This window comes from Scleropages formosus, chromosome 17, assembly GCF_900964775.1.
Source record: "Scleropages formosus chromosome 17, fSclFor1.1, whole genome shotgun sequence".
In the NCBI taxonomy this organism is placed as follows: Eukaryota; Metazoa; Chordata; class Actinopteri; order Osteoglossiformes; family Osteoglossidae; genus Scleropages; species Scleropages formosus.
Window position 1 is genome coordinate 2,569,447 of NC_041822.1, and position 144,179 is coordinate 2,713,625.

General features: G+C 42.7%; 6 protein-coding genes across 8 annotated transcripts; 3 read left to right on the forward strand and 3 right to left on the reverse strand.

Moving 5' to 3' along the window:
• Positions 1-10,705: 10,705 nt before the first annotated feature.
• zfand5a (zinc finger, AN1-type domain 5a) lies at positions 10,706-18,235 on the reverse strand. Its single transcript, XM_018760087.2, has 6 exons — positions 18,083-18,235; positions 14,918-15,092; positions 14,502-14,613; positions 13,961-14,064; positions 12,366-12,494; positions 10,706-12,179 (listed from the first exon to the last, which is right to left on the reverse strand). The coding sequence occupies exons 2-6, from the start codon at positions 15,075-15,077 to the stop codon at positions 12,031-12,033; spliced, it is 654 nt and encodes a 217-aa protein (XP_018615603.1). The 5' UTR covers positions 15,078-15,092; positions 18,083-18,235; the 3' UTR covers positions 10,706-12,030.
• Positions 18,236-29,746: 11,511 nt separating this feature from the next.
• Positions 29,747-62,208, forward strand: tmc1 (transmembrane channel-like 1). Its single transcript, XM_018759991.2, has 21 exons — positions 29,747-29,882; positions 30,083-30,157; positions 47,568-47,970; positions 48,064-48,234; positions 49,925-50,015; positions 50,467-50,548; positions 50,734-50,840; positions 50,984-51,082; positions 52,311-52,453; positions 52,961-53,105; positions 53,873-54,067; positions 54,329-54,508; positions 54,585-54,737; positions 56,079-56,081; positions 57,066-57,194; positions 57,353-57,420; positions 59,905-60,144; positions 60,565-60,690; positions 60,870-60,948; positions 61,258-61,384; positions 62,165-62,208. The coding sequence occupies exons 1-21, from the start codon at positions 29,747-29,749 to the stop codon at positions 62,206-62,208; spliced, it is 2,796 nt and encodes a 931-aa protein (XP_018615507.2).
• A 3,314-nt stretch (positions 62,209-65,522) lies between these two features.
• tmc2b (transmembrane channel-like 2b) lies at positions 65,523-83,405 on the forward strand. The gene is made up of 20 exons (XM_029259699.1): positions 65,523-65,565; positions 65,762-65,833; positions 66,653-67,100; positions 68,022-68,174; positions 68,473-68,563; positions 68,657-68,738; positions 72,832-72,938; positions 73,189-73,287; positions 73,740-73,882; positions 74,186-74,333; positions 74,503-74,697; positions 75,379-75,558; positions 76,699-76,857; positions 77,396-77,524; positions 79,571-79,638; positions 80,705-80,944; positions 81,960-82,085; positions 82,742-82,820; positions 82,921-83,044; positions 83,179-83,405. The coding sequence occupies exons 1-20, from the start codon at positions 65,523-65,525 to the stop codon at positions 83,403-83,405; spliced, it is 2,913 nt and encodes a 970-aa protein (XP_029115532.1).
• Positions 83,406-88,075: 4,670 nt separating this feature from the next.
• LOC108938965 (retinal dehydrogenase 1-like) lies at positions 88,076-99,809 on the reverse strand. 3 transcript variants are annotated; one of them, XM_018759996.2, is made up of 14 exons: positions 99,778-99,809; positions 95,991-96,036; positions 95,214-95,318; positions 94,029-94,169; positions 93,699-93,828; positions 93,404-93,465; positions 93,144-93,272; positions 92,509-92,622; positions 91,973-92,075; positions 91,579-91,763; positions 91,235-91,399; positions 90,666-90,823; positions 88,285-88,359; positions 88,076-88,148 (listed from the first exon to the last, which is right to left on the reverse strand). In XM_018759996.2, the coding sequence occupies exons 2-14, from the start codon at positions 96,030-96,032 to the stop codon at positions 88,076-88,078; spliced, it is 1,482 nt and encodes a 493-aa protein (XP_018615512.1). In that variant the 5' UTR covers positions 96,033-96,036; positions 99,778-99,809. The 3 variants fall into 3 exon arrangements, with proteins under 3 accessions (XP_018615512.1, XP_029115299.1, XP_018615511.1); XM_029259466.1 differs by lacking the exon at positions 99,778-99,809 and having other exon boundaries at positions 95,991-96,110; XM_018759995.2 differs by lacking the exon at positions 99,778-99,809 and having other exon boundaries at positions 94,029-94,165; positions 95,210-95,318; positions 95,991-96,032.
• Positions 99,810-109,847: 10,038 nt separating this feature from the next.
• On the forward strand, positions 109,848-116,137 carry cyp1d1 (cytochrome P450, family 1, subfamily D, polypeptide 1). The gene is made up of 6 exons (XM_018759988.2): positions 109,848-110,675; positions 112,707-112,830; positions 114,295-114,384; positions 114,492-114,615; positions 114,758-114,844; positions 115,526-116,137. Exons 1-6 carry the CDS (start codon positions 109,848-109,850, stop codon positions 115,806-115,808), a joined length of 1,536 nt encoding a protein of 511 aa, XP_018615504.2. The 3' UTR covers positions 115,809-116,137.
• A 5,922-nt stretch (positions 116,138-122,059) lies between these two features.
• Positions 122,060-130,474, reverse strand: kifl (kinesin family-like). The gene is made up of 8 exons (XM_018759987.2): positions 130,456-130,474; positions 129,787-129,979; positions 129,228-129,408; positions 126,425-126,635; positions 125,922-126,082; positions 125,114-125,316; positions 123,703-123,781; positions 122,060-122,137 (listed from the first exon to the last, which is right to left on the reverse strand). Exons 1-8 carry the CDS (start codon positions 130,472-130,474, stop codon positions 122,060-122,062), a joined length of 1,125 nt encoding a protein of 374 aa, XP_018615503.1.
• Positions 130,475-144,179: the final 13,705 nt, after the last annotated feature.

Below are 144,179 nucleotides of genomic sequence, written 5' to 3' on the forward strand. Positions count from 1 at the left end.
ACCTGAAACACTTTGTTGTCAATGAGTCCTGTTTATACCAGGCCAACGATGGGGACCTCAGTGTTAGACAGTATGACCCGTGATTCTGTGGTTTGCTCACATCTTCCATTTTAAACATTTATTCCTAATGCTGCGTCTACACGCAAACAGAAGCGTGTATTTTCGACAACAAATAATGCGATTTTCTTTAATTTAGTATTTTTTACACGCAGACTCTCTCTGCAGCTTGTCCTCTAAATAGAGCAGCGACTCCTTCTCCAGTGGGGATGCGGGACCCATTGAGTGCGTGTCGTACGCAGCACAGTCTCTTTTTCTTTATGTAACCAGGAACAACACGGGACGCTGCGCGTGTGGATCCCTCGGCCGGCTTAAACTGGGGCTTTGCCGGGCCCTCGCACGCCTCCGCCTCGTGGCTACGTCACCAAGGCCGTCCCGGGCTGACCTCCCAACCTTGTCTTTAGGTGGCGTCGCTGCTAAGCTGCTCAGACTGTGTGAAAGAGAGAACCGCAGAAGCGGAAGCGCAGCGGCTGCCTCGTTCACTGTGGGCTGGTCGGACACATGCAAACGAGTCGGTTCGAGATCAGTCGTCTGGCAAGAATGCAGAGGAGGTGGCCCTGTCTGCTTTGTCGCCGTGACACAATGAACTCCAATAATCCTGCCTAATCCCTCCGATCTGCGCCATTTCCATCTGATCATTCACAAAAAACTGGCGGAACAGAAGCTTGGCGGTGCCCTTCTCCGCATGCCGAGGCCTTGTTCTCCAAAACCCCCCGCCGGCACTAATTCCTCATCTGGTTTCTTTACTGTGGGGTGTGGTGGTGCAGTGGGTTGGACCAGGTCCTGCTCTCTGGTGGGTCTAGGGTTCGAGTCCTGCTTGGGGTGCCTTGTGGCGGACTGGCGTCCCGTCCTGGGTTTGTCCCCTCCCCCTCTGGCCTTACGCCCTGTGTTGTTAGGCTCTGGCTCCCCGTGACCCTGTATGGGACATGCGGTTCAGAAAGTGTATGTGTGTGTGTTTCTTTACTGCAGCAGGGTGGCTTTTGAAGGACTTCTCTGCTATGTTGCCTTTGCAAGATGTGTCTCACTGGCATCATTAGGGTCTGTGCCACCCAGTATGGGAACTGATGGCATCACCCCTCCTCCTCCGGTACCAGACGCTGTGCCACCTCGCCCCCGACAACAAAACTGCTAAAGCAATAGACCAGATGCTCTTCAATTTTCTATCGAAAAACCGAGTCCATTATATCTGGAAGTCTGTGGTTATCAACTCATATAAGAATGGTAGGCTTTATTTCTTGGACTTTACTGCCTTGAAATGACTCTTAAAATTAACTGGATGAAGCAATTTCTGAGAAATGATGCCACCATCTGGAATTTCATTCCGAAATTTGTTTTTGGCCAAATCGGTGGTCTCTGATGTGCAATTATAATATAGAGAAGTTACCTGTTGAACTGTTAGCCTTTCACAAACAGGCTCTGTTGGCATGGAAAGTAATTTACAAGCACAATTTTTCTCCACACCGGTATTATACTTGGAACAATGGTGAGGTCCTGTATAAGGGTAGGAGTATCTTTTTAAAGAGTTGGTTCGACAGAAATATCCTTCTGGTGGGACAGTTGCTGACCTCACAAGGAGTTCTTATGAGTTACACTGAATTTGTGTTATTTTTGGGTTTCGTGTCACAAAGAAGAGTTTGGCCTGGTAACGAAGGCTATTCCTAATGGTTCTGTGACTACTTGGAGAGTCTCTTACCCTGCTGTTGTTTCTTTAGCGAATCCAGTTGATACTCTGTGTGGAAGGATTTGTTTCTCACGGCCTCTCAGAAATAATAACAGAGCTGTTCGGTCTTTGTTTCAGAATGAAGTTGCCACCTTTCCTTGTGTCACTGCTTATTGGAATAGCTTTGTTAACGATGTCCCATGGGAAAAAGTTTGGTTGCTGACTCACGAATACTACTTAACAAACAAGGTTAAGGACATCACTTTCAAGATTATACACAAATTCTACCCTGTCAAGTATTATCTTAGAAGATTCAAGGATGGGACTGATGTAAGTTGTTCTTTTTGTAACCTGCACCCAGAAACGGTGCGTCACCTCTTTTGGCACTGTCGTTATACCAAAAAGCTATGGAAAGATGTCCGTAATAAATTTATTATTGATAAACTGTGTAAGGATTTTGCTTTGTAGTATGAATATGTATTGTTTGGATTCTTTAGTTTTGATAGACATACAGAGAAACAGGCATATATCAATTTATTAATCATTTTAGCTAAATATCATATGCACAGGTCCAAATTTGCTAATAAAAAACCTATATTTTCAGTTTTTATTAAAGAATTTAAGCAGTACATAAACACTATCCAGATGTGTAATGATAAGAAGGCCTTTAAGACTGTATATTGCTGTAATATTTTTAAGGTATTGAAGCAATGTTTCTTGTTATTGGAGTGTTTTGTAATTTCTTTTTTTGTGTGTATTTATTTTTTTAATTTAGTTATTTTATTTCCCCTGCTGGCTAGGTTTGATTGCTCTGAATTAATGTTCTTGTATTGTCAGTATTTCAGTTGTTTTTTTTTTTTTTTTTAAAAAAAAAAGTAAAAAACAACAACTGTACCAACTACACACACAGTGTCTACAACCACTTGGCCCCAGCGGGGTCATGGCGAGCCAGAGTCTACCCGGCAACACAGTGCATAAAGGACACAACCTGGACAGGATGCCAGTCCACCGCAAATGGGACTTGGGCCCCAGCCAAACCCACTGCACCATAGTGCCCCCCCCCACCACACACACACACAGTCTGAACTGCTTGTCCCATACGGGGTCGTGGGGAACCGGAGCCTAACCAGCAACTCAGGGCGCAAGGCTGGAGGGGGAGGGGACACACCCAGGACAGGGTGCCAGCCTGTCGCAAGGCACCCCAAGTGGGACTTGAACCCCAGACCCACCGGAGAGCAGGACCTGACCCAACCCACTGCGCTCCCATCTCCCCCCTTACCAACCGTGTACAATTAAATAAATAATGTCACAAGGTATTGCATTGTTTATTTTAACATTATTGATATTTGTTCACAAATACTAATTACTACAGTATTGTAACTAAAAGACCAGAAAATGTGACAAAATCAGCAACTATAAAAACAGCAGAGATGGCACACTCGGGCACAGCACAATGTAGACACAGAAAGCTGGGACTGCTCACGTTTTCCATGTCCAGCTGTTGCTGGACATTCTACAACACTCAAGGGGGTCCTCCTAAGAGCAGGACCCTTTAGGAGTGGGGTCATTGAAATAAGTCTGAGGTACAGTTATGCTCAATCTCAGTAGAACTGCAGCCTTGTTTAGTCCTATCTTGACACTCTCCCTACAGGACAGGACTAAATATATATACATACACCGATCAGCCAAAACATTAAACCATCTGCCTAATATTGTGATTCATCAGACCAGGCCACCTTCTTCCATTGCTCCATGGTCCAGTTCTGACGCTCAAGTGCCCATTGTAGGTGCTTTTGGCGGTGGACAGGGGTCAGCATGGAGACTCTGACCAGCCTGCGGCTACGCAGCAACTTGCGATGCACTGTGTGTTCTGACACCTTTCTGTCATGGTCAGCATTAAGGTTTTCAGCAATTTGTGCTACAGTAACTATTCTGTGGGATCAGACAAGAGGGGCTAGCCTTCGCTCCCTTCGAGCATCAATGAGGCCTGGGCCCCCATGACCCTGTCACTGGTTCACCGGTTGTCCTTCCTTGGACCACTTTTGGTAGGTATAACCGCTGTATACCAGGAACACCCCACAAGACCTGCTGTTTTGGAGATGCTCTGACCCAGTCGTCTAGCCATCACAATTTGGCCCTTGTCAAAGTCGCTCAGATCCTTACGCTTGCCCATTTCTCCTGTTTCCAACACATCAACTTCAACAACTGATTGTTCACTTGCTGCCTAATATATCCCACCACTTAACAGATGCCATTGGAACGGGATAATCAATGCTATTCACTTCACCTCTCTGGGGTTTTAATGCTGTGGCAGAAATTTTTCAAACCGCTGAACATCCATAGCGGGAGGCACGGTGGCGCAGTGGGTTGGACCAGGTCCTGCTCTCTGGTGGGTGTGGGGTTCGAGTCCTGCTTGGGGTGCCTTGTGACAGACTGGCGTCCTGTCCTGGGTTTGCCCCCCCCCCCCCAGCCTTACGCCCTGTGTTGCCAGGTTAGGCTCTGGCTCTCCGCAACCCCGAATGGGACAAGCGGTTCAGAAAATGCGTGTGTGTGTGAACATCCATGTTAAAATAGTGCAGAAATATTCCAGAAACTGAAAGTCAGATTGTTCTAGAATATAGTCTCTAGTAAATCTCCACAGGATATTTCTGAAATATCCATCCATCCATCCATCTTCCTCCGCTTTTATCCGTGGCCGGGTCGCGGGGGCAGCAGTCCGAGCAGAGTACTCCAGACCTCCCTCTCCCCGCACACCTCCTCCAGTTCCTCTGGGGGAACCCCAAGGCGTTCCCAGGCCAGCCGGGAGACATAGTCTCTCCAACGTGTCCTGGGTCTGCCCCGAGGCCTCCTCCCAGTGGGACAAGCCCGGAGCACCTCCCCAGGGAGGCGTCCAGGAGGCATCCGGAACAGATGCCCGAGCCACCTCAACTGGCTCCTCTCGATGCGGAGGAGCAGCGGCTCTACTCCGAGCTCCTCCCGGGTGACTGCGCTCCTCACCCTATCCCTAAGGGTGCGCCCAGCCACTCTGCGGAGGAAACTCATTTCTGCCGCTTGTATCCGCGATCTCATTCTTTCGGTCATGATCCAGAGTTCATGACCATAGGTGAGGGTAGGAACGTAGATCGACCGGTAAATTGAGAGCTTCGCCTTACGACTCAGCTCCCTCTTCACCACAACAGACCGGTACAATGACCGCATTACTGCAGACGCCGCACCGATCCGTCTGTCGACCTGCCGCTCCATTTTTCCCTCACTCGTGAACAAGACCCCAAGATACTTAAACTCCTCCACTTGAGGGAGCAACTCCCCCCTAACCCGGAGGGAGCAATCCACCTTTTTCCGATGAGAACCATGGCCTCGGATTTGGAGGTGCTGATTCTCATCCCCGCCGCTTTGCACTCGGCTGCAAACCTCCCCAGTGCACGCTGCAAGTCTTGACTTGATGAAGCCAACAGGACCACATCGTCCGCAAAAAGCAGAGACGAGATCTCGCGGCCACCAAAACAGACACCCTCCGTTCCCTGACTGCGCCTAGAAATTCTGTCCATAAAAATAATGAACAGAATCGGTGACAAAGGGCAGCCCTGGCGGAGTCCAACATGCACCGGGAACAGGTCTGACTTACTGCCGGCAATGCGAACCAAGCTCCTGCTCCGGTCATACAGGGAACGAACAGCCCGTAGCAACGAGCCCCGAACCCCATAATCCCGAAGCACCCCCCACAGGATGCCACGAGGGACACGGTCGAATGCCTTCTCCAGGTCCACAAAACACATATGGACTGGTTGGGCAAACTCCCACGAACCCTCCAACACCCTAGTGAGGGTATAGAGCTGGTCCAGTGTTCCACGGCCAGGGCGAAAACCGCATTGCTCCTCCTGAATCCGAGGTTCGACTATCGGTCGGATTCTCCTTTCCAGTACCCTGGCATAGACTTTCCCAGGGAGGCTAAGGAGTGTGATCCCCCTGTAGTTGGAACACAATCTCCGGTCCCCCTTCTTAAAAAGAGGGACCACCACCCCGGTCTGCCAGTCCAGAGGCACCGTTCCCGAACTCCACGCGATGCTGCAGAGGCGTGTCAGCCAAGACAGCCCCACAACATCCAGAGACTTGAGAAACTCGGGGCGGATCTCATCCACCCCCGGAGCCTTGCCACCGAGGAGTTTTTTGACTACCTCAGCAACTTCAGCCAGGGTAATGGACGAGTCCCCCTCCGAGTCCCCAGCCTCAGCTTCCTCTACGGAAGGCGTGTCGGAGGGATTGAGGAGATCCTCAAAGTACTCCTTCCACCGCCCGAGAACATCCTCAGCTGAGGTCAGCAGCGCACCACTTCCACTGTAAACAGTGTTCGTGGAACACCGCTTCCCCCCTCTGAGTCGCCGGACGGTTTGCCAGAATCTCTTTGAGGCCGACCGAAAGTCTTCCTCCATGGCCTCGCCGAACTCCTCCCAAGCCCGAGTTTTTGCCGCGGCGACTGCCAGAGCCGCGCTCCGTTTGGCCCGTCGGTACCTGTCAGCTGCTTCAGGAGTCCCATGAGCCAGCCAGGCCCGATAGAACTCCTTCTTCAGCTTGACGGCATCCCTTACTTCCGGTGTCCACCACCGTGTTCGGGGATTGCCGCCGCGACAGGCACCGGAGACCTTATGGCCGCAGCTCCGAACAGCCGCACCGACAATGGAGGAGCGGAACATAGTCCATTCAGACTCAATGTCCCCCACCTCCCTCGGGACCTGGTTGAAACTCTGTCGGAGGTGGGAGTTGAAGACCTCTCTGACAGGGGCCTCCGCCAAACGTTCCCAACAGACCCTCACTATGCGTTTGGGCCTGCCAGGTCTGTCCAGCTTTTTCCCCTGCCATCGAATCCAACTCACCACCAGGTGGTGATCAGTTGACAGCTCAGCCCCTCTCTTCACCCGAGTGTCCAAGACATATGGCCGAAGGTCAGAAGAAACGACTACAAAGTCGATCATCGACCTCCGACCTAGGGTGTCCTGGTGCCAAGTGCACTGGTGGACACCCTTATGCATGAACATGGTGTTCGTTATGGATAAACCGCGACTAGCACAGAAATCCAATAACAACTCACCGCTCGGGTTCAGATCAGGGAGGCCGTTCCTCCCAATCACGCCCCTCCAGGTATCACTGTCGCTGCCCACGTGGGCGTTAAAGTCCCCCAGTAGAACGACAGAGTCCCCAGTGGGAGCGCTTTCCAGCACGCCCCCCAGGGACTCTAAAAAGGCCGGGTACTCTACACTGCCGCTAGGCGCATAAGCACAAACGACAGTGAGAGACCGTTCCCTGACCCGAAGGCGTAGGGAGATGACCCTCTCATTCACCGGGGTAGACTCCAACACATGGCGGCTGAACTGGGGGGCTATTAATAAGCCCACACCAGCCCGCCGCCTCTCACCTTGGGCAACGCCAGAATAGTGGAGAGTCCACCCTCGATCGAGTAGAGTGGTTCCAGAACCCAAGCTGTGAGTGGAAGTGAGCCCGACTATATCTAGACGGTATCTCTCAACTTCCCGCACCAGCTCAGGCTCCTTCCCCGCCAGTGAGGTGACATTCCAAGTCCCAAAAACCAGAGTTGGCGCCCGAGGTTCGGGTCGGCCGGGCACTCGGTCCCGACCACCGCCCAAATCACAACGCACCGGCCCCTTATGGTTTCTCCGGCAGGTGGTGAGCCCACCGAAGAGCGGCTCCACGTTGTGGCTTCGGGCTGAGCCCGGCCAGGCCCCGTGGGCATAGACCTGGCCACCAGGCGCTCGCATGCGAGCCCCCCCCCCCAGGCCTGGCTCCAGGGTGGGGCCCCGGTGACCCCATACCGGGCGGGGTAAACGGACGCCTTGATTTTTTCGTCATAAGGGGTTTTTGAACCGCGCTTTGTCTCGTCTGTCATCCAGGACCTGTCTGCCATGGGAGACCCTACCAGGGGCATGTAGCCCCAGACAACATAGCTCCTGGACTCATTCAGGCACTCAAACCCCTCCACCACGATAAGGTGGCGGTTCACGGAGGAGTTTCTGAAATATATGAATTCTATATGGAATATAATATATGGAATAAGGGGGTGTGGTGGCACGACAGGTTTGGCCTGTGCCTGCTCTTGGGTGGGTCCGGGGTTTGAGTCTTCCTTGGGATGCCTTGCGATGAATGTGTGTCCCCGCCCCCTCTAGCCCTGTGCTGCTGGGTTAGGCCCTGGCTCGCTGCAACCCCACTTAGGGCAAGTGATTTCAGTCAGTGCGTGTGTCCAATATATGGAATATTTCCAAACTATCCCGTGAGTTAACATAAGGCTGCTCTGGACACTTCAGTACATTTATTTTGTTACAGCCTACACCTGATGTGCTTTCTGTAAATATGTGCATAATTAAGTGTTTTAAACTTCTGTTTAAAGGTTTTTCATTTGATCTACATTACATTTATTAATTTAGCTGACACTTTTCTCCAAAGTGACTTATAATATTGAGCTATTTACAATTATTTACCCATTTAGAGAGCTGGGTAATTCTACTGGAGCAATCTTAAAGTAAGCGCCTTGCTCAGGGGTACGACAGCTGGGGATCAAACCTGCAACCTTTGGACCCAAGGGCAGTAGCTCTAACCACTATGCTAATGCAGAGGAATTCTGCACACCCTCTTGGAACATCTTATGCTTATTAATGTAGTAATGTTAAGGGTTATCTTGCTCCGCTCTCTATACACGTACAGTGGGATAATTTTACTGGAGCGGTTGAGGGTTAGCCCTTGCTCAGCAGCTGGAGGTGGGATTCAAACCTAGAACCTTTGGGTCCAACAGCAGCAGCTCTAACCAGTACACTACCAGGTGTCCTTAAGTAGTGCAGCCAAATCACTTATAAAGTATTGTAACCGTTTGTATGTCATTTACATACGTGGACAGAGTTGTTTCTCACAATCCAGTGCTGTTCTATTCATGTGTTCACCTTTAATTGGTGTGAGAATGGATACAGGTAGGGAAGGTGGTTCTTTCGGTCCCTCTGTGTTAGGGAGACGGGGCTCTTCCCCGAACAGCATCAGGACCGCCCGACTCCCACGCCTTCATAGGAGCACATCTGTTGCTACGTCCCAGTGGCGCCAGTGAAAGTGGTGCTCTGCACCCACTAAGGGGGCTTAAGGGGGTGGGCTGAGTGTCTGCACTGCCTGGAACAAATCACCAGCAGGAACACACATACACATCCCCCCCCCCACCGCTTGTGTCTTGCAGGGCACACTGAGGGGACAAACATGTTATTGATGTTGCTGAAAGTGGTGTTCAGAACAGCGCAAATATAAAAAGCTGCAATTACCAGTTCACAGAGTTATACAGGGTCAGCACGGGATACTTCACACTTGAACGATACTGAAGTAGCTGAACCTCACAAATGGATGCGCAATGCATCTGAAAAGGGAGCGTGTCAATTATTTATTCATTTTGCCCACTTGCTCTCACAAGAAGCTGAATTGACCTCCTGCTACAAGAACGACAGAAACATTCGTACTGTTCCTTCGCCACATCTTTCCTGCCCAAGTATAAAGCACTCTGCTCTCCCCATGGGGAGGAAATCGTCACATTCCTCTCATTTTCTTGCCCCTTTTCGCACTGTAGCTGTCCACAAAGGCTCGCAGCTATTCCTACCGATCCTGCGCTCCGCACTTAAGTGCCACCAACGTCAGGCTGATCATCAACAGTGACCCAACTCGGCGAGGCAACAGAGAAGAAAAGCCACTTCAGAGCTCCACCCCAGAGCAGCAGGGAGGACTGGGAGCTACAAGCGAAGAGCCCAGGTAGATTTTTACAAGTACCGAAAACCACCACGATCGCTGATTGTTTTACACAGCAGAGCAAGGTAACATCAGTCGCATGGCTGAGTCACTCATCAGCCTGAAACATCGCAGAGCTTTCTTACCACAATCTAACGAAAACTGCAACTCCACCCAAACTAAATCATGCCGTGAGGTGCCAGTGCCACCACACCGATGCTTACGAAAAGCCGGATATCTTTTGTTCGTTCCCCGCCCCCCCGAGACAAAACTGTAGAATGCACAGCTCTCAGAATGGGGGGGAGCGGGTCATTAAACAATATTCTCCTTTTAGTTACCTTTTTTCTGTAGTTTACAAACAAACTTAACCGAGCAGTCGAAAAATGCTTTGTCTGTACATAATTTTTATTTACATTATATTTTGTATTAATGCTGGGAAACAAGATTATCTGCAATACATAAATATTTAACACAGTTTGTACAATTTTGCATAACTAAAATGTGTGAAATTTAAAAACTTGGAACAGATACAAGAGCAAACCTCACAGCCCTACAACACAAAAAGACAGGCTTTGAAAATAAAAGAAAAACAAGGGGGGGGGGGGGGGGGGGGGAAGGAAGAGAAAAAAAAAAAAAAAAAAAAAAAAAAAAGTGTATTTACAATGGGTTACCACACTGCTACATTAGACTATAAAAGGTATAACAAATACACAGAGGCCCAAGAGAGCAGGCTCTAGTCTCTGGCAACTATTGAAATCAATTATAGAAGACCAAATAAAAAACAAACTAACCCCTCCCCCAAATCTACATCCACAACTTATTTTGGATTTTTTAATGTGTAATGAAAACGCCAACATCCATAGAGCTAAGGGTAACACAATGTTTTACACAGAAGTGGGAGGGGGAGAGATGAGGGCTCCACATTGACCCCTTTGTGTACAAATAATTTGCAGCATGTTTCACATACCCACTCTACACACAGAATATATACGTACATCAACACAATCTTTGAGACTTTTGGAGGAGGGGAAAGAGGGGGGGGGGAAAAAAAAAAAAAAAAAAAAAAAGGGGTGAAAAGATTAACCAAGCATTAGTGAAGTATATTGCCAATTTCTACAGTTCAGATATTTTACATAGCCTTAGATATGCAATCCATGCAATACACCTATTCAGTACTAAACTTCTAAATCCAAAGATTGGAAAAGGAAAAAAAAAGGGAGGGGAAAAAAAAAAAAGCAGGCAAAGTGGGCATAATTTCAGGCCTCAAACCACCATCAAGACAACTATCTGCAAGACAAAGTACACAGCTGGCTCCATTTAGTGAGGCTTTCAGATAGCTAGGGTTTAGAAAACGGGTGACTTCAACTACCAACAGAAGAAACTCCAGAAAGGAAAAGGGAAAAAAGGTTCTTTTTAAAAATTGAACTTAAAAACAAATGCAGATATTAAGCAAGAACATTTCTTAATCTAACTGAAAAAGAATGATCCACTTTGAGCACAAGCAACTTTATTCTATCATCTGTTTTTTAGGGGGGTAAAACCCCCAAGAACCGCACAGAATAGAGCACCTAAAAAAAATATTAAAATGACAATAAGGCTGAGAAAACCACCACTACTGTCCTTACTGCAAATCAACAATTTTCAATGTAACACTTTGAAGTTTTCACTAATACAACAGCTAGAAGTTATATACCAGCCAGGTTTTCCCCCAGTCTGTATCTAACACTAATGCAGAAGTCCTTGTATAGCAGGTGTTAACTTTCAGGCTAATGTTTTGGGATAACTAGGTGTCTGATTCCACATGTAGACATCAAATGCTGTCAAAAGACTGACAAACAAAAGGTGTAAACTGTCTAGCACTTGCATTTCATCTCACCATGGCTCAATACTGGGGAGGGAAAAAGCTTAAATAAATTTAAAAAAAAAAAAAAAAAAAAGCCACAAACCAGACAGCTAATAAAAGGTGCCACAAAAATAAGAAGGAACAATAGATATGACAAAACCTGGACACGCGCTGCATAAATTACCAGCCACGAGTCAACACTCATGAAAAATTGAACATGAAAGGCCTATTTCTTCACCACGGGCTTTCACGACCCCCCTCACCCTATAAATACATTTTCCAACTATCAGAACAGGAACATTTTCCATTATGTCACCCACTTCCCCCCACAAGCTCATGACACCCTCTCCCAAGACCAATCCCACCATGTCATTTCAGTTCACTCAAAAGCAACCATGTTGTTTTGGGTACTAACAGTCTTTTCCAAGGTATTTACGCATCACAAAGCAAATGTATCTTGTTTTCCTTTGGCACAAATCTAATCCAATTTAATTTGGGGAAGAAGGTACTGAGGAAAATCTGGGAATGAAAACAAAACATGCGCTAGTTTGCATTTTGAAATGCATATTTTTACATTATAAGCGAGACACCACTGTGGTAATGAAAAAAGTGACTGTTCATGCATCGGCTCTGGGTAGAATTTCCAAGATTGGGATTAAAAAAGTCCTCTAGCCCATCAAGTCAGTGTTGAGGTCAAATGTTTCAGTCTTTATATTCTCTGGATTTTGTCAGCAACAACAACAGGGTTCTCCTTCCGGATCTTTGCTGCTGCTTCAGCTTTGTAATCATAAGGGCAGTTGTGCTTGTCCGAATAACGGTGCAATCCACAGAAAAGGTTCCCGCACCGACAGTCAAAACCTACGTGAGGCAAACAGAGAACCGGGATTATAAATCTGCTTGTTCTGCCACAGACAATATCCACAAGATGAGATATGAAAGAACTTTTTAACGCATACATATTCGCTATATAAAATTCAAGACATTTAAGTCACACAACAGCTTTACCAAACAATATCAATATCGCATTTTTCAAATCATGCTCACCAGTCAGCCCAACCTTCTTTCGGCACATGAAACACCTGTTCTTCTTGACTTTAGGGACTTCTGGGGCCTTGGCCTCATCACTGCTGGGGGCACTGGGGTGGGTGGCTGAGGCTGTGGGCTGAGTGACAACTGGAAAAACAAAGCAAACAGCCTTTTCATTTACTTCATCGCTTCCACTCTCCACAGGGAGCAGAAGTCCACCCAAACCAAGTCTATGTTCAGACCACAGGCGTCCCATTTTAATTTAGCTTCTCACATTACCTGGATTAGCAGCCTTCAAGAAACCCCAAAAGAACCAAGTTACAACGCTATTCAAGAGAACATCTCATCATAAGCTGTCCTTACCCAACACACTGAGCTCTAAAGATGGTCTTGGTGATCCAAAATATCCCTGAACGTTATCCCTTCCACAAGGGATAAAGTTCTGAAGAGTTTCTAGAATCACTGTTGAGATCAATCAATCCCAAGTGCAAGACAGACATAAGGCCAAATATAACACCACAAGAACTGGGATGTCCTGTGCGGGAGGGGAAATTGGAAGGAACCCTGCGTACGTTCACTGTGCCTTATTATAAAGTCGACACACACAACTCCAGCCAACCTGGTAAACAACCCTCTGCTTCCTGAGAAGTCCACATAAGGTCCATACTACCCTGCCAACAACATACTGATTGCTCACTGAACAGGTCAGCTTGAGAGAAGACTCAAGTACTGAAGCCAGAGCTCTGGTTCCATCAGCAGCATCATGAGGGCTTGAGGTTGAGAACAGTTGTGCATTAAGTACAGTAATCTGAATGTGAATCTGACTAGTAACATAGTGGTTAGAGCTGCAGCCTTTGGACCCAAAAGTCACAGGATCAATTTCCACCTCCAGCTGCTGTACTCTAAAGCAAGGTACTTATTCTAAACTGCTCCAGTAGCATTACCCTGCTGTATAAATGGGTGAATAACTGTAAGAATCTTAACACTGTAAGTCACTTTGGAGAAAAGATCAGCTAAATGAATGAATGTAAAGTAATATGAAGTACACACTGACAATGGTTGCAGTGTAAAATATTGTATCCATTGACAATAAGAACAAACAACTTATTGAACACATGGTAACAAGTTACCTACATAATGGTATGCAAGGAAATTCACATGGCTTAATTTAAAGAAATGGCCCCTGGATCTAAATCGTTGTGCAGTCTCAACAGGAACCCTAAACCTTCCCATATTTCAGAGCTTCAAGTTTCTAGAAAAACCTCTGGTTGGAATTAAAGCCCAGCTGCAATTAATTTGTGCTTTCAGAGAAGGTCTGCTGTGAAAAGGATGAACTCACAATCCAAACCAAAACTCCCCGTAGAGTACGGAAAAAAAGTACACGTATGAGAATTCAGACATATTTTAAACGGACATTTACAAGGATACCACAAAGGCAAGACCGCCAGAGTCTTATTTAAGGCCTCAGTAATCTGGATCCAGTCCAATGTACTGGGTACAACTTGTTTCATAACAATTCACTTGTCTTATGCACACAGTGGAAGAGTAAAGCTACTCAAAGCAGGTGAAACAGAAAGAAGACCTCTTGGGGGGTGGGCGGTTGCTGCAGTTACCTGGCTCCACTGACTCTGCTGTCGGCGATGCAACTTTGTCCTCCCGGGAAATGCTCATTTCAGTCATCTGCTGTGTTACTGGGAGTGAGGCCACGGGTAAACTTCTAAGAGAAGGAAAAGTGGAGTTCAGCACTGACATCTCTTCACAAATGCCCCCCTCTTCATACTACACACAGTTGCTCATCCCTGTAGTACATGTTGGCCTACTCTTTCCCCCTCTGCTGTTCATGACCTCCACTACAATATCAGGAAGCAATATTAAGTCTTCAAAAATAATTTCCCAGGTCATTTTGGGTACACAACCCATATCTGATAATTTACAAGCCCAAAACGTTTTGCTTATGAGAATGACAAGACTACTAGCTTGTATTTCATACAACTTTGTAGAAACCAATCAAATCTTTGCCAGGTTTCTCGAAACACAATTCAGACAGTACCAACGTGCTTTAACAGTGATAGGGGAAACCACATATTTCCTTCCTGTTATATCGTGATGACACACTACACAGGTGTGTTGTGGGCAGGGCCACAGAAGACTCACCTAGATGTGTCAGCTATGCTGACGGACGAGACTTCAGAATTACTTAAGCTAGCGTCTATTCTTTGTATGGCTGTGGCTTCTGATGTGGGGCTGCTGGCTGCACTCCCAGTACCTAAGACATAATGTATAAAAGGTCAGCCCAAACACAAACCATGGCTTGAACTGTCATTAAAACCCCATTTACAAGTGACACACAAAAATTACAGGTCATGCAGAATGCTCATCATTGTCTTCAAAAACACACTATCAACATAAGTAATTTGTTTCTGAACCCCCCCCCCCCCCCCAAAAAAAAATATCAGTACTGAAACTTTTTTTTTTTTTTTTTTTATAGTTTTAATGTTAGAGAAGGACTGCGGTGGTGAAGAGGCAAAGAGCAGAATGAAGAGAATGGCTGTGAAAGTGTAGAAACTTACCCACTGGGCCCATGGGGCTCATCCTCCCGCTGTTTTGCTGTCTTGTCAAGTGCTCTTTGTAGCAAACGGAGCACATACCGTTTGTTCTGGCATTACCGTAAAAACCACAACCTGTGGCACACAGCATGGGCACTGGGCTCTGGTTTGTCTCCTGGGCCATCTCTGCTGAAATATCCTACAGATAAAACAGTGGTTAATCTAGATATGTAACATTTCATGTTTTCATCATGGACAGAGTAAACAAAATAAATTGAGGCAGAGCTTTGAGAGTGGGCATTTTGTATTTTAACCAAACAGTATTCAGCAGATTAAACTCAGCAATTTACAGCACGGTAACTAAACTAAACATTTGTCTCCATCTTTAGTGTGTGTACAACTGTAACTGATAAGACAAATTTTAAAAACTGCGCACGGAACAGACATACAGTAACTTCTACAATCTATGCCCTTCATGTTTAGGACAAATACCACAACATCAGAACCAGCTTTAACAGTTGTGATGTGAACTAAAACTGGGATTTCCTGCTAGCAAATGAAACAAAGACAGAGGTCACTTGCTGAGTCAAACCCAGTCTACGTCAGACATTGCCGACACCAATCCAACAACTCCCAGAAACGATGACTCACCAGCGTGTTTCATCTGCTATACCCATCTCAGTAAAACATCAGTAAGGTGACAGCCTTCAAGCCTCTTGGTTATGTTTCACTGGCCTGTTTCAAGATTAATTAGCCCTCAAACTTCAAATCTCTCACACCGTCAATTTGACTGTATAAACGTCACTGGCAAGAATACACAAATATCACCACTGGATGGAAAAGGCTGAACAAATCACAGCAATGTTCTACACACTGCCCGCTAAATAACACTTACATCATCCCAAGTCTAAGAGTAACTACATATGCGACTCATCACATTCATCAACCCTGTGGCAAAACCTTTGTTGCCGCACAGCGGACAGTCCTGCACGATGAAACGGTCTGTTAAATACTCCTCTCTTGAAAAGCCCAGGAAAGCAGTGTGAACAACACCCAGCCTCCCACCCCTGCTGGCGCGCTCGCACACGACGCCCTAAGGTTTTTCCCTAGAAATCCCGACTGCGTCACCATCACGTGGGGGCCTTCTGATTGGCAGCATGTGTCGTGTCTCGACCGCACGCTGCGGGGAGGGGAGCTTCCGCCACTCACTGTCACAAGGTGTAATGTGACACACACATGCAAAATAATACTCATCAGAGCAGCTGTAAAACCAGCAGCTATTTACTACTCTTTGTGCAAGGAGAATTGTAAAGTCAAAATAAGTCAACATTTAAGTGTTTCCAAGAGCAGAAATAACACAATACTGACTACTGATGAAACAACACTGCATTTAGCGCACTATCGTGGCGTTGAACTCGAAGTGAAAGTAACGTACATGTTTCTACGGGGGCCTGGCGCCAGCCTGCACAGGACCGCATGCTCCAGCCACAAAGCCGCCTCAACAGTCCCACACACACACACGAGAGAGAGAGAGAGAAAAGGCATGGGTTCCTCACAGCACTCAGGCACGGCCTTTGTTCCGCTGGGAAACAAGGTGCCCGTTGCTGACTATTTATAAACTGCGTCTTCTGGTCACGAAAGCAAAGTGTGACCCAAGACACTGACTGGTAATTCATCTGCTGTGGGTGAACCAGAACAAAGAATGTGTGTGTGGGAGGGGGTGTTTTATACATGTAAAACTACTTAAAAATACCATGGTTGGGTGCAGGAATAACTTCTTCACACAGTTTTGACATTAAATACAGTTAGCAGTTGAAGAGGTAAAGCAGAACCAGCTTCACACAGTGAGGAGCTGATGCAGTGTGTGTTCACATAACATGGAGAATACCTCACAGGGCACTGCTGCGTGCCTCAGCCAGACAAACACCTCACAACAACAACAACAACAACGGAGACGTTGTGCTGGGGAAGAGAAGGGGGGAAAAGACGAATCGGTCCCAGCGTACGTTGTCATCAATAGTATCGATATTATGAAGAGCTTGTTGGATGTAGAGGAAAGGCAGCTGGATGCGCGCAGCTACATTCATCTAGAAAAAAGGAATTAAGCAACTTCGCCTGTCGTCGAGACACGCACACAGACACACACACGGATGTAATACTGCCGAGGACAAAGAAAGACGCGAAGGGATGGCGTGCGGCCTCCTCTTTCTCTCTCCTCGGCTCTCTCCAAAATTGATAGTGAACGTGCTAAGTTTTTTTTTTAACTTGGTAAATACGTGTTTTTCGGAGACCACCCGCACAAAGCTGCGCAAGAAAAACGAAGTTAAAGAAGCCGGGAAACGAGTAGAAGCGCTCGCTGTGCGACAGCAGCAGGCCTCGGTCGCGCGCGTCCAAAACCACTGAGTCATGCTAACGGCGGCCGGTGGAGGGAGGGGGCACGAGCTGCGGCGCGCAATGTCCACAGACACGCGGGACATCGCCACGCCGGAACACGCACGTCTACCACCCCACGGCTCCGGGGACCATGCCGTGAGTGGGACTTCCACGCGGAACGCGGGCGACGAATGGCAACGGGCGCTTTGTTTAGTTTGTCCGCGCACAGCGCCGCTCTTTGTCTCCTTTGTCTCGGCGGCTTCCTGTTTCTCACCGCCACGGCAGCGCTAACACAGCACCGCACACACACACACACACTCGTCACGGCCCTTTTTCCACACTCCAAACTGATCAACTATTGCAAATGTAGACCGATTTATGTAGCCACCCATCATCCAGCAGCGCCATCCATCTCCGAACCGCTGCTCCGGAAACAAAGAGCGGTAGCAAGCTACTTGAAACGACGAGCAAACAACCATCATCATGATGCCACACTGACTCATCTACTTCCAGAAAGACACCAAGAGACAGAACAACCAAGAAGAGCTAAGCCGAAGAAACACCTTCCTCATCCGAACCGACTCAGTCGAAACTCGAGTCGAGTCATCTCCACTCTTCGTTTCATCTGTTCGCCTACCCTCCGGCCTCGCGTTACTTCGGAACAACAAGTCAACTGCCGCTTTCAATAAACTCACGTCTTTAGTATCAATTGATATTTTAACAAATATTTGAAATATTATTTCACGAATTTTGCTCGTGTCGTCGCTCCACTTCCCGGTATCGTTCTCTAATTAACCGCTTTTCACAATTACTTACTAGTCAATACACGACAGTCGGATTCGGGGTTTAAGCTGGCTCGTCCTTGTATGAGTGGTACACTTGTTTTCCACTCAGTGTCTTCCTCGATGCGTGCCCTCCCCGCCGCAATACTGTAATACTACTCCTCCCGCTTCCTCCGTCTCCTCTATCTGTCCGATGTTTGTTTCCTTCTTTAGTAAGAGGAGTGGCGACGTGCGTCACGGAAGAAACGCGCCTTCCGGTTGGCCACTGGTCCCAGCTACAACGCACGCGTACTTTCTGATTGGACGCGACCACAGGTAACGAACCTCTGTACTGTATTCGGAATCAATGGGCGGGGCGACGGAAGGCGTCGTTCCTCACGCGCAGCCCAAGGACATGAGACAATGCTTAAAATAACATCACCAAGTAAATATGGATTGAGAAACACCATGCTTACGTTGCAAAACTTCATTCATCTGCATTCGGTGCATTCAGGAAATACTACCTTTTTAGGTTACTTGTGAAGTGTAACTGGGTGCGCGTTATGTCTGTTTCCTTTCCTGTTTTTCTCGTTAAGTAACAAAAAACCTACATGCATCACTGCTGTACAATGATTTAATAAAGTATGAAATTAGGTTTATCGCGAGTCATTTATGTCTTTGTAATTGAATTTAATTTGTTGCTGTTATAACTAATTTTTTTGGTCGGCCTGTTGATACGGAGTACTTTTGACGTTTTTGTACTACAGGAAATGCTTTTTAAATAAGGGGAAGTAAGTATTGAACTTCTGAAAAGGCTACAATCGAAATCGCAGTGATATTTAAAAACAGTTTTATTACTTCAGCATTGATTTAAAGCGTGGTGGGCGACTAAAGAAAACAAATATCTCATATTCCAAGAAAGGAGCCATAACCCAGTGGGAAATATGGGAAAATACACTAGCTTTTTTTAATATGTTCATGGCTGATTTTTTAAATCTAGTAAGGTCGTAAGGTTTTCAGTTCTAGTTTTTCGCCTGTAGCTCCTCAGCAACTAAGTAAGAGGAACATTGACTGCAGAAAGTGGGGCCTCCAAAGCCGCCAAGCCAACAAGTGTCTCAATCGCCTCAGTGGAGCACAACTGTGGAACCGTACAGAAAACGAGGGGAGGGGGGCTCAGCGGCACAGCGAGTAGTGCTGCTGTCTCACAGCGCCTGAGTGGTGCGAGAGGATGTGGGTTTGATCCCTGCTCAGTCTGTGTGGAGTTTGCATGTTCTCCCCATGTCTGCATGGGTTTCCTCCAGGTGCTCTGGTTTCCTCCCACAGTTCAAAGACATGTGTGTTCAGGTTCACTCATAGTGTGTGAGTGTGTGTGTGTGTGTGTGTGTGTGTATTCCACTGATGTATGGATGAGTGTAAGTAGTGTATTTAGCAGTGTAAGTCACCTTGGTGAATAAGGTGTGTGGGCTGATAACACTACATAGAGTTTGTTGGAAGTTGCTTTGGAGAGAAGCATCTGCTAAATGAGTAAATGTAAAACACACAGACTGACTGACCTCTGCAAACAATGAACACAGTTGATCACTGGTAGCTGGCCACTCTTGACTCATTTATCTAAAGACCAGGTCATGTGTAGGCCTACGAGATAAATAAAGAAGTTGGCACCCCAGCCACATGCTAAGAACGCAGCTGTGGACAAGTGGGAGAGATTTACCGTTCCCACAATGCCTTGTGGTGTGACAAACCTCCATGAAGATGTTTTAAACTAAAGAATGTTTACAGCTGGGTTGTTTGGAAATGTGCTTTGCCGTATGATTTATTAGTCGCAGCTGTTTGTCTAAACACAGACTACTTGAACAAGAAGAATTCCCCCAAGGGGTACCTTTATTTTCTGAGCTGATCTGCCACGCGTTTACTCCTTCACATGGTGTAACAGCACTGTGCCCTTTTTACAGTTACTGAATCGGGTTTGAGCTGCTTGGCAACTTTCAAAACGTGGTTGTGGTGTGAAATTCCTGAGAGGTAGTGCGACTTATATTGTCAAGTGGTTCCCCAACAACAGTGCGAATGAAGGCTTTTTATTGGTATGAAGGGAGAGCTTGGTCAGAACGAGATCTGCTCAGAACAAGTTCAAGCATGCAGTCTGTTTTTATGTACTTAATTATCAGAGTATTTATTGAAACCTTTGCTCTGATTTGCTAAGATGGTCAAACTGTATTTTTTTTGTATGTCCTTAGTTTAGTTGGAATATATTTGATTTTATTAATTTTCTTCCCCACAGACTTTGCTTATTGTATTCATTGTCATTCTTGAAAGTGTTATCAGAACTCATATTCACATGTATTTATTGAGCAGATGTTTTTCTCCATGGTGACTTCCAGTCAACAGTGTACAGTATTATTTAGCCCACACCTTTTAACTGAAGGTGATTTACCATGCTAAATATACTGTGTACAAGGAGTCACTCATCTGCACACCAGTGAAACACATTGTTTCTTTCACACACACAATGGGCAAGTTAGAGTCACCAATTCACATGACAGCATATCTTTGGAGCATGGGAGGAAACCCACGCAAACTTCACACAGACTGGGTGGGAACTGAACCCACATCCTCTCACACCACTTAAGCATGGTGAGACAACAGTACTACTTGCTGTGCCATCATGGCACCCCATGTGGAGTGGAGCACCACCACTTCCCTACTACTTTTTATGGTATAAAAAAACTACAAGGTTTTATATTTTCCAGGGGAAAATTAAATTATATAGAATTCACTATCTTACAGTACAAAAAATGTGTCCTGGTTGACTTCTACAGATTAATCTGTGATTTTAGTGTGATGGAGAAAGGAGAAATATCCACTCGGTGACGAGTGATGCGTGGTGCGGTCTTGTGAAATGTGCAGGGGATGCAGTAGAAGGGGGGACAGGTTGTCACCTGTCTATAGGGCAGCTGTGTCTTATGGCTTTGTGGCCTTCATGTAGCTTTGGAGATATTGTGGTTGCAAGGCTTTGATTGCACAAATGCAGCACCTCATAGTGGGTCGTGGTTTTAGCAATGTCTCTTTGAGCGCCTTGCTCTTCATTGTTTGTAGAGAAGGAAGAGTCGGGGTCGCGTGGTAGGTCACCTTATGGTGACATTGATGCCTCTCCGGATGTAAACGTCTCGGATGTGAGGGGGGTTGGGGCTCGGGAGCTGCAGTATTGAGCAGACGCAGCTGGAGAGTGATGGTGTAGGAGCTGCATCAGCTGGAAGAGCTCAGTTTACTGGGCAGGGTGCGCCGAAACATCCTGCTTTCCATGTGGGCATGGAGTCCAGTCGGCGAAGGGATCTGTGTCACTAAAACCGCTGGTAGAAGTGTGGCCCAGGTTGAATATACAAATTAGAATTCTCTCTATTCAGGTTTCTCTGATGTCAACCCAGAGAAGTAAACATAATTTTCAAAATGAATCATCTGGAAATAAATTATGTCACTTTATTCTCCCATTTCTCTGTTTTTGAGTTCACATGAATATATGCACATAAATGTTTACATTGCTCAAGATGGAAGTATATTTCTGACTCTTTGAATGCTCATTGTGTTTTATTTTGCAGGTCTGGTGACAGTCTGCTCTCGTATATGCTGAGTATCATTATTGCTTGGAAGAAGGGCTGTAGAGCAAAGTACTGGAGGTCTCTTCACTCATTTGTCATCTCCACATGGGAAAGCAGGAGGAGAGAGGATTCAGTTTACCCCTTCCTCAGTCTTTCTTAGAGCCATTGCCATTTTCTGATCTGATTGTAGCACAAAATCCAACACTATGCAAATACATTTATTAATTTAACAGATGCTTTTCTCCAAAGCAACATACATCACATAGAAATACAGTGTTTGTTCTGATACAGCAGAGTATCATTACATTTAAGTTAATGGTCCAAACTTCTTTACATTTAGTTGATGTTTCTCTCCAAAGCAACTTACAATGTTAAACTACCAGCAATTATTTACACTGCTAGGTAATTTTATTGGAGTGAGTACATATCTCAAGGGTAATACCTCTTGGGGTGAGACTCAAACCTGTAACCTTTGGGTCTAAAGGCAGTTCACAAACCACTACCCTACCAGCTCTCACCAAGTGGCTTGTATTTTGAGAGTAAACTTATATCTGAATGGGTGATTTGTCCTCAGCATATGTCATCTACGTGGTTAAAAATGTATTTCAATAAATCTGAACAAAATTATTTTTATTTGCACTAGACAGATCTTTTAAATCTAACTACAAATTGAACTTTTGAATTAAAGAATGTAGCATAACACACCACAAATACTGTATTAGGGACATGTGAATATGAAATATCTTCTAAACTGACTGTTTTGTATAAGGAATGCAAATAATATTGTGCTACTGGATTTTGCATCTAGTGACACTGTTGAAAAAGAGATGTTTTATATAAAAAGGTCTATCCTCTTACATAAGATGGGGTGAGCAGGATAAGCTCTTTTGCTTGTTAGAAGCGTTACCTTAAGGCTGATCCAGGCAGAACCTTATGCGACAAGGTTCCACTGCCAGAGGACATGACATATGAGCAAATGGTCTGATCCAACTGTGGCCTGAGGGTCAATGTACCTTGCAAGCCCTTGGGTAAAACTTGTTCTCCATGTAGCCTTGACCCTTTAAAGCCTGTGCCCACAGAATGGTGAGCTCTTTGATAAGAGACTGTGTTGGTATGATTTTTTCCCTCTTATTTGAAGTTGCACTATCTAAACATCAGTAATGTTGAGTTAAAACAAATGCTATGTTATTAGTTGGGTTTGTGGAGTTGCAGTATTTGTTGATGGTGAAGGGCATCTAACACGTGTGTGGAAAGGGGGTGGATCTGGGACACCAGACTGTGCTGTTGAGCCTTCTGGAGGTGTCGTGGGCCTAATTCAACGAAACACCGACGAAGGGTGGTGCCCACTTAACAACCTCAGTGAAATACCCATGTTGGTATCCTGTGGTTATGTTGGGTAGGGAAGAAATTTAAGCTTCTTGGTTTCAGGTCATGGTGATATATGTGTTAGCAAGGCTGAATTTGTTGTCTCTATGGCTTCATAGTGATGTTGGTTGGACTGGATCCTTGTGTAGAGCTGTTGTAATGCACACATGAGGTATAACATCATGACCTGTGTATCTTGAATGCATGGGCAACGGGCAGTGTGCTGCCCAGTAACATGAACCAGTCATTTGAAGGTTGTCAGCAGTGGAACCACTAGGCATTAAATTTGTTCAGCATCTTTATGGAGACACTGGATGTATAAATTTTAGTAGTTGTAGATCTTTGTGTTAGCTTCGGTATAAAGTAATTATAATAGCATGAGCCTTGAAAAACATTTCAGTCTGATAAAGCCTCTTTCTTTCCTCAACAACACGTGTCTGAATACATATTGTTGTACAGTATTATGGACTCATCTGAAGTATGAAAAACAGATGTATGTAACACACATTAAATGTCTTTTGAAATTTTAAACATTAGAGTGGTCACGTCCCCCTTTCAATTTGGAATTGTTTGTCCCCTCCCCCTCCAGCCTTACGCCCTGTGTTACCGGGTAGGCTCCGGTTCCCCGTGACCCCGTATGGCACAAGCGGTTCTGAAAATATGTGTGTGTGTGTGTGTGTGTGTGTGTGTGAGTGAGTTGGATTCAAGATGGCTGCCTTCAAGATGGTGGAGGGGTATTCGCACATACCTTGCAGATACACCCACTGATCCAACGTACAACAGTACTGGTATGTATGGAACTGTGGTTTAACTGTGGTTTAACTGGGGTAGTTGAGTGTGTGGAGTTGCGGTATTTGTTAAAGGTGAAGAGCATCTAACGTGTGTGTGGAGGGGGTTGGGTCTGAGATGCCAGACTACACTGTTGAGCCTTCCGGAGGTGTCGTGGGTCTAATTCAACAAAATACAGATGAAGGGAGGTGCCCACTTGACAACCTCAACGAAATACCTGTGTTGGTACACTGTGATTGTGTTGGGTAGGTAAGGAGGTTAAGCTTCTTAGTCTCGAGCCATGAAGATTTATATTGGCAGTGCTGGATATTCTTCTCTGTGGGTTCATGGTGATGTTGTAATATGTGCATGGGGTGCAATGTCTTGTCCTGTGTATCCTGAATGTCTCTTTTTAAATATATAGCAAAAAATGAGCAGATGTATAAAAACTCACTTACGGAACTCACAGGACTTACATACTCCTTGCTCCCAGCTTTATCACAAAAGTAATCTGGTTGAACACCTGCTGTTCCTGGTAAATCCCCAGGCTTGCTCATTGTACTGAGCACTAACCTCTAGGTCTTGAACTCGGTGAAAAATAGTACATCTCAGAGTGCTGCATTAAAGAAAACAGTTTACAATGGAAGTGAACAGTGAGTCCCGGTTGCTGTTTCTCATTCATAAGGAAAGAACTGAAGTGAAATGAACAGACCAGAGTCCAGTTAATAGCTGTGGGAGCTGAACAGCAGTGCAAGTGTGTAGGCAAAGTCCGGGGTGGGGGTGCGCTCTACAATAAGTGAGCTTTTGTTTCCCCGGGGGTTGTGGAGCAGATGTCCTGAGTGGTGAGCAACCCCTGGATTTATCCTTTGTCCCAATGTGCAGACTGGGCCTGGCTGCCACGTGCTTGAGCTTTTGTAGCAGGCGTTCCTTCTGAACAGTGTGTGCCGTCACTCCAGAACGCCCCCCACTCCAACCCACCCCGATGCCCCTGGCTTTGTTTGCTTTCTCATGTGGAGATGGGTCCTGCCACGTGCTCAAGGTTCAGCAGCAGACGTGCCTCCTTGAAATTGTGTGTCGTGACTCTAGAACCCCCTCTCCGAGCCCCCCGTCCCCCATGTATTTTCCCTGATCCCACACCCTTTCCTGTGCTGTCAACCTTATACTGAATGAGGCCTTGCACAGTAATAAAGCTATTTTATGCAGGGGTTTTACCTTTTCACTAAGTTAGTAAGCTAGTATGCACGTTTTCATAATTTACTTTGCTTCTTATATTTTTAATGAAGACCCACAGTGCATGGTGAAATGCAAAATTATGTATTCCTTATTTACATTTACATGTATTCATTTAGCAGACTCTTTTCTCCAAAGCGGCGTACGTCTCCTAGAAAATACGATGTGTTCATTACGTTAGCAGAAAGAGACACTTAGATGCAGACGTGTGATTCAGTGCATTTAGTTTGTGTCTTTCTACCATAAAACAGTGTTCATCAGGACCAGCATAAAACTTTATCCGAATACCCGTGATTCCAAATCACCTTAATTTTTATACCAAATAATTTTTGAGATATATATAAACATTTACATTACATGGAAACCATAAAGGCAACCTTATGGTTTCTTCTTACCAAGAGTGCTTGTCCTTTGAACTGTTATTACAAACAATACTATTAACCTGTTTACTCTATTAACTATTAATCTGTTTAAACATATTTATCTTTTTGTTATTTCTGTGAATATGATTGGGCAGCCAGAAGAAGATCTATCCCAGGCACACACACACATTTTCAGAACCACTTGTCTTATACAGGGTTACAGGGAACCAGAGCCTACCCGGTAACACAGGGCATAAGGCCGGAGGGGGAGGGGACACACCCAGGACAGGACGCCAGTCCATCACAAGGCACCCGAAGCGGGACTTGAACCCCAAACCCACCGGAGAGCAGGACCATGGCCCAACCCACTGCGCCACCACACCCTGCCCAGGCACACAAATATGCAAAAAAAAAAACTCCTCTTAACAATGTAGGTTTGTAATTTTTTTTTGTTTTACCAGTGCGCTTGCCTCTTCAGACTGTGATGGAATACTGTTCAATAAGATAACATCATGTGACGACTGAATTGTCTGAAAGAAGCTATGGGCAAAGTACAGTTTTTGGTAAACAGGAGCAAGGCAAAGGCTGATATAAAAATCAAAGGGTGTGTAGGAGGAGATATGGTATTGTGAGTAACACAAAATCAGTTTCGTACATAAATAAACAATTTACATTGGCGAGTGACCCTTTACCGTGTCTTTAAAGAGAACTGTGGTATTTATACTTAGGCAGAGTAGATAAAAGCACACACTGACATTGGAGAGCCTTGAGTGACTATACACTGCTTTCTTACTCACCCAACGAAGTACAGAAAAACTACGATATGGGTTTATAACCGAAGCCCCATCAGTTCTAATCATTTTGGAGTCATCATGTTCTAAGACTGTATGAGTGTCTTTTCCAGAAACAGATCTGTTAGACAGGTTTGGCAGCCACATACTTAACGAGTCTGATTCTGCCCTCACTCATAACTGACTAACAGGCTTTTTCATACTTGAGATTAATGAGTCATTTCTGGAACTAAATGTTCAAAGTGTTGTGGTGGTGAGGGTTTCTCGGATTCTGCTCTGGCCCTCAGACCCTTCAGACATTTATGTCTTTACAATCAAAAAAATAAAAAAATGAAAGTACGAGTCCGATGTTTCATGAATAGTTGAGTTTCTCACTATTTAAAATACATTATTTCAGAACTGTGTTTCTAATCTGGTATCTTGGCTTGTGTGGAAATACATCGATTACATCAATGTTGCATCATTCTTTGTATGAATGGAATAAAGCTGCTTAGTCTCCTATACATACTGTACTGTAAGTATGGTACAAAAACATTTCTTTTACTAATCCACCTCAGCTTCACTATTCGGCATACTACTAATTAGTAGATAATTTTATGTCATAAATATTTATAGTCCCATTGTGATTGACATTACAGCAAAAAATTTGTATATATGTATGTAACACTCAAGGGGGATGAGGTGGTGCAGTGGTGCAGTGGGTTGGACTGGGTCCTGCTCTCTGGTGGGTCTGGGGTTCAAGTCCAGCTTGGGGTGCCTTGTGACAGACTGGTGTCCTGTACTGGGTGTATCCCCTCCCCCTTCCAGCCTTATGCCCTGTGTTGCTGGGTTAGGCTCTGGCTCCCTGCAACCCTAAATGGGACAAGCAGTTCAGAAAGTGTGTGTGTGTGTGTGTAACACCTGTACTTAAAATTAAGATTTAAAGCTCAACATTAGGGGGGGTGTGGTGGTGCAGTGGGTTTGGCCTGTGCCTGCTCTATGGTGGGTCTTGGGTTCAAGTCCCACTGGGGGTGCCTTGTGATGGACTAGTGTCCTGTCCTGGGTTTATCCCCTTCCAGCCTTGCACCCTGTGTTGCTGGGTTAGGCTCTGGCTCAGCATGACCCCACTTGGGACAAAAATTAGATGACTATTTAAAAATAAATGTAAAAATACTTGATCTCACCTGCTATACCAAGCATAAACATATGCTCTTGAGTGAATACAATAAGAAGGATGGGGGAAAAAAGCATGTAAATGTAATTAAACTTAGGTGGAATACCAGGAAGGTAATTATGCATTTACTTGATCAAAGGAATCACTTAATGTCAACTTCTCATTCTGGAAATGCAAGAATGAACCAGTTGAACTGATCATCACACAGAGGCCACAAAGTCATCCATCTGCCCTATGCGAGCATTCCTGAGAGCAATACACCCACGGGGTGAAAGGTAACAGCAACGGTACTGAAAATGAACCAGGAACCCAATGTGCACATGACTGCGGGGGGGGTGTGGGTGGTTGTTGGGTGTCTGCCAGGGAAGAGCTGACAGCACAGAGATGTGTGACAGGCGCTGGAGGGATGTGAACCAGTTTGTTCTGGGAACTCCCCTGACAAAGTCAGCTGTGGAGAGTGGAGTCTGCAGCTTGATAGCCTAGCAACTGGGTTGCTGCTCACTGTGATGGACGGCCTGCTTAGCACGGTGGAGAATTAGCGATAAAGGGGCTCTATGGGATTGCTTTTTTTGGCTTGGTGAAGCTGGCTGAAGTGGCATGTTGTGTAAATGAAGTGAATAAGTAAATTCAAAGAGCAGTGCATCGAGAAGCAAAACAGAAATGTGCAGGAGCTGGATAAAATAATGGAAATACCTAGCATTATATTAATGTCAAAAGCCAAGTAAGGAATAGCAGTGGCATCACTGTGGTTGGTGTCACCCAGTTCAGTGACTCATGATGTCATCCCTCCCATGTACCCTCCTCCCATACCAGACCATACAGAATCCTTAGTAATGTTTTTTCTACTAATGTTAATCATAAATTGTATTTCCCGTCTATTATTAATAGCAATAGTGGCATAAACAACTAGCAAAATTAAAATTACACATTTAAATTACAATATCATACACACAGCCTAAATGTATTTACATAATTTCATTTATAATGTATTTACATCATACATTATAATTACATCATTTCATGTGGTAAAGTGAAAATTTGGTAAGAAAATAGAATTCTAAGTAAAAATGTTTAAGAACTACATCAAAATTATGTTCATTTTAACGTTATTGATATCGGTTCACAAATAGTAATGACCACAATATTGTCGCTAAAACACCAGAAAATGTAACAAAATCAGCGACTATAAAAACAGCAGCGGTGACGAAAACAAAAGCGCGTGCTTGTAGCGCGTGGAGATGAAACCACGTGATTCGAAGCATCACTGTAATTGGGTAATAATGAGATCTCTGAGCAGAGTGCATTGGAAGGGTCAAAAGGTAAATGAGCACAGAGTTTTATCCTTATAGCTATATTGATACGTCAGCTGGGCTTTATTATGGGTGCCTTGTGACGGACTGGCGTCCCATCCTGGGTGTGTCCCCTCCCCCTCTGGCCTTACGCCCTGTGTTGCCGGGTAGGCTCCGGTTCCCCGTGACCCCGTATGGGACAAGCGGTTCTGAAAATGTGTGTGTGTGTGTGTTTTTGTTCTTATAACTAACTACAGGGATATTTTTTATAAAAATTATAAATTTCTGCTGAAACGCTGCACAAAAATTATAGATGGTCATTTTGGTGTCACCCCCTGTTACCCTGTGCGGTCCGCAACTCCTGCTGCACCCCCATAGTGACGCCAGGGGTAGGGTCTTTCTTTGCCTTCATAACAGCTTCAGTCCTTTTTGGAATGCTGTCATAGAAGTCCTGAACTGTGAGTAATGGGATACTGCGCCTTTCTTCAAGAAAAGGAAAAGCCTCCAGTTCCTTGAGGCGGGTTTGTCCAGTGCCTCGCTGTTTAGGAGGTCTGGGGTTCGAGTCCTGCTGGGTGCCTTGCGATGGACTGGCATCCCGTCCAGGATGTTCCCCCACACCCCTTCAGCCTTGCACCCAATGTTGCCGGTAAGGCTCGGGCTCGTCACGGCCCCACTCAGGACTAGCGCTTGTTGACAGTGGAGGGAAGGACATACACTGCAGGAGAACAAAATTCCATTTCTCTTTGCACCTCTGTGCCACACAAAACATACAGTTCAGTGAAAAAGGAGGAAAAAAGATAAACAGACAAGTGCAGAGACAAGACAGTGCGGTACGCAGGCCAGAGTCTAGCAACAACATACACAACATATAATATACACAGACATCATTGTACACAATGCTATAAAAAGATTTACGGACAATATAAATAGAATATAAGTACAAAAAGGCTATATGGCACATGTAATTTAACTGTAAACGAGAACAATTAAACATTTGACACTAGAGACTAGAGGCACTAGACAGCTAGCTAGTAACAGGAACTATAAGTTAAATAACTTTATTTGCTTAAAGTGACATGTACCTTGTACAAAGTAGCACATGCTTTTTTCAGGACTAGTGCAGACTTTTATATGTGTTGGGGGAAAAAGCAATCAACTGTATCAGGAGATGGGTGTGCTGATGGCTGGGGGCTTCATGCAGTTGAGGATAAGGGAAGAAGCTGTTACACAGTCTGGAGGAGGTCCGGATATTTTGGTGTCTCCTTCCAGATGGCAGAGTGATGAAGAGATTGTGAGACGCGTCGGTGGGGTCAGATGTGATGCTGACAGCTTTGCGGGTGCATTGTATGTGGTAGCTGTGCTGCATGGGGGTGGAGGGGAATCACTGATAATCCTTCCTGTGATGTTCACTATCCATTGTTAGGACCTGTGATCAGAGAGCTTGCAGCTCCCATACCAGGCAGTGATGCAGTTGGTTAGTATGCTTTCTATGGTTCCTCTGTAGAATGTAATGAGGATGAGTGCGGGGCTTGCCTTCTTCACTCGCCACAAAAAGTGGAGATGCTGCTGGGCTCTTTTGGTGAGTACTGATGTCTCTGAGGACCATGCGAGATCCTCAACAATGTGCACTCCCAGGAACTTTGAGCTGCTCATTCTCTCCACAGTGGTGCCATTGATGGTAAGTGGAGGGTGGGCTGCGTGAGCCTTTCCTAGGGTGCACCTAGTCCTGCAAAAATCGCTGTTGTGCTTCTATGCCAAACAATCACCACTGGTTTTTGAGGCTGTACTTTCATGGGATTTTGCAACTATCCGGTGAAGCGTCCATATATTACTATCGACGAGCTTTAACTTGTGAGCACTGTTCTGCTTTGCTGATGGAATTTGTCTATGTCAGCCCTTGTAGCTGCCTCACATTGCTTTGAAAGCTCACATATCAAGGTGCTTATTGCCAGACCTGTTTTAAAGATAATTCGTACTGTACTTCTAATTAACTCCGCCATGGATAATCCCAAGCCCAGTTTAGAAAGGAGGAGGGTTGGGCGTGGGGCTAGCTACCCCACACCGTAAAAACCTTCCCAGCTACAGAAACGCCAACAAGGAACCTTCAAGACATTTTAGTAGAGACACTTGAGAGCCCTTGTTGGTGGCTATGCCGCAGGAGGGTTGGAAGGCGTTTATAATGAGGATGATGATGATGATACTTCTAATAGGCAATCAAGCTGAATATGACCTGTCTGCAACTATATTTGTAAAAGTGATTGACTTACTTGAAATATAAACTCCTTTTGCATGTTGTGTTTCTGTTGTTTTGTCTACCCCTGTATATGCCCTCGTTGTCATTCCTTTACAAGTTGATATTTACAATGGCTTCATCCTCATATATTCTGAGATTTATTTATTCCTATCTAACTGTTATTGCAAGACATCTGACCATACACCACAAATAGTTAAACTATAATTTCTACTGTAGGATTCTGTTTATCCATCCCTTGTCAACAATGACTTTTCCCGAGTGGGGTCACGGCAAGCCATAGCTCACCCAGCAGCACAGGGCGCAAGGCTGAAGGGGGGAGGGGGACACACTGGATGGGACGCCAGCCCGTTGCTAGCCACCCCAAGCGGGGCTTGAACCCCAGACCAGCTACACAGTGCCCCCCATGTTCTGGTTATTGGATATTCATTTCTCACCCTCAGAGCAATAGTGTAGTCCTTCGGTAGCAGAAAAACAGGGACGTAATATTCTTAAGAATTTGCAGCTTCAAGTTATTACACATCTGGCTTATTGATGAGTAAATAAAAAAAACAAATGAGCAAAACTAATTTTTTGAAGGAAAGAGGAAATTCAATTGAATGACGGTCAATAAGAAATGTTGTCTTCATACCATCAGCATGGAATTGCTTTAACGGTACCTCACTTGACGTAGCCTGTGCTTTGATGAATGCTTTGTGGAAAAAATTGTGGACACCAACAATAGTCCTTTCATACAAATTCTCATGAGCAAGAGTGGCCTAGAAATAAAGTAGCACAACGCATCATAGTCACTCACTATAAGAATGAATGCATAATGCTCAGCGTGGGCAGATGCCCCCCACATCTGTCAAGAAGAACAAGACTCTTGAGCTACTACAGACAATCCTTTGGAGATGTGGTGTGCAAACAGCACATGATGAGGTCTCAGCGATAGATGGCCAGATGAGATGATGTCGTCCTCTTAGCAGGATCCTGTAACACTCCTATAACTCGGCTCTGGAGTTCCCCTGCAGACACTTGTGCTGATAAGGATGCTTGAAATAGTTGACCTCCACACACATTCTGCCTCTTAATGTTTTCCTGTTTACGCTCGTACTCTAAAGTACAGATGGGCCTGTTCTTTCTGAGAACACAGTTTTCCCCTTGTTGACAGCTTCTTCTTTTCAATAATACATTTTAAGTAGCTCTCCAAGAGAACACATTTGCCTTCTCCTTTTTACATTTATTCATTTAGCTGACGCTTTTCTCCAAAGCAACTAACAATGTTAAAGTTACAGTTATATTACAGACACAAGCTTACAATTATTTAATTGTAAGCTTGTGTCTGTAATAACTACAATATTTAATTATTAGGGTGGCACAGCAAGTAGCGCTGCTGTCTCATAGCACCTAGGTGGTGCAATAAGATGTGGGTCTGTGTGGAGTCTGCATGGGTTTCCACTGGGTGCTCTGGTTTCCTCCCACAGTCCAAAGACATGCTGTTCAGGTTCCCCATAGTGTGTGAGTAACAGAGAGAGAGTGTGTGTGTGTTCCACTGATGTATGGATGAGTGACCCAGTGTAAGTCACCTTGGTGAATAAGGTGTGTGGGCTGGTAACACTACATAGAGTTCATTGAAAGCTGCTTTGGAAAAAAGTGTCTGCTAAATAAATAAGAATTTACCCATTTATACAGCATGGCAATTTTTACTGGAGCAATTTAGGGTAAGTATCTTTTCTCAAGGGTACTACAGCTAGAGAACAAAGCTGCAACCTTTGGATCCAAAGGCAGTGACTTTAACCACTATGCTACCAACTGTTTTTCTGCTCATTGTTTTCCACATGCAGGTTTTGTGGACTGTGGACACCCTACTGTTTGTGTCTTTTGCAGTCACTGTGCTTTGTCAGGGTATTTTTTGTCGTTCAGCTCTTCGGCATATCTTCAGCAGGTTACTAATCAAAGCCATGACACAAGGTCCCTGGGGTTTTTCCAAAGCCTTAAGTGCAGAATGTTTTTCTTTGTTTTGGTGCTGTGAACGATAACTCTCAGTATCAAAACAAATGTTCTTGCAACATGTCCAGTGCTGGAAAAAGTGACGTAACAGCTGCTGGCAGCCCTGAACTGGTCCACACAACAGTTGGCAGTTCCTCACTGAAGTTCAGAGAAGAGACAAGCAAAGGCAATATTTTGCTTTCAGAAGGAGAAGTGTTGTGTTTGCTTCAACCGGTCTTTTGGAAAAACACATTATTTTCATCTCAACCAAGTGACACAGAACCCAGCTAGACAACCTCCACCCATGCATCTATTTTCATTGCCTGAAAATAGATTTACAGTTATAAAATATTGCAAAATATCTTTTCTGGTGTGCAGTTACTCATATACACATATGGCTGTGTAGGTGATCAACAACTTGTTCTGAGATTAGATCAGATAATACACACACTGTCCAAAACCGCTTGTCCCAGTGAACTGGAGCCTAACCAGGCAACAAAGGGCACAAGGGCACACACCCTAGACAGGACACCAGTCCACTGCAAGGCACCCCAAACAGGACTTGAACCCCAGACCCACCAGAGAGCAGGACCCGGTCAAGCCCACTGTGTCACCACACCCCCCGCAAGATTAGATCAGTGACGTGGAAAAGCATGTCTCTTTCCAGTTCTTCTTATTTTTGCCTCTTTTTTTTGGGATTAAATTTGATCAGATTGTTGGTCATTTCAAGTAATATGTGAATGGAACCTGAGAAAGGAAAAAAATATATACACACACAGTATAACTGATGCTTTTCTCCACAGTGACTTACAATGTTAAGGTTACAATTATTTGCCCATTTATACAGCTGGGTAATTTTACTGGAGCAATTTTATGGTAAGTACCTTGCTCAAGGGTACTACAGTTGGAGGTGGAGATCAAACCTGCAAACTTCAGATCCAAAGACAGTGGCTTTAACCACTACAGTAGAGCAGTCCGTCCATCCATCCATCCATCCATCCATCCATCCATCCATCCATCCATCAATCAATCAATCAATCAATCAATCAATCAATCAATCAATCAATCAATCAACAACCGCTTCTCCCGAGTGGGGTCGCGGTGATCTGGTGCGTAACCTGCAACACAGGGCGCAAGGCTGGAGAAGGAGGGGACACACCCAGGACGGGATGCCAGTTCACGCAAGGCACCCCAAACAAGGCTCAAACCGCAGCCCTTAAGCAGTTCAATGTGTTAAAATTGACATCTCTATTGTTTTTATGTCATTTCCCTGGTATGTAACATTACGGAATGTGTGGAGCAAAGGGGGCAAATGTTTTTTCACAGCATTGTACATCCCACTGCATTTATTTCATATTACAGGTGAACGATCCTAGTAAAGCTCAAGGAAGAAAAAGATCTGCTCATTTTTTGATTTTATGCAAGTACCAAATACTTCTTTCCGTTTTTCAGACCAGCAGGAGATCATAGCATGTTAGTTTGTTTGTATGATATTAAATGTTTGTCTCAATAAATAGACACTGTTGCTTGTAATATAGCATACCGTGCCATGAGGGGAAAAGAACTTGGGCTGAAAGTAGCTCTCACAGTTCTGTTAAATGCAGTGCCTGAAACAGCGGTTAAATTTAGCAGAGGAACTTGAGCTGCCCTCACTGGAACCTTTCAGGACTCGTGGACTTGTGGATTTCGCCCTTCGTTCTGCATGCTGTTCGCTTCAGATATTTTGGTGGAGCCCCTGGAAACATATGGAGTGGCCTTGTGGCGCTGCTGTCTCACAGTGCCTGGGTGGTGCAAGGGGTGTGGGTTGATCCCTGCTCAGTCTGTATGGCATTGGCATGTTCTGTGGGTGCTCTGGCTTCCTCCCACAGTCCAAAGACATGCTGTTCAGGTTCCCTCATAGAGTGTGAGTGACACAGAGAGAGTGTGTTCCACTGATATATGAATGAGTGACCCAGTGTAAGTAGTGTATCTAGCAGTGTAAGTCACCACGGTGAATAAGGTGTGTGGGCTGATAACACTACGCAGAGTTCACTGGAAGTCGCTTTGGAGAAAAGTGTCTACTAAATAAATAAATGTAAACATCAGCTCCTGAAAAACACTATACACTCAAAAAATTTGTGGCAGATCATAACATGGGACATGCTTTGCCTTTTCATATGTGCTGGTACCTGAGAGCACATTGACCACAGTGCCCTCTTGCGGGGACACACACCAGTACCACCACTCACCTTCTTCTTGGGATATATGAGCGTTGATTTATTTGCTTTTCTCTATTTATTATTTTTGCAAAGCAATAGAATCTTGAGACTATATAACATTGTGAGCCAGTTGTCACCATGACAATATAAAGCCAGAGTTGATGTTATCTTGGATTACATTTCTTGGCTTCATGCTGTCATTCATATTGGCCGGAGAGCACGTAGCTATGCAAAGCCATAACCACAAACACAAAATAATCCATTTCAAATTATTCAGTATTAAACAGATATTTTTCCAAATCAGTATTTAACAAATTAATGCTGTCAGATTTTTTTTTTTTAATGAGGACATTTTTTTGAGCATTTTTGAGGAAAAACAAGCACGCAGAAGTTATTAGGAGCACAACTACAACGGCAGAGGTTTATTGATTCAGTGGTATTATACTGCATTGTTTCCAGCTGGGAGAAGGTGTGGTGGTGTGGTGGTGCAGTGGGTTGGACCACAGTCCTGCTGTTCAGTGGGTCTGGGGTTCGAGTCCCACTTGGGGTGCCTTGCGATGGACTGGTGTCCTGTCCTGGGTGTGTCCCCTCCCCCTCCGGCCTTATGCTCTGTGTTACCGGGTTGGCTCTGGTTCCCTGTACGGGACAAGCAGTTCTGAAAGTGTGTGTGTGTTTTCAGCTGGGGGGGGGGGGTGTGGTGGTGTAGTGGGTTGGACTGGGTCCTGTTCTCTGTGGAGTTTGAGTCTTGCTTGGGGTGCCTTGCGATGGACTGGTGTCCTGCCCTGGGTGTGTCCCCTCCAGCCTTATGCCCTGTGTTGCTAGGTTAGGCTCTGGCTCCCTGTGACCCTCTATGGGACAAGCAGTTTCAGACAATGTGTGTGTGTCTTTTCAGCTGACTTATTAAGTTCTTAACATTTCTAGGGTTACTTAGGGATAAGTGTTTTTTATATCAAGCCATCCATTTTCAAAACCTGCTTATCCAGTATACAAGTTCCCTGTTTCCCAATGCTTATCTCTCTAAGTAGAGGGCATAATGCAGGGCACATCCTGAATGGAGCACTGCATTGAATGCTTTTGTATATCTTTTTTGCGTTCTTTTAACACTAATGTGAGATTTTGAAATATGCTGTATTTTCCACAGACTTATGTGTTTCGACGGCAGTATCTGACCAAGTTTTGCGATAGAGTCTTGGTAGATGCTTTTCCTTTCCTCTTAACTTTAAGGTAGCAATTCAAATGAACTGCACTGGGTGTGTAAACACACATTTATGAGCTCATAGGTGGACAAGACACTGTAGTCACCCATCCCATCTTTTTACCTTGAGGAAAACCCATCTCCCACTGCCCATCCTCACCATATTCTACAGAGACAATATCGAGAGCATCCTGATCAGCTGCATCACTGCCTGATTCGGAAATTGCATTGTTTCGGATCGCAAGACTTTGCAGCGGATAGTGAGGACAGCTGAAAAGATCACTGGGGTCTCTCTTCCCTCCATCACAGATATTTACACAGCACGTTGCATCTGCAAAACTACCACGTTGCGGATCACCCCACTCACCATTCACACAAACTCTTCACCCTCCTGCCCTCTGGTAAAAGCTACCGAAGAATTCGGGCCTCATGGCCAGACTGTATAACAGTTTCTTCCCTTAAGCCATCTGACTCCCCAATACCCAGGGACTGAACTGACACCAGCCCACACATGCACACACTTACTTGGCCAAACACCACTTCACCCCCTTTGCAATTTTTTTTGCAATTATGTTTACATTTTTACAGCATTTCTTATTATATTGTAATATATTGTTTTATTGTGTATATTATAATACAGTATATTGTAATGTATAGTTGTCATATAATATATTGTCCATCCATCCATCTTCCTCCGCTTACCCGGGACCGGGTCGCGGGGGCAGTAGCCCAAGCAGAGCCCCCCAGACTTCCCTCTCTCCGCACACCTCCTCCAGTTCCTCTGGGGAAACCCCAAGGCGTTCCCAGGCCAGCTGGGAGACATAGTCTCTCCAACGAGTCCTGGGTCTGCCCCGAGGCCTCCTCCCAGTGGGACGTGCCCGGAACACCTCCCCAGGGAGGCGTCCAGGAGACATCCGGAACAGATGCCCGAGCCACCTCAACTGGCTCCTCTCGATGCGGAGGAGCAGCGGCTCTACTCAAAGCTCCTCCCGGGTGACTGAGCTCCTCACCCTATCCCTAAGGGTGCGCCCAGCCACTCTGCGGAGGAAACTCATTTCTGCCGCTTGTATCCGCGATCTCATTCTTTCTGTCATGATCCAGAGTTCATGACCATAGGTGAGGGTAGGAACGTAGATCGACCGGTAAATTGAAAGCTTCACCTTACGACTCAGCTCCTTCTTCACCACAACAGACCGGTACAATGACCACATTACTGCGGACACCGCACCGATCCGTCTGTCAACCTGCCGCTCCATTTTTCCCTCACTCATGAACAAGACCCCGAGATACTTAAACTCCTCCACTTGAGGGAGCAACTCCTCCCTAACCCGAAGGGGGCAATCTACCTTTTTCCGACTGAGAACCATGGCCTCAGATTTGGAGGTGCTGATTCTCATCCCCGCCGCTTTGCACTCGGCTGCAAACCTCTCCAGTGCACGCTGCAAGTCTTGACTTGATGAAGCCAACAGGACCACATCGTCCGCAAAAAGCAGAGACGAGATCCTGCGGCCACCAAAACAGACACCCTCCGTTCCCTGGCTGCGCCTAGAAATTCTGTCCATGAAGATAATGAACAGAATTGGTGACAAAGGGCAGCCCTGGCGGAGTCCAACATGCACCGGGAACAGGTCCGACTTACTGCCGGCAATGCGAACCAAGCTCCTGCTCCGGTCATACAGAGAACGAACAGCCCGTAGCAGCAAGCCCTGAACCCCATAATCCCGAAGTAGCCCCACTGGATGCCACGAGGGACACGGTCGAATGCTTTCTCCAGGTCCACAAAACACATATGGGCTGGTTGCGCAAACTCCCACGAACCCCCCAACACCCTAGTGAGGGTATAGAGCTGGTCCAGCGTTCCACGGCCAGGGCGAAAACCGCATTGCTCCTCCTGAATCCGAGGTTCGACTATCGGTCGGATTCTCCTCTCCAGTACCCCGGCATAGACTTTCCCAGGGAGGCTAAGGAGTGTGATCCCCCTATAATTGGGACACAATCTCTGGTCCCCCTTCTTAAAAAGAGGGACCACCACCCTGGTCTGCCAGTCCAGAGGCACCGTTCCCGAGCTCCACGCAATGCTGCAGAGGCGTGTCAGCCAAGACAGCCCCACAAACATCCAGAGACTTGAGAAACTCGGGGCGGATCTCATCCACCCCCGGAGCCTTGCCACCGAGGAGTTTTTTGACTACCTCAGCAACTTCATCCAGGGTAATGGACGAGTCCCCCTCCAAGTCCCCAGCCTCAGCTTCCTCTACGGAAGGCATGTCGGAGGGATTGAGGAGATCCCCAAAGTACTCCTTCCACCGCCCGAGGACATCCTCAGTTGAGGTCAGCAGCGCACCACTTCCACTGTAAACAGTGTTGGCGGAATACTGCTTCCCCCTTCTGAGTTGCCGGACGGTTTGCCAGAATCTCCTTGAGGCTGACTGAAAGTCTTCCTCCATGGCTTCGCCGAACTCCTCCCAGGCCCAAGTTTTTGCCGCGGCGACTGCCAGAGCCGCGTTCCGTCTGGCCCGCCGGTACCCGTCAGCTGCTTCAGGAGTCCCATGAGCCAGCCAGGCCCAATAGAACTCCTTCTTCAGCTTGACGGCATCCCTTACCTCCGGTGTCCCCCACCGTGTTTGGGGATTGCCGCCGCGACAGGTGCCGGAGACTTTATGGCCGCAGCTCCGAACCGCCGCCCCGACAATGGAGGTGCGGAACATAATCCATTCGGACTCAATGTCCCCAGTCTCCCTCGGGACCTGGTTGAAGCTCTGTCGGAGGTGGGAGTTGAAGACCTCTCTGACAGGGGCCTCCGCCAAACGTTCCCAACAGACTCTCACTATGCGTTTGGGCCTGCCAGGTCTGTCCAGCTTTTTCCCCCGCCATCGAATCCAACTCACTACCAGGTGGTGATCAGTTGACAGCTCATCCCCTCTCTTCACCCGAGTGTCCAAGACATATGGCCGAAGATCAGAAGAAATGACTACAAAGTCGATCATCGACCTCCGACCTAGGGTGTCCTGGTGCCAAGTGCACTGATGGACACCCTTATACTCTAAAAAGGCCGGGTACTCTACACTGCTGCTAGGCGCATAAGCACAAACGACAGTGAGAGACCGTTCCCTGACCCGAAGGCGCAGGGAGACGACCCTCTCGTTCACCGGAGTAGACTCCAACACATGGCGGCTGAACTGGGGGGCTATTAATAAGCCCACACCCGCCCGCCGCCTCTCACGCTGGGCAACGCCAGAATAGTGGAGAGTCCACCCCTGGTTGAGAAGAGTGGTTCCAGAACCCAAGCTCTGAGTGGAAGTGAGCCCAACTATATCTAGACGGTATCTCTCAACCTTCTACATTAGCTCAGACTCCTTCCCCGCCAGTGAGGTGACATTCCAAGTCCCAAAAGCCAGAATTGGCACCCAAGGTTTGGGTCGGCCGGGCACTCGGCCCCGACCACCGCCCAAATCACAACGCACCGGCCCCTTACTGCCTCTCCAGCAGGTGGTGAGCCCACTGAAGAGTGGCTCCACGTCTTGGCTTCTGGCTAAGCCTGGCCAGGCCCCGTGGGCATAGATCTGGCCACCAGGCGCTCGCATGCGAGCCCTCCCCCAGGCCTGGCTCCAGGGTGGGGCCCCAGTGACCCCATACCGGGTGGGGTAAACGAGAACCTTGATTTTATAGTCATAAGAGGGTTTTAATAATATATTGTAATATATTATTTTATTGTTGTCTTGTTTTTTATTGTATTGTATCACCATGGTCCTGGAGGAACGTTGTTTTGTTTCACTGTGTGCTGTACCAGCTGTATATGGTTGAAATGACAATAAAGCCACTTTGACTTTGACTGACTTTACCTCTTTGTGGTAAATGTGAAAATGTTAAGTTTCAACTATTGAGTGTCTTTTTTCTGATGATACGCTGAGGGGGACAAAAGCTGTTGTGGACGGTGCAGTGTATGGAGAATGTTTAAATTTTATATATGTTGAATACTGTAATGTACAAACTGCGTACCATTGCATGTTTGTGTGTATGCATGAATGAATGTTAACATGAGCACGACTACACTTCTCCATGGCACCTGTGCTGAATTACCTGAGTGGTACAAGTACTGAGATATTAAAATGTATCTGGTGAATTCTATCAATATGACTTCCCCTCAAATAAAGTCTTATTAAAAACTGATTTTTTCCCCTTTTAATATGTCTAAATCATTTTTGTATATCTTGTATCTTGATGTCATATTAGCATCATCGTTTCTGTTCATTAGGGCTGTAATTAAGCCTTTCATATGATTACGCAGTATGCATCAGCTCTGTGCTAAAAGGAGGTGTCGATAAATACATTATAAAGCAAAAATAAAAATTAAGGCATAACTGCTGATGAATAATTGAAGGCTGGTGAAACCATGTCTCCTGTTTCGCTCTGCATTGTTCCTGCACTGGACCAGGTGAGAGTGAACATCTAAGGTGAGGGGCTTGTTTTCAGTCAGATCACACACCATCTGGGGGGACTGTAGCGCTTCATGCTTGCAGTGGGCCAGCTGAGGATTTTCAGATGTCCCGTCACAAACTAATCACCGCTGGGAGTGATGGTAACACTCAATTTATTTCCCTTCATTTAAAAGTTCAAAATAATTGTATGCCAATACAATATACTGAACTGGTTACACGTGCGTACAATATTCTAAAATGCTACCATGTGATTTTTTACATCTTGGTTATTTATTGACATCTAACTTTTTATGATCTTTCTTAAATTTTGAAATATTTCATGAAATATTCCTCTTTGTGAAGCTGATTTTTTTCAAATTAAATGTCCATATTTAAATTTTGGGCATTTTATTACATATTGAAATACAGTTTTTCATTGGCTGTGAATTTTTGTGTTAATTCATGGGTGACATAATCGATAATGTTTGACATTGACTAGAGGATTTTGTGATGAACTATTTGATACCTACTTAGTGGTCACTTGAGAGCTGAGTGCCGTATGAAAGATACATTACCCCATATGGTAAAACAATTACCGGAAAAAAAGATCTACATGAGTTTGTCTTTGTTCAACAATGAGAGGTGAAGTGTGTTTGGAGTGGTCACTGAAAGGGTACCCTTTGTTTACAACTATAATGAGAGCTCAGCGACTTATCAGATCAGTTATTGGCAACAGTGTAGTACATTACTACGTTTCTATAGCTCTTCTTCTTTATGTGATAAATAATGTGCTCTTTATCCTCTTAGTTTATATTCTGATAAACCTGTCCAAATATAAATGTAAATATGAACTGACAATTACAAATCATTGTCTTAAATGATCAATATTGATTGCGTTGCCAGAAAACACAACATAAATGTTCTCAAGAAGGAAAATGTGACGACTGAACAGGTGACATGAACAGAGATGTAACGGACTGCAGTAGATAATGCGCCACAATCTTTCAAACCATCTTTGAAACCAGGGATGTTGTGAGAGTTTTATTGCAATGGCAAATAATATCTTCATCTGAAAAGGGGTCATTCATACCGGTATGTAATCTCACAATAGAGAGTTAGGTAAGTGGCATGTGTCTAGAAATAACAAAATGTGTTAGGGTGTTGAAAAGACATGGATGCTGCACAATGGTGCAAAATGATAAGTTTGTGACAATCCTGTCCATCTTGCTTCTGGGGTGGTATGGCCAACGAGGGCTTTGCGGTAGAGTCGCGTTCACTGAGTGGGACTGCTATCCCTTACAAAGCACTGTTGAAAAGGCCCATGCCAGTCTGAGACGGCCCTAAAACAAAGGATCCTCTGTCCTACCCCCCCTGACCGATGCGTGCCCTCCACCCAGCACTATTGATATGGGGCACTTCAATGGGAGGCCTTTGTGCCCTTTGTAGAACATTACTCTGCATGTAATGATGCATGTATCAGTACAGGTCCAGTTACACAAAAGATATAAGCACAGGGTCTGCAAACAGCAATTGATTATTTAACAGGGCCCCTTATTAACACACCCATTGGACAGCTCTGTGGGGGGTGTGGAGGAGGGAGTGTGTGTGATGAAATTTTAACCAAAAACGAAGAAAACACACCATTGGCAGGATTAGCAAAACTCGAAAACTGTAGTAAAACCCAGTTCAATTGCTCAGTCACATTTTTTTTCCATTTCATTTTCAAAACCTTCAACAGCCACACACACACACACACACACACACACACACACACACACACACTTTCTGAACCGCTCGTCCCATACGGGGTCACGGGGAACCAGAGCCTACCTGGTAACACAGGGCGTAGGGGGAAGGGGACACACCCAGAACGGGACGCCAGTCCGTCGCAAGGCACCCCAAGCGGGATTCGAACCCCAGACCCACCAGAAAGCAGGACCGTGGTCCAACCCACTGTGCCACTGCGCCACTGCACCCCCTTTCAACAGCTGCAGCACTGCCCAATTCCAAAAAAGTTAAACTAAACTTCACTGAATGTTTTATGCTACCTGAGTAAGTCTGTCAAAACTGTTAGATCGCCAAATGCGAGTGTGAGCAAAATATCCATAATAATGTCTATGAAACTATAACCCATAATAAATAATAGAAACTTCATTGTGAATAATACCTTTTGACTCAGTGTCATAAAACCCATTTCTAAAACAGCAAATGTGACCAAATGAAGAATTTCTTCACTCCTTTTTCCACTTGACACAATAATTTTCTTTCCATTTTTAATATATTCCATAGATTGTAATGTGTTGTCTAAATAAAGCAATAAAGCTGACATGGATAAACCAAATTGTAATTAATGTTTTATTGGAGCAGCTGCAGACCAGGCCATTGGGTGGCACAGTGACACAGCGAGTAGCCCTGCTGTCTCACAGCACCTGGGTGGTATGAAAGGATGTGGGTTCCATCCCCATTCAGTCTGTGTGGAGATTGCATGTTCTCCCCGTGTCTGCATGGATTTTCTCTGGGTGCTCTGGTTTCCTCCCACAGTCCAAAGACATGCTGTTCAGGTTTCCCCATAGTGTGTGTTCCACTGATGTATGGATGAGTGACCCAGTGTAAGTAATGTATCTAGCAGTGTAAGTCACCTTGGTGAATAAGGTGTGTGGGCTGATAACACTACACAGAGTTCATTGGAAATTGCTTTGGAGAAAAGTGTCTGCTAAATAAGTAAAAGTGCAACCAGTGAAGTACACTTTGTGGGTGGTAGACTAAAATGCCATTTATTCCCTCCTTGGACATTTGTTTGTTTTTTAACTGTGTCGAGTCATGCTTTTGTTGACATGATGAGTACAAATCAAAATAGTCCAGGCACAATACAGTTATAATGAGGTTTCAAGATTTTGCCAGTTTAGAGATCTATTTAGGGGGGCGCGGTGGCGCAGTGGGTTGGACCGCAGTCCTGCTCTCTGGTGGGTCTGGGGTTCGAGTCCCGCTTGGGGTGCCTTGCGACGGACTGGCGTCCCGTCCTGGGTGTGTCCCCTCCCCCTCCGGCCTTACGCCCTGTGTTGCCGGGTAGGCTCCGGTTCCCCGTGACCCCGTATGAGACAAGCGGTTCTGAAAATGTGTGTGTGTGTGTGTGTGTGTGTGTGTGTGTGTGTGTGTGTGAGATCTATTTATAAATAGTTAAAAACTCAGATCTCTCTTTGTTTGCAATTAACTGTAGTGTTCATATGAAAGATATTATTAACTTTCAAAGGAAAAACGACTATCGGTTGGCTTCAAAGAGGTTCTGGAGAACCATCCGGCAGCTCAGAAGGGGTCGGAGGAGTTTCGCTCAGGCTGTGTGTAGCAGGAGTGGAGGAACTCTGACCTCTGATGAGGACATTGTCGGGAGGTGGAAGGAGCACTTTGAAGAACTCTTAAACCTGAGTAATATGCCTCCCTTACAGGAGTCAGGGCCAGAGGCTCTCAGGCTGTCGGAGTCCATTTCCCTGGTGGAAGTCACTGAGGTAGTTGGTAAGCTCCATAATGGCAAAGCACCGGGGGGTGGATGAGATCCACCCGGAAATGCTTAAGGCCCTGGATGTTGCAGGGCTGTCATGGTTGACACGCCTCTGCAATGTTGCATGGACCTCGGGGACAGAGGCCTTGGATTGGCAAACTGGGGTGGTGGTCCCTATCTTTAAGAAAGGGGACCGGAGAGTGTGTCCCAACTATCGGGATATCACACTTCTCAGCCTCCCTGGGAAAGTCTATGCCGGGGTGCTGGAGAAGAGGCTCTGGCCGATAGTTGAACCTCAGATTGAAGAGGAACAATGCGGATTCCGCTCTGGCCGTGGAACAGTGGACCAGCTTTTTACCCTCTCACAGACCATTGAAGGGGCATGGGAATTTGCCAATCCAGTCTACATGTGTTTTGTGGACTTGGAGAAGGCCTATGACCATGTTCCCCGGGAAATTCTGTGGGCGGTGCTTAGGGAGTATGGGGTACCGGGACCACTACTGCGGGCCATTCGGTCTCTGTACATACGGAGCGAAAGCTGTGTCCGCATACTTGGCATTAAGTCAAGCCTGTTCAGTGTGGGTGTTGGACTCCGCCAAGGTTGTGCCTTGTCTCCACTCCTGTTTGTGGTTTTCATAGACAGGATATCAAGGTGCAGTCGAGGTCAGGAGGGCATTCTGTGTGGGAGTCGGAAGGTGACGTCTTTTTTTTTTGCATATGATGTCCTTTTGGCACCGTCACATGGCTGCCTCCAACATGCACTGGAACGGTTTGCAGCCGAGTATGAAGCGGTGGGGATGAGGATCAGCACCTCAAAGTCTGGGTCCGTGGTTCTGTCACGGAAAAGGATGGTGTGCCCCCTCCAGGTAAGGGGAGAGCTTTGCCCCAGGTGGAGGAGTTCAAGTATCTTGGGGTCTTGTTCACGAGTGAGGGAAGAAGGGAGCGTGAGATCGGCCACAGACTGGGAGCAGCGGCAGCAGTAATGCGGTCGCTGTACTGGACTGTAGTGGTGAAGGGGGAGCTGAGCCATAAGGCGAAGCTTTCCATTTACCGGTCGATCTATGTCCCTACCCTCACTTATGGTCATCAACTCTGGGTGATGACCAAAAGAATAAGATCGCAGATACAAGTGGCCGAAATGAGTTTTCTTCACAGGCTGTTGGGACTCACTCTCCGTGACAGGGTGAGGAGTTCGGACATCTGGGAGGAACTCAGAGTAGAGCCGCTACTCCTTCGCATTGAGAGGAGCCAGTTGAGGTGGTTCGGGCATCTGATAAGGATGCCCCTGGGCGCCTCCCTTTGGAGGTACACCAGGCACGGCCAACTGGGACAAGGCCCCGAGGTCGGCCCAGGACCCACTGGAGGGATTATATCTCACAGTTGGCCTGGGAACAGCTGGAGATCCCCCAGGTTGAGCTGGAGGAAGTTGCGGGGGACAGGGACGGCTGGGTCTCTCTGCTCTCCCTGCTGCCACCGCGACCCTTTTAGGACAAGCGGGACAGAAGATAGATGAACTTTCAAAGGAAAGCTGTGATGTTCCTACATATTACATACTGTGTACTGAATGCATACTATACTGACGATATTATTATTGTCTCACACACACACACACACACACACACACACACACACACACACACACACACATTGTCTGAACTGCTTGTCCCATGTGGGGTTGCTGGGAGCCAGAGCCTAACCCGGCAACACAGGGCGTAAGGCTGGAGGAGGAGGGGACACACCCAGGACGGGACGCCAGCCTGTCGCAAGGCACCCCAAGTGGGACTTAAACCCCAGACCCACTGGAAAACAGGACCCCGTCCAACCAACTGCGCCACCGCGCCGCTCTCGTCATTATTATTATTAATATTATTATTATTATTATGGGGGGCACGGAAGCGCAGTGGGTTTAGCCAGGTCTTGCTCTCTGGCGGGTCTGGGATTCAAGTCCTACTTGAGGTGCCTTGTGACGGACTGGCGTCCTGTCCTGGGTGTGTCCCCCCCGCCCCAGCTCTACGCCCTGTGTTGCTGGGTTAGGCTCCGGTTCTCCGCAACCCCGCTTGGGACAAGCCGTTCCAGACAGTGTATTATTATTATTATTATTATTATTATTATTATTATAAAATCATATGATATTTATATTGACTATATATAGTGACTATACATATATATATACTGATATGTGTATAAAGTATGGGGTGTAAAATAATGGAAACCCCACGTGAGAGTGGAGTTTAAATTTGAAGTAACCAAATTGCACTTACATAAGTGAGTCATATTAGGTTGACTGCCAATTTTGCATTTGCATCAGTTCTAGAAGTGGACCGACAGCATTTTGATACGGATTTTTTCCAAACCTTGTGAGGCATGTAAAAGGGCTGACATAGACAAACTACATCCGTAGACAGGAACAGTTGTCACAAGTTGAAGCTCACCGACAGGAACAGACTTTAATCAGTACCTCTATAACTCAATTTCAAGTCGTGAGCTTCATGAATCTGGAATTTAAGGCCAGGCTGCCATTTGGAAACTTTCCATACAAGGCCAGCACAGACACATAGCCTGGTATAAGGAGGATGAAACCTGGACCCCTAAACAATGGAGAAAAAGTATTGTGGTCTATATCTTTCATCCTGTTTCCTATATCTGATCTCATGCATCATGTTGGGAGACAGTCAAAGGATGCTTTCAGCACAATGCATGGTGCCAGCTCTTTAACAGGGTGGCAGACCTGTAACAATATTGGCAAGGCTCCGTGAAGTTGGCCACCCCGCAAACAGCAAAAATGAAGAAACCTTCATAATTCGTTAGTGCTACATTTGTGCCGTTTTGTGCCGTAAAAATTACCTGTCCTAATTCACTTAGCAGTCCGTGTTGTGGTCGGACATGACAGAAAAAACTGTGCTGTTTAGTGAACAGTATTGATTCACCGGGGCGTATACAGGGGAGTATCTGTGGAGCGAGCGCGTGGCAGGCTGGGAGATGCAGATTGCTGCCACTGTCTGGCATCGAGAGAGTATCGCACCGCATATCACTTGGCTGGGAAAAAAAGCTAAATTCGAAGTATGGTTTCTATTGTCATCTCACCATCGTAAAGCCGAAAAATTGTAAGTTGAGCCATAGTAAGTCGAGGAGCATCTATATATACACACACACACACACACACACACTATATAGCTGGTCCCCTGCTTGTACATACTGTCTATCAATACACAGACACACACACACACACACACATACACACACTGGCTACATGCACAATATACCTGTAGAACTTTAACACATTGCCACATTGTTTGATACATACGCTCTTCTGGCTCATGGCATAAAAATTTAGAACTAAATTAAAAAAAATGGTAGCACTTTTACATAAAATCACTGCCATCTTTATTCCACCAGTGTTCTCCCTCCACAGGTCAAGACCTGTTGTTTTACATTTTGTCTTCTTTATTCCACATTGGTGTAGATTACAGGAATTTAGAAGAGGAAGGCCCTGAGGTGGACATGCACTGTAACACTGCAAGGAGAGGAAATTCTAACAGTAGAAGTGGGAGTAAAGTCAAGGAGGAGAAACCCAAGAAAGGTCAAGCCAGAAGAAGCAAAGCAAAGGAAAAGAAAAAGGTGCTGAGGGAGCAGTGCGAGGAAGAGTGCCGACAGGATGAGGAAGCGCCCAAGTGTTCGAAGAACCACAGGAATGAAAAAGCTAAGACAGAGGAGAGGGGAGACTTCAAGAGGAAGACAAAGGACAGCTGTGATGAAGAAAGGAATCACATCAGTTCTGAGCGGGGTGGAACTGAAGAGAGGGCACATGCAGAAAAGAACATGAAGGCTAAAAAGACGAAGAGGAAAAAAGAAAAGCTAGAAAGAAGGTGATCATGTAGCTTCAGCAACTTGCGAAGCCTGGCCTGTCATATCCTCCTCTTTTATGACAGTAGACTTGTGTTTTCTTGCTTGAGCTCCAGCTCAGAGTCAGAGGAGCTGTCCGCGGACGAGGAGGAGTCCCAGGAAGAGAAAGATGTCCTCACACAGGAGGAGCTGGAGAAGCTGAAGGAGGCTGTGGAGGAAAAAAAGAAGTTAATTGCCAACCTAAGAGGCAAACCGTGGCCCATGAGCAAGAAACTCGTCACCCTGAGGTCCGAGCAGAGCAGGAACCTGTCGCTGTTCACTGTGCTGTTCAGTGTGCCAGGGCGCTGCTCACGCTGTACACACCTCCTTTACACGTGGCATATACACCTATCAGCCACAACATTAAAACCACTGAAAGGTGAAGTGAATAACATTGATTATCTCGTTACAATGGTGTCTGTTAAGCGGTGGGACATATGAGGAAGCAAGTGAACCCTGAATGTCATGTGTGGGAAGCAGGAGAAATGGGCAAGCGTAAGGATCTGAGCGACTTTGAGAAGGGCCCAATTGTTATGGCTAGACGACTGGGTCAGAGCATCTCCAGAACAGCAGGTCTTGTGGGGTGTTCCCGGTATACAGTGGTTAGTACAGTGGTCCAAGGAAGGACAACCGGTGACAGGGTTGTGGGCGCCCAGGGCTCATTGATGCTCGTAGGGAGCGAAGGCTAGCCCGTCTTGTCTGATCCCACAGAAGAGCTACTGTAGCACAAATTGCTGAAAACTTTAATGCTGACCATGACAGAAAGGTGTCAGAACACACAATGCATCGCAAGTTGCTGCGTATGGGGCTGCGTAGCCGCAGACTGGTCAGAATGCCCATGCTGACCCTTTTCTACCACCGAAAGCACCTACAATGGGGACATGAGCGTCAGAACTGGACCATGGAGCAATGGAAGAAGGTGGCCTGGTCTGATGAATCACATTTTCTTTTAGATCATGTGGATGACTGGGTGTGTGTGTGTCATTTACCTGCAGAAGAGATGGCAGCAGGATGCACTATGGGAAGAAGGCAAGCTGGTAGAGGCAGTGTGATGCTCTGGGCAATGTTCTGCTGGGAAACCTTGGGTCCTGGCATTTATGTGGATGTTACTTTGACACATACCACCTACCTAAAGATTGCTGCAGACCATGTACACCCCTTCATGGTAATAGTATTCCCTGATGGTAGTGGCTCTGCCACACTACAAAAATTGTTCAAGAATGGTTTGAGGAACATGACAAAGAGTTCAAGATGTTGACTTGGCCTCCCAAGTCCCCAGATCTTAATATAATTGAGCATCTGTGGGATGTGCTGGAAAAACAAGTCCGATCCATGGAGGCATCACCTTGCAACTTAGAGAGGACTTAAAGGATCTGCTGCTAACATCTTAGTGCCAGATACCACAGGACACTTTCAGAGGTCTTGTGGAGTCCATGCCTCGACAGGTCAGAGCTGTTTTGGCAGCACGAGGGGGACCTACACAATATTAGGCAAGTGGTTTTAATGTTTTGGCTGATCAGTGTAGTTCTGTGCATGTTATACAGGATCTTTTCCTTAAATTCAATCTCTCACATTTCCAATGTGCACTAAGCATGACACATGTCTGTTTCACATCGTAATATGAAAAACAAAGATGTGACTTCTCAAAATTCAAAGATTTAAATGAAGGTTAAAAATCAGTCACCATTATTGCCAGAATCAGAATCATTTGGACAAGCAAACTCATAGTGATATACAGTATAATAGAAATATATGGGATGCTTTATTTCTGAACACTGGGAGCGAAATGTTATAATAATAAAAAAAATTGATTTTAGTCATTCCTATATGTTCAGCCAGTATTATATTAAAAAAGTGTACTGTCTGCAAAAATTCCTCATGTTTGGGTGTAAGTGGTTCACTGATTCCCGCTGATGCTGAGAGTTTCCGATGCTTCAGGGAATCGCAGGAGTTTGTGGAGAAATATGAGGGGGCGCTTGGAAAAGGGAAAGGACGGAAACTCTATGCTTACAAAGTTATGATGATGAAGGTGAGAGCTTTTCCTTCACGTCTCATCCATCTTCTCCATCAACACAGGCATAACTCTTAATTTATTTATTTTTTGTCAGTGTTTATTAATAGGCTTAGCTGATAGTTTAGTGGTTAGTACTGCTACCTTCGGACCCAAATGTTGCAGCTTTGAATCCCCCCTCCAGTGGTAGTACTCTTTAACAAGGTACTTACCTCAGTTACTCTAGTAAAAATTGCCCACCTCTATAAATTGGTAAGTAATTGTGTAGAGCTTAGCATAATATGTACGCATGCAACAGGGGCTACATTTTTTTTCTTTAAAGAAAAACCTTAAAGGTGTCAGAATTTTAACTGTACTGTTCATTTTAAGCCTTGGTACTATGTACAAATCCTATAATCGTGCCAGTCTCAGCTGATGCAATGAGGGCGTCATCTACTGGTCAGATATTTGTGTACTGCTGAACCAACAGAAATGGATGAAGTTCCAACGAGACTTCGAAAACTTCAGAACTGCCTGCATCCCCTGGGAAATGAAAATAAAGGAGATTGAAAGTAAGTGTATGAAGAGCAATAAACGCATAATGCAGTGACATTATTATTATGATTGTCATCATCATCAAGTCAAGAAGTTAATTTATATTTAAAATGATTTAAAATCATTGTTACCTTAAATAGTGGTGCTGACTGTTTCTAAATGTTCAGTGTTTGAAAGTCCTTTCCACTTGTTCCTTCTCCAGGCCATTTTGGGTCCTCAGTTGCCTCCTATTTCATATTCTTACGGTGGATGTATGGCATGAACATGATTTTGTTTGGCCTGACATTCGGCCTTGTCATGGTGCCAGAGGTAAAATACGGCATTTTGTTGGAAAGCGACCTGGATGTTTCTTTTGTTGCGCAGCTTGTGTCTCTCTGGCTTTCATTGCCTTGAAATGTTGCGCTAATGTTGTGCGAGTATTAGATGAACGTGAGGTTTGCGTTGTGCCGAAGGCGCTGATGGGGAGGCCGTATGGCAGCATGCCCAGGAAGACGGTGCCCAGGAGTGAGCAGGCCGGTGCCATGGACTTCGCTGTCCTGTGGGACTTTGGCGTAAGGCCTGCTACCCACTAACAGTACAGCCTCTCCCCTACTTATGACCTATGTGACTTAAGACCATTCGTTCATACGACCGAAAAAATACTGTATAAATTCAAAAAATAAAGAAAAAACATATGTAAATATGAAAATTACGCTTGGTTGTATGTCTGCCAGTGCTAACAACTGTGCGTGTACGATAGTGACTATCAGATGATATCTGTTGTACATCACAGCATCTCTCTCAGTTCTCATTCTCAGTTGCCATTAGGTAAATGATGAAATAGAAATTGAAGAATGGTATTTTAAAAATGATAAAATAGATACTAAAGAATACTAAATATACTACCGTATTGTACTGTGTTTGGGGAAATCATAACAACACTAAAATAATAAGGTAAAAATAAACCAAAGAATCTTTTTTTTTTTCTTAATAAACCATAGAATAATTTAAAAAGTGTATTCATAAAACTGGTTAAACAAAAATGAGACAATCATGATAGAGGCTGCATAACCTATAAAATAAAAATGATGAAAGATGAAGTATGCACAACACGGACTGAAACCACTTGTTCCAAGCGGGGTTGTGGCAAGTCGGAGCCTAACCTGGCAACACATGGCACAAAGGACACACCCAGGATGGGACACCAGTCCATCACAAGGTACCCCAAGCAGGACCTGAACCCCAGACCAACCAGAGAGAAGGCACAGGCCAAACCTGCTGCAACACCGCGCCCCCTGTAAATACAAAGTAAAAAATCTTAAATAAAAGGTTAAAAAAAAAAAAACCACAGAATCATATAAAATGTCCATTAATAAAGCTGGATAATAAAAAACAAGATAATCATGATAGAAATTGAATAGGATGAAACACTGTTGTACAGGTGTACGACTTCTACGTGCCATGCTGACGTATGTCAGACTTACATCCATTTCGATATCCGACCGTCAATCTGAATGGAACTGGGATGTATGTCAGGGAATGGCTGTATTTAGTACATATCCAGTATCATATTGCCTCCGATATTTCAGTTGTAAATAGTGAAGTTTAAAAATAACACCTAGACTAAAAATGTGGTCAATGTTTTACATCTGAGACGTTTAGAAATATAGAAATATGGTCTTTTAATAGCGGAAACGTGTATTTCATATTACTGCTACACTGATGCTGTGTCTGCTTTAGTGTGATGTGTAGAGCTCTTAAATATTCACTGTAGAGATGCTGTGTGTATTCATATCTCAGGGTTATGCCCAATACTCCGTGCTCTTCTATGGATACTACAACAACCAGCGCGCCATCGGCTGGCTCAAGTTCCGCATGCCTCTGTCGTATTTCCTGGTAGGAGTGGGGACTGTGGCCTACAGCTACATGGTGGTCATAAGAACGTGAGTTCACAGTGCTCAGATGGGAGGTGCCTTACATTGCAGCATCCTCCTTAAATAGACACTACATCAAAGTCACCTTAGGTTTGCTCATCTTTAAACTAATTCTTATACAGGCAGTCCATGACTTACAATGACTTGACTTATGATTTTTCAACTTTACGATGGGTGTGATACTCTGTTGAGATGTTGGGTAGTGGCAGTGATCCACATCTCCCAGTCTGTCAAGTAGGGGTGTGTATTAAATGCATTTTTTTGACTTACGATGGGTTTCGCGGAACGTAACCCCACCCTAAGTCGGGGACCACCTGTACAGAATCCTTCAAGCTACTTTCACTGATCGCTTGTCCTGATCAGGGTCGCGGTGGTGAAGCCTAACCTGGAGCCACTGGGTGCAAGGCAGAGACAGGTTGGTAGGGCCTTGGAACAGACCCCAGCTTTCACCTTATCCAGAATTTCTTAAGTAAATCACGATTCCTTAAGTAAGAAGGAATGTATTTTTTCTTATAGGATGGCACGAAATGCAAATCGAGATGGGGGAGGGGATGACACCAGCTTCAATTTCAGTTGGAAGATGTTCACCAGCTGGGATTACCTAATTGGCAACCCAGAAACTGCTGACAACAAATTTGCTTCCATTACCACCAGCTTTAAGGTAATGCCACTGATTTCAGGTGTAGCGTAAGAATAAAGGGTGCGTCATTTGGTCACAGCTTAATGACCACTGTTTAACTAAAAGGGTCGAATCATTTACCAAGGTTTGTAATGCCAACAGATTAGGCATTAGTATTAAGTCCTCTGTGAATCCAGACATTTACAAAAGAAATGTAAATCTTCATCAGAGATGTTGAAAAGTAGGGAATCTAAATAATGTTTACACACACAATGTCTACAACCGCTTGTCCCGAGCGGAACTGCAGCAAGCCGGAGCCTAACCCAGCAACACAGGGCACCAGACCGAGGGGGGAGGCAACACACCCAGGATGGGACGCCAGTCTGTTGCAAGGCACCCCACGCAGAGCTTGAACTGCAGACCCGCCACACCTGCTGTGTCACCACACCCCCCATAATAACATCTAGAATACACACACACATTTTCTGAACCACTTGTCCCATACAGGGTCACAGGGAACCAGAGCCTACCCAGCAACACAGGGCATAAAGCCAGAGGGGGAGGGGACACCAGTCCATCGCAAGGCACCCCAAGCGGGACTCGAACCCCAGACCCACTGCAGAGCAGGACCCGGTCCAACCCACTGTGCCACTGCGCCCCCTTATGGCTAGAATATTAAAATAAATAATAATATTTACAATGTCTTTAATTTAATTTTCCACATGCACCTACGTGTTTGTTATTACACACCCAGAAAACGTAACAGATGACATGACAAGGCTATACTATACTTTGTTTTACATTTCTAGGAATCTATTGTAGAGGAGCAAGAAAGTCATAAAGATGAGAACATCCATCTGACCCGGTTCCTTAGGGTGCTGGCCAATTTCCTGGTTCTGTGCTGTCTAGCAGGGAGTGGCTATCTCATCTACTTTGTTGTGAGGAGATCCCAGAAGTTTGCTTTGGAAGGACTTGAGAATTATGGCTGGTGGGAGAGAAATGAGGTAAGTGTGTGTTTGTGTGTGCTTATTACATCTGTGATTAGAGTGTGGTGATTTTTTTTACATCTGTCTACAGATGGGGATACTTATCTCAGTGTAGGAGTATGTTTTGGTGCACAAATTTATGCCTCAATGACCTTCAAAATCTTTGAGACTTGTGGAGATATTCTTGTCCCGTCGGTACAGAATGGTTTCCGGAATCCCTGATTACCTGAAAGTGATGTAACAAAGACACTGTTGGCTATGTCTATTGTCATTTCTCAGGTGAACATGGTGATGTCGCTGTTGGGAATGTTCTGCCCGATGCTCTTTGATGTGATCAGCTCTCTGGAGAACTACCACCCACGCATTGCTCTCCAGTGGCAGCTTGGCCGCATCTTTGCCCTCTTTCTCGGAAACCTTTATACCTTCATCATTGCACTCATGGACGAGATCAACCTCAAGGTTAATCTTCAGCTGTAAATATGAAGCAATCTAGAATTGTTTGTGTTCCACTAATGCCCCCCAACATTTTTCATAGAGAAGAGAAGAGGAGGTAGTCAAGTATAATATGACCGTATGGCAAGCCAGCCTGTACAATGGGACTGTGGATGATAATTCCACCACGTCCACTATACCTGTGGATCCAGCTGATGTACCCAGGGGCCCCTGCTGGGAGACTATGGTGGGCCAGGTATTGACTGTGCATGTCTTACAGTTGTCTCTCTTCAGTTTGTTCTATAATGTGCTGCATTCAGGTGGAATTGTACACCTGTGGTATTATATCCAGAAAGCTCTAACCAGATCTGGGCATGATCATAAAGTCACAGTGCATGAAAATTTAGACCATACATGATCTTGAGAGGTCATGGGTGAAGTGAGTCTGGAAAAGGTGAGTTTTCAGACCCTTCTTGAATGTAGACAGAGTTTCAGCAGTTCTGAGTGGGGGGAGGTCATTCCACCACAACGGAGTCAGAACCAAGAACCTCCATGCTTTACTTTTCGTGCGCGGAACCACCAAGCGAGCAGAAGTAGACGAGCGAAGCGGTCTGGTTGGGATGTACTGGTTGATCAAGTCTTGTAAATAGCTAGGAGCAGTTCTGTTGATGCATTTGGAGGCAATAACCAGGGTCTTGAATTTGATTTGGGCAACTATAGGAAGCCAGCTCAGAGAAACGAGTAGGGGAGATACATGGGAATGCTTTGGCAAGCCAAACACAACTCATGCGGCAGCATTCTGTAACAGCTGTAGAGGTTTCATGGCAGTAGTGGGAAGGCCACACAAGAGACAGTAGTCCAGACAACATGTCACCATGGCCTGGACAAGTAATTGGGCAGAGTCAGTTGTGAGGTTTGGACGGATCCTGTGGATATTATGCAGGCTGTATCTGCAGGACCGGGTTGTGGCTTCGATATACTGAGAGAAAGATAGACTTGAATCAATAATCACTCCTAGACTCTTAGCCAAGGAGGTAGGCAAAATGAGGGAGTTGTCCAGTTTGAACGATAGATCGTGACAGGAGAACAAGCCAGCTAGGAGGTGAAGAATCTCTGTTTTGAAGAGGTCGAGTTGGAAGTGGTGATCAGACATCCATGAAGAGATGTCCGACAGGCAGGGAGCAATGCGTGTGGAAATGTCTGATGCTCCAGGTGAAAAGGAGAGGAAGAGCTGGGTATCAGCATAGCAGTGGTATTTGAATCCATGGGAGGCTATGACTGGGCCGAGGGAGGAGGTGTAGATTGAGAAGAACAGAGGACCTAGTACCGAGCCCTGTGGGACACTGGTTGAGAAAGGCAGAGGAGAAGAAAATGAGCTCCGCCAGACCGCTTGATAGGATCTGTCAGATAGGTAGAACTCAAACTATCTTAGGGAGGCTCCTTTGATCCCAAGCTGACTAAGAGAGGAGAGTAGAATCTGGTGGTTGACAGTGACAAAGTAAGGCAATTAACTTAAATTGCTCCAATAAAATTACCCAGCTGAATAAATGGGTAAATTACTGCAAGAAGTTTAACATTGGGGGGTGTGGTGGTACAGCAGGTTTGGCTGTGCCCATTGTGTGGCAGGTGCAGGGTTTGAGTCCTGTTGGGGGTGCCTTGTGATGGACTGGCATCCATCCGGCGTGTTTCCCCTTCTCCTTCGGCCTTGCACCCTGTGTTTCCGGGATAGGCTCAGGCTCGCCACGACCTCGCTCGGGACAAGTGGTTGTTGATGGTGGTTACTTTAACATTGTAGGTCACTTTGGAGAGAAGTGTTAGCCAAATTAATAAATGCAATCCTAAATATGTCATTTGTAAATATAGTTTGCTGAGAACAAATCCAGTTTACTTTTTTGGTACAACCATCAAGATGTCTGTTGTTTGGTCCTCACCAGGTAAATCATGGAAAGTTCACAGATATCACCTTGTGCAGGCATGTGCATGTACGCAGTATTTTTGTTACAAAGTGTTTTGTTGGGACAATAACATTTTGCTTGAATCACAAAATGCAATGCAAACATCATATTTTCTTTGCATTTCAACAAATCCAGCCAAATGGATCGAACTCTACATCCAGCCGCAGTACCCAGTAAAATTACCTAGCTGTAAATAAATCTAAGTAGTATAACATTGTAAGTCACTTTGGGAAAAGCATGAGCTATATGAATAAATGTAAATGGTATAGCTCTTAATGTTGTTAACATCATGCCCTGCTAATCTCTGAAAACATATTTATTTACATAAATTTATTTGTCACCTTCCCCTTTTTGAGGTTAACAGGACGTTGTTTTTGGAATGTTTTAATCACTGCTAAATGAGGAATAACTGTTTTCTAACAATTTACCACTTTTTATTGTTAGGCATATTACATTTTAGTGGAACACATTTGTTCACCATATCTACCCTTCTTGAGGGTAGCAAGGATTCCATGGCGCGTTTTGGTGGACTAACACTTTTCGATGGTCTGTACTTTTTGGTAGTCAGAATGATAAAAAAGAAGGCAGTTATTACTGATATCAATAAACTATGCTTCTTGTCGGGACAGGAATTTGTTCGTCTCATTGTGTCTGACACTATGACTACATACATCACCCTGCTGATCGGAGACTTCCTACGAGCTGTATTTGTCAGATTCTTCAACTACTGCTGGTGCTGGGACCTGGAGTATGGCTTTGTAAGTACTTGCCTATATAATATATACTATATTCCTATTATATTATGGAAAGTTTGCAATATGTTCATAACATTTGCAAATTACACATTTAATTATGCACACATTTTACATTCCATTGGTCTAATACAATAATGTCTTCATTTTTGACCTTGTGACAGCCATCCTACTCAGAATTTGATGTCAGCGGAAATGTCCTGGGGCTGATATTCAATCAGGGCATGATATGGTACTTAAATTTTTTTTTTACTAGTTTAGTTTACATTCATAGATAAGGTGTGCCCAGACTGACATAAATTGATTTAGTAGGAAAATATAACACTTTTATTACATTTTAGCATCATCCAAGCATGCTGAAATTATTTTTTAACAGTCTTTCACCTGATTTTGATAAAGCATATCCAGACATGCGTCACTTAACGACTGCGATACATTCTGAGAAATGCATCGTTAAGCGATTTCGTTGTTCTGTGAACATCGTAGAGTGTACTTATACACACCTAGATGGTATAGCCTTGAGCATAGAGTGTACTTATACACACCTAGATGGTATAGCCTTGATGCAGCCAAGAGACGCGAGAAACACGAGATTTATGACACTGCTGCCGGGATAACATAGTATACAGTTTTACAGTAAACTTTTTTTATAAGTGGAAAGAGAAAACTCTAAAATAACAATAGAAAGTAGAGTATAGTAAATGCATAAACCAGTGACATAGGTGTTTATTATCATTATCAAGTATTATGTGCAGGGGCGTAGCCAGAACTTTTTTTCAGGGGTGGCCATGTAAGACCCAGTGATTTCATTGGGGTGGCCAAAAAAAAAATCACAACTGACTGTGACATGCTGTACCAAAAGCAAATTCTACGGACAGAAATTCTATAAATTCTACAGAATTTATTACAAATGTACACAAGAAATGAGTGACAGTACTTAGAAATGTCTTTAAAAACATTAGAAAATCTTTTGATACAATCCTTATTCTACATTATTTGTATATTTAGATGCTAATGATGCAAATTGGGTATTGGAATTTTTTTATGTTTGCAGATACAACTTATGTAACCTACATACCTGGTGGGCTGTGTGTTTTTGCTCATCTCTGATTCTGGTCTGATGTGTGTTGTGTCTGTAGTGTTTCTCCACAATCTCTCTCTTGGAATGTATCTCTGCTTCCTCCTTGTCTCTTAGCAGCACACATTTCCCCTGCTTCTTCCCTCTCTGTACCATTCATTTCCCTGCCTCTTTGTCATTTTCAGTTTTACTGCTACTAGTCCTCTTTGTAAAAAAGGAAATTATCTTCCTAGCTTCCCCTGCTTTCCTTTTCATGCTCTCTACAGTTTAGACAAACACACCTATCAAGAAACACTTTTATTATTATTAAATTGCATAGCTACTTACAGAAAACAGTGATAGACTCATAATGTAAGCGTATGATGTGATGATGTTTATGTGCTGTAACATGATTATTTTTAAAAATTAGCTAGCTAGCAGTTGCATAACTTTAGCTAACGTTAGCTAAGTTATGTGATAATATTTAATTGTAAGCTGACATTGTTTCTCATGATGATTAAACATCGCAGTACCTCAACTTTAACAAACTTTCACGAAGTGAAATGTAGGTAAACAACACTGATTTTACTCTCCTGAACACCGTATCCCCTTGCGTTGCTCACTTGCGCTGGACTTGGCTGGAGTAATGCTACCGAAATTCAGTTTTACTGCTCCTGCTCCTCCCTCCTACACGCAGAGGTTTGTGCTGTGTGGGTGGTTCCCGGCTCTTCAGCCTAATAGAGCCGCACGGAACACTATGTGCGTCATACAAGTTTGAGCGGCGAGAAAAGTCACCTGTCAGTGTTGTCAGAGTGCTTTGCACAACAGGGGTGGCCAGAGGGGTGGCCGAGCTTCAGTCAGGGGTGGCACTGGCCACCTATGGCCACCACGTAGCTACGCCCCTGATTATGTGTCTCGCCTGCAACCGTGTGACCCACCTCTGTACCTGCAGGTGATTAGGGAATGTGAGTATAAATGGGACAACTTGACCAAAGCCAAATGCGGAACCTCACTTCGAGCAACTGCAATGAGAGCTTCACACCCTGTGCTTCCTTTTTTGCTTGCCTCCTCGTAATCCTTATCCCTATCCCTATCCCCCTCTAGTAATGACTTCCTGGATCCGACCTCCACACCATCCCTGGCTTTGCTTTCTTGAATTTGCCTCATTTGCCGACAAATGCTAATCACCTGACTCCTGCCTGCTCTGACCACTCTTTTGCCTGTTCCTTACAAATACAGGAGCACCTGCACCTGAGTCCGCCAAGTCCGTCTCCTGTGTTCGGGGTGACATTATGTGCTGTACATTATTGTATGTGCTCTACTTTTATACGAGTGGCAGTGCAGTAGGTTTGTTTACAGCAGCACCACCACAAACACGTGACTAACACGTTGCACTACGATGTTGCAACGACTACGGCGTCACTAGTCGATGAGAATTTTTCAGCTCCATTGTAATCTTACGGGACCTTAGTTGTATATGTGATCAGTCGTTAAGTGGCGCATGACTGTAGTTAGGGAAAGCATTACGACACGTTTTGATGTGTTACGAACAGTGGATGTGTTAGCCACAATATGTAAAACTGACTGGTGCCCCTTGCTGATCTCTACTGCTGCAGAAAGCTCACATCTAACTCTCTGCCCTGGTTTCTACTGCCGTAGGATGGGTGCCTTTTATGCTCCCTGCCTGCCAGCACTCAACGTACTGCGACTACATGTCTCCATGTACCTGCAGTGCTGGGCTGTCATGTGCTGCAATGTCCCCCAGGAGCGTGTCTTCAAGGCCTCCGGCTCCAATAACTTCTACATGGCCATGCTGCTGGTCATCCTCTTCCTGTCTACTCTGCCAGCCATATACACCATCGTGTCCATCCCCCCCTCCTTTGACTGTGGTCCCTTTAGGTCAGAACAGTCAATAGCTAAGCTGATCGATTGCTTTCCAAATCATAGTGTGCCAGTAGATTGTTTTCATGTGTCAGTCTGCTGTAGTCACCTTCAGAAAATGATGATTACTCAGTTGAAAAAACTTTTTTTCTGTACCAGCCAATGCATAACTTTTCTCTACCGAATCTCTCGACCCAGTAATGGCTTTGATTTATTTAGAGTTTCAAAAAGACCTCATTATATTGGAGCTTTTGTCTGAATCAGAGTTGTTATGTCCAGAAAAATTTATATAATTCTCTCACAATACTATACACAGTTATTGGGTTTTGCTAGGCCACCACCAAATAGTGGATTTTAGTACCAATTGTATCTATTGCATGAGAATGGCAATATCAAAAATAAACCTAACAGCCAATTGCTCATCTCACTCTTCTCCAGTGGGAAGAAGCGCATGTATGACGTGATTCAGGAGACCCTGGAGAATGATTTTCCTCTGTGGTTTGGGAAAGTATTCAGCTATGCCTCCAATCCTGGGCTGGTCCTCCCGTTCATACTTGTCATGATGTAAGTGTGCGGCTCAAGAAAGACTCTTTAGAAAGAGAAAAACCCTTAAAACAAAACTGTTTTGTGGTTGTTCCTGAACCAACGGTCTATCACAGGTTAGAGGTTTGGGTACATTCTACCAAGTTGTCCTTTACTCACAGCAGAAATAAAACAATAAAATGTTTCTTTAAATGTTCCAGTCTAGCCATCTACTACTTGCAGTCCACGTCCAAAACATACAAGGCTGCCAATATGGACCTAAAGAAGAAACTTCAGACTGTAAGCCTTCCCATCACGATTTAATCCTAAATACTACTCTTTTTTTTTTTTTTCATTTTATGAAATAACAAAGTTTCTACAGGATATTCCCAGACTGTTCAATAGATGGCAGTAGAAAGGCACTATTACACTAAATGTGTTATTAATAAGTCTTTCATTATTCTAACATAATTGTGTACACATACCGCACTTTCACATACTAAATATACACCAAAAAAAGGGAAAACAGGAAAGGGGCAATTCTGAACTAAATGAGCAACAACTTGGCATTAGCATTGCTTGCAAATGTATATTTGATCTCCACAAAAGCAAAATGAAGAGAATAAGAAGAAGAACAAGAGGGCAGCTTTGAAGGCGGAAGCTGAGCTGGAGGAAGCAAGAAATGCAGTGATGTCCAGACAGGAGAGAAACCTCTCCTCACAACAGCTCACCAGGGGTGAGACCCTTGCAGACCTTATCATTACTAATTTTAATCCTTATTTACCTGAGGCCCTTTTCACAGAAGACTTGCGATGCTGCATAATTAGCATTATGATGATTTACATACTTTTATACTAGACTAGTCTTACTCTGTTAATTTAGGGTAAGCGCCTCGATTAAGTGTAATGCACAGGAAGAAAGGTTCGAACTGGACAGTTTGAGATTAGAAGACAGCAGCTCTAGCCAGTACCTAAACTCCTGTATTATTACTGTATTAAAACGTTTGATGCACCGAGGCTTGTAAAGCTTTTTATAAACTTCTGAATTAAACCAAAGTATCCTGAGCTCCTTCTTGTCTACACTGAGATGGGAATGATTTTCTCTCTTTTTCTTCTCTAAAAGGGGACAGAAGAGACAGGTACAGGGATGGTGAGAGGAACTATATCCATCCAAATGGACAGCTTCTTTCAAGGATTCCACCTCCCTGTGGATCAGCAGATAGGCCGCCAGCCCCCCGGGGGTCTGAAATGGCAGGTTATTTACCTGGTAATCCACGGCAACCAGGACCCAGGAGGCAAAGGAGCACTAACTCTCATCGATACTGAATTTGGTGCTGTGATTCACCGTGACTGATGGAGCTGAAACACCTGTAAACTTTCATGTATCTACTGGCCTGTCTTGTTTCAGTGTTGTATTTGTTTATGTAAAAATGTTCATGCGTAACTCTGGTTTTGCCATTATGTATGTATGGTTATTAGCAGCTACTCTTTTGTGTGGTCTTGACTGCTGATTTCAGAAACTCCTGCCTTCTGTGAAGGTGTATACAACCCCAGGGGTTAAGGGGCACAAAAAACATTGCAAATGCTTAGGTCCTTATTATGGTATTATAGTTTGAAAATTCAAAAAACTCCTTTTTTTTTTTTTTTTTTTGCCTTGAAAGGTTTTGGCCTCATGTGCTACTTAAAATTCTTCATTCAGCTCCCCGATTAATCACTTCATTAGAATGGAATTAGCCACTGTCTGAAGTGACATAAAATATTTACAGTGCTATATTGAGTGTGATCCATGATCTTGCTAAAACCCACAAAACGGCCTTTCTGGGATTTCACACTTCAGTACTGATGTAGTGCATCTGCTGCCATTATACGGTGGAAAGTCATTTTAAATTAAAATTTCTTCAGATGTTATAATCTGGAATCCAAGATTCTTTGCTTCATGTGCCATGCAAAAGAACAGAAACTACAAACTATAACACTGAGCCCTTAATTAACCTGGCACTGTCCTCAAGACCCCTTTATGGGACCCATTTAGGATCCTCAGGCTTTTAACGCAAAGACAAATAAAAGTTATCAGTTTACCTGCCAAATTAAATAAGGGTTAACACATTAAACATTCATACAGCCTCTGTATTTACCACTCTACACAGTGGCATTAATGACATGAGAGTGATTTGAGTAGGTCATCGGGTAGAGGGTTCCAATCTGAGCCTCATCAAAATGCAATCTAATCTAATCCAGTCCGGCCCTTGTGAGATCAAATGAAATCTATTAATTTGTCCAGACTAAATCAATCCCCCCACTACAATGCAGCCCTGCCTGTGGCTGTATCATATTATCATTGTAGGAGACAGATCAGATATCTTGGATGCATTTTCTGTTCTTAACACTGATTGGACTTTGGTCACGGCTGTTGCTGGTGCTGTCACTCAGGGCTGCTGGCATGGCAATGTCTGAGCAACACAATTCTAACAAACTAGTTTGCATGGTCTCCCAAGGGTTGCGCATCCTACTGCTATCCTACATACATATCACTTATTAATCCCCATTTCTTAAAATGAGAAAAAAAAACATCACCCAGCAATGCTGCCTTTAATTATTGCGGTTTAATGTATAAACAATATATACATTAATATATAAATACTCATATAGCCATTAATATATAAATTCTCATGAAAAATTCATAATCTGTAGTCATTAATCATTGAGAGAAGTTAGAATGACAAAAAAATTTTATCTAATTGAGCTATTTCTCAGTGGTATCGTATAGTTTTACCAGGTAATATAACCTAATGTGTATAAACATCACTTACGCTAAACTTTCATGAGATTAGAAGACAGCGGATTTAGCAATCACATTACTCACATTACCACAAAACATCTGAAATAGTGAAAATGTGACAATTTTAATGTTCTCTTTTTATGAGAAAATAAAAAAATCTGTCTTTCTACACATGCTGGCATATTTGAGTTGCCTTAACAGAGCTGTTCAGGCTGCAATATAATAATTAAATACAGTTACTTCCTTGTTTCTGGACACATCGCAATACAGTAAGTACTTCATTCCTGGACATGATGTTTCCCTAACGATCCATAATAATGTGGTCAAAATGTTCTTGACCTACAATCCTGTCTGTGTTGGAAAGAATGCCTTTCTCAGCGACAGTGTTCCTTTATGTTCTACATGTGCCGATTCTGGATTGTATGGGACAGCAAAAGTTTCAAATACACCTTTAATAGAACAGTTAATTATAACTCTAAAGTACATTACATGCATGAAAACGTCCTGGCATAAGGTTGTCATTAAGATAAGTTACGCTCCTTTTGTATTTACTGTACTGTTCTTATTGCCACCTCTGCCAATATCTGGAGGTACTGAAAATGTACCATGCTGTAAAATGGGACAGCTGGTGGCGTAATGGTTAGTGCTGCTGCCTTTATAACCACAGGTTCAAATCCCACCTCCATTTTTTATTCTTTTAGCTGACAGTTTTCTCCAAAGCAACTTATAACCTTTACCAATTTACAATTATTCACCCATTTGTACAACCATACAACTATACGGGAGCAACTTAAGGTAAGTACAATATTAAAATAATCAATTATCAAGTTTAGACTCCCCAAAGCTAAGATGTTTGTGAAGTCAATACATTTGATTTGAAATTCAAATGATATGACTTTCAGCCACGCACTGGACCTTGTGAAGCGGTTAAGGTACTGCCCGTATGTCTTCCAAGCTATCGTCCTAAAAGCTGTCTGATGGAGGGATTAGTGCTGGTTGCATGGGAACTTTAGAAGTAGAATTGGTGGGAAAAGCTTCATAGGAGTGGGTTCAAGTAGTGGAGTTGAATTTCACCAGCGTCAACGGTGAATGCCCACATAATTCCAGGAAGTGCAGTTTTAGAAGAGCTGCATAGTGGACTGGGTTCCTGTTTCTATCCATTATTCATCAGGTCAGCTTGAACACAACTCTCTATCACTAAACATGTGTTCCTTTAGTTTACACTGCTGAGAAAAAGTTACGCATTAACATGCATCATCTAAAATTAATTAAAGATAAATTTATGCATTGATGCTCTTTTATCTGTGATACATTTTCCTTTTTTAATTCTATAGTAGAAAATATAACTTTGTTCTACACAGTTCTGTCAGAAAATATGTAACCTTTTATTTGTTTACTGTGCTTATTTACATTTATCTAGCAGATGCTTTTCATATAATATATATTTATTTAATTTATATAATTGTATAATAACGCTATTTATATAATTTAATAAATGGTACACACTACTTTATGTTATGTTATATAAAAAGACTCTGAAGTCTGTATAAAATGTTTAATATATAACTTCAAGTGTGACATTTGGGTTTTTATTTTGATTCCCTGTAATGATTCTTAGTGGATATATATTTTAGAGAACCACTGGGGACTATAAAATAACTTAATAAAATAATTTTTTCCTTTAATTTGATACTTTATTCTCGTGCTTTTCATGGTGTCTCTGAACCAGCTAATATCCTTGACTTGTGCTGGTGGTGACGCCAGCCTCTTGTGTTCAGATGAGAAGAGCATCTATTTTCCTGCAATGTGTGTGAGCTCACATTACTGAACGTGACTGTAGATCTCAAAAGTTGACATTTGCCTTTGTCTTGTGTCTTTTGGAAGTTTCACGGAGTTTGAATTAAGACTGTACCTTGATGAGACGTTTCATTAGCTGTTGTCATGGTGACTGCCAGTCAGTAACTAAACGCACATGTACCTGCGCAGGTGTCGTTACTCCAACAGTGCTGCTTCACCTTGCCATCATCTTGATCTCCTTACTGACTGCAAACTTAAATTAACAAAATAACCAAAGACTGCCAGGGAAACTGCTCAAAATGCCGAAAAAGAAGAGTGATATAATAATTAAGATGGAAGATGGTAAGTGTTCTGCTGTATTTGTGAAAAATGTTACCTGAAAACCATGACATGCTTCTCTGCATATGGTCTGAGTACGACTAGCAGAAAAACATCCTGTGAACAGTTTGTTTTTGTTCAGCTCAGCATTAATTAAATTCACAGGGAGAATAAGGCACGGAAGTCATGCTCTTAATGTCTTTATGACTTTCTGTCTTAGTGGGAATGGAAATTGATGGATCTGTGGCCAGTGAAAGTGAAGGTGAGTCCAGAAGAGAAGGATTCGCCTGCTGTAAAAACATAGCACAAATCAAAATTCTTTAGGTTTACATTTTACATTATCGCGACCCCGTATGGGACAAGCGGTTCTGAAAATGTGTGTGTGTGTGTGTGTGTGTGTTTAGTAGACATTATTATTATTATTATTATTATTATTATTATTATTTTGCAGACCCAAAATTATTTCCTCTCACAAGTTTTCTAGATATATTTGGCTGTATTTTCATTTACATGATGTCCTTATTTTATGTGTTTGTGTACCCCGAATGGGACAAGCGGTTCTGAAAATGTGTGTGTGTGTATGTGTGTGTGTGTGTGTGTGTGTGTGTGTGTGTATTTTGTGTTTATTTTTGTGATCCTTAGATTTATATAAAAAACAGTATATAACTAATCCTTACACATTTTGTAGTATATATTTTATATATATATATATATATATTTATAGTATATATTACTAGGAAATTACATGTTTAAAATGCCATAGAAGTGCTGCTTTACAGTCTCATCATGTTTATATGTATCTCAAAAAGAAAAATACTCGGAAAGTGATCAGGAATTGCTGATATTCAGATAAAGTTTTATGCAGCTACTCGTGTGATGAACATTGGTTCATATGGTGGAAAGAAACAAACTAACTGCACTTAAGAATCACACGTCTGCATCTAAGTCTCTTCCTGCTAATGTAATGAACACATTGTATTTTCTATGAGCTGTACGTCGCTTTGGAGAAAAGCATCTGCTCAATGAATACATGTAAAATGTAAATATATATCAGTTTTGGAAGCTTTTAAAAACCCTCTTTCAACAAGAAATATCTAATTTTGTGATACAGTTTTTGAACCTGTCTTAACTGGAATTTGTGTTTCTGTTGTGTTATATTTGGTGGTGGTTCCTTCAGAGGATTCAAGGAGAACAAGCAGGGGGAACCTGAAACCCAAACCCTCACCAGCGCCGGGCAGAAACAACCAAATCAAAAGGACGCCCACGAATCGCAGCCACCGGAGGAGCAATGAAGATGACAGTGAGGGATATGAGGAGGAAGAGGCTCCTAGGAAGACAAAAGTCAATAAAAAGAAGCCACCTAAAACACAGGACAGTGATGAGGAGAGCGAGGTAGATCAGAGTAAGAGGACCAAAAATGGGAGAAGGGTCAACAAGCAGCAGAAGGAGGATCAGAACAACAAAGACAAAGCAAGAGAGGATATGAAGGGAAAGGGAAAAGACAAGGCAAAGGTCATAGAGAATGGGAAGGAGAGCAAGAAGAGAAATAAAGACACCAGGTATTGTGTGGAATATAGACCTGCCCACAGGTGATCTTAGAGGGATCTTCAGCTTATGTAGATTAAGTACATTTCAAAAAATGAGTTCTTCGTCTTTTAATAATGCTGCTGTCATGTTACACAGGTCTATTTGCTATGAGACAGGTGTAGAAGCTTCCAGCAGCTGAAATAGTATTTGCTTTAATTTGGGGTTTCAACAAAACTCAGTCATTTAGAAATTAATCAGTGTATTGTTTGTAACAGCTGCTAGTGTAGTGGTTAGTGCTACTGCCTTTCAATCTAATGGTTACAGGTTCAATCCTTCCTTCTTTTTGCAGTATCTTTGAACAAGGCATTTACCTTCAACTGTGCCACAAAAAATTGTTGGGCTGTATAAATCCTCTTTATTTAGCAGATGCTTTTCTCCAATGCAACTTCCACTGAACTCTATGTAGTATCAGCCCACACACCTTATTCACCAAGGTGACTTACACTGCTAGATACACTACTTACAATGGGTCACTCATCCATACATCAGCGGAACACACTCTCTCTCTGTCACTCACACACTATGGGGGAACCTGAACAGCATGTCTTTGGACTGTGGGAGGAAACCAGAGTACCCAGGGGGAGAACATGTAAACTCCACACAGACTGAGCAGGGATCAAACCCACATTCTCTTGCACCACCCAGGTGCTGTAAGACAGCAGCACTACTTGCTGTGCCCCCATACTGCTCCAATAATTAAATATTGCGGTTATTACAGGCACAAGCTTGCAATTATTTAATTGTTTTTACATTTATTCATTTAGCGTCACTGATTTTTATTTGAATGGACAGTGATCTGCCGGACTGACATTTTTTGTATCATTTGTAAATGAGGAAAAGCATTTTTTGTCTTGGTATGTTAATGTTGTGCTCTGGGGTTTGTTTCCCAACAGTTCCTCCTCCTCCTCAAGCGAGGATTCAGGTGAGGACTCAATGTCGGAGGGGGAGATGACTCGGCTGAAGGAAGAGGTGGAGGAGAAGAAGAAGCTCATCTCCACCCTGAGGAACAAACCATGGCGCATGAGGAGGAGACTCGAGTGTCTCAAGTAAACACGTTGTGTTGGTTGCCCTCTCGGTGGATCCCCTGCCTCCTGCCAACCACCCATTTTTGACACCGCTGAGCTGAACCACCTTCATGAAGAAATGTTTTACACGTGACAGCCTTTTCTGTGACAAATGAATTCCTTTTTTAAATTTACTGTGAAAATTATGAAAAGTTTTTTTTTGCATACAGTATGTAGTGATCATAGAGGACACTCTATGTCTATGTCCAAATAGTTGGACAGCAGAGTAGATGCAGTCAAACCAAAATGCCTTCTATGGTTCATGTTCATGTCTTTTCAGAGACGCCCAGCAGTTTGTGGAGAAATTTGAGGGAGCTTTAGGAAAGGGCAAAGGCAGGAAGCTGTATGCCTTCAAAGTAATGATGACCAAGGTATTGCTTTAAGTCATTGTGTGGTAAATTGTGGTGTGCATATGCTTCTTTGATTGCTCTTTAATTGTTTTCTTCTTTGCATCTTTCCTTCAGAAATGGATCAAATTTAACAGAGATTTTGAAAATTTTAAGACAGCCTGCATTCCTTGGGAGAGGAAGATTAAAGAAGTTGAGAGTGAGTATTGTTTGGTTACCTCATTTTCCCAGGATATGTAAGATTGTAGAGGAGCACTGAGGTGCAGTAGACAGTCCCTGGGCTGTGGGATTTGATATGGGTTCAAATCCAACTCGGTCTGTGTGAAGCCTGGACATTCTCCTGGTGTTTCAGTGGGTTTCCTTCAGGTCGTCTGGTTTCATACCACAGTCCAAAGTCGAGTTTCAGGTGAACTGGTGACTCCAAACTGCTGCTGTGTATCCACTTCTGGGATAGGCTCTGGGCCACAGGGACCCTTCACTGGTTGTGCATTTGTTAATAATGGATGGATAGATACTCCTCCGTGAACCGCCACCTTATTGTGGTGGAGGGGTTTGAGTGCCTGAATGAGTCCAGGAGCTATGTTGTCTGGGGCTACATGCCCCTGGTAGGGTCTCCCATGGCAGACAGGTCCTGGATGACAGACGAGACAAAGCGCGGTTCAAAAACCCCTTATGAAGGAAAAATCAAGGCGTCCGTTTACCCCGCCCGGTATGGGGTCACCGGGGCCCCACCCTGGAGCCAGGCCTGGGGGGGGGGCTCGCATGCGAGCGCCTGGTGGCCAGGTCTATGCCCACGGGGCCTGGCCGGGCTCAGCCCGAAGCCATGACGTGGAGCCGGTCTTCGGTGGGCTCACCACCTGCCGGAGAAACCGTAAGGGGCCGGTGCATTGTGATTTGGGCGGTGGTCGGGGCCGAGTGCCCGGCCGACCCAAACCTCGGGCGCCAACTCTGGTTTTTGGGACTTGGAATGTCACCTCACTGGCGGGGAAGGAGCCTGAGCTGGTGCGGGAAGTTGAGAGATACCGTCTAGATATAGTCGGGCTCACTTCCACTCACAGCTTGGGTTCTGGAACCACTCTACTCGATCGAGGGTGGACTCTCCACTATTCTGGCGTTGCCCAAGGTGAGAGGCGGCGGGCTGGTGTGGGCTTATTAATAGCCCCCCAGTTCAGCCGCCATGTGTTGGAGTCTACCCCGGTGAATGAGAGGGTCATTTCCCTACGCCTTCGGGTCAGGGAACGGTCTCTCACTGTCGTTTGTGCTTATGCGCCTAGCGGCAGTGTAGAGTACCCGGCCTTTTTAGAGTCCCTGGGGGGCGTGCTGGAAAGCGCTCCCACTGGGGACTCTGTCGTTCTACTGGGGGACTTTAACGCCCACGTGGGCAGCGACAGTGATACCTGGAGGGGCGTGATTGGGAGGAACGGCCTCCCTGATCTGAACCCGAGCGGTGAGTTGTTATTGGATTTCTGTGCTAGTCGCGGTTTATCCATAACGAACACCATGTTCATGCATAAGGGTGTCCACCAGTGCACTTGGCACCAGGACACCCTAGGTCGGAGGTCGATGATCGACTTTGTAGTCGTTTCTTCTGACCTTCGGCCATATGTCTTGGACACTCGGGTGAAGAGAGGGGCTGAGCTGTCAACTGATCACCACCTGGTGGTGAGTTGGATTCGATGGCGGGGGAAAAAGCTGGACAGACCTGGCAGGCCCAAACGCATAGTGAGGGTCTGTTGGGAACGTTTGGCGGAGGCCCCTGTCAGAGAGGTCTTCAACTCCCACCTCCGACAGAGCTTCAACCAGGTCCCGAGGGAGGTGGGGGACATTGAGTCCGAATGGACCATGTTCCGCTCCTCCATTGTCGGTGCGGCGGTTCGGAGCTGCGGCCATAAGGTCTCCGGTGCCTGTCGCGGCGGCAATCCCCGAACACGGTGGTGGACACCGGAAGTAAGGGATGCCGTCAAGCTGAAGAAGGAGTTCTATCGGGCCTGGCTGGCTCATGGGACTCCTGAAGCAGCTGACAGGTACCGACGGGCCAAACGGAGCGCGGCTCTGGCAGTCGCCGCAGCAAAAACTTGGGCCTGGGAGGAGTTCGGCGAAGCCATGGAGGAAGACTTTCGGTCGGCCTCAAAGAGATTCTGGCAAACCGTCCGGCGACTCAGAGGGGGGAAGCGGTGTTCCACGAACACTGTTTACAGTGGAAGTGGTGCGCTGCTGACCTCAGCTGAGGATGTTCTCGGGCGGTGGAAGGAGTACTTTGAGGATCTCCTCAATCCCTCCGACACGCCTTCCGTAGAGGAAGCTGAGGCTGGGGACTCGGAGGGGGACTCGTCCATTACCCTGGCTGAAGTTGCTGAGGTAGTCAAAAAACTCCTCGGTGGCAAGGCTCCGGGGGTGGATGAGATCCGCCCCGAGTTTCTCAAGTCTCTGGATGTTGTGGGGCTGTCTTGGCTGACACGCCTCTGCAGCATCGCGTGGAGTTCGGGAACGGTGCCTCTGGACTGGCAGACCGGGGTGGTGGTCCCTCTTTTTAAGAAGGGGGACCGGAGATTGTGTTCCAACTACAGGGGGATCACACTCCTTAGCCTCCCTGGGAAAGTCTATGCCAGGGTACTTGAAAGGAGAATCCGACCGATAGTCGAACCTCGGATCCAGGAGGAGCAATGCGGTTTTCGCCCTGGCCGTGGAACACTGGACCAGCTCTATACCCTCACTAGGGTGCTGGAGGGTTCGTGGGAGTTTGCCCAACCAGTCCATATGTGTTTTGTGGACCTGGAGAAGGCATTCGACCGTGTCCCTCGTGGCATCCTGTGGGGGGTACTTCGGGATTATGGGGTTCGGGGCTCGTTGCTACGGGCTGTTCGTTCCCTGTACGACCGGAGTAGGAGCTTGGTTCGCATTGCCAGCAGTAAGTCAGACCTGTTCCCGGTGCATGTTGGACTCCGCCAGGGCTGCCCTTTGTCACCGATTCTGTTCATTATCTTTATGGACAGAATTTCTAGGCGCAGCCAGGGAACGGAGGGTGTCTGTTTTGGTGGCCGCGAGATCTCGTCTCTGCTTTTTGCGGACGATGTGGTCCTGTTGGCTTCATCAAGTCAAGACTTGCAGCGTGCACTGGGGAGGTTTGCAGCCGAGTGCGAAGCGGCGGGGATGAGAATCAGCACCTCCAAATCCGAGGCCATGGTTCTCAGTCGGAAAAAGGTGGATTGCTCCCTCCGGGTTAGGGGGGAGTTGCTCCCTCAAGTGGAGGAGTTTAAGTATCTCGGGGTCTTGTTCACGAGTGAGGGAAAAATGGAGCGGCAGGTTGACAGGCGGATCGGTGCGGTGTCCGCAGTAATGTGGTCATTGTACCGGTCTGTTGTGGTGAAGAGGGAGCTGAGTCGTAAGGCGAAGCTCTCAATTTACCGGTCGATCTACGTTCCTACCCTCACCTATGGTCATGAACTCTGGATCATGACAGAAAGAATGAGATCGCGGATACAAGTGACAGAAATGAGTTTCCTCCGCAGAGTGGCTGGGCGCACCCTTAGGGATAGGGTGAGGAGCTCAGTCACCCGGGAGGAGCTCGGAGTAGAGCCGCTGCTCCTCCGCATCGAGAGGAGCCAGTTGAGGTGGCTCGGGCATCTGTTCCGGATGCCTCCTGGACGCCTCCCTGGGGAGGTGTTCCGGGCTTGTCCCACTGGGAGGAGGCCTCGGGGCAGACCCAGGACACGTTGGAGAGACTATGTCTCCCGGCTGGCCTGGGAACGCCTTGGGGTTCCCCCAGAGGAACTGGAGGAGGTGTGCGGGGAGAGGGAAGTCTGGAGTACTCTGCTCGGACTGCTGCCCCTGCGACCCGGCCCCGGATAAAAGCGGAGGAAGATGGATGGATGGATAGATGGATGGATGGATAGATAGATGTAAAATTGTGTGAAAAATACAACACAGAAGCAAAAATCCTTCAATCAGTCTTTTTTTGTAATTAAATACAATAAATTCATGACACTCTTTTTGGAGTACAAGATTTATTTACTTAGCTGATGCATTTCTCCAAAGCAGCTTGCAAGTTACCTGCAGTTATTTACCTTTTTATACAGCTGGGTAATTTAACTGGAGCAGTTGAGGGTAAGTATCTTGTTCAAGGGTACTACAACCAGAGGTAGGAAATTGAACCTCTGACCTTTGGGTCCAAAGGCAGCAGTTCTAACTACTACACCACTAGCTGTCCCTTTTGAAATAAAAAAGAGTTAGACAAATTTTCATAAACATATTAAATATGAACCGTATTAAATTTGGTTTCCATGTTCCCACAGGTCACTTTGGGTCTTCAGTGGCTTCTTACTTTTTATTCCTGAGGTGGATGTATGGAATGAATCTAGTCCTATTTGGTTTCGTGTTTGGCCTTGTCGTGATTCCAGAGGTGAGAGCATTTCCATCATGCATTACCTCTTATTTAAAATATAACCTATATGGTTGTCTTTTTGCAACAGTGTGTACTGTACCTCAATTAAAACAGACAAATTTGAAAACAATATATATTTGTATAAAACAAACATACACAATCAAGATTTACAGAGGCTGAAAAATGTTACAAAAAAACTTGATTTTCCATTATCATAGATGAGAGAAGTGATGCTTAGTTTTTCTTTGAATGCTGTGGATAACTGCAGGTCTTAATGGGCCTTCCGTATGGATCCATCCCACGGAAAACAGTGCCAAGAGATGAACAAGCTAAAGCGATGGACTTCTCCGTCCTGTTTGAGTTTGGTGTGAGTATCTTCTCTAAATTGCCTTCTCCAGTTTTGCGTTTTCTTTGCAGTGCAATGCCAGATACATTGACAAACATTTTTGCTTGAAAAAACATTAGGGCTCTTATGTGTATCCCAGTATGGATGTGACAATTTACTGTAAGTACACATTTCATTGCACCACTTTTGACTTTGTTATGTTGAATTTGAAATTCATGTTCATACATTTCATAATGAAATTTCATTGTTTCTCCATCATTTGTAAAACAACAATGTGAGCGTAGACTTTCTTCTTCTCATTGGAGACAAATACTTAGAAAAAAGAACAGGAACTGAATAATATTCGTTTCTGCTGAAAATGTATGCTTATTTAAGTTTTGTAATTTTGTCTGTATTAGTAAAGGATTACGAAAGTGAAACCTCTGGCAACTTTAACCGGATGTGTATTGATAGGGATCATTTTCCTTCCACAGGGCTATTGCAAGTATTCTTTTCTCTTTTATGGCTACTACAATAACCAGCGAACAATTGGCCTTCTGCAGTTCAGATTACCTCTGTCTTACCTCCTGGTCGGAGTCGGCTCCTTTGGCTATAGCTTAATGGTTGTCATTCGAACGTATGTACAATACATATGCACTGTATTTAAAACACACCACTCTGTCACATACTCAGTACACTGCTGTCATACCATACCATAGTCTGTATGCTTTACCACAACATTTACTCATGCTTCTCATGTTCTTAACTTTGCCATATCACCAGCAACTCATTGCAGTTCCGGTTTTATAAAGCATATTGATAAAAAAAATCGATTCACATATCAATATGAAATATGTTTTAAGAAGCAATGCATTTGCTGTTGGGTGCAATGTACATTATCGCAGAGGTTTCCCCTCCTTCTCTCGACCCTTTGTGACAGCATGGCAAAGAACTCCAATGAGGGAGGGGATGGGGCTGAGGAGGGGGATTTCACTTTTGCTTGGAAGATGTTCACCAGCTGGGATTACCTCATTGGCAACTCAGAAACAGCTGACAACAAGTTTGCTTCCATCACCACCAGCTTCAAGGTGACCACATGAATTCTGACATTGTTCTATCCGTGACTCCAGAATTCTGCAGTTTGTACATTAACCCTGTGCTCAGATCAGCAAATTAATCCACTCCAGATATATAAAGCACATTCACATGTGTTTCTAGGGTGACTAAATTACAGTGAATTTATTTCTCTTTCTCTAGGAGTCCATTGTGGATGAACAGGAGAACCAAAAAGATGAAAATATCCATCTGAGAAGATTTCTCCGTGTCTTAGCCAACTTACTCATCCTTTGCAGTCTGGGCGGCAGTGGTTACCTTATTTACTATGTTGTGAAAAGGTCACAGACATATGCCAATATGGATGAAGATGAGTTGAGCTGGTTTGAAAAAAATGAGGTAAAGTTACAGACCAATGACTATAACCTAAAATAATGTGGTTTTGTATATCATGTTGAAAATTGTATAGTAAATTGTATTGTACAGTAAAAAATGTAAAATTTTACAGTTTGGGTAGTTTATGTGGGGTTCAGAAAGTCAACAGATGGCAGCATTGCATCACTTTACCACACTTTTCACCTTGCTAGCCATATGCACTATAGTCCTGTAATGAACAAAATTTTTCTAATAATTTAAGTAATTTAATATAATAATTTTATTTTTTACTGGGGGGGCGCGGTGGCACAGCGGGTTGGACCACAGTCCTGCTCTTCGGTGGGTCTGGGGTTTGAGTCCCGCTTGGGGTGCCTTGCGATGGACTGGCGTCCCGTCCTGGGTGTGTCCCCTCCCCCTCCGGCCTTACGCCCTGTGTTACCTGGTAGGCTCCGGTTCCCCGCGACCCCGTATGGGACAAGCGGTTCTGAAAGTGTGTGTGTGTGTGTGTGTGTGTGTGTGTGTGTGTGTGTGTGTGTGTATATTTATGTATTTTTTACTGTAACTAGTTTTCGTTTGAAAAAACATGACAATCTGGCTCTGTGCTACTAGGAGAATGGCTGTTTTTGCCTACTAATTTGCAGTAGGAGATGTACACATGTACATGCGTAGGCTGGCAATAACTGATATGTTATTATTTTTTGCCAGGTTGAATTTGTTATGTCGTTGCTAGGACTGGTCTGCCCCCCACTTTTTGAGACCATTGCTGAACTGGAGGAGTATCACCCACGCATTGCCCTCAAGTGGCAACTTGGGAGGATATTTGCCCTCTTTCTTGGAAACTTGTACACCTTTCTTTTTGCCTTATTCGATGAAGTGAATGCAAAGGTACTATATAACATTCATGGGTGATTTTAGCCCATGAACTGATACTTTGTGAAGAAATTATATTATTGCGGCAGGCACAAACTACTTTGGATTTTTGTTTTAGGGTTTTTATATTTACAGATGGTCCCCGACTTACAATGGGCTTACGTTCTGATAAACCCATCGTAAGTCGAAAGTATCATAAATTGAAAATATCATAAGTCAAAAATGCATTTAATACACCTAACCTAGCGAACATCAGCATTTCTTATCCTTCAAGATGGTTGAGATTGTCGATTGCAAAAGTTCAAGTTCATGTACGATGGCCAGGGCTTGCTGCCTTCATGCTGGGCAATTATCTTGAGTTTCGCCTCAAGAGTAATTGCCCTCCTCTGCTTCTTCTCACCAGTAGCAGGAAATACAGATGGGCGTTTTGTACACGTGATGGATGCACAAAACACAATGTAGATACAGGGGGTATCCAAAAAACACTGGTAACACAGAACATTGTAGAATACACTAGCGACTGCATGGCAGACTGGGAGATGCAGATCGCTGCCGCTGCCCAGCATCACAAGAGAGTATCATACAACATATCGCTCGCCTGGGAAAAAAAAAAATCAAAATTTAAAGTGCGGTTTCTACTGAATGCGTATCACTGTCACACCATCAAGTTGGACCATTGTAACTCAGGGACTGTCTGGACTCTGTTTAAAATTAATTTACTCTCTATTAAGTCTCTGTATTGACGCTGTTTGGGGGCAGCTGGTAATATAGTTTTTAGCTCTACTGCCTTTTGATCTAAAGATTGCAGGTTTGATCCCCACTTCCGGCTGTAGTACCCTTGAGCAAGGTACTTACCTCAAAATTGCTCCAGTAAAACTACCCAGCTCTATAAATGGGTAAATAATTGTAAGCCTGTAACTAATACTTGTAACCTTAACATTGTAAGTCTTTTTGGAGAAAAGTGCCTCCTAAATGCATAAATGTGAAAACATGGTTTACAGTACTTCATACAACTTTCAGAACCTGGGAAGGTCAAAACACCATGGTATATTTGAAAAATGCATTTTATTTCCCTTCTATTTGCCATTAGGTTTTCTTTGTACAGACTGCCAGTGCCAGATTTTCATGAAAGTGCTCTGATGTGTCATCTTTCAGCTGGAAAGAGAAGAGACTATAAAAAATGCCACCATCTGGGCAATGAAGGAGCACTACAGCAACTTCTCAGAGCTCAACAACAGCACAGCCATCACACCGCTCTCTATCAACCCTGCAGATGTCATGAGGGGGCCGTGCTGGGAGACCGCCGTTGGAATTGTATGTCTGCAGACACAGATTACATTAATAGTTTCACTGCAGTACTTAAAATTACCCAGCTGTATTAATGGGTAAATAATTGTGAACTTGTAACAAATAATTAAAACCTTAACATTGTAAGTGGCTTTGGAGAAAAGATTTGATACCTATTGAAAAGATTTTTGTATCATATTTTCACACACACACAAAAAATAGAAGATGCAGACTGAGATTCGAAGCAGAACCTCACAACATTAAAAAAAAGCTATGATTTAATCTTAAGCCGCACTCACATCTACATTTGGATGAAAGCCTTCAAGATGTGGGTTCAAGCACAGTTCAGAAAATGTATTCTCTGCAAATATGGGAGTGTTGTAGGATGTCCATTAAACATAGTTAAAGACCTTTCATTTTGTATTATAGGCATTTTTATTTAATCTGCACTGACCAGCCTTTGCGTTGCCAAAAACAATGGATTGAACAAAACATATGGAACTAATGACTTTAAACAAGTTGAATTTTGGGAAAACTGTCAAACCCGAACTTTGCTTTTTTACAGGAATTTATGAAGCTCACAGTTTCTGACATCCAAGTGACCTACCTTACAATCTTGTTTGGGGATTTCCTTCGGGCTCTGGCTGTTCGCTTCCTCAACTACTGCTGGTGCTGGGACCTTGAGGCAGGATTTGTGAGTATTTAAGCTCTGTTTGCTTTCAAGATGTGCTGTATAATATTTTTAAGTTTCATATCTTCAGTTTGAATTCTGTCACCATCCCCAAAAAAGAGAACACTTTCATGACAGGTTTAAATTAGCTGTGAAAATATGGTATTTACTGTGTTTCCTTTTTGTACATCAAGCCTGTCTGTGCGAGAGGAAATTAAAACTGGGGGAATGTACAGTTTAGATACAACGTTACTTAAAAGTCCAGCCTCGAAATGGGATCTGCGAAAAGAAACATCATTAGATTATCATTCTGTACAGTTCTGCCTTAAGGTAAATGAACCCTTTGTGTCCCTTAATTTTATTACAAAATAGTTATTTAATGAGGTGCAATGTTTCTCATGTGACATAATATGTGTGTAAAGACCAATTCCATATGTTGCTTTACAGGAAATTGTGTGTGTAGTAGAAACATGCAAGTAGTTCAGGTGCAAAAATAAGCGAAGCCCAAGTTGCATTAATTAAACCAAGTAGGTAAGTAGAGTCAGGTGTGTAAATCATAACAATTTATTCATTATATTTCTTTATTTTAGGACTTAACGTTTAGATTGCCTGCGTTGATTTTAATTTTTTCAACAAGAATGACCATCCCTATAGGGTTCATGGAATTTCAAGCAGCACTGTTTGTCATGAAACATAACTGTCTCCCTTTGCGGGTCATAGGATCAAGGGTCCCAAGTATTTTTTGCAGGAATTGCTTTCACACATCACATTGAAGCTTGCTCTGTTCCTGTGCCCCTATGTCCCTGTCATTCAATACATCACATAGTCTCTGGCAAGTGGCAGGTGAGGTGATCCTGCACAAGCAAAGTGTGACATTACACCTGAGCCGCTGTTAATTACAGGAAGAAGAGAAAGCAGGGTAAAGAATGCAGTATAAGAACGTGGGATAAAAATGAGAGAAAGATACCATGGTGCACCACTGCAGAACAGACTAAATATGAATTCAAAAGCGACTGCCTCATGTGTGCCTTATTTTAAGTTACACAGTAAATTATACATTGCACATACAGGCAGTCCCTGTACGAGTTCCGTTCCTAAATCTGTCTTTAAGTCAGATTTGTACGTTAAGTCGAAACAGTTAGGTATGGTTTGTATGTAACGTCAGTTAGTCAAATATTTGTCTAATTATATAGTATATAGTGTACCTTTCAATGCATGAAAAACATTAAAGAAACACTTCTGGATACACTAAAACATCTTTAACATAATAATACAGTAACAATAATATAATAATAAAAGGTAATGATGCAATGATAAAAACAACAAGAACAATAATAATAATAATAATAAATGTTACTACAGTATTTATAATCGAGAGAGAGAGACAGACATTGAGAAAAAGCCTTTCACATGCTCAACTATTTTCGCTTTGTCTTTTAAAATTATCCCAATCATTGATCAACTGTAGCCTAATGCTTTTCCAATGTTCGTTGGCATTTCACCTTTTTCCCGATCATGTTATTATTTCCACTTTAGTTTTAGTCGTGATCGTTTTCCTTTTATTTGATGCATCACCATCACTTATGTCACATTTACACTTTGGCGCCATGGTTACGAGGGTAAAAGCAAAAAAATTAAAGCCAAATACAATAACATACGGGACACTGTTAACAGCAACGTGGTCTGACTGAAAAGAGAAAGTCTTTGTCCTACCCCATGTGCATCGCAAAGTAGCGTCTGTGATTACGAATCATTCTATGTAACTTGAATTTTTAATATGTTAGGCTTCACAGGGGGTGGTTCGTAACTACGGGTATGTAACTACCCATAACTCGGACGTTCGTAACCCGGGGCTGCCTGTATATTAAAGTCTTGCAAGTCTAGCAGAGGAAGGTGTTGGAGTTCCATTGCTCTACCTTTTTAGATTATTAATCTGGTCAATAACTTGTTTCCTAATGAATTCATAATCTTATCCCAAGCATTACAGAACATTACACTAAGTTTTTTCCGGTTGACTGCTGATGATTTACATTTTCATTGATGTATAAACAAATATGTCATGCATTTTAGCCATCGTATGCAGAGTTTGACATCAGTGGGAATGTGCTGGGACTCATCTTCAATCAAGGCATGATCTGGTAAGGTCATGTATATACATTTGGTAATTAATGCTAGGATTTCAACTAAAATAATTGGAAAAATATTTCATGACAAGACTGTAACTACTCATAACATCACAAAAAATAAATTGTAAAAAAATGGTTGGATGTGGGTAGAGGAACTTCAAAGTGCAATCAATTACACAAAAAAATTACATCACCACCAAAGTTTTAAATTAATACCCACGTACACATGGTATTTGTTTATGGTTACAGGAGCAAGCTGCCGAAAATGTATACATTTGTCCTTTCACGTCTAAAAGGTCATAGCTGTGCACTATGTTGCTATATCACTATATTCGCAGGAACATGTTCAGATGAGTTAAGCATTTAATTTTAGCTGAAATTAACTAAATACAGTATTTATTTACAGTATTACTTAGTTTAGTATCTTTGCTGCAAAAAGAGTGAAAACATGGTATCAGAGCCCTACCATTATGTCCTGATATTTCAAACACTCACACTTAATGTTAAAATTGTTGTTCAGATATGGAAATTAACTCAGCTTAGGCGGTGGGCTGTTCAAAATGTACTCAAGATGCACATTGACAAATGAAGCTAGTGTTCTCTTAAAATAGCTGAGGGAGAAGACTGTAATATATATCCTGAACTGTACATAACTTTTGAGAAAAAGATTTCTTACATGAATATTTGAATGTAAATGAAAACACCGAACACCCTGTTAAGAAAAATGGTATTTTGGCATGTTCACAATGCCTACAACCGTTCTTCAAGAACTCAACATGTGCTTTTCTTTAACACTGTCAGCGACAAAAGATTTAGCCCAGCCATGAAAACAATGGTTGACTTTAATTCTTCCTCTCATAAGTGTTAATTATATTCTGGCAGAACAAACATTTAGTTCGTCACCTATCTCACCCCATATCTGGACTCTAGAATGCCCCAGTTGGCACAGAATTTATTGGATTATTGATGGATAATATAACGGTAGTTTATGAAGACTAATCTTTCACAAATTTCAATGTCTTTATACTAGAAACAGCAAAACAAAACCTATAAATATAACTATAATGTCTTTTTTCAGGATGGGGGCCTTCTATGCTCCAGGGTTAGTAGGCCTCAATGTGCTTCGTCTCCTGACATCCATGTATTTCCAGTGCTGGGCAGTGATGACCTGCAATGTACCGCATGAGAGAGTCTTCAAGGCCTCCAAGTCCAATAACTTCTACATGGGCCTCCTGCTTCTCATCCTATTCCTCAGTATGCTCCCTGTGGTATACACTATCATGACCCTGCCACCCTCCTTCGACTGTGGTCCCTTCAGGTGTCATCCCTCGCTCTCCTTCATTACCATCACCAAACTATTTTCAGGACTGAATAAGTTGATCCTTTAAATGAGATGCCAAATTATGCGCGATACAACTGTTTGCTACTTGCAACGAACATAAGCATATACAGTCGAACTTCAACTTTCGCGGGTTTAACTTTCGCGGATTTGATTATTCGCGAGTTTGCCATCAATAATTAAATGGCAATTTTTTTTGGAGTTTTGCATGCTCTTGCAGAAAATCGCAGAAGACGTGTGTAAACTAGAAAATGTAAAGAAACTAAAAAAAGTTTAGAAGTTTAGTAAGTCATAAATACATAAAATATACAGGTGGTCCCTGACTTACGATGGTTCGACTTAGAAATTTTTGTCTTTACGATGGTGAGCTGGCGATAGACATTCAGTAGAAACCATACTTTGCATTTTGAATTTAGATTTTTTCCCAGGGAAGTGATATACGGTTTGATCCTTTGACATAATGCTGGGCGGTGGCAGTGATCCACATCTCCCAGTCTGTCCAGTGTATTAAATGCATTTTTGACTTTCGATATTTTCAACTTATGATGGGTTTCACGGAACGTAACCCCATGATAAATCGGGGACCGCCTCTGTGTATTATTAATCTATTTTATCATTTACTACCGCAAATATATACACAAATTTATTAGAAAAACTAAAATTTTGTAAAAAATTTCAGCGTGCTGAAGAACTGTGGACTATGCACTCTGTTTGGCAACCCCCAACATATAAAACATACTGTTACAGTACAGTGCATTGTTTTACTTTTTCGCGTGTTAAATGTAGTCAACAGTATTAAGACTGAAGGTTTGTGGGGCCTAGAGATACGTGGTTTTTCCACTTTCAGTGGTCCTGCGCCCCTAACCCCTGTGAATGTGGAGGGCTGAGTCTATTAGTATATCGTGAAATACACATTCAAATATTACTGGAACTACCTGAACTATATAGTTTACACAGTTGCGTTGGTTTTGTTCTTCTTTTCCTGGATGAACAGTGGGAAGCAGAAAATGTATGATGTCATCATTGAGACAATTGATAAGGACCTACCTGCATTTTTGGGAACACTCTTCACTTATGCAGCCAACCCTGGCCTAATTATTCCAGCCGTGCTTCTGATGGTGTAAGTGGAATGTATCCCAAGCAACACACACACACTTTCAGAACCGCTTGTCCCATACGGGGTCGCGGGGAACCGGAGCCAACCCGGTAACACAGGGCGTAAGGCCGGAGGGGGAGGGGACACACCCAGGACAGGACGCCAGTCTGTCCTGGGCGCCACCACACCCCCTTCCCAAGCAACACTAAATTTAAAATTTGCAATGATCCTGCAAAGCTTTTAAACATATAATTAAAAGAATAAAAAGAAATTGGTCTTTGCAGGTGATTGCTGCTTATAACTTTATTCTCTTATTCTTTAACAAAAACACACAGAAAAGACTAAATTGAAAAAACAAATGAAAACACAGAAAAGATTTAACAGATTATATTTAACATGTATGACATTTTGCTGAATGAATGCACCATGGGAAGCCAACATTCAAACCAACTTCATAGAGATTGAGATCTTACTCTTTAGAACTATTTATTAATGTATTTTTCTATTTTTATATACATTTTAATCATCTAACAGTCATTTTTAGTACTAGGTCATTGAAACATGTAAAAATTCATGGGTATCATGTGTACTACTTTCCAAAATTAATGAGAAATATGAACTGGTTTAAAAAAATTGTATCTGTCTTGCACATAGTACATTTTATCTTTGTTTATCAACAGGTTGGCTATTTACTATCTGAATTCTGTTTCCAAAGCATATAAACATGCAAATAATGAACTTCGAAAAAAAATGCAAATGGTGAGTAAAAACATGCATATCCCTTAAATTAGTGCAAGGGCTGCAAAAATAATGAAATGGACAAAAACCTGTGAATTTCTTTCCTTCACTTTGTCTCTAGCAAAGAGATGAGGAGAAGAATCGACGAAACAATAAGGACAGCACTAATCAAGTCATGAAAGACTTAGAGGACCTCCTGCCCAAAAAGTCTCCTATTTCAGCATCCGCCAAAGAAAATGCTGAAGGTATTGCAGACGGTTTGCTGTTTGAAAATTTCCTTATATTAAAAAAAGTTTTGATGATGACATGTTTTCACTGAAGTGGACAGACTGCAAATATTCAGCCATTGTTTCTTACTTGCTAATTCTGCATTTCAAAGTCAGGAGCGAACTGGGAGACAAGCCCTCAAAGGTCTCCCAAAAGCCAGGGGCTGTGGCCACTGGGAGGGGGGTAAACCTGCAGAGGGATGTGTCTCTGGCCATGGCAAATCCACGGATGGCTGTGACCCGCCCTCCTGGCCCCCGAGGGCCCAGCGCTCTTCCTGGAAACACGCTGCAAGTCCCTGGGGGGCGGGGCAGGGGGAGGGGCCAGAACCCCCGGCGCTAGTTGGTGTACACGGAGTGACGTGCATACAGACACACACTGACCTTTCAAAGTGTTTACCTCCATGTGAAAATACAAAGAATCCTTTGGAGGCTGAAGTACTTTCCCAGATGCTGTAAAACTGGCAGTGTGATTATATGTAAAACCCCATTCTTTTATCATTTATAATCTCAGAGCTGCTGGAAACGCTACGCTGACAAATAAATTTAAAAAAAAAGTGTAAAGTAACAATTGTAAACTAATCACACATGGTTTTAGGAAGTATACATTTGCTGAAATACTGTCTCAGATATGCTATTGACAGCAAATGTTGTGTTCCAAATGTGGGGAAATTGTGGTTTTGTTCACTTGATCAATGATAACATGACTCCTATTTGTAAAAATCATGTGTGCCAAATTAAACACGAAGAATATAAGCCATTTTCTCATTAATAGAATCCTGGAAAACAACAAAGTAATAATTTTCAACAAATTATCCTTGCTTAGGGAGAGTTTAGAACTAATTTATTGGAAGAGGAGCGTATAACACTGAATTCAGTATTTATAGTATCCTACCTTTATTATGCTTGAGATTTAATATTGTTAAGAATTAAAAAAAGCAGTGATGATGAAATGTATTGTCTCCTAAAAACATATAGATGTGGTAACATTAACTTGAGTTACATTGTACCTTTCTTCTGCAGCACTTGAGTGGAATAGCCAGGGGTCCTCAGGGGTACTCATGGAGAAACAAAATGAAAAACAGCCTGAAAATCTACTGTTGGTTTCCTCTAGACAAAGTCTGAAGTATCACCAATAAATAATTCATGATAAAACCACACACACACATCACCTGAAACTGCCTGTCCCATGTGGGGTAGCAGGGAGCTGGAGCCTAACCCAGCAGCACAGGGCATAAGGCTGGAGGGGGAGAGGACACACCCAGGACAGGACTCCAGTCTGTCACAAGGCACCCTAAGCAGGACTCAAACCCCAGACCCACCAGAAAGCAGGACCCAGTCAAACCCACTGCACCACCACACCCCCTCAACAAAAAAACCTGATATAAAATAAATAAATAATATACACATCCTATATTAATATATTAATAATCCTTAAAATATAGAATATGTATCGATATATAAATAAATATATAAAAACCATACAAAATTTCATTGTATTGCATCCAATGACAATAAAATATCTTATCTATAAATGGCTGTATACTGGCTCCTCAAATTATGAACACTATTCATCTGCCCTTAAGTTTTATTTAGCTGCATGGTAGTGAGGATTATTACCTTTAGATGTGGAAGTTGCAGTTTCAAATCCCACCTCTTCCTCTAGTACCCTTGAGCAAGGTACTTACACTAAATTCCTTCAGTAAAACTGCTCAGCTATATAAATGGGTAAATAATTGTAAAGTAGCTTAGCATTATACTGTAAGGTTTTTTTGGAGAAAAGCATCAGTTAAATGAATTAATGTAAACTAGGGGGACAGTTCAGACTTACCCATTCATCTTAAACAGATGTTTTTGGACTGTCAGAGTTACGGTGCTGCCTATATTTTAGCTATAATAAAATGCTCTGTAACACTGCCATCCTTCACTACCTCTATCCACTTCCATTTTCTCCATCCATCCATCCATCCATCCATCCATCCATCCATCCATCCATCAACTTCTTGTCCAATGTAGGGTTGGGGTTACCTGAGCCTCTCCCAGAATCAAAGGGAAGGAAGCTGAAGATACTCTAAGTGGAATGCCAGTCTATCACTGTGTAATATTTTTATTATCTTTTTTACTTAGCAAACTATTTTAATATTAAAACTAATTTCATTTTTTAATATGTCATCTTCACCACTACCTGTTTAATCCCAGTTGCTGAGCAACTCATCAAATAAGCATTTCCAATGTTCATGAACTTCTGACCACTTTCAAATTTCTTCTTGTGCACAATGAATAAAATCTTAGTAATACAGATGTCCCTCAACTTATTTATAAGTTAGGTTCTTTAAAAATCTTGGCAACTGTTAAATAAAAATTCGATGCAAAATGTATTAATTTCAACCTTTTTCATAACTTCAGACTATTTTAAAACTAAGGAAACTGAAAGGAAAACTGTCTCCACAAAATCCTGTTAATTTGAGATTGTTACCCAATTCATCTTGTAAACGTGTTTTTTTTTTTTTTTTTTTTTTGATCCTCAGCACTCAAGAACACCACACAATAAGTCAAACATACTGTGGAACTGATCTGAGTCAAAGCAGTTCCACACTCCACTTCTGGTTTGGCTGAGTTTTATTGCGAACTCAAGGCTTCATGTGGAAATGTAGGTGGCTTTGGTTCCACAACAGACAGAAATTTTTGGAAAAATGTATCATATATAAATAAATAAAACATAAAAATGTATAACTCAAACTTTTGTGACATGAGGAGTCAGTATATTCAAAAACATCTAAGGTTTGTTGTGTCTTTAGTTCCAGACATCTAGCCACTGTAGTTGAATATAAAGTCTAAAACAGAACTGTCCCCCTTTTTTTGGTCAAGCACCACAGTTATTATTATGAAAAGGTCTGAAGGCTGCATGTGTAAAAATCATAATGGTATACTGAATTTTAAAAGTGTAAATTGAAAAAAAAAATCATAATGTTTTATTTACCCATACAGGGAATATATGTATGTGATTATTATTGTGTATGTGTAACATGTAAATCTTATAGTATTATTTATATTGTCTGTGTATATTGTATATTATGTATATTTTTGCCAGACTCTGCCCTGTATACTGCACTGTCCTGTATTTGCACTGTATTACACTGTATGTTCTACGTAATACAGAATTAAATTTTGTTCCCCTGTATGTGTAACTCACCTATAGTGGCGAGACAATAAAGCTGACTTTAACTTTTATTTTGAATACCCCCCATAGACTCTGGACTGCTGCAACTCTGATCAGTACAAGTGTTATGAGTGTATTTTATTGTGGTGCTGTGTGTTCAACATTGTGTCTCTAATCAGGTCATTAAATTGAATTTCTTGTATTTATGGTAGGTGTTATATAGTAAATTATATATTAATAATTTTACAAATGGTCTTACTTACTGTATCATGTGAAAAGGTAGGCAGCATGTTGGAAACCCCTACTATAACACTTCAGTATCTTCCCAGACATTATCCTCCTATATTTAATCCTCAACTTCTTTCCTTTCTTTCCGTTCTCTCACGTCGCCTAAATGCTAGACAGCTTCTAGTGCATATAAAGCAGAGCACTAAGTTCTAATGTAGCATAATATTTAAATCAGTGTCATTTCAATTATCCTCTAATTTTACACTCAGATGGCACCACTGAGATCATGTATGTTATTTTCAGAAACAAAATTATGTAAATAAATTAAATGAAGATATGTGGATTAGAGATTCTCACAAATGACACTTGATTATTATTCATTTGGTAAGCAGAATTTGATATCCTGTTTCTCAGCAGCCATAAAATGTCTTAGACATTAATAAACACAAATGTTTTTATTATCACTATCAGCACTGTACACAGATTTCATCACATGCAAATAAAACATTAGATAGGCATGTTAAGTTGTACAGGAGCACAAAATCTTCAAAGAAGTCACCACAAATTTGGTATCCTTATTTTGCAAGTTGGCCAAAAACAAAAATGGTAAGTGATGGTTTTCGGTGACATGAAAATATTCTTAGCTGTATAATACTGCTTTGATCATGTGTTCTTCTTTTATATTATGCACAGATAAAATAGTTTGCTGTTTAGTTTTTGTTTCAGTGTCTCTGGTCGAATAGCTGATGTGACAGAAAGGAGTGTATCATTTTTTAACAAGTGTTTCTATGGTACTTTAGATAAGTATGCAAATTATTTTCTTTCGACTATAACAGGTGATAAATGAATGTTTATCATAGATATTTGCAGATTAGATTTGCTGTTTGTGTAAAGCAAAATCTGCAGAATGTTGTGACCTTGCCCTGAAAAGGTCACCACTCAGAGAAATGCTCTGACGAGTGTGTCACAGTGCTCCTGGTATATAACTTACTGGCTCAATATACATAACGTCTTGATCAATCAGTTTATGACACTATTATATGTCATATCCAGTACTGGAGGGAATAAATTCCAGTCAATTGTCCAATCAACGAGTCCTCAGTCTCACTCTACAAGTTATAAACACATTGTATTGTTTCATACATTTTGACGTACGAAACACAAATGGCATGAAAATATTTACAGTTACACTTAACCGTGATGTTTTTAACCATCTGCAGAAAATCAGCAAATTCTTTTAAAACTCACCATAACAGATATAAAATATAAACTTAGCAACCACAACAAACCTGTGCACTTATCATAGTAACCCAGAATGTACATGCATGTGCATATAATTCAGATGGGCACGAAATATATGGGGAAAAGTGTGGTAATTATGCATTTTGACTATGTATCTACAGGTAATATTTCAGCTCAATTAAGGATTAATGAAATATTTTAAATAATTAAATGATTTAGTGATGTAACAGAATTAAAATTGGACTTCACTCATTGTTATCATGCATACTTAATGGTGGATTAATTATGTATTATAGTAAAAAAAGAATAACAATAACAGGAATAAATCACATACAATACTTTATGTACTTCATGTTGCATGCAGTCTTGTCAGTGTTTTTACTTTAGGAATTCTTCTGTGGAATTTTAATAGTCACAGTCTTTATTTCTGTGTACTCTTGGAGCCCGTACTCTCCCCTACATTAAAGAAAAAGAAAAATGTTGTACAAAGCAAAAAGGTTATCTGTTCTCCTGGAAAAGCTACATTAATAAAAGTATATAACAGAAGTAAATTTCATTCATTTATATATGTCGAAAAAAATGAATGACTCACATCTCCCTTCCATTTCCAGACATCTTAAAGCCACCAAATGGACACTGAGAGCTCATAGCATTGTAGCAGTTCACCCTAAAATGAATGAAAGAGAAGTCGAAGCATTATGCAAACTAGAAGTAATACATGGTAATATGATCTTTTACATGTCAATATCAGATTAATACTGTGACCATAGATCTACAGTAATCCGTTTCAAATCTTTTTGAAATTTGTTGAAAAACAGCATCTTTCATTATTATTTTGAATTCATTGCTTTGTGGGCATTGTCCAAAGCGATTTACAGTTTCACCCATGTTCAGCCAGATACACACACACACACACATATTTTCAGAACTGCTTGTCCCACACGGGGTCGCGGGGAACCGGAGCCTACCCGGTAACACAGGGCGTAAGGCCAGAGGGGGAGGGGACACACCCAGGACGGGACGCCAGTCCGTCGCAAGGCACCCCAAGCGGGACTCAAACCCCAGACCCACTGGAGAGCAGGACTGTGGCCCAACCCACTGCTCCACCGCACCCCCTCCTGTTCAGCCAGATATTCAGTTGTAATTAAGAAGAAGCACTTCTTTATAGTACCAACATGAAGTCTGCAGCCTTGCACTTTATTTACAAACTGAAAGTGTGCTGTACCGAGACAACTTGGATGAAGCATCCAGTAAAACGTACCAGTCTGCTGGCATATAACACTGGTTCCTTTACCCTTCCCTTCAATCTTCCAGTAGGTAGTAATAATACAAATTCACATTTGTTTATTTGGCAGACACCTTTCTCCAAAATGACTTCCAATGAACTCTATGTAGTGTTATCAGCCCAGACACCTTATTCACCAAGGTGACTTACACTGCTAGATACACTACTTACACTGGGACACTCATCCATACATCAGTGGAACACACTCTCTCTGTCACTCACACACTATGGGGGAACCTGAGCAGCATATCTTTGGACTGTGAGAGGAAACCAGAGCACCCGGAGGAAACCCATGCAGACATGGGGAGTACATGCAAACTCCACACAGACTGAGCAGGGATCAAACCCACATCCTCTCGCACCACCCAGGCGCTGTGAGACAGCAGTGCTACTTGCTGTGCCACTGTGCATCAATCACAGTCTATTCCATACAATTGCTCCACAGGCTTATCACATTACTCATGCAGAACCTTTCTGGTTTCCTAAATTACTGCTGATGCAAAATTTCACATCTACAGTCATCACACAGAACGGAGTCCAGTATCACTGTACAGTTTGTGGAAGGAAATATTCTGCAGTGAAATTATGCAATTATTAAGTACAAAAGCATACAAAATCACTCTAACTTCTTGTAACAAAGATGTATCCCTACATACCATCTATACATGACTTTTGGCAGGATATGATGATATGGAAACATTAACATCATTACAGATCTTCACAAGCAATATCAATAAATTACAACAAAAAGTTCTGGTGATGTGAAGCAGAGAAGCTAGAGAGAGCAATTCTGCAAAGGGAGCTCAAACCAAAGAGAACCCCCTCAATGGCTTTGAGCTATAATGCAGATAAATTCACTCAGTCCCTTCATCCCATGTTTTCTTGCAGAGTCTGAAAAGCCTTTAAAATCTCCTGATATCTGTCAGTTAAAGCAAACAATACAGTTCTGAGAAGACAATTCCATATTGGTGAAAAGTACTTTACTTTTACACAAATTCTAAAGATATCCATCAAAGGAATAAATGTGTTTGCTGGGACACTCCTGTATACACACACACACACACACACACACACACACACACACACATTTTCAGAACCGCTTGTCCCTTACAGGGTCACGGGGAACCGGATCCTACCCGGCAACACAGGGCGTAAGGCCGGAGGGGAGGGGACACACCCAGGACGGGACGCCAGTCCGCCGCAAGGCACCCCAAGCGGGATTCAAACCCCAGACCCACTGGAGAGTAGGACTGCGGTCCAACCTACTGCGCCACCGCACCCCCTAAACTCCTGTATACTAAAAAAAAAAAAATAAAATTAATAGGAAGGTGATCAGGAATCACTGATGTTGAGTTTTATGCAGCTACTCGTGTGATGAACACTGGTTCATATGGTGGAAAGAGACAAACTAACCGTACTTAAGAATCACACGTCTGTATCTAAGTGTCTCTTTCTGCTAATGTAATGAACTCATTGTATTTCCTATGAGATGTATTTCGCTTTGGAGAAAAGTATCTGCCAAACAAATGTAAATGTAAAAGTACACTCCTGCAACAAACACAAAGTAAGGCAGCCTCTTTCCCCCACTGTGTTGTATTCCCTTGTTTAGCGTTATCAGCTGAGATGAATTAAACTGCCTGGATAATCCATAGTAGTTGTCATTGAATTATTAATGTTGGTTGTCTTACCAGACTGTTCCAGCTTGCAAAGCAGCAGAAATGGTGAGAGCTTTGTTAATGTCATTGGTGAAAACTCCTGCTGCCAAGCCGTAGTGTGTGTTGTTTGCCCGTCTGATCACCTCCTCGATGCTGCTGAATTTCATTATTTGCTGGACTGGTCCAAATATCTAATGAACAAAGTGAAGCCAAAAACCTCAGACATGCACATCGTGCACATTTATCATATAAACGCATTAGCGTTTTATTTTTTGTCTCTGTACGTCAACCCAGTTTTGTTATTTGCACGTCTGTATTGCACATTTACTTTTGGTGTCTTATTCAAGAGGCCTTCCGTACTCAGGCACATCAGTTGTGGGGTGTGCAGTTCTCTGACATGCACCCAGCTAATCTGATTGCTTTCTTTACACATTACAGGTCAGAAGTCGCCACACAGGAGAGCTAGCTCCAGCTGGAAGAGCAACGCGTCTTGCTGCTGACGCACAGCAGCCAGCCGGCGCCAGTCAGCTCTGTAGGAGGCGCTTACACAACCGCTGGCTGAGACACATTAGCCTGCTTTTTGATGTAGTCTGGTCCTTTACCTCCTCCTTAGCAATGCGCATGTCATCCGTGACATCTGAGAAGACTGTTGGCTGAATGAAGAAGCCCTTCTGGCCCCATGCGCCACCCCCACACTCCAGCTTCGCCCCCTCTCTCCTCCCACTTTCGATCAGCTCCAGGATTTTGTCAAAGTGCTTTTTATCAATCTGGAAAACACCCATGTGACAAACTTAGGAACCAACCAGTCAGCAGACTATTTACATTCACATTTTGAATGGTTTGTTACTCAATAACACACTCATTGGGACCCATTCTAACCTATTTCTACATTGATGACTGTTCCTTGAACCCCTTTTAATACCAGGGCAGTGTTACACTTCCATACCTGTGGGCCCTGGTCCACTCCAGGGACTAAAGGGTTTCCCAGGACTCTCTTCTTTGCCCTCTCCACGCTCTTGAGGACAAAGTCATCATAAATAGGCTCCTCAACGAAGACCCTGGAGCCAGCAAGGCAGCACTGGCCTTGGTTAAAAAATAAGCCGTGGTGGGCTTGTTCCACTGCATGCTCCACTATCCCAGTGGGGAGGCAAAAACGCATCATCAGTAGTCATAAAACTTCAGCAGGGGCTCACTAAAGTCCTACACCAAGGTCCTACTGTTGCCATGTACAAATGCTTGCAGTAAGTTTAGAGGCAGGATGCAGAAAACAGTGACTAAACTATTTAGTCAATAAAACATTCATAAGAGGATGAAGCCAAAAGAATAGAAATTTGACTCACAGTCAGAATCTGCAAAAACAATGTTGGGATTCTTCCCACCAAGTTCCAGAGTGACACGTTTCAGATTACTGTTGCCAGCAGCCTTTTTGATAATTTTTCCTACCTGCAATTAGGACAGGGAACACTGAAATCATAATTTAATTAAACAGTACGATAAACTCTTCGCCTTATCATTTGGCATGAAAAGTCTACTGTAGTGATGTGGTTTATATAACACTTCGAGAATGGAGTCTTACCTCAAGTAAAACAGAATATTTATGGTTTTGTAATGCATGAAGATATTAAGTCTCTTTTGAACAGTACAACTGTTTTGTAGAAAACATATCAACAGAACTTTAATCAGGTACAAGAGTGAAGAGTGAGGTGATCTTATATATGTAACTGGGCAAAATAAAGAGAATATGCAGTAGTTTTTGCATGGAACATGTGAATTAAAGTGTACACGTACATCCTTCAAGTTAGGTTTCATATCATGCAGTTGCCTTGCGATTGAATGTGGCATGTTTTGAAAGACAGCAGTGAGAAAGATGACATACATCAGTTGAACCTGTGAAAGCCACTTTGTCTATGTCCATGTGCTGGGCAATGGCATGTCCGGCTGTGGGCCCATATCCTGGCACAATGTTCACAACTCCAGGGGGAAAGCCAGCCTGCCGTTTCGCAAGTAGACACATAACTTGTCACACTTAATCATAAATCAAGCCCAGTTCTTATAATTTACTGTTTTTACATTTATTCATTTAGCTGAGACTTTTCTCCAAAGCAACTTACAATGTTAAGGTTACAATTATATACCCATTTATACACCTGGGTAATGTTACTGGAGCAATTCAGGGTAAGTACCTTGCTCAAGGGTACTACAGCTAGTGGTGGGGATCAACCCTTTGACCTTTGGATCCAAAGGAAGCAGCCCTATCCACTACACTACCAGCTGTCCACTTTTAGGCAAGGTGACAACACAAACATAAATGTTATGGATTAATATTCATAAACTGTTGTTTTTTCCAGCTCATTTACCCAATGTTAATTAATTTGCAAGTATGATGTTGAAATCAAGTAACTGATGAGATGTTTTAGGTTCGGATCAAATGTAGGCTTTGGTTCCACCATAGCAGGTGCTATTAAGGCTCCCAATGCAGCATCAAAAGCAATAAACCCAACCAGCTCTCACCTCCTTGATGAGGGAGGCCATGTGGAGTGCAGTGAGAGGGGTCTGTTCCGCTGGCTTGATGATCACAGTGTTCCCACAGCACAGAGCTGGAGCAATTTTCCATGCAAACATGAGCAATGGGAAGTTCCACTGTGTAAGAGTCAGCAAAAAAATGCAAAGTGGGCATTATGTCTTTATAGATGCTTTTTGAATATTCATCACTGAAGCAACCAAGGGTTACGCTATTGCTCAGACAAAGCTAGTTTGACTTGACTACTCACTGGTATAATTTGACCACATACTCCAATTGGTTCATGTCTTGTGAATGTGAAATATTCACCATCTGAAAACAGAAATGATGAAATAGTTTTAACGTAGCACTTGAGAGGAACTCTTGTTTCTAAGACAACGGTGTGGAGTTGTGCTTTGGATGTCTGGGTACAGAAGCTATGATTCTGAAAAACCTAGTAAAGTACTGGCATTGCATCTTTGCATGTAGTAGCACCCATCAGTTGAAAATTTCTGCTGAACAAAAGGATTACCTGCCAAAAAATCGATAACAATGAATGCACTTACCAACAGGAATAGTTTTCCCCTGAATCTTGTCAGCCCAACCCCCATAGTAACGCAGGGTTTTAATTGTGCCAACTAAATCCACAAAGTAAGCAACCAGGAAAAGTTTTCCCGAGTCAATGGCCTCCAAGGTCTGTTTTCAGTGACAGAAGAGAGAGATAAGCCAAAGAGGTCATATTCACTGCACCATTCCTTTCCACAGTTACAAAGTTCTGCTATAGGCAGCACATTTGATGAAGTTACCTTTTTCAGGGTAAAGTGCCTACAAATCAGTAGCACCATGCTCAGTGCATTTCAACAGTGAAATGGGTCTTTTTGTGACGTGTTCCTTACAGCTAATATTTGACGATCCCGTTCCACTAGGTCGGCAAGTTTGCACAAGAGTCGACCTCTTTCCGAAGCATCCATCCGTCTCCATGGCGACCCCAGCTGAAAAGCCTGCCTGGCACATTTCACAGCTTTGTCTATATCTTCCTGTGGAAGAAGAACCACTGAGTCACATTTACATGTCTCAGCATTGGCTATAAAACCACAAATACATGATTTTTATTGATATCTATGGATTCTTTGCACTTTAAAGTATTTGTGTGGTCATAATTATGAGTTTCATGTTTACTTTATTCAATTAAAACAAACAGCTAATTGATGATATTACCTAAATGCAAATCTAACAGCATAAATCTTTCAGCATTATATGTTTTTCATACACAACCTTCAAAGCAACGTCCCATCTAAAAGGCAACCATGTCATGTATGAAGATGCAAATGTAATAACAATAGCAATAAGAGCATTATTTATAGTATTACCCCTGGAAAAGTGTTCAATTATGAATTTGTTAGTCATGAACTGGCAGTCAGCAAATGAATGTGTACCTCTGTCAAGCACTGACGCTAGAAACCTTTCTGATTATTAAATCAACTATTCCATTCACGCAGATCAAAATCTACTTCTGGTTTCCTCACCACCTTGACTGCCTAAAAATATTTACATTCCTTTTTTTCATCCATTTTTTAAGCTGCCAGATGATAGGTACAGTCTCATTGTATATCCTCTGTAATTAATGTCTATCACTTTTTGTTCAGGCTGCATGTGACTTGGGTATTTTTTTAACATTCTTATGAATTTCTTAAAACATTCAACACAAATTAAAATGATAGCACACCAAGCACTTTTTGCCACCATATTAAGAAAAATTACTATATAGATGAAGCTGAAGGAAACAATGGTCTTGGAATGATCAGTGTAAAAAAAAAAACAACTGAAAATGCTGTTCCATTTCATATCAGTATATAGCCAGGACTGTGACCGTTCAAAATTCTCGGGATTCATTATGGGTGACTGCTAGCCATTTTAATTCCTAGATATGCAAAACAGATGCATAAGAAAGATGCATCAGAATGCTGTCTTGTATTTTTGTATGTGTGATGTGGTAATTACCACTGAAACGACTAAATAAGACCACCATGAACGGGAAGAGAAGCGAACTGAAACTATGACACACAGACCGATTGACTCACTTTGTCTCCCTCCTCAACCTCACAAAGGAGCTCTCCTGTAGCAGGATTGTACACTGGGATTCTCCTTCCACAGCATGAGTCATGCCACTCATTGTTCATGAAAATCTGTATATCCCAAAACGGGAAATGCTCAGTCAGCAGTAAAATATTCACTTTTTATGCTATTTTCATACTGCAGTGTTACGAATTAAATGAAAACTTAAGCAGACTTCCAACACAGCAAATTTCATTCTATTGGTCATATCCAATGTTAATGATTTATCTTTAGGAATTTTCTTCTCATAAAATTAATTATTTTAACTGAGTGGAGAAGACTATCGCGTAATACAACAGAGAGCTAAAATTGCTATTAAAGTAATGAAGGTACGAAACATGGCATATGCTTGCACACATTATTCCTGTGTAACTTCAAAATTAATTTTAATTATATCTTTTGCACGCTATCAACAAATACCAAAAGACTCAAGATTACACACCAGCACATACGTCTGCACAGAATGAACAATGTTTATTTTGTTCAGGTGCATCAGTACTGCAATGTACATGCACTTCTGTACTTCAGTTCAGTTATGGCTTTTATGTAAATTGTTGTTTATAGCATTGCTGGGAAAAAGGCAATTTATGGAACATATATCTCACAGAACATATATTTATGGATTTCAAGCTGTCTCCAGGTTGCCCCGTGAAAACAACCGAAACCCACTAATAGACACAGGTTATATTGTGATCATTCTGGATACAAAAAAAATAAGTGAAGGTGCGCCTGCTGTCACTGACCTTGGTGTACTCAATCTTCAGGTCACTGACTGGCATGGGCATCTCTGTATCCAGGGGACGAGTGGAGAGTTTGTTTTCACGTTGTTGGCCATCTCTAGATTCGTTGCTCATTGTACGTTGCCGGTTTTCTGAAACATGCAGGTGGAGCTCAAAGTGTTGCACTAGCTCTGGTAACCCCCTCAGATGTATGGGGACACTTATTGTAGGATAGGTAGACCATCATGAATTCTGGATTTGCGTAGTTACCCCTGATTGGATGCACATGGCAGTCCTGATGGAACTTTGTACTTCTCTATCAGAACTTTTACTTACAGCCGGGTGGGGTGGAGTCAGCTGGAGCTCATAAAAACAGCAGAATATTAAAATTAATTCTGGCTAGTCTGCTGTGTAAACATAAATATACATTCTGATACACTAAAATGTAGTCCTTGGCAATGGTTACTAATTTTTAGACGATAGAATTATGAGATATTGCTATTCTTTTGGCAGTTGATCTTTACTGTAATGTAACATACAAGACAAAATGCAACACAATGTAATAAGCACCAAGCGCCACTGGACCATGAATACATTATACAGCTAAAATTACATAGTAGCGTGGGCCTAAAAATATATACATATACATATCATGTCATTACATGGGCATGCATTTTCATATGGGTTTTTGTGCTCATAGCTCCTCTTCATTTAGTTTATTGTTTTGCCAGAAAAAGTGCCATGTCATGCACATAGCGGTTATCAACATTCTAATAAATGTGGGGCAGTTTTAACTGCCAGTGCTTCTAGTGTGCTTCTGAACAGGGTTTGGTTCAAAGTCCTGGCCTTGTCACTTGACCAGGATCACAACTCTGACGCTGAAGGAAGCTGAGGAGGTTTATCTGTTCTGAGTGTGAGATAAGACACGCTCAGACATATAAACAAAGTCAGAACAATGGAATTAACGCCTTTCCTAAGGAGACACACGCAATTCTAGTTATAGTTGGAGATAATCAACACACAGTGTGAACAGACCAACAGACATGCTTAACATTCCCTCTTTCTCCTGGTTACTGTTTTGCCTAATATTACCGAACATGAAACAATTTTCCTTTTAATTTTAATTACGAAGATTAGAGCTTAGGTTCAGGGTTGTAGTGAGAGTTGAAAAGCGGACCTGGAAAGTTCAGTGTTTAATTCTTGTGCGTGGAAATCTGTCTGCTGAGATCTAAATCAAAATTATTTAAAATGTTTAATTGATCAAATGAAGACTGGATTAGTCCCATGCACTGGCTTTCACTTTGGGTATGTTTCCTTCCAAAAAATCCTTATGGAAAATTTACAGTGATTCAGTTTTTTAAAAGATGAGATATCAGTACTGAGTTTATGAAAAATGTTTCACAGAAAAAATGTAAATCATACACATGTTCCCCCTAATTAGATTTGTGCTGGATAAAGTTTCATATATTTTTACACTGAGATCAAATATAAAACCAGAATTTTTTAACAGAATTCTGCAAACAAAAGAAACACGTTATGAATAGCTATAAAAATATAGCATATATTACACGATGTGTGTGTAGAAATACTTTTTAATTAAGTAATTAAGCTAGGAATGAAAATTTTCAAAAACTCTATGATGTAAAAGATTATTATATCAACTTGATCACAGAATGTTGATATATATTGCACGTTGATAAAATATAAGTCAGCTTAGTCATACAGGCTAAACCTAAATTTATTTGGCTTCAGAGAGAGATTGGTTTTATGATGATTTCTTTTCCTTTTAGCTACATAATTCATAAATATAGCTGGCTTTTCATTTAGGACAACAGACCAAACAAGGTTGCTTAAGTAAGTTATACTTATGTAAAGAAATAATGAAAAAAAGAACTAAATGATAAATAACTAAAAAAATGAAATTACTCTAGTGACAGAGGAAGAAACAATGTTTTGCCCAGAATACAATGGAAAATGTAAAAACGGAAGACTCCAAAGCTTTGAAAGTTACATGTTTGCAAAATATTTGTGCCCATTTACTTACAAACTGATATACTTGAAAAATAAAACCTGAATAATACAATAGCAACACTGCAAGTTAAACTTGATAGATTTTGATGAGATGTGACTAAAAGACGAACATCAGTCTTACCTCTGATGGCCGATGCAGGTTCCGCAGCAGAGTGGTTTGCAATATCAGCTGTGGACATCATTCTGTAGCCTGTCAAAAGCTCTTAAAACACACTTCTGTAAACTCCCTCCTCCTATATATATACTCTTGGGTTAAGAGTCCACTTCATACTGCAAGCAAAGTGAAATCTCTGCATTTTGCTCATCTCATTGGGGGCCGCTGCTCCGAGCTAACACTTTAATCAGGACTGAATTGGAACCAATTCACATGATTCACTTTAAAAAGGAGCTTATTGTACACTACCCGCAAGCTACTTCTCGTACCGTTCACTCCCCTGACCATGTAATGTGTATTGTCATTTTGACGTGATGGCCACATCCCCTTCTTCATCACCTCTTTGCCAATCCAATCCACTTATTTTTGCCAAAAGGGAAATTTAAAAAAGGGAAGGTTTTTACACCACATCAGAATTTTACATGCCAGTTTAAAGACAGTAAAACTTAATAATTGGGAAGATGTTTGCTTTGATAACGAACCCCCCTACTGGTTCGCTGTCTCCCTGAAACAATGAGATCACGTAGTTGTGTCTGGTGCCTTCCTATTTTGGGCTCTGCCTGTCCAACACGACATAAAATCCTTTGAGAATTATCCGTGGTCTTGGAAAACATAACCTTTGTGATTAACCCCAGTTAAAATAATAAAAATGACTACCGAGTGATGTTTCGGAATTCTGCGGTCTGAAACGAAAGACAACCATTCTTGCTGGCTCTTTCGCTGTAATGCAATATCCTTTTACTCTGGAATGAAGTACAAATATACGATAGGGAATATGTTTGTTTTTACTTTGTGGCTGTTTTTTGTTTTTCTTTTTAAAAAGGGAATTTTGATTGTGTTCAAGGAAACTAGGCTAAACGATTTATTCACTGAACGCTGACCTCAATCTGGACAGGAGAGAGAACATAACAAACATGACTGTATTAGTTATGTGTCATTTCATATGCACAGACCTCAATGATCTTTTCGTTTAAAACTTGTTGTAAAATAATATTTAAAAATGTTACATTTTTAAAGGTTACATTCTTAAATTTTAAAGCATGTATGTCATTAACAATGACATAAAATACATTATTTAATATTTTATGTCATTAACAATGACATAAAACACATAAGAAATGAAATGTACCTCCATCTAGTACCTAATTTAATACCATTCTGTATTTAAATTTGAAAATACAAAAAGAAAAATGCAAATCCATAGTTCAGCTCATTAACAGTAGCTAGCAATGACCAAATTAAAAATGACAGTTTTAAAGAGTTATAAAGATTAACATTTTCTGCACTGACTCATTTGCGTGTGAGACAGAGAGAACCCTCTTCGGAAGACAGTTTTTTTTTGGTGCTTCCTTGGAGTCTCGTTGTGGTCGTCATGTAAGATGCTGTGCTAATGACATGCAGGAGGAGTCTGAGAGTGTCGCCAGTCCGCACTGAGAGGAATGGGCCCCTGCAGGTCAAAGGAGGCGTTATGTCCTGACATCGGAGGGTGATGCCTGATTGAGTCTGAATGGGGCCGACGTTCCTCTGGAAGGAATGAGAAAGAGTAAAAGAATCCAAGAGGAAGAAAGAAATAAACAAAGTATGTAGGAAAGAAAAATAAAAAGAATCAGCTGGTCGAAAATTCATTGTAAGGCAGAGGACAAAGCAGAGGTATCTGAAGGCAGGTAAGTGTAAAAGAACTACAACTGTATTGTGAAGTTCTAAAATGTTGTTTACAAGGATGAATTTACATATCCATTTACAGAGTGAAACACGCCATGATTTTTACTTTCAAAAATTTCAATTTCCTTGAACACCTACTAATCAAACAATGGAGTTAAATTCCTGTTATGAGGGGATTTAACTAACTATTATATCTTATAGAAAGAAAAGCAATTGGTTCTCGAATTAAATATTACACTTAAAACTAATTAATAGACTACAACAAAAGTGTTTTTTTTTTCATGCATGGCAGTGACAACACCAAAATGTTTTACAATATTTGCAAAAATATTATTTCAATCGTGTCTTTTAATCCTTTTTTCATTCATTCATTTATTCATGCCCACTGGACAGAGACATTGTCATATTTTGGATCAATGATGTTCATGACAGAAAGAAATACATTTCTCAATATTTCTGTCTGCTTCTTTCACTCCATCAAGGACACAGACACTATTCCATCAGAGTTGCTGTGTAGTGTTACTAACAAATGTGTGATCCTCACTCCTGATGTACTACTCTTGAACAAGGAGCTAATCTTGAATTGCTCTAGTAAAAATGACCTGGCAATGTAAATAGGTGAATAAATATAAGTAGCTTAACTCTATAAGTTACTTTGGAGAAAAGCATCATTTTACTAAATGAATAATAATAGCACTGCTTCTGGGATGGGAAGGAATGATGGTGCAGCAGGTAGTACTCGTATCTCACAGTGCCTGGGCTATTCGGGTTTAAATCTTACTTTGTCTTTGTGGAGTTTGCATCTTTTCCCATTGTCTGCATGGGATTCTTCTGGATGCCCTTGTTTCTTCCAGTAGTCCAAAGAAATATGGTTTAAGTGAACTAGCCCCTCTAAGCTGCCTGTGGCTAAACTGTACTAAACTGCTGTCTTGTCCAGGGTGCGCCCATCAGCCTTGTGCCCACTGATTCTGGGATGGGTTCTGGACCTACAGTCCCTGCCTGGGATGAGCGGCTATGGAAAAGTATTGAAATGAGTACTGAATCTGCTATTTCTGTTTTAATTTACTTTAATTGATGGTTATGATTATAAATGTGATAAGGAAGTTGGAAGTACATAGTTCTTCCAACCATATTAAGTTATCCATCATAAGAAGTTATTAATAATAAGGAGGGTGGCTGGTGGTGTTGTGGTTTGGGGTGGCTGCCTTTAGCGCCTGAAGGTTGCCAGTTCAATCACCACCTCTAGCTGTACTGCCCGTGAGCAAGATGCTTGCTGCAATTGCTCCAGTACCTTTGCCCAGCTGTGTGCCTGGGTTGCTAGTTGTGGCCTTGTGATGGATTGGTGTCCCATCCTGGGTGGGCCCCTTCAACCTTCTGCCCAATATCTCCAGGACAGGCTCTGGCTCATTGTGACCCTGCTTGGGAACCAGGGGTTTTTGAAATTGGTTGGTGGGGGTGTGGTGGGTTCAGCTGGTGCCTGCTGTGTGGCAAGTCTGGGGTTTGAGCCATCCTTAGGGTGCCTTACGATGGACTGGCATCCTGGGTGTGTGCCCTTCAGCCTTGTGCCTTGTGTTGCCAGGTGAGGCTCCAGCTCACCATGACCCTGCTTAGGACAAGTCGTTGTTGGCAATGGACTGGTTGGTTGGTATAATAATAAGTTCCTGAACTGAGTTAATTTATTTTGTTTTGGTCTCATTTACTTACTTATTCCATATTTATTGCTGCTGTGCTGAATGACTGCTCTTAAATGATAACTGACAATGGGAATTCTGTTGTTAGGAATCAACTAAGTGAACTTGGCTATATAAGCGTGGTTATACTGTCTGTGGCATCTTTGCACAGACTGCAAAAAGGACATGAAAGTAAAATGACTGCACAATTGCAAAAAAAAAAAAAAAATGCCACTGGACCTGATAATAAGTTCATTGTCTGGAACATGGGAAAATATTTTCACAAGCTGTTGTAACATGATTTGCTAGTACAAAATCCCATTATAAGGGGTCAGTGAACTTTTAAGGTGGACTATTATCTTAAAATTGTTGGCCTAGAAGACATTATTTACCCCGGAGCCCTGGACAAATGTTAAATGTCAGAATCAAAACAAAAAAGCAAATGCTATACTGATTGATCATAATCTACATTCATATATGATCACATGTACAAAATGGAACTAGCAGACAGCCCTGGATGCCCATGTGGAGAGCAACAACAAACTGCAAAATATTTGCTGGATCACTGCCCCATGTACACACCCACACAAGTGGATTTGAAGAACATCAGCAATACAGATTGGCTACATGAAGCCAATATTATAGCTTAAAGCTTGCCTTATGTTGCTAAAGATCTATTTTTCTTATCATATGATAAGTAATAAATAGTCTATTTTTATATATAAAACAATCATTTTCTATGGAGAGCATAAAGTGCCAGACCACTTCTGGCAAGTGAGTCCCGAACCCTTACTAAGACCAAATATTTCAAACAATAAACAGCAGGCCCAAACAAATACTGGAAGGAGTGATCCTGAAGTTGAATGGGGACTTCATTTTTGGCTAGGCCTCAGTATAATAAATCTTTTAATGTGCATCATAAGACAAGGTTTGTGGTGGAACCGAAAAGGGGGAGCATAGATACAGAAGGCCCAAGACCACAGCTGAATGGTGGGACAAAGCAGAAGGCCAGACTGCAGAACACAAACAGAAAGCAATGAGAGCAGTTGTAATTCATAAGTAATGCAGGTATTACCAGTTAATCAGACTAATCAAATAAATACAGAGACTAAAGTCTGTCAGGTGTTGTTATTACTCATGATCTAGAATACCCCTTTTCCCAAGGTGACTTACAGTTTTTGGATTGTACACACACACCATCTGAACTGCTCATGTCACACAAGGTTGCAGGATCCTAAGCCAGCAACAAGGAGCATAGGGCTGGAAGGGCAGGGGACACACTCAAGACAGGATGCCAATCCGTCACAAGGCACCCCAAGTGGGGCTCAAACCCCAGACCCACCAGAGAGCAGGATGAGGTCCAACCCACTGTGCCACCACACCCCTCTTTTGGATTGTATGCTAAGATAATGCATTATTCTTGAAATATGTTGGAATTACATGGGACAAATCCACAGTTCATATTTCATTAGCCAGCCCCTCAAATAAATGAGTAAATGTAAAACTGAAATAAACATACTTTATCACAGCTCTGAATATATATTGAGTCTTTATTTCTAGCTGGACGTCTTCTCATTCAGCAAAGCAAAGGCAGTTTGAGTGAACCCACAGTGTTCAGAGCTCTGATTCATTCATCTGTTCTTCCATTTTTTACTTTCTGTTTCTAGTATGTATGTATGTATTACCGAGTTATGTAGTCTCATCTTCTTAAGTGGTAGACCTATGTCTCATACAATATGTCCTTACTGGAGAAGTTTGATGGTTCTGGCTCAGCCTTTTTCATGGTTGATGAAGATGCTTTGAGTTTGGACAGAAAACTCTGCTGCAAAGAATATGTAATCTATTTCTTGGCCCCCAGGATTAAAGAAATAAATCTGGCTAATGGCACTGAAGGTAACTGGCACCTCATACCACAGGTGGGTAGAATAGCCAAATACTGAGGTATTGTGTCAAAAGACTGATCAAGTCCTGAAATTACTGTGAATTAAATTAAACTTTTTAATGTCATGAAGCAGAAGTTATGTTAATAGCAGCAATATATTTCACTCAATTTTTCAAGAAATTAAATCTGCTGTGTAAATAAAACCAGGTACACACACACACACACACACACACACACACACACACACACACACTTTCAGAACCGCTTGTCCCATACAGGGTCACGGGGAACCGGAGCCTAACCCGGCAACACAGGGCGTAAGGCCGGAGGGGGAAGGGGACACACCCAGGACGGGACGCCAGTCCGTCGCAAGGCACCCCAAGCGGGACTCGAACCCCAGACCCACCGGACAGCAGGACTGCGGTCCAACCCACTGCGCCACCGCACCCCCATAAAACCAGGTATTATCAGTTAATCAGACTAATCAAATAAACACAGAGACCAAAGTCTGTTAGGTATTGTTATTAACCATGATTTAAAAGACCCCTTTTCCCAAGGTGAGTTGCAGTTTTTGGATTGTATGCTAAGCTACATATAAAGATCACAATTTATCCATTTATACATCATGGTAACTTTACTGGAGCAATTCAGGGTAAGCACCTTGGAGAAAGATCAAGTGTATTAATGAAAAGAAGAGATTTAGGCTTGCGTCCTTTGATTGCAAGATGAAAGTTCTAACTACTACACTGCAGCCCCATTTGCCATTTGGCTGACACTTTTATCCAAATGGATTTAATAACTAATTTAACTGTTCATAGCATACATAGCTACAGGTGCTCCCGGTCTTATGATGGTTCGACTTACGACTTTTTGACTTTACAATGGTGAGCTGGCGACAGACATTCAGTAGAAACTGTACTTTGAGTTTTGAATTTTTACTTTTTCCCGGGCAAGTAATATTAGGTGCGATACTTTCTTGCGGTGCTGGACAGTGACAGCAATATGCATCTCCCAATCTGCCACGCACTCACTATACAGATACGCCCCCATATCTACGTTGTGTTTTGTGCATCTATAATGTCACAGAAATGTCCATCTGTGCCCCTGCTACTGGTGGAAAGAAGAAGAAGAAGGCAATTACTCTTGAGGAGAAACTCAGGATAATTGCCCAGCACGAAGGCAGCAAGCCATGGCCATCACAAGCATGCTAGGCTACGATGTTCAGTAGGCAAGATGTATTAAATGCAATTTCGACTTACGATATTTTCGACTTAAGATGGGTGTCGCGGAATGTAACCCCATTATAAGTCGGGGACCACCTGTAGTTGACTGCAGCTAGCTAAACGATGTCTAAGGTGATATTGCAGTACTAATGCTGATATTGACATGCTGGTTAGCAAGCAACAGATCTTGTTACCCAATTAGTGAGTAGTTATCACCTTCGCTGTACTAAAGGAGAATAGCAACAACCTACTGTACCATAAGGAATGTGAATTGGGGCTATGTGTAGTCAAAATAACATTTAGGCTACAATGGCTTTTAGGTTATATTCTGTCTAGCTTTAGTATAAAATTAGTAAAATGTAATTACACTATGCAAAAGTTACATTCCGACATTAAATTGTTTAACTAGCATATACGTTTACAAAATTCAACTCTTAACATTGTCATAAGTGAAAATTTGTCGTAGCACTGGAGTAGGTGCTGCCTTTTCAGTAAACAGAAATACAGGCAGTCCCTGAGTTATGAACGAGTTCCGTGTCCTCAGTGTATCTTTAAGTTGGATTTTGACATAGGTCGGAACAGTTAGGTATGGTAACGTTAGTTTGTCAAATGTTTGTCTAAGTGTATTGTATATTGTGTACCTTTCTATGCATAAAAAACTTTAAAGAACCACTTCTGGAAACACTAAAAGATCTTTAATATAACAACAACAATAATGATAATACAATGTATGATGTAATAATAATAATAATAATAATAATAATAATTAATATTAGTACAGTATTTATAATAGAGAGAGACATAGAAGGATAGAGAGATAATAAATGTTAAATAAATGTTACTACTGTCATGATGAACAGAGGACACGGAGGAGGCTGGACCCAAGTGCAGGATTGTTTATTCAGAACCAAGGCATTAGACTTGTTCTCGTGGTCGGGACAGTGGAATGGTCGGTCGATTGGCAAACTGAACAGAGGCAAGGATCCGAAATCATGGTTGAGGGACAAGGCGGGCGGTCGTTATCAAAGAGATGTGGAACAGGACTGGGGAACGATGAGGGACAGGACTCGGAAGAACAAAGTTAGGTAGGTTTGAGAATGCAGAGGGGACCATTGTATCAAGTGAAATTCCGCAGCGGGGAAGAGGTTGAGAAGTGTCTTTATAGCCAAGTGCTCTCTGAGAGAGAGACAGTGTGAGTGTGCGTGTGTGCATGCGCACGCATGTGCAAAACATTAAAGAAACATTAATGTTTGCTTTTCCAATGTTGGTTGGCGTTTCACTTTTTCTGATTGCATTATTATTTCCGGTTTAGTTTCAATCGTGATAGTTTTCCTTTTCTTTGATGCATCACCATCACTTGCATCACATTTATGCTTTGGTGCCATGGTTACGAAGGTAAAAACTAAAAAATTAAAGCCAAGTAGTATACAGTAACACATGAAACACTGTTAACAGCAACATGGTCCGACTGAAAAAATCAAGTCTTTATCCTACCTCATGCCCATGTGCCAACAAACCGTTGTAGACACGTAATGTTTTGATGCTGGTCGCAAAGCAGCACCCGTTTGTTATTAGAAATCATTGTGTAACTCGAATTTTGAATATAATAGGCTTAATTATGAAGTTTTTCTTTTATTATTACTTAAGGGTGACAAAAATGAACTTCCGCTCAGTAAGGGGGTGGTTCGCATAACTATGGGTTGTACGTAAATCGGATGTTCATAACCCGGGGACTGCCTGTAGATAATTATCAATATTATGAACTCACCAAAATGAAATAGTTCACCTGAAAAAAAAATCTGTGTTGTGTTATTGCTAACAGTCACACTAGTTTATCTAGTTTATGAGGTGCATTCAATTTGCAAATTAATACACATATCATTTAACAATTAACATACAGTGTATTTAAGGAGTGACCGACAAATTCAAAACAATTAACAGTTCAAAACAATTAAGTCCTTAATTGTTGTAAAATTCAACCGTAATAGTTACATTTACACTTACTCATTTAGCAGGTGCTCTTCCAAAGCAACATACTATTTTAAAAAATCAGCTGTCACAACATGGGTAAAATCACACACACAGTCTACAACTGCTTGTCCCAAGCGGGGTGGCGGTGAGCTGTAGCCTAAGTCAACAACACAGGGCACAAGGCTGAAAGGACACACCGCAGATGGGACACCAGTCCGTTGCAAGGAACCCCAGGTAGGACTTGAACCCCAGACCCACCACAGAGCAAACCCCGCCCAAACCCACTGCACCACTGTGCACCCATTGGAAAAATTTACTTTTTAAATATTAAAGATATTTAAATTCACTTCTGCTCCTTGTGAGTGAACTAAGCCATCAATAAAAACAAGACAAAGCTGAACAGTATAATGGCTGGTCTCATTGCACAGAGAATATCCGTTTGGTATTAATATACTGTTGATATTTTCTGTTGGGTAAACATGGTAAACGATACTCCAGGTTAGGATATGGGACTGTTTTTAATGTTATGGTTAGGGATAATGAGCTATTAATCCTAACCACTACATGAAACGCCTAAACTTTGTTGATGCAAATTTTATCCCTTTACTGTTGTGTTGCCTTTGAACAATGAATTTACCCTGAGTTGCACTAGTATAAATGCCTTTTTGTAAAAATGAGTGACCAGTTACAGGTTGTATAATGTGGCACTGTTGGTTCAGGGGAAAACTGATTACCGACATTGGTCAAACAGTGGGCTTTCAATTTAAAACACTATTGCTAGCAAAAGATATTAGCTAACCGTAAAGTGTTGGTAATGGTCGACAGTAGAAGAGATGATTTGTTTTAAAAAGATGAAACAATGCGAAAAATTCAACAAGAAGAGGGAGAGGGAAATTTAAAGGAGTGTTTTATTCCGTACAAATGTACCCAAGTGAAAAGAACTGTACTCCGAACAACTTCTTAAAAATACTTTTTTTTTCAGACATTTACTTAAGTATAAATTATTGAGTAACTGTACCTATTCGCTGTCCGCCTGTGGTTATGGCACGAGTGAGGCCCGATGACTTAGGACCTGAGAACCTGATGACTTTGTTCAAATGCTTGGATGGAGTGTGCCACCAAGTGGGGCCCTTCTTATTTGTCCACCAGATTTCTAAAACCTAAACCTCATGCATATTGTTTGACAAAGTCCCTTAACAATTAGTGGGAAATTTTTTTTTGAATTTACATCTTTATTTTTAATATTTATGTCCTCAAACTAATTGTGAATTAATCATTAATGTTCTTTGCTTATCTGGGGGTGCGGTGGCGCAGTGGGATGGACCACAGTCCTGCTCTCCAGTAGGTCTGGGGTTCGAGTCCCGCTTGGGGTGCCTTGCGACGGACTGGCGTCCTGTCCTGTCCTGGGTGTGTCCCCTCCCCCTCTGGCCCTACGCCCTGTGTTACCGGGTAGGCTCCGGTTCCCCGTGACCCTGTATGGGACAAGCGGTTCTGAAAATGTGTGTGTGTGTGTGTGTGTGTGTGTGTGTTCTTTGCTTTGGTCCATCCCTTTGCCCACAGAACTTTCTTCTCTCCTAGATTTTCATGTCCTTAATTTTTTGCAATTATTTGTTTTTTCCGCGGTGGCGCAGTGGGTTGGCCCGGGTCCTGCTCTCGGGTGGGTCTGGGGTTCGAGTCCCGCTTGGGGTGCCTTGCGACGGACTGGCGTCCCGTCCTGGGTGTGTCCCCCTCCCCTTACACCCTTTGTTGCCGGGTAGGCTCCGGTTCCCCGCCACCCCGTGTGGGACAAGCGGTTCAGAAAATGTGTGTGTGTGAGTGAGTGAGTATTGTGGGCTGAGTGTCAAAATATAAAAACAGAGGTTGTCTGGTCACTGTCGGTTTATGATCAGAATATGCCAGTTATAGAGTGAGAGAGCGCTCGGCAATAGCAAGCTATTTAAAAAACGGAGTCTTATTATCTGGAAATAATTCGATATGTGTATAATATACTCAGTTGAGTTGAGACGAAAACGTTGGTCACTTTGGGTTGGCGATTAAATACACATCGCGGTGACCAAAGTTGGCTGAAAAAGGATTTGGCAGCCTGTTGCCGTGCATTGCGACTTTATGGCACTGAGGCAAAGGGGCTCCTCTTACATCGAGACCCAGGGCAGGGAAACATCTCGTGCCAAAGACAAAGTTGTGCGGAGAAACAAAGGGGACGGACGGTGTGCTTCAGACCACCCACTAGCTACGGCCGGACACTGCGTTCCGCCAGCTGGAGTCCCCCAGCCGAGGTATTAGCCGTCTTCACTTAAATTTTTAAATACCATCGTATTCACATAGACTAGAGGACAGCGAAACAACATTTAAAAATGATTGTTTTTTCTCTTAAGTGAAGGCATCCGGTCTGCACGTTCTGCCCGCGAGCAGCGCTGAGGCGCGTTCTGAAGGGAGGAGAATTTCGCTTGGTGAGAGCTTTAACTTTCTTAAAATCACAACTGGCAACTAGTTTAATAAAGTTCGTCTTCAGAAAGAGTGTTGTTTCAATGTGCTCTGTGCTTAAAACATCGTTTGGTGACCTAATGCCGTCAACGTACTTGCGGAGACTGTAAGTGATTCTTCTCTGAATTCAGAGAACTGAGGAAATGTTCTGGAGTTTTCTCTTTTTTTGTTTTTTAATGGAAACACATCAATACAGGTAGATTCCAGCTGTAGTTTTTTGTTCTTTTACTGTTTCAACAGGACTGTTTGCTGTAGTGTAATGAGGTAGAGAATTTACCATCAGTAAGTGTACTGGTGAGTAGGCAAAAGTTGAGCTAGAGGAAGACACTGTTTGCACTTTCTGTGGAGGATTCGTCTTTGAACAGTGTTAACTAATTGTCCTTCACTATTACTTCATTATTGACCAGCAACGACCGCTGGTCCTATTACAGGGTCACAGTCCAGAGCCTGTCCCAGAAGCCTTGCAAGACATCATTGCTGGATATCAAAGTTGGTATGTATTTACCCCCCCGACCTAACTAACATAACAAACTAGTTCTCCAGCAGACAACAGGAAATGGTTCAACATTTTTGCTGCATGCATGATGAACGAATCCTTGAACCTACCAAAGGATGCGCTGAAACTTTGAACAACCTCCTTCTAAACAAATGGTTTTTTCAGGGAATGTTTTGAAGAAACCTGACTGTTGTGTACTTGTCTGAAAGTCTGAAGATATTTAATAGCTGAACTGACATTCCCTTCCGTTTAGGTAACACTAATTGCTTTGACGGGATTGTTCCTGGGTTAGGGCTATAACCATCGGGATGTTTCTACTTGAAGACTCATTCATGCTATTTTCCACTGTGACAATGGCCCTCTTTGCAATGGGACTCATCTTGTTTGCTTTGGAAAGAAGAAAACAGGAGAGAGAACAGTTCAAGAGGCCCCCTGGGCCGATACCTTGGCCGTTCATTGGCAACCTGCTACAGATGGGGGAACAATTACACATATGCCTGACCAGACTGAGGGACAAGTATGGGGATGTGTTCAAAGTGAAGATGGGCTCCCTTGTTGTGGTGGTGCTCAGTGGCTATGACACTATCAAGCAGGCCTTGGTCCGACAGGGCGAGAGCTTCGCTGGGAGACCTGACCTGTTTTCCTTTTCAGCTGTTGCCAACGGGACCAGCATGACGTTCAGTGAGAAGTATGGCGAAGCCTGGATCCTTCACAAGAAAATCTGCAAGAATGCTCTCCGCACCTTCTCTCAGGCCAAGGCAAATAACTCTATGTGCTCCTGCCTTTTGGAGGAGCGCATCTGTGCGGAGGCGTCTGACCTGGTAAATGCACTGAGTGAACACCCGGACCGCGCAAGGGGCTTTGATCCTTCAGTTTCCTTGGTTACCTCTGTCGCCAACGTTGTCTGCGCCTTGTGCTTTGGCAAGAGGTATGAGTACAGTGACAAAGAGTTTCTCAATATTGTCCAGATAAACAATGAAGTCCTCCGGATTTTTGCTGCAGGGAACCTGGCAGATTTCTTTCCAATTTTTCGTTATCTCCCAAGTCCATCGCTGAGGAAGCTGATGCAGTACATCCGTCGAATGAACTCTTTTATAGAGGAAAACATTCAGGAACATTTGAATACATTTGATAAGGTAAACTAACTTCTAAGCAACTTTTGTCTTGAGGCTCTGTTTTATGTATTTATTTCCTATTTTTTTGTTTGTCTTCAGAAAATGGCAGTATCTGTTAAGGTCATAGATCAAGAGCGTTGAAATGGTATAATACAGGCTAGACTTTGGCTACACTCAGTCATTGAAAACATGGCAAAATGAAGGTAATTGAGAGATTATTGATATGAATGGCATTATTTAATTTAGAAAATATTGAAAGAACATGTAAATTCAAGAGGTGTGATTAGCAATTTCTAGAAATTTCATGTCTTCTTACATTTACATTTATTCATTTAGCAGACGTTTTTCTCCAAAGCGACATACATCTCAGAGAAAGTATAATTTGTGCATTACATTACGAGAAAGAGAGACATAGTTGCAGACATGATTCTTAAGCAAACCTAGTTTATTTCTTTCCACTAAATGCACCGATGTTTGCCGAGTCACTGATCGCAAAAGTAAGCGCATAAAACTCACAATAGATGAATCCTGATCACCTTCCTACATTTCTTTCTTTTATAAAGGACCTGTGTAGGACAGTAGGACTGTCAGCAATTTGTGCAGAAGAAGAAAATTCATATAATAGTGTATCGATACAGAATGTATCAATATTCAATTCAGTTCAATTTATATTTATAGAGCCCTCTTCTCACGCAGTGACACAGAGCGCTTTAACACAGACATAAGGCAAGAAAAACAGATACAAACAAAGAAGACAGTCGACTAATGGCTACCATAATAAAGTACTTTTATAGAGCTATAAGTATGCCTACTGGCCACTGGGGAAAGGAACAAAAACTCCCAACTGAAAGTTGAGGGAGAAAAAAACTTCTGGGGATCCAAGGGCCAGTGGTTGCCCACTCCTCCTGGGCGTTGTGGAAATTAACAATTGTAAGCCAGTGTGTAACAAGTAATAATGGTTATGTTGCTAAATGGCATCTTGGATCCCTCAATATATTCTAAAAGTTGCTATCGCAACTGTGACGTGCTCCAGTACTGCTGATGAGGATACAGTATTGTACATGGAGAAAAAGTACACACACACACATTTTCAGACCCGCTTGTCCCATACGGGGTCACGGGGAACCGGAGCCTACCCGGCAACACAGGGCGTAAGGCCGGAGGGGGAGGGGACACACCCAGGACGGGACGCCAGTCCGTCGCAAGGCACCCCAAGCGGGACTCGAACCCCAGACCCACCAGAGAGCAGGACCCAGTCCAACCCACTGCACCACTGTGCCCCCCCCAGAGAAAAAGTATTTCAAGACAAATATATCAGTTTCATCTTGTTGAGAAGAGGACTATATTACAGTGTATTGAATGGAATCCATTTGAAATGAATAAGAAAAACACATTTTTTTTTTTCACATAGACAACCTTTACCCCACCATGGGCAGTACTGACCAAGGGTGCCTTGTGTTATCCTACTGTTTTTGCAAAGTTCTAACTTTTTTTAATCTTGAATTTGTTATGTAGTGGAAACCGTCTATACAGGTGGGTATATTCTTCAGAAAAGGACGTTGTTTAAATTCTTCATATTTTCATTAAGTGTATTTTCTTGCAGGGGGGCGTGGTGGCGCAGTGGGTTGGACCACAGTCCTGCTCTCCAGTGGGTCTGGGTTCGAGTCCCGCTTGGGGCGCCTTGCGATGGACTGGTGTCCCGTCCTGGGTGTGCCCCCTCCCCCTCTGGCCTTATGCCCTGTGTTGCCGGGTGGGCTCCGGTTCCCCACGACCCTGTATGGGACAAGTGGTTCTGAAAATGTGTGTGTGTGTGTGTGTGTGTGTGTGTGTGTGTGTGTGTGTGTGTGTATTTTCTTGCAAATTATTACATTTTTAGTAGCACTCATTTCAATGGAATTTCTTTATATGACACCAGTACTGTCAAGGCAAACATTCTTATGATAAACCTCTTACAGTATGCTCTATATGATCATTATATGGTTATGAGAGTTTAGAATCTTCCACTAGACTGACTGTAAAGATTAGCATTATTCACATTTTTTTTCCTGGCAGAATTGCATCCGAGACATCACTGACGCACTGATTGCCCTTAGTGAAGACAGATATGAGGAAGAGAAGCAATCTGTGCTCTCCAGCACACAGATAGTCCACACTGTCATTGATATTTTTGGAGCTGGTAAGAACATTTAAAAAAAAAAATCCTTGTGCATTTTCCAGATGTACACTATGATGGTGACAAAGTTTGGATACACAACAAATAAACCTAACTTCCAGCTTTTTCCCAGTTAATATTCTTCTCCTTTTCTTTCAACATGTTATAAAAGCTAAACCAGCATGTTGTTTTCTGTATAGTTATTTATCTCACTTGTAGGGCATTTTAATTTTTTACTTTGACAGTTTATTTGGATTTACAGTGATTAATATTACAACAGGTATTGGCTTTTTAAATAAACAAGTTCAGCTCTTAGATTTTCACTGGTTTTGCTTAGGCATTTCTGGCAAGGACTGTAATTGCCCTTTGTTTACTAGAAACAAGATTATGCAATCCATATGTTTTTCCTGGAATAATTTTAGTTTTGAGAACAAAAGGTGAAAGACTAAATTGATTCAGCAGGTTTATTTAACATGTATAGCTTCTTTTCAGACATCATTTGCTCTATTTTATTTCCAGTTTTTGCACTTTGTAGTGTTCTTGAAGACCTCTAAAAAACCTTTCCCCAGAAGTAGATAATATAACACACAGTAAAAAAAATCCCAATTCTCTTTTTACTTTTCAGACTGAGTTGTTTTACAGCTGTGGTGCTGGATACCATCCAAAAGATACTGATGCTTTTTTCTCCACATGCATGGGAATGTTCTGCCTAGTTGGCTAACATGTTCAGAAACTCCTGCAACGCTGCTATCTGTTAAGAAAAATAGCTTTCCAGGCAATTATTATGTTACAGCAGTTTTTCAGCAGGATTATTTTTAACATGATGTTTAATTTTAAAGGAGCTTAGAAGAAATTGGTTTGTGGATGGATTACTTCCTTACTCCAGTAGATAAAATTAACCTATAGTAGCAAGTTTGAATATCAGTTCCAGATGTATTATATTTATCCCCTGAGATCAGATAGGATTATAGTCCTGTAGTCTGAAATGAACTGCTGTAACACATTTTAACAATTTTACAATGCAGAACAATTCCATTACTTCACAGGCAAGAAGTTGTGTTACTACTTTGGAGTCCTTTGTAAAAAAGAGTAAGTTTTAGCTTGTGGAATTCCTATCGGATTTACTTTTATTTATACCACCTGTATTTTTCTAGTTTCTGTTGCAAGGAATATAGACCACATTTTAGATAGGAGGGTGCTTTAATTGTCAGTTGAACACTTTATCGCTATAGTGAAATGACACAAAATTTGGCACCTCTTCTTAAAAAAGAACTAGTGAAAATGGTGCTCTTAAGCAGTTTAAGTAATTAGGCCATGCTAATAAATACCTTTTTAAAACTGTACAATACTGTTGTTTCAATGTTTATGTAATATGCTGTTATATGTTTAATTGTATTTATGATTAAAGCTTTTGTTTGTCTTGCTTTCCTTTTTGCTACTCTTCAGAGTTTAGTGTACAAGTGCCATGAACAATTATTCTCATTTCAGGATTTGATACAATTATAGCTGGTTTGCAATGGAGCCTGCTCTACCTTATAAAGTTTCCAGATATCCAGTGTAAAATATATCAGGAAATAGGTAATATCATTTTTCTGTTGATGTTAAATGACTTCCTTTGCTCAAATACTGTATAGGTGTAAAATTGGTTGATTCTCTTTGACTTTTTTGTAATTAACATCCTGCAGATGACAAGATTGGCTCCAACAGAATGCCAAGGTTTGAAGACAAGCCAAAAATGCCTTTCACTGAAGCATTTATATATGAAGTATTCAGACACTCTTCCTATGTTCCCTTCACCATACCACACTGGTACATGGCAACTTTTTATGTCTTATTATCATATGAAAAAAAAATGTTTGAAAATATCTTATATGTATGTGCTAGTTGACTTTTGTGTCCTCAGAAAATTTTTTAAACTTTTATTAACACATTTTTCTTCCTTCTCATCTAGCACTACAGAAAACATTGTGCTAAATGGATATTTCATTCCCAAAGACACATGCATTTTCATCAACCAGTATCAAGTTAATCATGATCCGTGAGTAGAAGTACCTGAACATTATTTTGTGGTAACGTTTCTAACAGTAAGAGGGGGGGTGCGGTGGCGCAGCGGGTTTGGCCGGATCCCGCTCTCTGGTGGGTCTGGGGTTCAAGCTCTGCTTGGGGTGCCTTGCGACGGACTGACATCCCGTCCTGGGTGCGTCCCCTCCCCCTCCAGCCTTGCGCCCTGTGTTGCCTGGGTTAGACTCCGGCTCACCGCGACCACGCTTGGGACTAGCAGTTTCAGATAGTGTGTGTGTGTGTTTCTAACATGACATCTCATACTGCATGTGTTATTTGGAGGCCAAAGCCCTTAGAGAAGTAAGCCAGCTGAGGAATAAACCAGTTCAGCCACAGAAAGTAACGTATTTGTACGGTACAAAGCTGAGTATATGGTTATCTTTGTCACAGTTAGGTATTGTAGGGTATGTCTGCATATTCCCCATTAATGGTAATACTGTGTCTGCCATCAAACCAGACTAAGTAATGACAGTATGTACAGAAGAGTGTAGCACCTGCTTTTTTTCCTTCCAGAGCTCTAACTGTCCATCTTGATTAATTTAATTCTATTTTGTTATTTGTGAGCAGGGTTGTTTTCTGGATTTTTAAGATTAATTGTCAAAATTTATGGTCATTTTCAGTAGTTATAGACAGCTTTTACATTTACGTTTATTTACAGTGCCCTGTGGAGCAGACCAAAGTTATTCCAACCTGAGAGATTTTTAGATGCATCTGGACAATTGAATAAGGACCTGACAGACAAAGTGATGATATTTGGGATGGGAAAGAGGCGCTGTGTTGGTGATGGATTCGCCCGACTCGAGATGTTCTTGTTTTTCACTACCTTACTTCATCGGCTGCAGATTTCCAATGTTAGTGGCCAGGAGCTGGATCTGACAGCGGAGTTTGGCTTGACAATGAAACCAAAGCCTTACAAAATAAGGGTCTCACCACGATATTAGTTAGCCACTGGAATGCAGGATTAGGAAATGCAGCACATCCTGTTCTACAGGAATTTAACCTCAGAATATCAAAACATATTTAATCAATATAAGAAAGTGATGAATTTCATGTTGTAATCAATCATATCCTATTGCATTAATAATACTAATGTGCTTGTTAATGCAAATGTTTATGCAAAGCTCTGACATTAAGGGTTTCTACACATTTGTAAGGGATGAAAACGCTCTATCCATACATATAACAAACATATAAAGAAACATGTATGTGCACACAAACATATGTATGTGTCAGTGTATGTTTATTTAATATATACACTATTGTTTGAAAGTGTTTCAACCCAGTTTTTTTCTAAAAGTTAAATGTACTTCACATTTAACTAATGCCAACTTTTCTGAAAGAAAGTACTTATAACCCAGATATTGCATATGTGGTATAGACAAGTTGATGAATGTAGCTAAAAAGAAATAAATCTATATCACTGAGTGTGTGTACGTAGGAATCAGTGCATATAATTACAAATATATACCAATTGGAACAGTTGTGGAGCTATAAAGAAAAAGATCGCCCCCCCCCTTTTTTCATCAACCACTTAACCTGTGCAGGATTCCAGTGATTTGGAGCCTCTGCTGGAAGCACAGGTAGTGAGGCAGGGTACACCTTTAGCAGGACAGCAGTCCATTGCACTACAGTCACACACACAAGCACATTACGGACAAATTAGCGTAATCAGTTCAGCTAAAATATGTCTTTGGGAGGAAACCGGATCACGTGGAGGAAATCCATACAAACAAAGGGAGAACAGGCTAACTCAGTCCAAGTGCTTAGACATACCAGAGCTCTGTCTGCTGTGCCACTGTGATAACAATAATAAAATTTCATATAATATATAATAATAAAATTCATATAAAGGAAGTGCAATTCAGTCAAATTTTTGAAACTGTGGATTTTTGTTCCAACCAACCAATGTCTACAATTGCTTGTCCTGAGCGGGGTTGCGGCGAGCCGGAGCCTTACCCGGCAACACAGGACGCATGGCCTTGCGTCCTGTGTTGCCGCGACCCCGCTCAGGACAAGTGGTTGTAGACATTGTGTGTGTCTGTGTGTGAGCAACTACATGTCACATAAGTGATGTTTTTGAGGGGGCCCATTTTCAGGGCTAAAATGCCCAATAGTGGGTAGTTCCAGCTAAACTAAAATTTATGCTGTTTCAGCTATAGTGGCACACAAGAACTAGAACTCTCAAGTTATTAATTATACTGAAACATCAAGGTTGTTTCCCAGATAAGCTATCAAACTGTAGAAAATCAAACACCCTTTCAAAGTTCAGCGGAAAGTTCCTGTATCCTGGCTTCCCCCGTTGTTATTATCACCGGGATTTAAGGATTGCTTGCAGCATCTCTACAGCCATTAATTTGCCTTATCTCACACTGCCAGGCCAATCTCACGCACTGACACATACATCTTATTTTTCTTGTTCCCCAGGCACTGCTGTTAGAGCCAGCCTTTATATTTACAAGTTCTTTCACACAATCCACTGAATATATGGTAAAGAGGACCTCGGGGAAAGAGACGACAGACTTTAATAAATTAATAATTCAGCAGAAATGTCTTTTTTGAGAGATAAGACCATAACTAAATACCATGAAGGAAGTTCATTAAATTAGACAAATCTCTAAATGAGTTAATCAAGTCAGGAGCTGGGAGCGAGGCTTTCCCTTATAACAGGAACTTGCTGCTCTGTGTCTGTCTAGATCCAAATGTCTGAGTCAGGGCCAGCAGAAAAGGGTGAAAACACTGACCAGGCCAATAAAGATTTAAAAAAGTAAATAATCACAAAAGTCCTTCACAGTCATATAAAATATTCTGTGACTAATCATGTTAAATGTCTTTTAGCTATAAAACATTTCAATTAGGTGAGTAACTTGTCTGCATACTTTTCTTGGATCACTAAAAAGAAGATACAGATATATACATCTCTGCATATAATATTGTTAGTTTTAATAGCTTTTCAGGTTTTAAGTTAATGTTAGCGCTTTTTTTTAGGCTTTAGTTGGAATTGTCTGAGGCTATATGCACTCGATAAAAGCTCAGTTGTTCCACGTGATTCAGTTTTCTCGGAGTTTCATCAATGTTTTTCAGAGTTGAAAACCATCAGGTAAGTTTTTAAGCTTTTAAAATAATTTAGGAGAAATCTTAATGAGTATAGTAATAATCATTTTGTTGAATTGTGTGTATAATACAACGACATGAAAAGAAGGAGATAAAAATGAACAGTACAAACAACAATAATAAAGACACACTCACTTTTGTCCCATTCAAGTGAGTAGGTTCGAAAAGGAGCAGAGGGACATGCTGAGCTATTCTTTACTGTCCAGTGTCAAGTTTCCTCGTCAAAATTTCTTTCGTATGTCCTTTGGGACAAGTGATTGCTTTAAATGCTTCTCTGTTCCTTAATTCCTAAAATTACATGTAACCAAATGAAAACCTCAGGCATGGGACTCTTGGGGGGGGATTGCAACATGGACCATTTAATTGTTATGTTTAAAAAATCTGTTTTTCTTAAAAAAGCAGATTTATTTTTTCTAGCAGCAGCAAAGGTCCTTAAAGGTTTACATTTACTCATTTAGCTGATGCTTTTCTCCAAAGTGACTTACAAGGTTACAGTTATCACAAGCTTACAATTATTTACCCATTTATACAGCTAAGTAAGTTTACTGGAGCAATTTAGGGTAAGTACCTTTCTCAAGGGTACTACAGCCAGATGAGGGGATCAAATCTGCAATCTTTGGATCCAGAGGCAGTAGCTCTAACCACGACACTACCAGCTGTCCCATTGAAGTCTAAGCAGGTAATACCTGATGTCTGCTGTTAACCTCATTTATCATGTCATTGTTTCCAGTAGACGGAATATGGAGAAAGTGGTACAAATGCACCATACAGGTATGGGTGGCACGGTGGCTCCGTGGGCATTGCTGGTGCTTCACAGAACCTGGACTGTGCATCTAGACGTAGATTTAAACACAACTCAGTCCATGTGACGCTTGTATAGGTTCCTTTTGAGTATAGGTGGTCCCCGATTTACGATGAGGTTACATTCTGCGAAACCCATCGTAAGTCAAAAATGCATTTAGAATCAGAATCAGAACGAGCTTTATTGTCAAGTATGTTCACACATACAAGGAATTTGTCCTGGTGACAGAAACTTCCACAGCACAGACAGAATGACAGTGACAAGACGCAGATGAGAAGATAGAATATGTGAATAAAGGATAAAAATTTATAAAAAATATAAAGTACACAATATACAAAAATAGTCACTAGATATATGTATGTACAGGTATGTTCTATACAAATGCAAGGGAATGTGAGTAAGACATATGATGTGATAAATAGATATAAATATAAATAGCATTATGTATTGCACTGGTTTACTCTCTAGGGTGGGGATTTAGCTGTTCATGAGGTAGATGGCCTGAGGAAAGAAACTTTTCTTGTGCCTGGCTGTCCTGGTGTTCAGTGCTCTGTAGCACCGGCCAGATGGCAAAGGTTCGAAGAGGAAGTGGCCTGGATGTGAGGGGTCTAGAATGATTTTGTTAGCCCTTTTACCGACTCTGGATGAGTACAGTTCTTGGAGAGCTGGGGGGGTGTGCCGATGATTCATCCAACAGTCCGAACTATCTGCTGTAATCTTCTGATGTGTGATTTTGTAGCTGAGCCGAACCAGACAGTTATAGAAGTGCAGAGGACAGACTCGATGACTGCGGAGTAGAATTGCATCAGTAGCTCTTGTGGCAGGTTGAACTTCTTCAGCTGAGTGGGGATAATGCTGGGATGTTTCTTCTAAAGTCCACAATCATCTCCACCGTTTTGAGCGTGTTCAGCTCCAGGTTGTTATAACTGCTCCAGACAGCTAGCTTTTTAACCTCCTGTCTGTAAGCAGACTCGTCACCATCAAAGATGAGGCCAATGAGTGTGGTGTCGTCTGCGAACTTCAGGAGCTTGACAGAGGGGTCTTTTGCGGTGCAGTCATTGGTGTACAGGGAGAAGAGTAGTGGGGAGAGCACACATCCCTGGGGGGCACCAGTACTGATTGTGCGAGTATTGGATGAAAATTTTCCCAGCCTCACCAGCTGCTGCCTGTCTGTCAGGAAGTTGGTGCTCCACCGACAGATGGGGGTGGGCACAGAGAGCTGGGTTAATTTGGACAGGAGGAGGTGTGGGATGATGGTGTTGAAGGCCGAGCCGAAGTCCACAAACAGGATCCTCACATAAGTCCCTGGTTTGTCCAGATGTTGTAGGATGTAGTGCAGTCCCATGTTGACTGCATCATCCACAGACCTGTTTGCTCGATAAATAAACTGCAGGGAGTCCAGCAAGGGTCCAGTGATGTCCTTCAGGTAGGCCGACACCAGTCTTTCAAATGCCTTCATGACTACAGACGTTAGGGCAACAGGTCTGTAGCCGTTCAGTCCTGTGATTTTGGGTTCCTTCGGGATGGGGATGATGGTGGAGCATTTGAAGCAGGAAGGAACTTCGCACAGCTCCAGTGATCTGTTGAAGATCTTTGTGAAGATAGGGGCCAGCTGGTCAGCACAGGTTTTTAGGCAGGCCGGTGAGACACCGTCTGGGCCTGGTGCTTTCCTTGTCTTCTGTTTGCGGAAGACCCGACACACCTCCTCTTCACAGATCAAAGGTGCAGGAGGGGGGAAAGTGGGGTTTACTGGAGGTGTTAATCGATGCATGGAGGGAAGATCAGAATGGGTGTGGGGTGTGAAAAAGGGTTTCTCAAACAATACACCTAATACACACCTCTGCGTGACAGGTTCATGTAGACTGTAAATGTTCATGCACTATAACTGTAAGATGCCTGGATAAACCCTTATACAGCTGCTCCTGTAATGTAATGTAAATGTTTATATGTATCTCCAAAAGTACATGGATATATATGTACATTACTAGGAAGGTCATCAGGATTTCTTGATATTCGGATAAAGATTTATGCAGCTACTCGTGTGATGAACATTAGTTCATATGGTGGAAGGAAACAAACCAACTGCATTTAAGAATCACACGTCTGCATCTAAATGTATCTTTCTGCTAATGTAATGAACACATTGTATTTTATGAGATGTACACTACTTTGGAGAAAAACGTCTGCTAAATGAATAAATGTAAATGTAAATGTAATGCTAACGGCTAAAGGAATGCCAGCTATTTTGGCAGGGTTCTTACCATCCTATATAAAATACAAGACAGTGAGCATTAATACTTTGTGGGATTCCACATTAACATTTTTATATTTTCATTTTCTGGGGGTGCGGTAGCGCGGTGGGTTAGACCAGGTCCTGCTTTCCGGTGGGTCTGGGGTTCGAGTCCCGCTTGGGGTGCCTTGCGACGGACTGGCGTCCCCGTCCTGGGTGTGTCCCCTCCCCCTCCGGCCTTACGCCCTGTGTTACCGAGTAGGCTCTGGTTCCCCGCGACCCCATATGGGACAAGCGGTTCTGAAACTGTGTGTGTGTGTGTGTGTGTGTGTGTGTGTGTGTGTGTGTGTGTGTGTGTTTTCATTTTAAATTAATATTTTATATTTTCTAGCTTCATCATTTTGTTAATAAACCTGCACAATTTGTCATCATTTCAGTACTAGGTGGTATAAAATTTTTTATAATTTGATCTCTTTTTAATATGATGCCCACATTTCTAATTACAAAACTTTACAGGTTCTCATAGTCAAACTACATTATGTTTACAGTACGCATAAGGAGACTGGACACCAAAGGTAAGTGGATTAAGTGCAGAGTTTATGACACATATCAAGCTTTTTATTATAACTGGAGAATAAAGAAAGATCTTTTACACTAGAGGTCAGAACAAGACTGCAGTGAAGAACACAACTTTGCCTCTACTGGGAGAGGAGAGTATCCTCCATGTGACTAATTCCAGAAACGGCAGACATACACTGAGCTGTATGTAAAAGATCAATGGTGTACCTTAAAGAAATGATGGCGGCATTATATTTTTGCCAGTGGATAAAATTCTCCATACGAGGGGTTTTTAGGGGAAAGAGTTACTTTTGTGGTGGGCTGCGTATAGCTTTGGAATAGCAGTTTGGATGGGCCTTGCACACTCGTGCTTGTTTTTTGCTCTTTCCTCTACCTCCCAAGGAGCCTAATCTCCACTGAATGCTTTTCCCACATATGAGGTACAGATTACCCAAGTGACTTCCTAATGACTCTGTTGGCCCCAGGCCCCATTATGGCCAGGCACGCAATGGCCCAGGTCCCAGAAACAGAGAAAGGATTGTGAGTGTCAACTCGTCAGATCCTCCCACCTGCGAAAGGCATCAGTGAAAACATGTGCTTGACCTTAAATGCTGCAGAAGGGAGAACTGCTTGCGTTGGCTCATTGCATTTTTTGCTTTGTGGGGAAGTTTCAACGCTCGTCTTTTTTCCGTTACTGTCCAACATTCATCAGCATGAGACGTGCAGTCAACACTTGTGAAGAACAACACACACAGCTATGATGGAGCTGTGATCAAGAAGGGAAACAGTCTGGCATACTTGTCTAGTAGCTTATTAGAGGGGCATAATGTAAAAAATTAACCCGCAGAGTTTCTGCAATGTGTTTTTTGCCATTGTCAAAATTGGGCCACAGCTTTTCCCATTATTGTGAACTGTTTCGAGGGCCACATGTGTAAAAATCATTGTAAGTAACATACTCAATAATAAATGTCTACAAGTAAAATGGAAAATAATTATTTCATTGTATTTTATTAAGTTGGATTATGTGTTTTTTAAGTGTGTGTGTTTCATAGCAGTATCATCCAATTGAATAAAACTTACGGTACTATAACAGTATTATATACCATAAATTCTGTACAATTGTATTGAATATATTTAGTAATAGTCTCTCTCTTGCATAAGAGAAAAACAATAGAGCATTAAATAAATAAACCAAAGAAGGACTTAAAAATAGAAATGTCAATGTCCTGACCTAGCCCTGGACTACAACAGTTTAGAAAAAAAAGTAAAAAAAAAAAAAAGTTTAACATGATTTGTCTTCATTTCAGAATTTTCGGTAAGGGAGCATACAGTTCTGATGTTTAGTAGCTTCACAGATGAACTGCAGTTGGAATAACAATGAGAAGAGTTATATTTCTGACATTTCTTGAAAATGACTAACAAATCATACTTCTTCCTCCACTGGTTGTCCTGATTTTAACTTCAGAATTATCTGAAATGCAAACAAAGAGTACAAATAGTGTTACTCTCTACTTTTTTAATCTTTTTACTTCAGTATAACTTCTGATGACAGATTTTTATTAATATTACACTGTACTCTATGCACATACAATGAATTTTAATGTGAAATGACCATAGACATTTGCAACCCTTTAAGTTCAGGAAAGGTTTGTTCTCATGGGCCTGGTGTTCTACATGTACATTTATTAATTTAGTAGATACTTTTCTCAAAAGCAGTGTTCAAGTCAGGGCAAACACAAGTGCACTTAAAAACTGACAAAGAGCTTTAGATATAGATGTAATTATAGGGGCAGTTTTGTTTGTCAGATACCATTGTTTCTGGAACCAGTTATGTTTCTTAACTGAGAAATTACTAGTTTAATTTGATATACCAATGCAGTCTTTCTAATGATGATAAATTCATGAATGATATCTTTGATGACTTTGATTCTTAAATTTGAGGATGCTTACATTTCCTATGTTAGACTGAAAAATTACTAAATAGAAATAGAAAATAAAAAAAAAACAGACATACGACTTCTGTTATGCTCTTTTTGTGTAGATATTGTGACAAAATTAAAGGCCTTTCAGTGTACATTACTACAGTGTAGCATTACTACAGATTAAAAAGTAAAAAAAATCTCATAGGACATACCTCTCTAAGTTGAGCTATTTCTTTGCTCTCTGAGTTTTTCTGAGCATTATTGGTTATTGCCTTAACTCGTGTTGCGTACCTGGAACATAAAAATGAAAGCACAGAAATACTGATCATTTAATGTCAGCCAAAAAAATGACAGCAAATATCTGGTGAAGGGATAATGTACTGCATCCTTTGCATAAATCAATTTCTTGTTAAGTCCGCCAGTGTTTTCTTGAGCACATTAACTTTTAGTACTTTGTAGCATGATGTCCTTTGTCCCCTCTGTGTTTCTAAACACTTTCCTAACGCCTTACTTATTGCAGTCTCAGTATACTCCGCGTCATTATAGTTGCTTTTTTGCATTCGGAAAAGTAACATTCGAATAAGATTAGAGCTCTTCTTCGAACATATTTTAATATGGCTCCTCCACCGCTTTGGACTGAGAACCATTAGATATCAGACCATGTCCTAAAACACTGCCTACTGCTGTGGTTATTAGTGTATAGTCTGGTCCAACTGACAAGACACCCATACAAATTTACCATCAGTATGAGGGTCATGCAGAAATAGGAATATTATTTGTACCCATGCATCAGTGTATTCGAGAAAACACCTCCTAGTGGTAACAACAGTGGTAACAGCAAGAACAACGAAGCCACTCAGTGGCGTCACTAGGGTTGGTGTCACCCAATGCGGTAGCTCATGGTGTCCCCCCCTCCCCATGGACCTCTTCCCATACCAGACCATATAGCATCCATAATGATGTTTTTTGTACTTATGTTACTTGCAAATTGTAATTCCCCTATATCACTGAATGTAATGGCAATAGTACTGACATAAACAACTAGCAAAATTAAAATTATACCTTTAAATTACAAAATCATACGCACAGCCTAAATGTATTTACATTTACATAGTTTCATATGGTTAAAGTGAAAATGCGGTAAGAAAACAATAGAATTCGAAGTGATGTAAGCTAAGAGGGGTCGTGGTGACGCAGCAGGTTTGGCCAGGACCCGCTCTGGCGGGTCTGGGGTTTGAGTCCTGCTTGGGGTGCCTTGCGATGGACTGGCGTCCCATCCTGGGTGTGTCCCTTCCCCCTCCAACCCTATGCCCTGTGTTGCTGGGCTAGGCTCTGGTTCACCGTGACCCCGCTCGGGACGAGTGGTTTCGGACAATGTTTGTGTGTGTATGTGTGTGTAATGTAAGCTGGACTTTATTAGGAAAAATGTTTTTGTTCTTATTACTAACTACAGGGATATTTTTCTAAAAAATAATGAATTTCTGCTGAAACACTGCACAAAAATTTTATAGACACTCATTCTGGTGTCACCCCCTCTGATGGTGTCCCCCGGTATGGTCTGAACCCCACGCCTCCCCTTAGTGACACCACTGAAGCCACTCTTGCAGCCATAGGTCAACCTACATCAGGGATGTGAGGGTCTCTTCCATACTGCAACTGGAGGCGGAGATGTTGACAAACATGAGGGTCTTGGCATTACCCCCCAGTGAGTCCTGCATGAGTTGTGTAAGCTTGTTGTTGCGGTAGGGGACATGGGCCTGCTCTGTGCTTAGAGCAAAAATGACATCACCCAGGGCACTCAGAGACTTATTGATGGAATTGGCCTCCTGTGTGAGAAAACGAATCTTACGTGACAACACATTTCAAACAACATATGTGCTGCAACTTTCTTGTGTAATCTTATAAGTACTGTATATACTGGGAAATATCTGCATACGTTTCAAAATGGTTCAAGCATTCATTGTTCTGTAAAATGATGATAAAATATCCAAAAATGATCTTTTATGCAGCTACTTGTGTGATGAACATTGGTCCATATGGTGAAGGATACCAACTGTACTTAAGAATCACACGTCTGCGTCTATGTCTGTTTCTGCTAATGTAATGCACAAACTGTATTTTCTATGAGATGTATGTTGCTTTGGAGAAAAGCGGTTGCTAAATGAATACATGTAAATTTAAATGATCTGGAAGTCCTCTGCAGATTTCTGGAGTGTTTCCAGGTGGAAATATTTCTGGTTATTATAAGTATAACCTTTCAACTCATCTTCAGAACCTTATGCAATTTTAGTCAATCGCCAATATTTGTTAGTATTTAAATAAAGCTGTCTAGTCTTATATGGATTTTCATTTATTGTTAAATGATGTTTTGTATTCTGTATCAGACAAGGAGTAATCCTGCAACAGTTTTTTTTTTTGTTTGGACGTTTACCTTCAGCTGGTCGTCTCTGGCTCCGGTTTTTGCAGCTCTCTCACTTCCTGCTAAATCCACAAGGCTGAGCTTCCCGTAGTTTACACTGCCGTTAGTGAGGTTCGTGCTCTCGACCGTGATCCCAACTATAAGGTGAGAACGGGAGCTCTCCAGATTCATCTCTACAGAAGAGAAAACATTGCACATGTAACCTGTGCAGTTCTTTTTGAAAATATGGAATGATTTGAATTTCACCTAAAAATTTGGGAAAGGCAGGCATGACTTTTTTTGTGTTTTTTTGCCAATATTTTGCCATTCTTAATTCATACTAGTGGTGATGTTTTTGGTATCATAATGAATGATGAACACCGGTGATGTGTCCTCCTTTGCATCATTAGTAAGAAATTAAGAGCATGGCACTCATCCAATTCTGGAAACCTGGAGTCCAACATGACGTAGCAATCATGCATTAGTACGCACTGTGACTAAAGTAATCAATTCCAAACCACTGAACAGGATCATACTTGTGGCTGCTATATGCCGGTTGGCACAGCCCTGTTCGAACAGTGCAAAAAGCTCTTCTGCACTGGCTGCCTCCTTTGTCTCAGCTCCATGAGCAAACACAAGTCCCTTTTTGTCCTTCTTGATTTCAATCTTTTTGCTGAGAGCATCAGTGGGGCAGACAAAGAGGTCCAGCAGGCGTTCATTATAGAGCTCCAGCATGTAGGTCCAGACCTGAGGAGTGACATGTCATGTAAGGACGGGCCAAAAAGGGAGACCTCTGGGCACGTTCACTGCGTGTGCTCCAATTATACTGCTTGAGAGTGTGTCCAGCAAAATTGCACCTTGAACAAACCTTACTAGGAATACTGGGTATGTAAAATGTATGATTTGTAACATTGTTGTACATTTTACATACATTGTAGGGGGTGTGGTGGTGCAGTGGGTTTGGCCAGACCCTACTCTCTGGTGGGTCTGGTGTTCGAGTCCTGCTCAGGGTGCCTTGTGATGGACTGGCATCCCGTCCTGTGTGTGTTTTCCCCCTCCAGCCTTGTGTCCTGTGTTGCCGGGTTAGGCTCCGGTTCGCCCCAACTCCGCTCGGGATGAGTGGTTTCAGAAAATGTGTGTGTGTGTGTTTACATACATAACACAGTATAGGCAGTCTCCGGGTAATGAACGACCATCCGAATTAAGTAAAACCCGAAATTACTCTAAAAGTATAGTACGTAAAGCCTACTCTATAAAAAATTCGAGTTACATACAATGGTTCGTAATAACAAAGGGGCATTACTTTGCAACACGCAGCAAAACATTGCACGTCCTGAGCCCGAGGTAGGACAACGACTTTCTTCTTTTCAATCAGACAACATTAGTATTAACAGTGTCTTGTGTGTTACTGTATTTAGCTTTATTTTTTTTTTTTCGGATTTTACCCTCATAACCATGGCACCAAAGTGTGAATGTCCAATCACCAAGTGATGGTGATGCATCAAAGAAAAGGAAATGATCACGACTGAAACTTAACTGGATATAATAAAGGGACTGGAAAAAAGTGAAACACCAACAAACGCTGGAAAAATGTTAGACTACGATTGGAACAATTTTAAAGAACAAAGCAAAAATGATGGAGCATATAAAAGGCTCTGTCTCTCTTTCTCTATTATAAATACTGCAGTTACATTTATTATTATTATCTCTTTCTATGTTTCTTTATTATAAATATCGTATGTAGTTACATTTATCACACAAGCACACACACACACACACGCACACAAGCACACACACACACACACACACACACACACTGTCTGAAACCACTTGTCCTCACAACCAGGACAGGATGCCAGTCTATCGCATGACACCCCAAGCAAGACTCGAACCTCAGTAAAAGCCTATTTAGTTGGAATTATTCTTCAGAAAGACTTATCGCAATTATCGTAACAAATTCATAAATAAATACAAATGTAAGTCTATGTACAAAAAATTGCATGTATAAAACAAATACATGTACATCGATCAGCCAAAACATTAAAACCACTGACAGATGAAGTGAGTAACATTGATTATCTTGTTCCAATGGCACCTGTCAAGCAGTGGGATATACAGTATTAGGCAGCAAGTAAACGGTGAGTTGTTGAAGATCATATGTTGGAAGCAGGAGAAATGGGCAAGCGTAAGGATCTGAACAACTTTGACAAGGGCCAAATTGTGATCGGTAGACGACTGGGAAGAGCATCTCTAAAACGGCAGGTCTTGTGGGGTGTTCCCGGTATGCAGTGGTTATCCCTACCAAAAGTGGTCCAAGGAAGGACAACCGGCGAACCGGTGGCAGGGTCATATGTGCCCAAGGCTCACTGATGCTCGTGGGGAGCGAAGGCTAGCTCATCTGATCCGATCCCACAGAAGAGCTACTTTAGCGCAAATTGCTGAAAACCTTAATGCTGCCCATGGCAGAAAGGCGTCAGAACACACAGTGCATCGCAGGTTGCTGCGTAGCCACAGACCGGTCAGAGTGCCTATGCTGACCCCTGTCCACCGCCGAAAGCAGCTGCAATGGGCATGTGAGCGCCAGAACTGGACCATGGAGCAATGGAAGAAGGTGGCCTGGTCTGATGAATCATGTTTTCTTTTAGATTATGGGAAGCCTTCGCTCCCCACACAACTGGGTGTATGTGCATCGTTTGCCTGGGGAAGAGATGGTAGCAGGATGCACTATAGGAAGAATGCATTGTAGTGCTCTGGCCAGTGTTCTGTGGATGTTACCTTGACACATACCACCTACCTAAAGATTGTTGCAGACCATGTATACTCCTTCATGGTAAGGGTATTCGTTACCATGCCTGATGACAGTGGCTCTGCCACACTACAAATTGTTCAAGAATGGTTTGAGGAACATGACAAAGAGTTCAAGATGTTGACTTGGCCTCCCAAGTCTCCAGATCTTAATATAACTGAGCATCTGTGGGATGTGCTAGAAAAACAATGCCTATCCATGGAGCCCAAACCTTGCAACTTACAGGACTTAAAGGATCTGCTGTTAACGTCTTGGTGCCAGATACCACAGGACACCTTCAGAGGTCTTACAGAGTGCATGCCTCGATGGCTCAGAGCTGTTTTGGCGACACAAGGGGGACCTACACAATATTAGGCAGGGGGCTTTATTGCTTTGGCTGATCGGTGTATGCTGTAACAAACATAAGCATAATACATTTGAAATGTTTATGTCACTTTGGAAAAAAGAGTCTGCTAAACGAATAAACATAAATGTAAATATTTCACCACCATACATTGTGCAAAAATTGAAAATTCTTCAGGTTTTTCCCTTGCCTTAAAATCAAACTTAGATGTGTTCTCCTGCATAATGTCAAATATAGTTCTAAATGCTCGTGGCATGATGCCTGGGTTCCTCAGGTCCTTGTCGCCAACCATGGTGAAAGTTTTTCCAGAGCCTGTCTGTCCATATGCAAAGATGCAGACATTAAAGCCATCAACTGCAGACTGAATGAGCCTGAATGAAGGAAAAAGAACCCGCATGAGACTCGCATGTGGATAGTCTAATAAAATATATAATAAAAATTCTCTTAACCACATACCTTTTATAAGCTGCAAATTTATTAAATGAGTATGCGTTCAATTTATGGTGTGGTAATCATACATGTTAAGTGCATTTTGATGGAAAGAAAATATTTTTGCCTTCAAATGATACAAAGCTTATGCAAAGCAATTTGCACAGCTGTCACACAGGAGGCAGCCCTACAGCAAAAGGAGTCCAACCACCCCAGTAAGACATGGAAGCAGGCAGTGTTGGCAGCCAATCCTGAATGCCTAGTAATCCTGCAGTCGAAAATCCGCCTGACTCAGGGGTGAACTGAGCCGAGGGCCTCACCTGCTCACGTCCTGGAAAACATCCTCTTGAGAACTTATCATTCCCAAAACTTTGTCAAACTGGAACTCCTTCAAGCCTCGTGGGGTGTCCACTGTGACGGAGTAATCGTCCAGGCAGTCTACCACGGGGCTGCTTCCACGGCTCAATTCCACTTTGCTCATGGGTCTTATGCGGCAGAAGACCCGGATTTTTCCTACAGCAACACAATAAAAAGAACCCACAGTTAAAACACACACACACACACACACACACACACACACACACACACACACACACACACACACACACACACACACACACACATTTTCTGAACCGCTTGTCCCATACGGGGTTGCGGGGAACCAGAGCCTACCCAACAACACAGGGCGTAAGGCCAGAGTGGGAGGGGACACACCCAGGACGGGACGCCAGTCCGCCGCAAGGCACCCCAACCGGGACTCAAACCCTAGACCCACCAGAGAGCAGGACCCGGTCCAACATACGTGCCACCGCACCCCCGCGTATTCAAAGTATTTATGATCATATTCAAAGTTATTCACAAATATTGGAAGGACATGTTAGTTTTACTGGGTCACTGGGAAGAAACACTCCGCTCTTTTTTACATGTGCAACGTATACATTTTTAAATGCTTGTAATGTGTTGTCATTTATGAGTAATAAGAGTTTTACCTTTCATATCTTCAACCATGTTATAGTATTTTTTCCTCATAATTCTTTCAGAGTTGTAATTTTCAGTAATCCTTTTATTCTCTTCTTTGACTTGTTTTAACTGTAAATAAAAATTGGGCTTAATTCTTTTAAAAGAATTGTACTTTATACAAGTGAGAAGATACGCGGTGTATAAATGTGGAAGTGGCTTTACGTGCAGTACATCTTTTTAACAACACCAAGAATGATATTAGTTGTAAAGAAAGGCTGCAATTCCATCACGTCCACCATATCCATTATGCGTCTTTCTTACCTCGCTTTGTAGCTGTAAGAGCTGCTGCCCCACACATTTCATTCTGTCTGCTGTGAAACTGTAGTTTTCCATATTCTGAAGGACCTAGATGAGGACAGAAGCCTGAGATTTTAAATGTACCTTTGTATACAAGTAGACTTCCTTGCAATAAATGCAATGATACAGTCTTTCAGTTGAATTCAACGTATTTTGTCACTATCACCACTATCATATTAACGTGATGGGTAAGACTTTACCTATTAGGCTTTCAACATCTTTCAGCTTTTATTTTAATTTTCTTGCTTTGGGGCTCATTATTATGATAGATGATGGTTTTATATGATGATAAGAAGTAAAAAACTCTGAGTGACACCACTTTTTGGGGAGGAAGCTTGTTAGATGCTCAGCATCATTAAGGCTCTTCCTTTGAAATTAAATATCTTCTCATTTGGCATTTTCTCTGAAGCGTGACTTTATAGCTCATTATGGGGATAAGAGGATACAAATTGCATAAGGGTATGATTTTGTACTAGTAAAGCAGATAAAGCAAGGGGAAGAGTGCATAATGCTGTGAAATATTTGCCATTTCCAAGCTGTTTACTTTCTTTTGGTGATTTGTTTTCACCAATTTTAATTCATTCTCTTTTGTTTTGGGGGCTATTCATTGTCTTCCTCTACTTACTTGTAAGTTTTCCTCATTTAGCTGTGACAATGGTTCATTGCATATGTGCTTCACCTCCCTGGTACCATCAAGTCCTAGGAAGAGGGACACATGAAACCATACCTACAGCTGTATGTAAAAGTTCAAGGTCAGTATGATACAATCTCTTAAACATTTATATGCAAAGACTTGTACTGGTTTATATACAAAGGCCACATGCTGGTAAACATATTTACAGCTAAATATGCTGCAAACAATATCATGTGGAGCACATGTTGAAACAACATTTACCAGTATAGGCAGTCCTCGACTTATGAAGGTTTTGTTCCACTGACCTTGTTGTAGGTCAGCTTTGTTGCAAATCCCCTTATGCTACATTATATTAACGATGACTATATATAGTATCTTATTAACTCATAGTATGAATGCTACGCTCCATAATAAGGCTTTCTGGTATTTATTCCACTAAGTTTGCACATTATTTGTGTTGAAATAATAGTAATATAAGATACTAGTAATATTAATGTAGTGTTTCTTCATGCTGCACTATTACTTTTGCTTTCATTTCTAAATCTGTTTTCTTTTGCTTTTTCTATTCTGCACCACTAGAATACTCATGTTTTTGCTTTCTAGCCATTTCCAGTCTTCTATGGAATCACAAATGCCACATCCTTCAATAAAATGCAATCACTAACAGACACACTGACTGAATCAATAAGGAATATGATTCCTTGTGGCCGGGTGGTCAGCTGATGTTGTTGTACAACAGCCTTAGCGGTCATTCTTACAGGTTATGACTAAATGTTGGGACTCAAAAATAATATATTAAAGGGAACCATCCCAACCCTGTGTTGTCAAAAATCGCATATATTTGCCAGTAATATGTGTATTTATTTGAACAGAGAATGAGGGTATCAAACCTTTCCTGATGCACTCCAAAGCAATATGTATAATTTCAATTTTCTGTACTGTAGTGCGTGACCTTTGAAGTCTTCCCTGTTTTTCTTTATCTAGATTTTCCCTGTTGGTTACAAGACAAACATGAGTTATGGCTTGTTTAAATTTGACAGATTTTACAGTTCATTCCGTGTTCTGGACAAATTCCTACAAGTCCATGTCTGATTCCTCTCCTCCATGTGTGCTTTGGTCCTCTGCAATCTTCTCCTTGTCCAGCACATCTTTGGCTTGAACAAGAGCCTCTCTGTTCTCCTCTGCCATGCGATCAACCAGCAGCTTTACCTCCGCAACTTCCTGGTAAATATCATGAGCCTGTTGTATAAGTAGAGTGACCACAATGGAAATTAATCAGATTAGCTGGCATGCTTATCCAGATTCATATTTTAAATATTTCACTGTGCTACTTGTATAGATCCAGTACATTTTTTCATAAACACCTTGTGTTTCAAACTGTACATAAAGATAGCAGTCAAAAGTTGCTCTAGCCACAAATGACAAGACACACACACACCATCTGAAACCACTTGTTCCATACGGGATCACAGGGAGCCAGAGCCTAACCCAGCAACACAGGGCGAAAGGCTGGAGGGGAAGGGGACACACCCAGGACGGGACGCCAGTCCGTCACAAGACACCCCAAGTGGGACTCAAACCCCAGACCCACCAGAGAGCAGGACTTGGTCCAACCCACTGCACCACCACACCCCTCCAAATGACAAAAGAATACATTTTTTCTGTGGGCTCTGGTTTCCTCCCACAGTCCAAAGATATGTCTCATGTGTATTCATGACTCTAAATTGCCCATAGTGTATGATTGTATGAATGAATACTCTGCAATTGACTGGCATTCTACCTGACATGTGTCCTGCTTTGGACAGGCTACAGAGCACCACAAGTTTGACTTTGAAAAGCAGTTAAGGACAGTAAGTGAGTCCATTTTTCATAGGTGTATAGTCTGTGTAAAATACCTTATGCCCATTTCTATTGGTTATCTTAATTTCTCGGCGTGTAGAATATGTCCCCGGAATTAAAAGTAAAGTTGTTTCAATATTATTTGCTCCTAAAATTAAGCTTACACATTTTTAAATTATAACTAAAACTAGAAAATATTTATGTGATGAACTTCATCCAAAAAACTTGAACAAACACAAAGTAATTTTGACATACTTGTAAAAGACTTATCTGTACATTAAAAAACTAAATAATTAACAGTGGCAAAAAAAAAGAGAATAACATTGCTAACCAGATTATCAGCCCTTGTGAAAGTTTCAAACCCAGGTATTGTACACTGTGATATCTGATCTACTGGATGAGCAGCCCTGTTGGGGTGTTAGCAGTTATAGCTGCTGTCTTTGGATCAAGATGTCGCAGGTTTGAAGCCCATCTCGAGCTGTAGTACCCTTGACTATGCTGCTTAAATTACTGGAGTAAAATTACCCAGCTCTATAAATGGGCAAATAATTGTTAAGTCACTTTGGAGAAAAGTGTCAGCAAAATGAAGAAATATAAGTCACGGGCAGGTCTTTTTTCGGGGAAGAAAAATCACCTTTAGAATGATGTTATGCAGTAAGGCATCACATGGGACTGGAGAGGCTCTGATGTCTGTGTGCTCTCCCTCCATCCTCTTGTCTCCCTGTAGCAGCTCTGTGATCTCTCGCTCTCTCTTGTACAAGTTCTCCTTCAGGCTCTCCAGACAGGCTTGTGCTCCCTCCAATGGTACATTTCTGCCATTGCCAGAGCTGTAAGCATCTGCTCTGCCCTGTTCCCCTGACTGTCCCTGGGATCCCAATGACATCAGCCATCAGTCATTATTAGGTACCTTGGCACAGCCAATTACAGACTGTGTCCTCACATAGGTACATTTTAGATACTCATCAGTCTGCAAGTTGACACAGGTGTAGTACAATATCACTAGTGAAGGTATTCAAAACAACTGCTGTCTTTTTTTCTTCCAGTTTTAACTTGATTTCATTATTGCGGTCTTACATAACTGCATAATGTGGCAATTTAAAGATGAGTAGAGCAGCTAGATGAACATAAGACAAGTCTGAAAAAAATTAACCACATTCCTTTCTTTGTACAGTGCTGTTATTGTCTTGACAACACCAGTTTGCTTGGATCAACAAAGCAGGGTTGTTGCGGCAGTTAGGATGAAAATTATGAGATGCCTTGAAAAAACTGAACAAACATTGATGAATAAATGAGGCCAGATACATGAGCTTACAGACTACAGCTTATGTACCTGCACCTACAAGACTCTGCCAAGCACATATTGATGCATGCACAGCAAGGGTCCAAAGCTGACCTGTAATGAAATACTGTTCTCCACGAGCAAAGTCCTTGGGCTCTCTTGCTCAGCACTACAGTGTTTCAGCATATCCTGGACCTTCTCCAACTCCAGTCTGGCCATCTGAAGCTCCTGCAGTGCTAAACCAAGGCTTTTCATACTGTTTTTTTCAGTTACAGGTAGCAGAGATGAACTGCATAATGTGGCAATTTAAAGATGAGCAGAACAGCTAGATGAACACCAGTCTCCTAATTTCCAGGTTCCAGGTCCACACTGACTAAATTGTATTAAACTCATTCAATTGATCTATGTATCCAATTGGAGTGTAGCCACCCTCCAGACTGACTCACTGGCTATAAAGAGTGTAATGATCACAGATTCACGACAATGTTTAAATATGGGAAAGAAGAAAGTGCAAGACCACCAACAACCATCCCTTGTTTGATCACTGCCCAGACCAGACATGCACTAGTGTGTTACAGTCTAAGTTAGAAAGAGTGTCGGAGGCCTAATGTAAGTTGATAATTTCTATACACTGATCAGCTACAACATTAAAACCACCTGCCTAATATTGTGTAGGACCTCCTCATACCACCAAAACAGCTCTGACCTGTCGAGGCATGGACTCTGCCAGACGTCTGAAGGTGTCCTGTGGTGTTTGGCATTAAAACATTAGTAGCAGATCCTTAAAGTCCTGTATTTTGCAAGGTGGGGCCTCCATTGATCGGACTTGTTTTTCCAGCACATCCCACAGATGCTCAATTAGATTTAGATCTGGAGAATTTGGAGGCCAAGTCAACACCTTGAACTCTTTGTCATCTTCCTCAAACCATTCCTGAACAATTTTTGCAGTGTGGCAGAGCCACTGCCATCGGGGAATACTGTTGACATGAAGGGGTGTATGTGGTCTGCAACAATCTTTAGGTAGGTGGTATGTGTCAAAGTAACATAGTGCATCCTGCTGTCATCTCTTCCCTAGGTAAACGATGCACACACACCCAGTTGTCCACATGATCTAAATGAAAATGTGATTCATCAGACCAGGCCACCTTCTTCCATTGCTCCATGGTCCAGTTCTGATGCTCACATGCACATTGTAGGTGCTTTCAGCGGTGGACAGGGGTCAGCATAGGCACACTGACCAGTCTGTGGCTACGCAGCCCCATACGCAGCAACCTGCGATGCACTGTGTGTTCTGACACCTTTCTATCATGGGAATCATTAAGGCTTTCAGCGATTTGTGCTATAGTAGCTCTTCTGTGGGATTGGACCAGAAGGGCTAGCCTTTGCTCCCCACGAGCATCAATGAGCCTTGGACACTCATGACCCTGCCACCGGTTCACCGGTTGTCCTTCCTTGGACCACTTTTGGTAGGTATAACCACTGCATACCGGGAACACCCCACAAGACCTGCCGTTTTGGAGATGCTCTGCCCAGTTGTCTAGCCATCACAATTCAGCCCTTGTCAAAGTCGTCCAGATCCTTATGCCTGCCCATTTTTCAAGCTTTCAACGCAAAAAATTCAGATTGACTGTTCACTTGCTGCCCAATATATCCCACCCCTTGACAGGTGCGATTGTAACGAGATAATCAATATTATTCACTTCACCTGTCAGTGGTTTTAATGTTGTGGCTGTTCAGTGTACATTACATAAATTCAAGACAAACATAAAGGCAGAGCATTACAACCCTTTCTGACCATATGAGCCTCAGTGCTCTCATGCTAATGTATATTTATACACACAAGCATACTTACTAGAAGCCTGGTGCTTGTGGAGCAGGTCCAGTTTCATGGAGAACATTTCTAAGATTTCTGTCTGCAAAGTACAACCCATTAATGTTGTGTATTCATTTCAGCTGAGTTTACATTTCAAGTGTGTGCACTGTAGCTTAAATGTTCTCAAAAATATGTACTGTCTGATAGCAATGATGATAGGCACCAGTTCAGTGATTGCTCAGATCCACTATTTACATTTTATCACTGAATGTTCTCTTATATTCACAATGGCAGTTATTTTAACAATAAGCATGAACACTATACAGTTACATATTACTTGTGCCCAGTTATTCTGGGTTAGGTTCCGGAATGACGTGACCAGGATGACTGGTTCTCAAGTGTCTAGGCTTCACAACAAAACCTGTAGAAAAGACACTAAGAGCAAACTGGACAAATGTTTATTAATTTATTTTTTTTATCGTGAGAATTGTAGCTGGACAGTTTGTAACATGAGGAGTCGGTTTGTTACTGTAAACTGATGCCTTTGCCTAAGGTGGCATGTGGTGTCCAAACTATTACTTATGTTGAGACTTCAGGGTAGTAGTCACAAAATACTGTAATTCACTTACATACCAATTGCATAAATAATGAGAAACATAACCTTTTCTTTTTCCCATTTGGCAGTATCAGCTAGGGTCTTTTCTTCTAGAGCAATTTTCTCCTCCAGAAGCCTTTGGTTGAGGTTGTCTATGGCCTAAGTAAAAGAACAGAGGCAAATGTAAATTTAGCTATTCATTTAAAAAAAGCACAAAACAACTTGTTCATAAATAAATGACCACATCTTAGTCTTGCCCTCTTTAAAATAAAAAGTGCAATAAATAAATAAATAGTAAGGAATATTTAGCTTCGTCTTTTCAGTTTAAAAACTGAACGTGAAATGCAGTAACAAAACCTACTGCACACAAAAATACAAACAGATGAATTTTTTGTATGAATATACACAACAATCAGAAACATTCAAAGGCAATGATAACTTACTTTGACTTGGTTTTCCAAGAAGGTGTTTTTTTCCTTTACGCACTCTCTATATGAATCCAAAATTCTTTTTATTTCATTCAGTTTATACTGATAATGACCTCTAATCTTCTGGACTGTTTTCTCCTAAATGAAAGAAAACAGGCATGCACCCTTAATAAAAACACAGGAAAGATCAGTAAAGAAGCTAAGGTTAATTACATTTTTAAATACGCTTCTTCACCTGTGCCTTCAGAAAACACTGGGCTATCAAGAACAACATACACGTTCATAAATTAAAGCACCAAGAACCAGAATAACTCCTTAAAATGCTTAAAAAGTTTAAAACGTGTCTGAAATGTATTTCATTTTGAAAGTAGTGCACTTTGAAATAATTCTGTTTCACTCAATTATAAATATTTTTTCATTATCTAAAATGACCTTTATGCACCTGATTTTCTTTAGTTGCACTGAGATGGTTCTCCTGAAGATCCTTAACAATGTCCAGATGTCTTCTTTTCATAAATTCCATATCTTCCATAATCTGTTGATGGAATAACAAACTATGCATTCCAATAAAATATTACACTAAACATTAGCCACACTGAAAAACAATGGTCATTAGTATTTTGAAAACTGTAGTATTTGGAAGACATTGCTTGGATGAGTAAACGCAGTTTATGTACTGAGGTTTTACCTTGTGCATCTCTCTAGTTATGAGCTGACAGATAATTTGTAAATTATGGAAAATTTGCATGACAAATACAATAAATACCAATCTCTTCTCAGCATGAATCATTTAAGTCTGATTTTACGGGAAAGGTGCATTTTTATTGGGTCACGCCTCAAAGTGAAGCCTGCAGCTTTGTTACTGGAGAACATTATTCTAACATACTGTTGATGAGGCTGTGTGAGTTGTTGCTAGTTGAGAGACTGATCAATACCGTGTGAGAAACTGCAGTTGATATGGTCAGTCAATGCTACGTAATTTCTCCCATTGCTTTTTCTCCATTACTGATGGCTAGCTATTGTTTGTAGCTATTGTTAGTCATTGGCTTAGTGGATAAAAAGTACCATGGAATGGATCCAAATGCTCAATCAAGGATCGGCGAGGTTCCAAATTTCAGTCAATGTGCGAAGAAAGCGTTGCTAATGTAACCCTACCACTTAAAGATGCCAGTTGTTTCTTTCTCCATTCAGAGCGAGCATCTCATTAGAAAAAACGAGTGTGGGCTGAGTTATCCCTAACAGGCTTGTTACATCCAAAGGCCTGTAATATTCTGGTTTATGGGCATGTTTTTCTCTCTGCACAGGTGAAGTTGGGAAGACTAATTGCAATCCAACTGTAACTGGCCAGCAGAAATGGAAGATGGCTGAAAAATCACGTGGCCACCAGACAAGAGAGAGGTTGGTGTCATGGGCATGATCAAGGCGGCACGGGATAAAAGGACCGGGATTCTATGCCTGCTTGCAGAACCTCGCTTGAGCAACTGCGATTCCTGTGTGCATAACCTGGGCCGTCGCTTGTGGGGTGAAAGGTGATGACCGTTATAAGGCCCCCCACTGCCAAAGGGGCCCCTCTAAATCCAGTAGTTATGCTACATAGGCCCCTACTCTTTGAATAATTATAGTATATATATTACAGCTCCAGCTTGCATGGCTGAGAGTTTAATGAAAAGCACGGAAACATGCAAGTTTGTGCAAGAAGCTTTCCAAATATCTCCTCTCCCTTGCCTAAAAATGGTTTAGTCTGATGGTTATTAATTAGTTCAGCTCAGTCAGTGACAAACACCAGAGGGACCCAATAAAACTTTAAGTCCAGCTCCAGATACTGAAGATCACCAATCAGAGTTGAGGCTGATCTGATCTTTATTAATTTCTTGTCTTTTGTTATTATTTTAATAGTTTGTCTTGAATAATTGCCCGAGGACTTTAAACATTGTTTCATAAGCAGTTATTAATGGCTTGATGCCATTGTTTTGATGTAATGTTTATATAAACATTTAACTTTTGAAATAAAACTGTTAACAATATCACCATGTTCTGTTACAAGTAAACAGACTATGAAAGTGATATGATATTAAACTTTTAAAATAATAGTCCTGCAGCAATAGATTTGACCGTAGCGTCATCTGACCCACAACCCCATTCCAAACTTGACTTAAAGGGTCTCTATGGCACAGTCGATGTGGGCCTTAATGCCCATATCTTATACTGTATATGATATGGGTGGAGGGCAGTGGGTGGCCCACATCAATATTTTTTCAGGGGGCCCAGAACTCCCTAGCTACAGCCCTGTGCGTAACGATTCCTGTTTCTTTGCTGTTCCTGATTTCCTAGCTAAAGACCTTTGCTTCGTTTTATTTTCTATGTCCCTTGTCTGTCCCAAGAAACCCTCAACACTTATCGCCTGATCCCCGCCTGTCCCCAACTACAGCTCTTTGACTTGATCCTTGGCTTTAATTGTTAATAACTAGAACCCACACTTGGGTCCTATGCATCATCGACCCAGCTTCCATTATCCCGGCATGACAGAAGTTTCCATCTTGCAAATGAAACCAGCGGTGCTGGATAGTCTGCAAACAACAGTCACTGCAAAGGGCATCCTGCTGAGTTCCCATGACCACACCCTGAAGCAGCACTCAAGAGACCCTGCGAGGGCTCATCCTGGCATTTCAAGTGAAGGGCATTGTGGAAACAGTAAGCGAGAACACTGCTCCCGCTCCACCCCCTGCAGCCTCAGCTACGACGTCAGCGAAGCTCCGCCTGTCCCCACCGCGGACCCTCAACTGGCTATGTCCGACAGGTATGACAGAAAACCTGATGCCTGCCAAGGCTTTCTGCTCCATTGCGAGGTGATGTTTGCCAGCCTGCCACACACCTATCAGACAGATGATAGCAAGATTACCTACCTGATATCCTTGCTGATGGGTCTGGCACTGAAATGGGTCATGACAGTCTTGAGTAACTGTGTTCTCACTACCTATGAGGCATTCAAACAATGCTTCAAGGCTGTCTTTGATCACCAGCTCACCACACGCACCAAATGTGACTGGCTACTATGGATCAAACAAGGCATCCCCTCAGTGTCGGCATACTCCCTAGAGTTCTGTACCCTCACGGAACAGAGTGGGTGGAATGAGGCGGTGCTCCTGGCCAGCTTAAGGAATAGTCTCCATTCTTGGATCAAAACCGAGCTCACCTACCGAGGGGAGGGCTGGACCTTCGACAGCTTTGTTGAGACTGCTGAGGCCATCAACAAGCTGACCAGGGAGAGAGCCCCACAGTCCTGAGCGATTTTCAGTGCACCCCCGACTCACCGGAGCCCATGCAGCTCGTGCAGGGATAGTTGTCTTCTGCTGAGAGGTAGCTCTGAGTCAGGGACAGACTGTGTCTGTACTGCGGGGACCCTGAACATCTCCACACCTCCTGCCTGGTTCAATGGACTCCCGCCAGGAACCAAAAGTCAGTGGTTCCAGTCACCCTATCACACAATTAAGGGTACCAGCAGTCCTGTCCTGGGGAGGGACGCATCCATTGGTAGATTCTGGGGCCGCGGGCTGTTTTATGGACTCAACATTTGTGCACTCCCATGTCATACTGATACAGGGATGTCATGTAATGCTATGGATCAATGTGCTAGATGGGCAGCCGCTGGACTCCGGGGTGATCGAGGCATGGACCAAACCATAGGCTTGCATAGTGGGGCTTGCCACAAGGGGGAGATAGTGTTTTTCCTCATACGATCCACTGACTCCCCATCATCCTGGGGTTTACCTGGCTGACCCGACACGACCCAGTGTTCGCATGGAGCAAGGGGGGGCTAGTGGAGTGGGACCCACAGTACACTGAATCCTGTCTGACTCTCCTGTGTCCAGCCACCTCCATTGAGAGCCCCAAGACGGCTTGGCTGATTGAGGTCCTGCTGGAGTACCAAGACCCCACAGAGATCTTCAGCAAAAGCAAGGCAGCAGCCTTGCCCCCTCACTGGCCCTCAAACTGTGCAATAGACCTCCTGCCAGGCACCACGCCTCCCTAGAGGTAGGATAATACCCTTTTTCCCTACCAGAGCAGCAGGCAATGCAGGAGTATCTCACTGAGGCATTAGCCTCAGGGATCATCCGACCCTCCATGTCTCTCGCCTTGGCTGGGTTTTTTTTTTCATCAGGAAAAAGGATGGGGGCCTGCGCCTATGCATAGATTACCGGGGCTTAAATGCAATCACCGTCAAATATCCCCATCCCTTGCCAATAATCACCACAGCTCTAAAACACATCCACAGGGCTCGTATGTTTAGAAGACTAGACTTGCGGAGTGCATACAACCTTATCTGGATCAGGGATGAATGGAAGACCGCATTTAGGACCTCTCTGGGGCACTACGAATACATGGTCATACCATTTTGTCTATGCGCTGTCTATGTTTCAAGCCTTTGTTAATCACGTGTTGGGAGACCTGGTCAACCGCTGTGTTCTGGTCTATCTGGACGAGATACTAATATACTTGCGCTCTATGGAGCAACATGTACAACAAGTGTGACAAGTACTAACGTGGCTGTTGGACAACCGCGTCTATGTTAAGATGGAGAAGTGTTTATTTCACCAGCCTCAGGTCTCTTTCCTTAGGTTCCTGTTAAGCGCCAAGGGGGTGGCAATGGACCCGAAGAAGGGGTAGGTGGTGGTGGACTGGCCCAGACCTGAGGCAATTAAAGCCCGGCAGCGGTTATTGGGCTTTGCTAATTTCTACAGGCGCTTCATCAGGGGATTCAGCTCCATTGCCACCCCCTCACAGCGCTCACCTCAGGTATGGGGATCCGGCTAGCATGGAATGATCAAGTCGCCTTCCAGGAACTTAAGAGACGTTTCATGGCTTTAGATCTTCTACAAGGCCACTTCTGGTGGCTTTCGCTCCTGTCCAGCGTACAGGAGTATGTGGAGGCCTGTGAAGTATGCTCCCAGGCATGGACCCCAAACCAGAATCCCTCAGGCCTGCTGGAGCCCCTTCCTGTTCCAACCTGGCCCTGGTCCCACATGGTGGTAGACTTCCTGGTGGATCTGCCCCCCTCAGATGGTAACACCGTTGTCCTTTCCCTGATAGACAGCTTTTCCAAGTTGTGTCACCTGATTCCCCTGCTTAGGCTCCACACCTTGTTGGAGGCTGTGGAAGCCCTGTCCCAGAAGACATAGTGTCAGAGCAGGGGTCCCAATTCAGCTCCAGGGTCTGAAAGGCATTTTGGCAAAAATTGGGGTATCAGTGAGTCTCACATCAGGGCACCATCCCAAGGCCAATGGCCAGGTGAAGTGGCTCTGTCAGGACATCAGCCCTTTCCTGAGAAGCTACTGTTGCCGCCGATAATATCAGTGGTCCCGGTTCCTGCCCTGGGCCGAGTACGTGCATAACACCCTGTCCCACACATCTACGGGTATGTCCCCATTCCAATGTGTTCTAGGGTATCAACCCCCACTGTTCCCCTGGCATTCCAGACCGAGTGATGTGCCCGCGGTTGACACCTGGCATCAGGACAGCAAACAGGCCTGGTGTGCAGTGAGGGAACACCTCCAACGGAACAAGCAAGGGATGAAGCAACAGTCCGATCGATACTGCCGCACCCTTTCCTTCCTTCCTGGACAGAGGGTCTGTTTGTTCACCTGCGACATTAAGTTGCAGCTACCCTCCCAGAAGCTCAACCCTCAATACATCGGTCTGTTCAAGGTGCTCCGGTGGATAAACCCAGTGACCTATCACTTACAATTGTCCCAGATGCTGCACATATGTCCCACATTCCATGTCTCCCTCCTTCATCCATGCCATACATCCCTCTTTCAGGCCCCAAAGGGCATGACAGCTGGCTACTCCATAAAGATTTTGGTCTTCCTGTTGTTTCCAAGATACTATATTGCAGGAATGAATGCTAAAGGCCTGAACTGTATATATTGTGTGAGTACAGAAATTCATTGTCAAGTGATTTTGTCATCGTGCGAACATCAGAGTGTACAAACCTAAATGGTATAGCCTTGATGCAGTCAAGAGATGCAGTCAACACAAGATTTATGATGCTGCTGCTGGCGTAATACAGCATACTGTTTACATATTATTATTAGAACATTAGGGGGTGAGGTGGTGCCTTGGCACAGTGGGTTTGACCAGGTCCTGTTCTCCAGTGGGTCTGGGGTTCAAGTCCTGCTTGAGGGTGCCTTGTGACGGACTAGCGTCCCATCCTGGGTATGTCCCCTCCCCCTCCGGCCTTGTGCACTCTGTTACCAGGTTAGGCTTCGGCTCCCCGCGACCCCACATGGGACAAGCAGTTTCAGACAGTGTGTGTGTATATTAGAAAATACATAAGCCAGTAATATAGCTGTTTATTATTATTATCAAATATGTACTGTCCCTTCCTGGATTGGGGCCTTGGCATGGCGGAAGGCCTTACATGATCCAGGGATCTCCAGAGCTATGTCGTCAGGAGCATTATGCTCCTGGTAGGGTCTCCCAAGGCGAACAGGTCTGGAGTGACGAACCAGACTAACACGATCCAAAAACCTCCATGAAAAATGGAAACAGAAGAACGTTTACCCTGCCCGGAATAGGCTCACCGGGACGTACCCCTGGAGCCAGGCCCGGGGGTAGTGTTCCTAGGCGAGCGCCTGGTGGCCGGGCAGCCCACGTAGCCCGGCCGGGCTCAGCCCGTAAAGGCATTGTGGGAAGGCCATGTGGGCCCACCACCTGCAAGGTCCAGCATGGGGGTCTGGTGCTATGTGTACCAGGCAGTGCGAGGGGGGCAGGGTGGTGCATGGCGTTGCGGCCCCTAGCGACAGAAACT

Excerpts from the sequence above, each read along its gene's own strand:
- zfand5a (XM_018760087.2), bottom strand. The coding sequence starts at position 15,077 with ATGGCCCAGGAGACAAACCAGAGCCCAGTGCCCATGCTGTGTGCCACA. Across the intron at positions 12,495-13,960 it reads AGCAGAGTCAGTGGAGCCAG|TTGTCACTCAGCCCACAGCC; the intron begins GTAACTGCAGCA and ends TTGTTTTTCCAG. Across the intron at positions 12,180-12,365 it reads AAAGAAGGTTGGGCTGACTG|GTTTTGACTGTCGGTGCGGG; the intron begins GTGAGCATGATT and ends TGCCTCACGTAG.
- tmc1 (XM_018759991.2), top strand. The coding sequence starts at position 29,747 with ATGGGTGTGCTGATGGCTGGGGGCTTCATGCAGTTGAGGATAAGGGAA. Across the intron at positions 60,145-60,564 it reads TTTGACTGTGGTCCCTTTAG|TGGGAAGAAGCGCATGTATG; the intron begins GTCAGAACAGTC and ends ACTCTTCTCCAG. Across the intron at positions 60,949-61,257 it reads TAAAGAAGAAACTTCAGACT|CAAAATGAAGAGAATAAGAA; the intron begins GTAAGCCTTCCC and ends TCTCCACAAAAG.
- tmc2b (XM_029259699.1), top strand. The coding sequence starts at position 65,523 with ATGCCGAAAAAGAAGAGTGATATAATAATTAAGATGGAAGATG. Across the intron at positions 68,175-68,472 it reads AGGAGACTCGAGTGTCTCAA|AGACGCCCAGCAGTTTGTGG; the intron begins GTAAACACGTTG and ends ATGTCTTTTCAG. Across the intron at positions 82,086-82,741 it reads CCAGCCGTGCTTCTGATGGT|GTTGGCTATTTACTATCTGA; the intron begins GTAAGTGGAATG and ends GTTTATCAACAG.
- LOC108938965 (XM_029259466.1), bottom strand. The coding sequence starts at position 96,101 with ATGAGCAACGAATCTAGAGATGGCCAACAACGTGAAAACAAACTCTCC. Across the intron at positions 92,076-92,508 it reads CTTTCACAGGTTCAACTGAT|GTAGGAAAAATTATCAAAAA; the intron begins GTATGTCATCTT and ends TCCTAATTGCAG. Across the intron at positions 90,824-91,234 it reads TGCGCATTGCTAAGGAGGAG|ATATTTGGACCAGTCCAGCA; the intron begins GTAAAGGACCAG and ends TTTGTTCATTAG.
- cyp1d1 (XM_018759988.2), top strand. The coding sequence starts at position 109,848 with ATGTTTCTACTTGAAGACTCATTCATGCTATTTTCCACTGTGACAATG. Across the intron at positions 114,385-114,491 it reads TAAAATATATCAGGAAATAG|ATGACAAGATTGGCTCCAAC; the intron begins GTAATATCATTT and ends AACATCCTGCAG. Across the intron at positions 114,616-114,757 it reads CCCTTCACCATACCACACTG|CACTACAGAAAACATTGTGC; the intron begins GTACATGGCAAC and ends CTTCTCATCTAG.
- kifl (XM_018759987.2), bottom strand. Across the intron at positions 125,317-125,921 it reads CCAGAGACGACCAGCTGAAG|GAGGCCAATTCCATCAATAA; the intron begins GTAAACGTCCAA and ends TTTCTCACACAG. Across the intron at positions 123,782-125,113 it reads GAGACCCTCACATCCCTGAT|GTACGCAACACGAGTTAAGG; the intron begins GTAGGTTGACCT and ends TTTATGTTCCAG.